The sequence below is a fragment of the Cyanistes caeruleus genome, chromosome 11 (genome assembly GCF_971803275.1).
Source record: "Cyanistes caeruleus chromosome 11, bCyaCae1.hap1.1, whole genome shotgun sequence".
NCBI classification, from domain to species: Eukaryota; Metazoa; Chordata; class Aves; order Passeriformes; family Paridae; genus Cyanistes; species Cyanistes caeruleus.
In genome coordinates, this window is record NC_141711.1 from 22,521,890 (window position 1) to 22,641,285 (window position 119,396).

The following is a 119,396-nucleotide window of genomic DNA, read 5'->3' on the forward strand; positions in this document are numbered from 1 at the left end:
AGTAATAACTTTTTATGAGTCCCTGATAAATGTATTTTTTCTTAAAGTATGCTGGCTTTGGCTTGGCATTCAGTTTTGATGGATGCCTAGGCTTCATCTTGGTATTTATTTAGCAGCAGGAGACTGTTACACCATGAAAACATTATAATGCTTTGACATTATCTTTTAATTAACCTTTCTTTTGTTCTGGTCCTTTGTGGGCTCACCTCAATGTTCCTCCAGCACATCTACCTTTCCTCCTTTGTTCCTGACTACTTGGGACTTAATTAGCATCTGAGTGTTTGGTTAACCAGCTATAAACGTAGCTCCTTAAGTTTTAAGCCCTCCACAGGGCTTAATTTCTACCATGTTCTTATTTAATTTTCATTTATATTAACTATTACTTAAATTAAAAATCAACTTCCAGACTGGTTTCCATGTTTCTTGGATGTCATTGTCAGGAAAATTAATCCACGAACACCAGAGGTTTATGTCTAAAAAGGAGACAGAGGAGTCCTTTTTCTTTATTCGAATAAAGGGAGAGGCCATGGGGCATTCCCCTGGGGTCTCTCAAATTTTTGGAGGGCGCAGCCTCCTTTTTATCCTAATTCCCGGCCGCTTGTCCCTTCTCCCTTTCCCCATAGGCTGAGGTACTTGAGAGGTACAGGCTTCCCGGAACGCCTGACACCTGGGGTACCTTCCCCCCCCACCCCCAATGCATAATCCCTTCTTAACTTTTATGGAATTCATAGTGTTCTTTCAGTGCCTCTTTGATCTACTGGAATCCATCTCATTGTTTTTGTTGTCTCTCACTGATAGCTACATCTTATCACAGCCCACAGCTTGTTTGTAAAGACAAGCTCATCATTCCTCTCAATCCCTTCTCTTTTAATTTTTGTTAATAATTGTCTTTACAAACCTTAGTTATCATTGACCTAATTTCTTGTTCTTGGGTCTTTTTTGGCTTTGCAATTATTTGCAGTGGCATTACTTTCTGCCCTTCTGTAGCTATCTCTGGATCAGTAGGCACGGCTACTACCTGCATTCTTTTGATCACATGTTGAATGAGTTGTATTAAGCAAGGGATCATGCATGGTAAAAAGATTAGAGTTGCTACAACACATGAGAGGAAAAAAAGCATTTGTTTGACCCATAGGCCACCAGGTAACCATGAAAACATGTCTCATTCTCATCTTTTCCATGTTTGGACCGGTACATGGGCTAACTTTCTTATTCCTTTTGTTATTTGTTTTACTATTTTTCTATTGTCATCTATTTGCAAACAGCAGTTTGAGTCATTTAATTTTCTACACACTCCTCTTTCTTCTGCTAATAAATAGTCTAATACCATCCGATGTTGAAATATTGCATTTCTCATTTGAGTAGACTGGTCAGCAAGAAGGTCAAAAGCTGTAGCTGTCTGGTTGATTATTGTTATAAATGCAAAGGCAATTTCGGGTTATATAAAAGAGAAAATTTATTATCAAACAATAATAAATTCAAACAACGAGAAAAAAACACAATAAAATAAGCAGCGCAGCGCTGGGTGGACAGGGTCTATACGCAAGGTATAGATGCTCCCAAATCCACGCCTGAGAGTCCCTTGGCCTGGGTTTTTATAGGCAGTTTGTGTCCTGAGGCCAAATTCCAAGCAGGCACCCTTTGCTAAGAGGTTCTTGATTGTTCGAAGAATAGATTTCCTGGCACTGGAGAATAGGGTCAATAGACGTTGGGCAGAGGCTCCTCATATGTAAAGAGGTCCAGGATGTCTTTTTGATATCATTTTGGTCCGGGCCATTAGGGTGGATGGATGTCGATCTCGGCTGTGTCCTCTTCCTTTGTCTAGTTTTTCCATTTCTCCAACACAGGTGGGCAGGGCGGAGATGCTCAGGCTCGGTGATATCTCGTCCGGGCCCGTTCCTTTGTTTGTTCGATGGCCCGTGTCCTGTCTATTCTTTCGGGGCTGATGTGCCTGCTTGCGATTGTTATCTGGGTACTTGGCTGCAATCTGTTGCCTCTCGGAGGAGAATCACGACCAGATCCGGAGAAGGACTTATTCCCATTATATGTTATATTTTTATGACATCGCAATCACATATATATATTTTAATTATACCTTTACGAATTTTTACTCATAGATTAATTTATTACAGTCCCCCGCCTAATAATTTATCACATTAAAAATTCGTATTTTATTAAACTGTTACTTTAGGAGGAATATCTTACATTTCTCCTAATCTATTTCGTTTTCTTCCCAATCTGTTAGCGAATCCCTATTATTTTCTTGAGACAACATATGTTCATTTTCAAACTTTTCCAAGGCCTTAAGTGCATTTTTATTTTCCCTCTCCTCTTCTAACTTCATTTGTTTAGAAAGAGGGGCTGTTTTCCCTTGTGCTTTTTCCGGGTCTATTGGGAGGGCGGCAATTTGCATTCCTTGTACTACAGAATGTATCAATCTGATCAGACAAGGAATTAAACAAGGTAGAAAAACGATTCCAGCAACCGAACACCCTATAAAGAACACTAGTTTCTTCCACCAAGCCCCCTGTCCAAATATTTGCTCCCACCAGGAGGCTTGTAAAATGGAATTCCATTTCTAGACCGGCACATGTGCCACCTTTTTTATTTCAGCCGCTAGTCCCTTTATAGTTTCTCCATAGTCATCTATTTCCATGCAACACTCGGATTCATTGTATCTTCCACACACTCCTCCCTCCTCGGCTAGCAAATAGTCGAGCGCTAATCTATTTTGATATACAAAGGCTCTCATCTGCGAATGTTGTTTTGCTAGGAGTCCTAGGGCTTCTGAAGTGTGGTTTGAGACTACTTCTACTACAGCCTGCAACCTAATAAGCCGATTGAGGAGATAAATGGGAGTTCGGTAACCCCAACTGCCGTCATTTGCCCATGTGGCGGGCCCATAATATTGAATGATCCTCTCGGCAGGCCATTCCTCCTCTTTCCACTTATGATTGCCTCCTGCCATCGATAGTTCTCGCTTTAATTCCCTCTTTTGTCGTGCTAATGTTTCAAAGAGGGGAGCACCTAAAGACTTACTTTCGTCTTTAGGTAACGTGAAGAAAAAGGGCCGAATTATCCCAAGTGTGCAGGATCCTTTCCATTTCCTTGGTAATTCACTGTATGACTTTTTCCCGCATATCCAGTAAATTCCGTCCGGTGCCTCCCAACCTTGGTTTGTTTTCGTCGGATCCTCCCAATATTCCCTCAGGCCTTTAAATGCATGGAAGGGATTGGCCCCAGGGTTTTTATTCCAACAGAGTCCAATTATGTCTACCCATTCGCAGTTATTCTCCCGAGAGTGGCTCCAATAACCCTCGGGTGGTTCTGGTTGCCAGACCTTTGTTTTGCTATCTGAATTTACCGTGAGAGTATTCACACACGGGGTGTACCCTACCAAATCGGTAAATTCTCTCCCTTCCCGACTAATGCAGAAAGTTCCAATTATTCTTTTATCAATTACCCATCCCTCGGGTCTCCGAGTAGTTCTGGATAATTTTAGTCCTGTCCATTTTAGCAATTGTTCTGGGGTTAATTCCTCTCCCTTCCATGGCCATCTTTCGGCCGATTTTAAACCACCACATATCCAACAGTTAGATAGACCTAATTCAGTGGCAATTTCTTGCATTAGATCTATAAATAGGTTCTGGTTGGGGCTGGGCAACCCCCAGTTATCATATTGTTTTTCCAATTGTTCATACTGCTCACTGAGAGAGCTTAGCCTCTCTTGTTCTAATCTCTTTTTCTTATTTTCCATTTCTCGTCTTTTTAGCTCCAGTGTTAGCTGTTTTATTTTACTTTCAGGGTCTAACCCTTCCTCATCTTTAGAAAAACAGAATACCTGGTCGAACTGTAAACATACTCGATCATCATTGCTTTTTAACAAATCTAATATTATAGGTTCGTTATTAAAAGAAGTTTTCATTTCGTGTTTTAAATTTTTCCCTTCCCAATACATTTTTCCCCCAATAGTACACGGTTTTAAGTTTGCTTTATTGTAGCAAAGAGGGTTGACTTGAAAATAAGCTATAAAAGTTGCTTGCCTCTTCCCCCCAGTCCAGACAGTTTTGTTACACTGTCCGCAGACCGAAATTGGAGGGACTCCCCTTATTTCTCTTTTGTTTCGGAGTTGGGTCATTTGAATCTGTTGTTCTCTCGAGGTCCGAAATTGCTTTTCCATAATACTTGCTCCTGGGTTGGAGCACCAAACCTTTCCCTTTAATTTACACAGATTCAATTGGGAATCATTCGACCAGCATACCCCTGCGTGCAGTTCCAGAGGACAGTCGATCAATCGCTCGGTTTCTGTGGCAGTCCGGCACTGCTCACACTTCCCTGGGGGACTCTCCCCCGGAGGCACCTCGGGACTCGTTCCCTCGGCCAAGCACATGGCTAGGTTCAGGATCATCAGGATTCTCCACCATTGCATCCCTCTGCCATGCCCTTCGCCCGTATAGGAACATACGGCGGGTATAACCATCTTCTCGGCAGCAGGGACTGTCTTCAGGGGCCCTTGAAGTCCTGATGGCGTACCTTCTCTTAAAGGTAGCCCACCGAGATGCTTTGATCGGGTCAATCCTACACGGTACTTTTACTGTTCGGCGGCACTCGATCACTAGAGGTCATGCTTTGCAGTCGAGTTTCCCTCTCAGCCCTTTTTGGAAAAATTGAAACCACTCAGGAGAGTCTAGTTCCAACAAGCCCGCCCGGGTAGCAAGTATCAGGAAACGATTGGTCTGATCTCATTCCTTTTCTAGGCACTGCTTACACAAACCCCTAGGTTGGTTCCCTCCTAAGCAATGAGCCACCCAAATTTGCTTACAATAAGCACACTCAAAGTGTACAAATGGAAAACAGTAACAATCGGAATTTATACAACTTATCTGTCCTTCGCTTGTCATTTGTGGTGACGCCAAAACTTGATTTTCAATTCTCCCGGAGGGGTAGTGACCTTCCACTCAGAAGAATTGTAATCCGTGACCTTTTTTTGCCCAAGAAGAGTGTGTCCAGCCCTTCTCGGCAGTTCGAATTGCGGTATCTGTAGTCAGAAGGACGAGAAATGGACCTTCCCAATGAGGACTGAGGGGGAGCTCCTTCCACACCTTGATCAGTACTTTATCTCCCGGTCGAATCTGATGGATTGGAAATCCCAATGTTGTGCTTTGGGGAATCAATCCTCTTCTTCTTAACTCCTGTAAGTTTTTATTGATAGAAATAAGATACGGTTGGATTCGCACATCCTCTACTTGAGGATGGGCTACCGGCATTCCATGCTTATATGGCATTCCATATAGCATTTCAAAGGGGGACAATCCTGTTCCAGAATGTGGCATGGTTCTGATATTCAACAATGCCAGGGGAAGACATTTGATCCAGGACATCTTTGTTTCAATCATCAGTTTAGATAACTGTGATTTCAATGTCTGATTCATTCTTTCCACTTGCCCCGAACTCTGAGGATGCCAGGGGGTGTGATATTGCCATCTTATTCCTAATGCTTCTGATAATTGTTTAATGATTTTTGAAGTAAAATGCGTGCCTTGATCTGAATCAATATGGTCCACTATCCCATATCTGGGAATTATTTCTTCTAGTAAAATTTTTGACACCGTTTGGGCGATAGCCTTTGCTCTGGGAAAAGCCTCTACCCAATGTGTTAACTTATCTACAATTACCAGCACATATTTATTCCTACCAATTTTTGGTAGTTCTGTGAAATCTACTTGGATTCTTTCAAACGGCCGGTATGAGAGCGGCCTGCTTCCCCAAGTTGATTGTTTAAAATTTGCCCGATTCACCTTCTGGCATATCACACACCCCTGTACCTCTTGCTTGGCAAGTTCGAAGATTCCTTTGCATCCAAAAAACTTTAAGAATAGTTCTGCCAATGCCCTGGTTCCCCAATGTGTTTGTTCGTGCAACCTTCTGAGTATTCCCTTAGCTATTCCCTTTGGGACTAACTCTCTCCCGTCCGGTAACCACCATTTACCTTTTTCGAGGTAGCCTCCTACCCTTTTGAATTCTTCCAGCTCCTTTTCCGAGGGGAGCATGGAAACCTCTGGTGATTCCTTTGGGACTATCTCAGGAATACTTACTGTTAACAAAGCCGCTCGTTTTGCTTCTTTGTCTGCCCAATTGTTCCCCCTTGTGTGGAATTGCCACCCAGTTTGGTGTCCTTTCACGTGAACAACCGATATCTCTTGTGGCTCTCTGACTGCTTCCAAAATTTGCCTGATTATTTCTCCGTGTATTAACCCCTTCCCTTTTGTGTTAATCAAACCCCTTTCTTCCCATATTTTTCCAAAAGTATGAACCACTCCAAATGCATACCTTGAATCCGTGTAAATGGTCCCCCTTTTCCTTTCAAACCCTGAAGAGCTCTTAGGAGAGCATACAGCTCACAAGCCTGTGCAGACCAGCTTGCCTGCAGTGGGCCCGATTCTATAGTTTGCCCTGTCGTGCCGTTTATGATGGCGTATCCTGATTTTCGCTTTCCTTCAACTACCCTTGAGGAGCCGTCAATGAACCATTTCTCCCCTCCTTTCAGTTCCTGATCCTGCAAGTCCGGTCTTACCTTGGTTTGCAGTTCTACTGTCTCAATACAATTATGAATTAGCTTTCCTGTTGGTTCCCCAAACAAAAACTGCGCGGGATTCTGTGCAGTAGTTGTTTTTAGTTCCAGACCCGGTGAACTGATTAACATTGCTTCATATTTCAGAAGCCTTGAATCGGTTAACCATTTCTCCGCTTTCTGTTGTAAGATATTTCTTACATCGTGTGGGGTGTAAACTACCAAGGGGGCTCCAAAAGTTATCTTTTTTGCTTCCCCAACCAACAGAGCTACTGCCACTATTGCTTGCAGGCAAGTAGGCCAGCCCCGACTAACTGGATCTAGGATTTTTGACAAAAATCCTATGGGCTTTTTCTTTTCTGCCCATTCCTGGGTCAAAATTCCTTGTGCTGTTTGTCCACTCACGTCCACAAACAACTGGAACTCTTTATTAGTGTCTGGCAAAGTTAATACTGGGGTAGTTATGAGAGCATTCTTTAATTCTTGAAATTTAACTTCATCCTGCACTGTCCATTTCAATCTATCAGTGTTTAACCTTTCATACAGAAATTTTACCTTTTCACTAAATCCTTCAATCCATTGTCTGCAATATCCCAGGAGCCCAGGATAATTGTCTTATCTGTCTTTTTGTTTTTGGGGCAGGGAGTGCAAGAATCCCTGCCACTCTCTCAGGGTCTAATTTCTTTTTCCCTTGAGATATCCAATGACCAAGATATTTTACTTCGGGCTCTGTGAATTGCAATTTGGATTTTGATACTTTTCACCCCTTCTGTCCCAAGAAATTCAGTAAAGAAATCGTGCTTTTCTTCACCTTTTCTTCCATCGTTCCAGCAATTAACAAGTCATCTACATATTGTAACAATTTTGTCCCCCTCCTCTGGAATGAATTGGGTGAGTAGTTGTTCCAGAGCCTGTCCGAACAGATTTGGGGATTCTACAAACCCCTGCGGGAGGACCGTCCACCTCAGCTGTTGCTTTCGGTTTGTGTCCGGGTCCTCCCACTGAAAGGCGAAGAAATTTCTACTCCTTTCCTCCAGAGGACAGGTCCAGAAGGCGTCTTTTAAATCAATTACACTATACCATACATCCTCAGGTGAGAGTCTGTTTAGCAAAGTATAAGGATTCGCCACTACCGGGAATCTGGTTCGGGTCCTAGCATTTACTGCTCTAAGATCCTGGACCAATCGGAAGCTCCCATCCGCTTTCTTTACTGACAGGATGGGGGTGTTATGTTGGGACATACAGGGTTCGAGAGTACCTCCTCTGAGAAGGTCATCAATTACTACTTTCAGACCCCTTTTCCCTTCTATCGGGATTGGGTATTATTTGACCCTTATCGGTTCTTCGGGATTCTCTATTTCAATTTTAATGGGGGTAATATTCAGCTTTCCCACCTCCCCTTTAGAGTGCCACACTTTGGGGTTGATTTCCCTTTCATCTTTTGGGGTTAACTTGAATATCTTTATTACCAATTCGGAATTTCTTACAGCAATATTTATACCCAGTGCAATAATCATATCTCTCCCTAATAAATTATAATCAGCTTCTTCTACTAGTAGCAAGTTTCCCAAACATACCTTATTGTGTGATTCAATTTCTACATCTTTTATTACAGAGACTTTGAAGGGATCTCCCTTAGCACCAATTACGACAACTTTTTCTTTGCTTGCCACACATCCCTTTGGTAACTTTTGCAAGGTGCTTCTTTCAGCACCCGTATCAACCAGGAAGTTTATTTCCTGGCGGTGGGGACCCACTTTCAACTTTATCAAGGGCTCCTTTGCTGTTTCTGTCCCCATGTGAAAAAAGCCCAAGACATCCCTAATCCTCTTGAAATACCTTTTCATCTTTTAATTTCTGTCTGCAGTCCCTCTGGATATGCCCTACCTTTTTGCAGTAGTAGCATTCCGGAAGATCCTTCCGGGGAGTGGGACCACCTTGATAAAACCTCTTTTGCCTTTTCGGTACAGTTTTAAACTTACCGCTTATCTGATCTTTCTTTTGTACTTCCTTTACTGCAGCCACCAATAGTAGCCTGGTGTTTCTGCTTTTCATCCTCTCTCCTCATGTAAATCTTTTGAGCTTCTCTTAACAGCTCTTGGAGACTTTTCTCCTGCCACCCATCTATCTTTTCCAATTTCCGCCTGATATCTTCCCATGACTTTGCCACAAATTGGATTTTAAGCAGGACTTCCCCCACCGGAGAGCTAGGGTCAGTTCCAGAGTAAATCTGCAAACTCAACCGCAATCTCTCTAACCATTCGGTAGGTGTCTCCTCCTTTCCCTGGCATTCCCTAAATGCTTTACTAATATTCTGCCCGCGGGGGACTGCCTCTCTTATTCCTTGCACGATTAGATTTCTTAGATCAATCATGCTCCTCCTACCTTCCTCCGTCTGGGCATTCCAACTCGGGCTCATACTGGGCCACTTCTGGTCACCTGGTGTCCCCTGTGGGTTATGCCGTTCCCAGTCTCTGATACCTGCCTGTTTAATCATTTCTCTTTCTTCTTGGCTAAACAGTGATCTCAGGATGGCCATGAGATTTTCGTAGGTATATATGCTACTTCCCAAGAATTCATCCAACCTCTCAGCCACCCCAAACGGATCATCTAACAATCGCCCCATTTCCTTTTTAAACGCCCGCACATCCCCTGAATTGAGGGGAACATTTACAAATCCGATAACTCCTGGGGCTGTTGGTACCTCTCTGAGAGGGAACATATGGTGTCCATTCCCAATCTCTCCCCTCTCTTCACCTCCCGTTTTTACTTTGAACCTGGTTCTACTCGCAGGAGGGGAACTGTGGTTCGTGGAGGCTCGGTCTCTTGTCTGCGGGTATTCCGCTGCTACGTGATTACCCGGAGGGACTCTCTCATTTAGAGATGAGCGCCCCGACTGGGACAGCCAGTCTGGTAACTGTGGGTAACGTGTCCCCCAACCTTGTGCCTGCAGTGACTCCAAGGAGATTGCAGCAGCTTGATTTTTCCCAGGCAGGGGCAAAGGGAGTGTTGCCGGTATCACTGCCGGTACAGACTCCCTTGCTCGAGATGTGAGTACCTCAGCTGGTTGTTCTGCGGAGCCTGCGGGTGCCGATGGCACCACTTGGTCCGCTGCAGGGGGCCCTGCCGGTCCGTGGTACGGAGGGGGCAAATGATCAAGGGGTTCCCAGTTTTCGGCCCTTGATCCCTGCTTTTGTTTAACCGGGAATAGCCCTACTCTGGCGGTTAGCCAGAGCCTGGCATATTCCTTCTCCTCGGGATCCGAGGGAACTTTGCTCTCTATATGAGAGAGCAACTCATTACAAGTCCACCTCTCAAATGTGCCCAACACGGGCCAAATGAGGTGGTTTCTTAGTTCTTGTCCTCCCCAGATCTCAGAACAATACTGGATCATTTTTGCCTTTGATCTCTTTTTCCTTTCAGGGCAATTTTCCCAGTATTTCAACATCCACCCCAAGGGACTTTCTGGTGGGATGTCCAACGATCCCTTCACTTGTTCGGAGGGACCCTTTTCGCTCTCTTTCTTCTGTATTTTACTTTTCTTTTATCCCATTATTAAAAAAATTTCCTTACCTTTCCTGCGTTGTGTTCCTTCTTTTCCTTTTGCCAGAAAAATCAAAGTTTCTTGCCAATACTCACCACTCAGTTAGCTATACTGGGGACTCTTGTATTCCGCACTCGATTTTTCTGTTGGACCTCTACCTAGGCCCGTTGACTGAAAGGGTTTACTTATTCCCGAGCTCGACAGGATGTCCTCTTCCCCTTTCAGCCTCCTGTGATCAGTCCCCCAGGACCTCCTTTGTCCCAGGTTTTTACAATCGTGTAAAGAGAGACCTTTCTCACCCCGAATCGCTTCCTTCTCGGCCGGCCAATTCCCTCGCGGGAGGATGGAACCGCGACCTTGAAGTCCGCACTCGCTTCGTGATCAGATCATGTCTCACACAATCGCCCAATCACCAGCTCAACCTCACAATACTTACAGCTATTTTCTTGCGAGGGCGTCTTCGTGCACAGATGACTTTTTACGAGCTACCAAGCCGCGGCTTTCTCGAAGGCTCCGCACCTTCCCGAGCTCTCTGGATCCTTTCTCCTTTTTTATTGTGGTTTTACCTTAGCCTAAATTTGGTTCGGATATAGGAATGTGCTGCGGAGGTTCTCGGCTCACTAGGCCGCTAAAATCAGCGGGGGTACCCATCCTGGGTAGCGAGATTCTCCTGCAATTTCTCCTATCCGAGTCACGGCACCAATCTGTTATAAATGCAAAGGCAATTTCGGGTTATATAAAAGAGAAAATTTATTATCAAACAATAATAAATTCGAACAGCGAGAAAAACCACAATAAAATAAGCAGCGCAGCGCTGTGTGGACAGGGTCTATACACAAGGTATAGATGCTCCCAAGTCCACGCCTGAGAGTCCCTTGGCCTGGATTTTTATAGGAAGTTTGTGTCCTGAGGCCAAATTCCAAGCAGGCACCCTTTGCTAAGAGGTTCTTGATTGTTCGAAGAATAGATTTCCTGGCACTGGAGAATAGGGTCAATAGACGCTGGGCAGAGGCTCCTCATATGTAAAGAGGTCCAGGATGTCTTTTTGATATCATTTTGGTCCGGGCCATTAGGGTGGAGTGACGGGACCCATCCTGGAGCCAATGGATGTCGATCTCGGCTGTGTCCTCTTCCTTTGTCTAGTTTTTCCATTTCTCCAACACAGGTGGGCAGGGCGGAGATGCTCAGGCTCGGTGATATCTCGTCCGGGCCCGTTCCTTTGTTTGTTCGATGGCCCGTGTCCTGTCTATTCTTTCGGGGCTGATGTGCCTGCTTGCTATTGTTATCTGGGTACTTGGCTGCAATCTGTTGCCTCTCGGAGGAGAATCACGACCAGATCCGGAGAAGGACTTATTCCCATTATATGTTATATTTTTTATGACATCGCAATCACATATATATTTTAATTATACCTTTACGAATTTTTACTCGTAGATTAATTTATTACAATTTTTTTTTTCAACTCGACCTGATCTTGTTTTTAAAAAAATATACTTTAATAATTGACCCTGTAGTTACGGAAACACCTGGGAACACTTCTGGCTACTCATAACAGACATACTATTACCAAAAAATCTCTTCACCCGGGGCATCTCAGTAAAATCTACTTGGTATCTCTGGAAGGGACGTACAGCCCAAGGCCTCTCGCCCCTCGCCAGTTTCTTTGTAACTTTGTTATTTGTCTTAGCACAAATCAAACAACTATCAACAGCTCGTTTTGCCAGAACAAAAAGACCCACAGCAGCATACATTTTGAGGAAGGCTTCTGCTATCCCTCGGGAGCCTCAATGACTCTCTTCGTGGAGCTGTTTTAGCAGTTGGGAGGCTAAAACTTTCGGTATCCACTGCTTACCATCTCTTGTAAACCAATTACCCCCTCTTTTCTCTGCCCCACTCTTCTTAACTATGTCAAGTTCTGGTGGAAAAGACAGCTTCTCTGGCAAGGGGGCAGTTACTGGGAGCAAGGGAAGTAACTTAGAGATTTCTGGCAACAATGCAGCTTTCCGAGCTTCTTTATCAGCCAGTCTATTTCTTACTGCCTCTTCCGAGCACCCTGCCTGGTGTCTCTTGAGGTGTATTATTGCTACCTTTTTTGGTAAATTCACCACCTCCAATAGGCGGGAGATTAAGTTCTCATGAGCCAACGTTTTTCCTCTGCAGGTTAATAAACCTCTCTCTTCCCACAGTTTCTCAAATGCGTGTATCACACTATATGCATATTTAGAATCAGTAAAAATATTTACTGTCTTGTCTCGGTATAACTCACAGGCTCTCACAAGCGCATACAGCTCGGCCATCTGAGCTGACCAGGTGGCTGGTAACCTCCCCTTTTCCTTTAATTGCTTTTCACTCACGACAGAGTATCCTGTAAATCGTCTTCTTTCTATCACTTTTGAAGACCCATCAATAAACACGTTTTTCCCTTCAGGCCATGGGATGTCTCTCAGATCATTCCTTGCCCTGGTTTGTAGATCTATTACTTGAATACAATCATGTAATTTTCCTTGGCTCTCTTCTTCAGGGCCATTCAAACAGGAGGCTGGGTTAAAACTTTCTTAGTTTTTAAATTCTAAATTTTCTTGTTCTAATAGACAAGATTCATATCTTAGCAACTGAGAGCTGGTCATCCACTTAGAGGCTCTCTCAGTTAACAACGCTTTAATCTGGTGTGAAACTTTAACAATCAGATAACCCCCCTTGTCAGCTTTCGGGCCTCAGCCACCATCAGAGCTGTGGCTGCGCAGTTCTGCAGACAATGGGGTCAGATTCTGGCTACTGGGTCTAACATTTTAGAAAAATAGGCAACAGGTCTCTGTGTTCTCCCATGCTCCTGAACTAAAATTTCTTTTGCGTGACTTTGTATAAAAATGATTTAGTTCAGCAGCAAGTAATGCCACTGCTTCAAGCCAATTACATTACATTTCTTTATTTATTTCTTTTTTTTCTTTTTAGTAATTAACCACTCCTTATCTTAATTTTTGCATTAAGTCCATCTTAGGCATAGGGAGATGACTAACAAATTAACTTCCATTAAGGAAACTCTAATATTTATAACATTTTATAACTTTTAACATTTAAAACTTTTATTAAGGAAAGAAACAAAATACTTTCTTTTAAAGTTTTCTCATAATTTCCACAGAGGAAGTGCATGACAAATACTCAGGCTTTCTATAGGACACTATTTTTACAAGGTTGCAGTTACAGAATTTGCTTTAGGGCTACAACAAACCACAGACTGGTGGGGGTGTTCCCCACAAGGTATGACTTGCAGCATTGGCTTCATAACTGAAACTTGCCAATTCTGGCTTTTGACAACAAAACATACAAAAAGCAGAGGGGTGTGGTCCCCTCCAAACTGGAGCTATTCTGCACAAAACTTCATGTAGACAAATTAATTAAATCTCCAAATTAATTTACTACAATTTTTACAATTCTTTCAAAGAAAGATGGTTAAACTTCTGAGCCCACAGAAGAAACTACAATTCTCACAACTCCTTTGAACGATTAAAAAATTCTTTAGACAATTTTCCCCCTCGGGGATAAAAATTAAGGTGAATCGAGAGGTCTTTGTTTTTACTAAGACACACACCTCTCCTCGATCCAGACCTACTTTAAAAGTTGACAACGGCTCTAGGTTGGTGGATATAATGAGAGCCTTTGACACTCTTAACAATCCATTTCTCTTATCTTCTGGACTTTCTGGCAGTCCAGCTGTTCTTGGCTTTTTTTTTTTTTTTTTTTTTTGTAGACATTGCCGTTTTCAGTGTTGTACGCCCTGAAGACAGCACACTGATCCTTTCTCAACCACTGTTTGGCTTGGGTCTCCCTTGCTGGGGAGAAAAAGCCTCTGCCACTTCCTTGTGGCCGATCCCGTCCCCTCTGTCCCGGGGGACCCCTTGGACCTTGCGGTTTTTCTATCTCTGGCCTGAAAAAGGCTATCACCTTCGCCTTTCCTCCTTGTGCTCACTCTATTTACCACACACCGAATACCAGAGCCAGTCCCTGTTCTGCCACATTGTCCAAACAGCTCCTCCCCGCTCCAGTGCTCCCGGCGGGCATGGCTGACAGCACCACAGGCGAACAGGGCATCCCGCAGCCTCAAAGGGCCGGCAGCTGCTGCTGCCCCTGCCCAGGGTCGGTGGGGTCAGGCACTGCCCAGTGCTGAGTCCCAGCAGCCTCACAGGCCCCCAGCCTGTGCTCCTGGTCCTGTACCTCCACTCCTGGTCCCTGCTTCAACCATATCTCTCCACACTCTCCATTAACCAATTCTGTTCCAGCACACTAACACAATCCATCCATCTCCTGCTGCCAAAGACTCTTTCTTGACTTCCTTTATTGCCCCCCCTCGCCACCTCGGGCATGGATTCTCGAGATCCCTTCTAGTTCCAGGCATTGATATGATATGCTGCTCCCTACCCCCTACACCACTGTTGTTCTCAGGTGGAGCTGTACGGACAGCATTTCCCTGATCCCTTTGCCCTGGAAGGTGAGGATACAGGGACCTGCAGCTGGCCTTAGATCAGCTGGTACCACCAGAGGACAAGACGGGGGAAGGTGCGGAAAAACATTTTAATCTTCACTGTTTTCTTTTTCCCCACCCCCACTTTCCTCTTCTCCTTTTTTTTTTTTTTTTTTTTTTTCTGAACACATAGATTTCTTTTGTTGTTTGTTTAAACTATATCAATCCACATTCCCTTTTAATCCATTTTTTTCCCAATTCTCCTCTAGATACCTTCACAGAACTCAACACAAATGAATTCTGTTTTCTAAGGTGGCCATACAAGTCCATTTGGCATCTTATACTCTGGCCATACATAATAACAATATTTTACCATCATCTCCATAGTTACCTCTGTGTGAATGCATAATCTGTCCCAAGATCTCAGCATTCTCCCCAAGGGACTCTCCGGGGCTATTATGGGATCGTCATCCCTTTTGCCGAGACCCCTTCCCGGCTGTACCCTTGCAACCCTCCATGGGTGCTCTGTTTAGCCTGTGCTACCCTCCCTGGGTGCCCTCCCAGGCTTGCCTGTGCTACCCTCCCTGGGTGCCCTCCCAGGCTTGCTCCCCGAAGATCCCATTTTACTCACCGGTGAGGTTTTCAGTGGTCCTTCCCTGTGGACTCTTCACGGACCCCCCTGGTCCGCCTCTCGTCTGTCTCCTGGACAGTCTCGGGAACCCAATCGATCGCCCGGTGCCGGCCGCCACCGAGGGGAGCTGATCACCAAAACTGGGTGAGGCGCTTTCAGCTCCGCTCGCTGCCCGCCGCCCCGCACGGTGGAAATATCCCGGACGAGCCCCCCAAAATTATCAGGAAAATTAATCCACGAACACCAGAGGTTTATGTCCAAAAAGGAGACAGAGGAGTCCTTTTACTTTATTCGAATAAAGGGAGAGGCCACGGGGCATTCCCCTGGAGTCTCTCAAATTTTTGGAGGGCACAACCTCCTTTTTATCCTAATTCCCGGCCGCTTGTCCCTTCTCCCTTTCCCCATAGGCTGAGGTACTTGAGAGGTACAGGCTTCCCGGAACACCTGACACCTGGGGTACCTTCCCCCCCCCACCCCCAATGCATAATCCCTTCTTAACTTTTATGGAATTCATAGTGTTCTTTCAGTGCCTCTTTGATCTTCTACTGGAATCCATCCCATTGTTTCTGTCGTCTCTCACTGATAGCTACATCTTATCAACTGACCCACAGCTTGTTTGTAAAGACAAGCTCATCATTCCTCTCATCATAAATTGTTTTGGAACACTCCCAGGGATGGGGACTCCACCACTACCCTGAGAAGCCCAGTGCTTGATGATTTTTTCTCTGTGTCCCCTGCACAGTCTGCACAGTCTGAGGCCCTCTCCTCCTCCTCCTCCCCTGTGCCCTGGGAGCAGAGCCTGATCCCCCCGTGGCTGTCCCCTCCTGTCAGGGAGTTGTGCAGAGCCAAAAGATCCCCTCGGAGCCTCCTTTTCTCCAGGCTGAGCCCCTTCCCAGCTCTCTCAGCTGCTCCTGGGACTCCAAACCCTTCCCCAGCTCCATTCCCTTCTGTGAAAAATGAGGTTCACATATTTTTCTTATAGAATTTAAAAGTTTAATATAAAGACAATTGGGAGATAAAAATAAAGTATACAGATACGGCCGGGTGTCTCTGCATTCAGCCAAGAGAGCACACCTTACTGAGAGGAATGATGAGCTTGTCTTTACAAACAAGCTGTGGGTCAGTTGATAAGATGTAGCTATCAGTGAGAGACGACAGAAACAATGGGATGGATTCCAGTAGAAGATCAAAGAGGCACTGAAAGAACACTATGAATTCCATAAAAGTTAAGAAGGGATTATGCATTGGGGGTGGGGGGGGAAGGTACCCCAGGTGTCAGGCGTTCCGGGAAGCCTGTACCTCTCAAGTACCTCAGCCTATGGGGAAAGGGAGAAGGGACAAGCGGCCGGGAATTAGGATAAAAAGGAGGCTGCGCCCTCCAAAAATTTGAGAGACCCCAGGGGAATGCCCCATAGCCTCTCCCTTTATTCGAATAAAGAAAAAGGACTCCTCTGTCTCCTTTTTGGACATAAACCTCTGGTGTTCGTGGATTAATTTTCCTGACAATTTTTGGGGGCTCGGTCCGGGATATTTCCACCGTGCGGGGCGGTGGGCAGCAAGCGGAGCTGAAGGCGCGCCTCACCCAGTTTCGGTGATCAGCTCCCCTTGGTGGCGGCCAGCACCGGGCGATCGATTGGGTTCCCGAGACTGTCCAGGAGACAGACGAGAGGCGGACCAGGGGGGTCCGTGAAGAGTCCACAGGGAAGGACCACTTAAAACCTCACCAGTGAGTAAAATGGGATCTTCGGGGAGCAAGCCTGGGAGGGCACCCAGGGAGGGTAGCACAGGCAAGCCTGGGAGGGCACCCAGGGAGGGTAGCACAGGCTAAACAGAGCACCCATGGAGGGTTGCAAGGGTACAGCCGGGAAGGGGTCACGGCAAAAGGGATGACGATCCCATAATAGCCCTGGAGAGTCCCTTGGGGAGAATGCTGAGATCTTGGGACAGATTATGCATTCACACAGAGGTAACTATGGAGATGATGGTAAAATATTGTTATTATGTATGGCCAGAGTATAAGATGCCAAATGGACTTGTATGGCCACCTTAGAAAACAGAATTCATTTGTGTTGAGCTCTGTGAAGGTATCTAGAGGAGAATTGGGAAAAAAAAAAATAGATTAAAAGGGAATGTGAATTGATATAGTTTAAACAAACAACAAAAGAAATCTATGTGTTCAGAAAAAAAAAAAAAAAAAGGAGAAGAGGAAAAACGGGGGTGGGGAAAAAGAAAACAGTGAAGATTAAAATGTTTTTCCGCACCTTCCCCCGTCTTGTCCTCCGGTGGTACCAGCTGACCTAAGGCCAGCTGCAGGTCCCTGTATCCTCACCTTCCAGGGAAAAGGGATCAGGGAAGTGCTGTCCCTACAGCTCCACCTGAGAACAACAGTGGTGTAGGGGGAAGGGAGCAGCATATCATATCAATGCCTGGAACTAGAAGGGATCTCGAGAATCCACGCCCGAGGTGGAGGGGGGCAATAAAGGAAGTCAAGAAAGAGTCTTTGGCAGCAGGAGATGGATGGATTGTGTTAGTGTGCTGGAACAGAATTGGTTAATGGAGAGTGTGGAGAGATATGATTGACCAGGAGTGGAGGTACAGGACCAGGAGCACAGGCTGGGGGCCTGTGAGGCTGCTGGGACTCAGCACTGGGCAGTGCCTGACCCCACTGGCCCTGGACAGGGGCAGCAGCAGCTTGCTGGCCCTTTGAGGCTGCGGGATGCCCTGTTCGCCTGTGGTGCTGCCGGCCGTGCCCGCCGGGAGCACTGGAGCGGGGAGGAGCTGTTTGGACAATGTGGCAGGACAGGGACTGGCTCTGGTATTCAGTGTGTGGTAAATAGAGTGAGCACAAGGAGGAAAAGTGAAGGTGATGGCCTTTTTCAGGCCAGAGATAGAAAAACCGCAAGGTCCAAGGGGTCCCCCGGGACAGAGGGGACGGGATCGGCCACAAGGAAGTGGCAGAGGCTTTTTCTCCCCAGCAAGGGAGACCCAAGCCAAACAGTGGTTGAGAAAGGATCAGTGTGCTGTCTTCAGGGCGTACAACACTGAAAACGGCAATGTCTGCAAAAAAAAGCCAAGAACAGCTGGACTGCCGAGAAAGTCCAGAAGATAAGAGAAATGGATTGTTAAGAGTGTCAAAGGCTCTCATTATATCCACCAACCTAGAGACGTTATCAACTTTTAAAGTGGGTCTGGATCGAGGAGAGGTGTGTGTCTTAGTAAAAACAAAGACCTCTCGATTCACCTTAATTTTTATCCCCGAGGGGGAAAATTGTCTAAAGAATTTTTTTAATCGTTCAAAGGAGTTGTGAGAATTGTAGTTTCTTCTGTGGGCTCAGAAGTTTAACCATCTTTCTTTGAAAGAATTGTAAAAATTGTAGTAAATTAATTTGGAGATTTAATTAATTTGTCTACATGAAGTTTTGTGCAGAATAGCTCCAGTTTGGAGGGGACCACACCCCTCTGCTTTTTGTATGTTTTGTTGTCAAAAGCCAGAATTGGCAAGTTTCAGTTATGAAGCCAATGCTGCAAGTCATACCTTGTGGGGAACACCCCCACCAGTCTGTGGTTTGTTGTAGCCCTAAAGCAAATTCTGTAACTGCAACCTTGTAAAAATAGTGTCCTATAGAAAGCCTGAGTATTTGTCATGCACTTCCTCTGTGGAAATTATGAGAAAACTTTAAAGGAAAGTATTTTGTTTCTTTCCTTAATAAAAGTTTTAAATGTTAAAAGTTATAAAATGTTATAAATATTAGAGTTTCCTTAATGGAAGTTAATTTGTTAGTCATCTCCCTATGCCTAAGATGGACTTAATGCAAAAATTAAGATAAGGAGTGGTTAATTACTAAAAAGAAAAAAAAAAAAAAATAAAGAAATATAATGTAATTGGCTTGAAGCAGTGGCATTACTTGCTGCAGAACTAAATCATGTTTATACAAAGTCACGCAAAAGAAATTTTAATTCAGGAGCATGGGAGAACACAGAGACTTGTTGCCTATTCTTCTAAAATGTTAGACCCAGTAGCCAGAATCTGGCCCCATTGTCTGCAGAACTGCGCAGCCACAGCTCTGATGGTGGCTGAGGCCCGAAAGCTGACAAGGGGGGTTATCTGATTGTTAAAGTTTCACACCAGATTAAAGCGTTGTTAACTGAGAGAGCCTCTAAGTGGATGACCAGCTCTCAGTTGCTAAGATATGAATCTTGTCTATTAGAACAAGAAAAATTAGAATTTAAAAATCTTAAAAACGAGATTCACTTAATAAATTATAAAAAGGATTTAATATAAACAAAAGACAATTAGGAGACAAAAGAAATAAAGCAAAGGGTTAAAACGGCCGGGTGCCCTGGTGGGTTACCAGGAACACACCTGGTATCTCAGGAGTGTCCTTTTTATCCCATCTTTGCTGTGAGAGGTTAATGCATATTCAAGCATGTCCCCTCCCTGGTTCCACCTTCTTGGATCATGTTATTTTCTGCTGGTCAGCATTATTTTGGAGTTTGGTTTCCTTTTTGCTGCAGATGGTCACTTGTTGATAACAGCCTGGGCCCCTCATCCTTCCCCTGAGGGCAGCTGGTCTTCATATCTTCCGCTGATAACAGTTTGGGCTCTATTGTTCTCCTGATAACAGCTTGGGCCCCACTGTCCTTGCCCTCTGGAGTTTCCTTGCCTTGTACCTAGGAAATTCTTTTAAACTTAAGACTTGTTAGCATAGCTAAAAAGTATTTAATATATAATATTCATCTGCGAAAGCCAATATCACAATACAAATTTATAACAAACCCCTCCTCTTCTTTTTTTATAAATCATTTGGCTTGAGCAATAATTCTTGTATTCTAGCTTCTAGCACTCGTTCATTTTTCTCACAAATCAGTTTAGCTTTTTCCAATAGATCTTTCACATTATTTTGTTTTCCTAATACCATGATTTTTTGTGCCATTCTAGATGTAGCCAATTTTGAGTCTGTAGGCATTACTACTATTTGCATGCCTTGCACTACTTTGGTGATTAGCCAAATTAAACAGGGGATTAAACAAGGAAGAAATATTAAACCAGCTGTAGCACTGCTACAAGGAGAAGAAACTTAGCTTCTTCTACTACTCTATCCCCAATATATTATCCCACCAGTTAGTGGTCATTACTGGTTTTCATTTTTGGACTGGCACATGGGCCATTTTTCTGATTTCTTTGGCGATATCTAGAACGGCATTTTTATTGTCATTGAAAACAACAATCTTATGTATTAATTTTCTCACAGAACACCCCTTCTTTTAGCCAATAAATAGTCTAAAGCCAGCTTATTTTGATATATTGCCACTGGCTTTCATCACTGACTGGCTATTAATTCTATAGCTCCAGCTGTTTCACTGGTTATGATTTCTACAACAACTTGGAGTTTCATAATGCAAAAATTGGGGTTCGATATCTCCAACTTCCATCTTGTGCCCAAGAATGTTTCTAATATGTGTTCAGGGGCTATTTCTCATCTCCCCATTTTTGAGGTACTCAAACTATTCCCTTTTATTTCTTTTTAGGACCTCAAAAACCAACACCCCCAACTAATTTCTGTCTTGTCCTGACAAAAAGAAAAAATCCTAGCTGAATCATTCTCAGAGTACAATTCCCCTTCCATTGCGAAGGGAGCTTTGGGTATGCCCTTTTCTCACATATCCCAAAATAAGACTTCTGGTGCTTTCTAATAGTCATTTTTCTGTTGATTTATATTTCCTCAAAATTTGGCTATTTCCAGAGTAAGGATTTTTCTCTGTACTATTACACTGGAAGAATCTGGTTCTATTACTATGTACACAATTTTTTCTTTTACTTTCCTTGGGGTCTAATACCGAGTTGGTTTCTCTGGAACTTACTATGTACAAGTTTTATTACCAGCTTTATACTTTTTACTAGGAGTATTTCTCACTTCATGAAGAAGTTTTCTCCATTTAATTGCTGTTTGAGCTTTGCTTACATGTCCTGACGTGAGGTTAATACAGGTCTAGGTTACTGTGTTGGCTTTATCTTTTCACTTACCATTTGCTCTCTTACCAAATCTTGCTTATTTCTCCTGGCAACAACTGTGAAGAAAATCCATCTTTTTCTCCTTTTTGGGCAGTTGTTTTCTAATCTGTTACTACTTGTTCCTAGATTTTCTGTAGTCTAATATTTTCCCTTTATGCATACAGGTACTTAATTTGGATGGGTTATAGCAGTGATTATCGATACTGGTGTGGGTAATAAGAAAGAAACCCCGGTGTCATTCCATGTAAAGCTTTTGATAGCATTTGTAACATGGCTTTACTGGTGTCCCAAAAGGGAAAAGGATAAGTGACAGAAGAAGGAATAATAGGGGTCCAGTATGGCTTACACCCCCACCAATCCTGCCTATGAGGTTGCAGCTCACAGCAGGTGTTTTATATTCTTCTCGGTGGCGAGTTGTAGTGGTCAGTCTGGTCTTGCCCCCTATTTCCTTGTCACTTCCTCTTTTGTAATTTCCAAGCAAATTTCTTTTGACACCTTTTAACAGCAGTTTCCCACCGTTCCTCAGGTACTTCCCACTCAACACGCACTAGTAATTTCCCATCTGTAAAAAAAGTTATCATTTAAGTTATTCTTAATAGATTTGACACCTCACACTTCCTGCAATGAGAGGCTTAACTTTGGACTACAATACCTATTACTCTCTAATTTAAACACTTATATTTAATCCAGATAGCATGCCCCGTATTGGGATGATTTAGACAATATATATGATGTGGCACTGATGGAAGTTGTGGTTCTCCCCCTTCCTTTATACAAATCACAGGCAAAAGTAAAAATATACGAGGATTTCCCAACCAAAACAGCCCCAGTCCTCCTGTTTGGAGTGGGAGTTTTCCTCCCCAAGGTGGATATCAAAGTGTCCCAGAACTTATCCAGGCAGGACTTGAAACTACTGATACAGGCTTGGTCTTACTTCTCAGTTAGGTGTGATTCTTAGCTCATTCCTTGGATCAGTTCATTACCGCCAGTCTCTGCTCAAGAGTACATTTGGTATCACTCAGTTTGGGTATTACAGTCCAGTCCTCAGCTCTTTTGATCTTACTGGTGTGAATCCAACTTCACTCTTTGGTCCAGATTGCAGCTTCTCTGCCTTAATTATCAGTAGTACCTGAAAACAATTTCTTAATAACACAGGGAGAATGAAAACGTCACATCAAAATTTTCCATCAGCGAAATTTATCAGTTAACATAGGAGCCAATCTCTTTCTGCGTGTTCAAATTAGTTAAACAAGAAAGGCTAGGTTAGTTTTGACTTCAAATAAATTACATTCATTACCTTTTTTACCTTTTGGTTACTATTTATTTGTTTAGCTTCACAAACTTCTTTTATCGGTTTCTTAGAACAAACCCCTTCCTTTTAACAAGAGTAAAAGAAAGAAAAGAAAAAAATAAGAGAGAAAAAAAAGATCCTATTTCAAGAAATTTAAACTCCTTGATGAGGTTTTCAGAACCTAACGAGCAAGATTACTTTTGCTTTGGTCTCATCCACCGGTCTGTTTCTCGGCTTTTGTTCCGTTCCTTTCCCATTGACAGCAGTTTTTCAGGCTATCTCTCTCCCCCACTGCTGCCGCAGCTCTGGGCTGAGCAGGCTGTTTCAGCCGCTCGCTCTGCAGGGACACATAGGCTGTCACTTGCGTGCTGACCCTGGGGCAAAGCTCGTGTCCCCTCTTTCCCTGCTGTGCCGTCCCTTCACACACAGGACTGGCATGTTCGAACACACTCAGCTCCCGCCACTGCCGAGGGGCAGAGCCCGCAGTCCACAGTGCTCTGGTCTGGGGCTCCTCTGCTGGGCCAGCTCACTCCCCAGCAGCAAACCTCACCCAGCACCCGCTGCCGGGCCGGCGAGCACAGCCAGCAACCCCGCACCCCTGGAGACCCCGGCACAGACAGGGCGGGTCCCGCTCCAGCAGCGCCACTCACGAACCGCGCTCTGCACCCTTCACATCGGGTGGGAGAGGACCGGGAACCGCCACACCAGGCCCTGCTGTTCGCCACTCACAGGGACCGGGTCCTGCTACAGCCGCTTTACATAAAAGCAATAAAACAACACCTAAACCTAGCAACTCTTAAACCAGCGCTTCAGATGCTCCTAACATCTCCTATTTCGGGCACAATTCTCATCTCTAATCGCGCTTGAAAGTTTTTCTCCCCACAAGCCAGTGCTCACTCTTCGGAGCCAACAAGACACTTCTCGCTCTCTTTCTAAAAATCTTTACAACTTTAATGAAAAGAGACGCAAACCTCTCTCTTTCTCTTTGCCACTATTATCTCGCCACTCTTTACACCACATCCCTCCAGAATCTCCACTACACAAATTACTTTGCTTCAGAATCAACAACAAATTCCAACACCTCCTTTTGGGGACGCTCCCCAAAGCCATCAAAGGCGCTAGACACAGAGACCAGTCAGCTAGCTAGCTCCTTTTACCAACTAAAACAAACTTGCAATTTCTATTTCTTCTGCCTTGAACAGATCTTCAGTCAAGCTAGAAATGAAGACACAGACATCATTCTTCTCTAAGTTTTCTTCTACAGGTACAAAGCAGTCTATCCTCACACAGCTGCTTAATGTGAATAATCTCTAGTGTAACTTTTCTCATGACAAGATAGGTCAGGTCTTTTATTCTTACAGGCATTTAGATACATTGACAAGTTTCTGACAATACCTTTATGTTTCAACAGTACTTGCAGCTTATATACTATGAACAATCTATAGCAAGAACCAGTCTTACAATTATTTTTCGAACTCTTCTTTCACAAAATAAGACTCATCTCCAAAATAACACATGTACTTATTAAAATAGACCAAGTTTAGAGTCTCCACAATTCTTTTCTCAATTCAAAACACCAACTATCTTAATTCTAATCTTTTAACTGGGTCCACTTCTGCTTCTGTAATAAGCACAGCTGCAAAACAACACAAGCACTCCTAGAGACGTGTGCACTTGGCAAATTCAAAAGAACAAGAAATCATGGCAGTTCTGAGCCTGATCTTCAGCTAAACACACCATCACAATAACTCCGTTTTAGAAATCATCAGAGAGATGATCAGCATTTCATATTGTGAAAGGAGACAAAATAATTTTCAGCAGCAGTAAAAAGATTTACAACAATCCACAGGATTTTGCTTTTAGGCTGACACCAGGTTCTGTTGTTAAGAACCATGGGCTGTGCCCATCAGCACAGAACACAAACAACATTAGGGTTAACAGCTCTAACACTTATTGACAACCTGATAAGTTTTCACCTCAAGAAGTGACTACTATGCAAATTACTGTAACTTGCCTTTAAAATTATAATCAACCACAAAATTCTACGATATTCACTAAAGTAAAGAAATTGGAAGGCATACTAAGAAATGGGTTTGTTTCTCTACAAAATAAATATTGCAGTCACTCAAGAAAAAACAAACAGAGCTCACTTCTTTTTCCACTTTCTCCCAGGATGCATACTCTTCCTGAAATCTCAAATTTTAAGCATCGACACAACTTATTGCTGCAGAAGCCCACAGCACCATCATACACGGAATTCTCTCAGAACCCGGTAAAACAAAGGCTTGCAACTTGCAGCTCCCTTGGTTTGGAGCAGATACCATACGCCAGTACTGCTCCATATCTCACTCATACATCTGGCTAAGAAAAAGCTCTCTGAGACAGTTTGACACCAGTCCTTACTCCCGGAATCACAGAACTTAATGTGCGGGGTCTCATAAGACCCCGGCATAGAAAACCTGGGTCCCAGAGGGACTCACCCAGCTCTCTCACCATTGGGCATGTTCCCGGCCTGTTTCACAGCTTCAGGAGGTTCCAGGAGTCACTGAGAGCTCCTCCGATCCCCCTGTGCCTGGAGCAGGGAACCCGAACCAGCATCTGTGGTTCAATCCAGCCTGCCCATAGCCGCCTAAACACAGCTCTGCGGCTTGAGACCTCCAAAATAAGTTTAAACAATCCAGGGGCACCAAGACTTAGAAGGCCCCTGCCCTCACTTTACTCAAAAGGGATGGGCTGAACTCATCCCCTCAGGGCACCCTCCGTGCCCTGATCTTATCAGGGTTCGGCCCGACTCACCGCCGGCCGGAGCTCCGGGAGTTCCCTTGCACTCCTGAGACTGGCCCGCCCCTCCATCTCAATAGCTCGGCAGGGAGTAGCTCTGGGAGCACCATCTCCCAGGAAAACCTTTCACCGCCGCTACAGTGGGGCAAAGAAAACTTCTAAAAAAAACCCCAAAAACCCAAAAAACAAACAACTTCAAACACTGAATCACATACCAGCTCACCAAAGCGACCCCTCCCCCGCAAGCAGCTTGCCCAGGGGGGAGGAAAGGCACGGAGGGACTATCACCACTAAAGATAACCTTGGCTTTGCTCTGAGAGCAGAGCTGCTATCCCGCTGAGAACAGATTTGATACAACATCCCCGCGGCTCCTGGGCTACAAGCCCCAGTTCTGGTTTGCCACCCCGGGGCTCCAAGACAGGAGCTCGCAGGGAGGAAACGAATCCCTCCATGTGTCCCCACCATGATCCAGTCCCTGTGGAAGCATTGACCCGTGTTCACTCTTACTCCAGCACAGCACAGAAAACCTTTCCTCTTTAACAACACAATTCCAAAAAAAAACAAAAAACAAAAAAAAACCCCACAAACTTCAATGCAACAATCACACCTATTTACGCATTCTCACATCTGTTCATTCAACTCCAGCCAGTCACAGCAAGACAATAAGGTGCTTTTTACTTCCCTTGTTAATATACGCCCATGGGCACTGTAATATGTCAAATATCCCAAGTTTCTTGGATTATTCCTCAATTTGGCAGTTTTAAGTCCAAATTTCTTGGATTTAATCCTCAACTTGACAAAGTTTTAGAGAATCCACATTTTACTCTGTTTTCCCAGTGGATTGTGCCAGGAAAACCTTGGGTTCCCTTTCCCGAGGGGCTCACCCCTCCCCTGAGACCCAGTCCCAGTAACCCCGGGGGTATCTTGCAACCCCCGCTTCCCGCTCCCCCAAAGATTACTTACAATCCGTCTTCTTCTTTGGGTCTTCGTGCACAAGAATTATGGAGCAAAAATACCGCGGTTTTATGGAGCCTTTTTTCCCCTTTCCTTTGCTTTATTCCTCTCCTTCTTGTCCTCGGGTTTTTGACCTGCAGCCGCTTGGTCCACGCTAGGAGAAACAGAATGGGATCTGCTGAACTCAGCAGGGGCGCGCCTGTTTCCCCGTTCTGGATCTCCGGTGGTCCTAGAGGTGAGGTGCTTATCCCGGACGAGCCCCCAAAAATTCTTAAAAACGAGATTCACTTAATAAATTATAAAAAGGATTTAATATAAACAAAAGACAATTAGGAGACAAAAGAAATAAAGCAAAGGGTTAAAACGGCCAGGTGCCCTGGTGGGTTACCAGGAACACACCTGGTATCTCAGGAGTGTCCTTTTTATCCCATCTTTGCTGTGAGAGGTTAATGCATATTCAAGCATGTCCCCTCCCTGGTTCCACCTTCTTGGATCATGTTATTTTCTGCTGGTCAGCATTATTTTGGAGTTTGGTTTCCTTTTTGCTGCAGATGGTCACTTGTTGATAACAGCCTGGGCCCCTCATCCTTCCCCTGAGGGCAGCTGGTCTTCATATCTTCCGCTGATAACAGTTTGGGCTCTATTGTTCTCCTGATAACAGCTTGGGCCCCACTGTCCTTGCCCTCTGGAGTTTCCTTGCCTTGTACCTAGGAAATTCTTTTAAACTTAAGACTTGTTAGCATAGCTAAAAAGTATTTAATATATAATATTCATCTGCGAAAGCCAATATCACAATACAAATTTATAACAAAAACAAGGAAAGTTTTAACCCAGCCTCCTGTTTGAATGGCCCTGAAGAAGAGAGCCAAGGAAAATTCCATGATTGTATTCAAGTAATAGATCTACAAACTAGGGCAAGGAATGATCTGAGAGACATCCCATGGCCTGAGGGGGAAAACGTGTTCATTGATGAGTGTCATGGGGTAGCTTTACCTTTAAGACAGCTTGGAGGGAGAGGAAGTTGAAGCTGCTGGTGGCTGATGGGAGTTTTTCCCTCCTGACCAATTATCGGTCATTTTCAAGAATTGACAGCAGATCTGACCATTAAAAAGTGAATTCAACTTGTAAACACCCCCTTAAGAAGTACAGACAGAATTCTCTTGCTCTCTTTGGTTTCCGGCTTCGGACAAGGTAGCAAGGCTCTGTCTCGGCCTCCTTCCCCCCCCTCTCCAGGCCGACAAGGCCGCGGGGTGGAGGGGGGGGGGGAGGGAGAAGAGAAGCAGCGCTGGCCAGCCGAGCTTGGTTTTCAGTTTTTGCTGCTAGACTGAAACTTAACACCATGAACTCTTGCAGTTTTCCTAAAGCTTTTAATTCTTTTACTACCTGGATAAACATACAGATTACTCCTTTTCTCAGAAAGACAGAGAGAGAGACAATCAACATAGAGGAGACATCATAGAACCACCAAAAACAGTGAAGAAAAGAGTTAAGTTTAAATAAGAAAGAGAGAATAAAGAGATGCTTTACAGCTGAAATATCTTTCTGTTAAAGCTATGGAGATGGACAATAATAGTATAAAAAGACTCCTTTAATTCATGATAAGAGTATTAGGAGGAATGAGATATTCAAAGTGTAACTTTTGAGCAGAAGAGAGAGAGAGAGAGAGTACTTGTGATACTGTGAGTTGCTGGAATTGAGTTGAGTGAAGATTTTGAAGCTTTGGGAGCAAAGAGAAAACTGTTTTCCAGGAAGGCTCACAGAGACAAATGAAGAAGACTTCTGCCTTTGAATAACTTATCCTTAAAAATAAGATTCCTAAACTCTGTGACCCATACACACCTTAGAGATGTAAAATGAGAAGAAAAGATCTAATGACAGATTTCCGGGCAGCTGGCATTAGAGAAATAGAAAACTATGATGAAAAATAGTTTTCTCGTGAGAAACTCCGTAAACTAACAGGAAGAGACTTCTGTTTCTCTACAAAGACTGATGAAAGACTGTAGCAAGAATTAAGACTGTTTTTAACCACCAAAGTCCTAAAGTTATTTGTCTCTATGTTGTCATGTGTACAGAGAAATAGTTAAGATGTAGAAGATAAGAGGGTTTTCTGAAGGTTTATTCTAGTATTCTCATTCTTGTAGTTTGTTAATAAACTGTCTTTATTCCTTTTAAGTCTTAAGCCTGTTTTGCTCTTGTTTTAATCCATATCTCACAACAAAAAAATAAGTAAGTTTTTAGTTACTGGTTTAAAACCACGACAATGAGTCTTCAAAGGTGATAGAAGGAAGACGATTTACAGGATACTCTGTCGTGAGTGGAAAGCAATTAAAGAAAGAGAGGAAGTTACCAGCCACCTGGTCAGCTCAGACGGCCGAGCTGTATGCCCCTGTGAGAGCCTGCAAGTTATACCGAGACAAGACAGTAAATATTTTTACTGATTCTAAATATGCATATGGTGTGATACACGCATTTGGGAAACTGTGGGAAGAGAGAGGTTTATTAACCTGCAGAGGAAAAACGTTGGCTCATGAGAATTTAATCTCCCGCCTATTGGAGGTGGTGAATTTACCAAAAAAAAAAAGAGGTAGCAATAATACACATCAAGGGACACCAGGCAGGGTGCTCGGAAGAGGCAGTAAGAAATAGACTGGCTGATGAAGAAGCTCGGAAAGCTGCATTGTTGCCAGAAATCTCTAAGTTACTTCCCTTGCTCCCAGTAACTGCCCCCTTGCCAGAGAAGCTGTCTTTTCCACCAGAACTTGACATAGTTAAAAAAGAGTGGGGCAGAGGAAAGAGGGGGTAATTGGTTTACAAGAGATGATAAGCAGTAGATATCAAAAGCTTTAGCCTCACAACTGCTAAAACAGCTCCACGAAGGGAGTCATTGGGGCTCCCGAGGGATAGCAGAAGCCTTCCTCAAAATGTATGCTGCTGTGGGTCTTTTTGTTCTGGCAAAACGAGCTGTTGATAGTTGTTTGATTTGTGCTGAGACAAATAACAAAGTTACAAAGAAACTGGCGAGGGGCGAGGGGCGAGAGGCCTTGGGCTGTACGTCCCTTCCAGAGGTGCCAAGTGGATTTTACTGAGATGCCCCGAGTGGGGAGATTTAAATACCTTTTGGTAATAGTATGTCAATTAACAGGGTAGCCAGAAGCCTTCCCAGCTGTTTCAGCAACTACAGGGTCAGTTATTAAAGTATTTTTAGAACAAATAATCCCAAGATATAGGATGGTGGAAGCGATAGACTCAGATAGAAGAACTCATTTTACTGGAAAAGTTCTTAAAAGAGTAATGACTGCTTTAGGGATACAATGGAACCTCCACACTCCCTGGCATCCCCAAAGCTCAGGCCAAGTTGAAAGGATGAATAGAGAAATAAAAAAACATCTTCTGAAGCTAGTGATAGAAACGAAAATGCCATGGCTGCGGCTCTTACCACTGGCTTTAGCAAGAATCAGGGCCAGACCCAGGGAAGATATTCAACTGTCTCCTTTTGAACTGATGTTTGGAATTCCTTATCCTTGTAATTCTCAGCCTGGGGCGGGGGTAGAGATAAGTGATGTATATCTAAAACAGTATGTGGCTCGGATACTGTCTCTTGTGAAATCTCTTCGACAGGAAGCTCAGCTGACACAGACCCTGCCTTTGGACTTTGCTGTGCATAATATCCAACCAGGAGACTGGGTCCTAGTTAAAGAGTGGAAAGAAGCACCCCTGGTGGCTAAGTGGCGTGGACCTTTCCAGGTGTTGCTGACCACAGAAACAGCCGTCAAGACAGCTGAACACGGGTGGACACATCACACTCGAGTCAAGGTCGCTAAAGCTCCAGAGGTTTGGACATCTCAGCTGGAGGAGAAGGATGGGGAGCCGCGACTGACACTCCGCAGGAGTGGACTGGAGCAGTAGCTGGTGCATCGACATCGGGGGAAGCCCTGAGTGCCTCCCCACAGACTGCCTGCTGAAATAGTCTGGGCATCCCTACTCTCAAATCTCCAGACACTGGGAGCCAATCCATGCTGTCATTGCTTTCTTTATGATAAGCTGTTTTTGTGCTTTTCACTTGCTACAGGTGGTGTAGAAGACAACGTGAAATTGAAAATTAGAAATTAGGTTATAACACTATTAGAATGTTTCTCTTAATAATTTTACCTTTATATTTTCAGTTAAGTTGAGGTCTAAAGTGAGAAAATAATTTTTTTACTTTAAGAGAACAAGTAGCAAAGACCTTTAACCTTAGAAACTGTTGGGTCTGCGGAGGGCCAGGGGGATCTGAAAGCTGGCCATGGGTGGCCAGCCCAGTCGAGCCTAAATGGTGGGTTAGCACCCTGAGTGAAGTCCATAATGGAACTGGATTTTGGGACAAAGAAGGAAGTCCATGGCAGCTTCATTCTTCTGAAAGAGGCATTTATTGCTTAAACAGAACAGGAAGCACATATGTGAGAAAGAGCGTTTGTGACTGGACTTTATCTTTGGGTTTAGATTGTTGGACCCCCAACTGCCCTCCTTATGACTGTTCCAGATATAGAGGCAGATGGAATCAAACGCATGTTAAGCTCACTAATGGTAGCTGGGTAAGGTGTTCCTTCCATAATTACCAAAAAGATTTTGAAGGCTGTAAAGCAGTAGGGAAGGATAAGTTTTTTGACCCTTTATTTTTAAGCTGCCCCCGGGATAATTCCACAAGTAAGACACATGTTGTCCGAGACTATCAGTGGAAATGGCAACACCGAAATGGAACTAGAACCCTTTTTAACAAGTTCTGGTCCAGATCTAATAAAACAGATCTGGGATGTGATTGCAAGTGGAAACCTCATGTAGGAGCTTAGAAATGTAAATATTGGGATTCTTATGGTGAGGCAACTATTGTGGGTGGACCACTAGGCCCTGGAAGCAAGCTGTATTTTGACCCACCAGTTGATGATGAAAATTGGAAAGGTCCCTTCGCTAATGGGACCTGGGCTCTAAAGGGGCATTACTGAATTTGTGGCCAAAATGCTTACTGCAAGCTACCTCCAAACTAGCCAGAGATATGTTATGTGAGATATATTAGACCATTGTTCTTTCTGCTACCACAAGTTCAAGGAAATCAGTTAGGAATCAAAGTATATGATGATCTAATTAGAGAGAAGTGGTCCATTGATACATCCCTGGTTGGAAGGAGCACCCAAAAGTGGAGAAAAGATGAATGGCCACCTGAACGGATCATACAACACTATGGCCCAGCTACCTGGAACCCAAATGAATTAATATCAGGTGCCAGAGAACCCATTTATAATCTAAATCGGATAATTAAGTTGCAAGCTGTCTTTGAAATAATAATCAACCAGACAGCTACAGCTCTTGACCTTCTTGCTGACCAGTCTACTCAGATGAGAAATGCAATATTTCAACATCGGATGGTATTAGACTATTTATTAGCAGAAGAAGGGGGGGTGTGTAGAAAATTGAATGACTCAAACTGCTGTTTGCAAATAGATGACAATAGAAAAATGGTAAAACAAATAACAAAAGGAATAAGAAAGTTAGCCCATGTACCGGTCCAAACATGGAAAGGATGGGAATGGGACATGTTTTCATGGTTACCTGGTGGCCTATGGGTCAAACAAATGTTTTTTTTCCTCTCATGTGTTGTAGCAACTCTAATCTTTTTACCATGCATGATCCCTTGCTTAATACAACTCATTCAACATGTGATCAAAAGAATGCAGGTAGTAGCCGTGCCTACTGATCCAGAGATAGCTACAGAAGGGCAGAAAGTAATGCCACTGCAAATAATTGCAAAGCCAAAAAAGACCCAAGAACAAGAAATTAGGTCAATGATAACTAAGGTTTGTAAAGACAATTATTAACAAAAATTAAAAGAGGAGGGATTGAGAGGAATGATGAGCTTATCTTTACAAACAAGCTGTGGGTCAGTTGATAAGATGTAGCTATCAGTGAGAGACGACAGAAACAGTGGGATGGATTCCAGTAGAAGATCAAAGAGGCACTGAAAGAACACTATGAATTCCATAAAAGTTAAGAAGGGATTATGCATTGGGGGTGGGGGGGGAAGGTACCCCAGGTGTCAGGCGTTCCGGGAAGCCTGTACCTCTCAAGTACCTCAGCCTATGGGGAAAGGGAGAAGGGACAAGCGGCCGGGAATTAGGATAAAAAGGAGGCTGCGCCCTCCAAAAATTTGAGAGACCCCAGGGGAATGCCCCATAGCCTCTCCCTTTATTCGAATAAAGAAAAAGGACTCCTCTGTCTCCTTTTTGGACATAAACCTCTGGTGTTCGTGGATTAATTTTCCTGACATTACTAACAAAGGATTGTCCCTTAAAAACAGAACCCTACTACATATTCATAAATTCTCATACATATTCAGACATTCTTCTTAGGATCTTTGGTGTTCTTCTGTTTAGTTTTCTCTTGCCCCCTTCCCAATAGATCAATCCTCTTGGCACCATCGAGATTTACATTCCCTGATAACAGAAATGCAATAAATTCCTCCCCCAGAACTCTGGTCAGGTGGTCTTCATCTGGATAAGATAGTTTACGAATGCAAGGGGGGGTCTCTAGCTATCTTTTTAGTCTTTGGGTTATACAAACAAAAGCAGTTTTTATTTTAATACTGTTATAAATGCAACGGCAGATTAGAGATAAAAAAGATAAATTTATTATAAATTAACAAAACAGCAAAACAGCGAGGAAAAACCACAATAAATGGACAGCGCAGCGCTGGGTGGACAGGGTCTATACGCAAGGTATAGGTGTTCCCAAATCCACGTCTGAGGGTTCTTTGGCCTGGGTTTTTATAGGGATTTTATGTCCCCAGGCTAGAATTCCAACCAGTTTCCATTCACCAAGTGTCCCTGATTGTCGGGTGAATGGATTTCCTGGCCTAGAAAATTGAGTCAGTAAGTGTCCGGGCAGAGTCTCCTCAAATGCAAAGTGAGTCTGTATGTATTTTAACATATTTCATCACAGCAGAGTCGAGGGATCCGGGCTAGTGCCGATGGATATCTCGGAGGAGTAGTCTCTTCTTTGTCCTTCTTGATTGAGTTACTTTAGCATAGGTTTGGCGGGTGTGGTGTTCAATTCTGGCAACGACCATTTTCCTGAGGCTCGTCCCTTTTGTCTTGCTTGATGGTCTCCGGGCCGAAATCGGCCGGGCGTTGCCTTTGTCCGGAGGTAGATTTTCAGGCTAGTTCTTTTGTTTCTATGATGGTCTTTGTCCTGTCCTTTCCTCCGAGTTGATGTGCCTGCTGAGGTTTGTTATCTGGGGGGGTTCTTTTGCAATCCGTGACTTTGGAAAAGGAATTCTACCTCGACCTGGAGGAGAATTCCTTATTCCATATTTTCATTAGTTATAATTACACATACTTTATTTAAACCTTTTCTTCCGAATTTTTATTCATCCAATTCTTTATTACAAATACTATGCCATAGCTTAATATATATGTATTATACCACTATTTCTAAGTTTCATCAATAACAGAAATAAAGGAAACTATATTAATACAACAAAATTTTCTAATCTTATACATATAACATTCATTCCAATATTTGCAAAAAGCCAATAATATAATATGTATCTATAACACCTTCTCTGGACACACTCCAGCCTCTCCAAGTCTTTCTTGTCCTGAGGACCCACTGAAAGAAGTTGTTAAGTTCTGTGATGGTGAAATCACTTAAATATGATGAATGGTGAAACAGGATAAGGGATTTCCCTTAGAAATTAGAAACAGTGAAATTAAGGGGTAAAGTCAGTGGTAGTGTTATAAATGAAATTAGAATTTTGACAACTAGGTCCCTTGAGTTAAATTTGAGTTAAACAGTTTAATTAAAAATTAATACAATTTAGTAAATTGAATAGTAATTTGGTATAAAAGAATACAGTTTAGTAAAAGAATACAATTTAATAAAAAATTACAATTTATATATATAATTTGCCGGTAATTACGTATGATTAAAGCATAAGCAAAACCAATTGGGTTACAGGGAGGGCTTCTCACCCCACCTCACGTACAAAACTGACCAGGGTACGGAGGGGGTTCCCCACCCTGCCTCATGTACAAAACAAAGCACTTCAAACTAAACTTATATACTGTATGTTTATACATATTCATTAAAGTTTCCCGTAATTTTCCTCCTATTTCACATTCCTCCTATTTCAGATTTTTCTAACTTTATGTCACTTTTCTTCATGGTGCATGTTTCACTTGTTGTTAGGGGGTCTTCAGACTTCTTTTGGTGGTCTTTTGGTGAAGGCTTCTCCTCTTCCTCGTTGTCCTTTGGATAACCTTTCAGGTTTGTGCATGCGTACTAAGCGTTGTTATGTAAGTCTACTCATTAGTCTGATATTTACTGGTTTTTAGGCCCAATGCCTAAAGTCGTTCTAATTTTGTCCATCTCAAGGCCTTTTTCGTCTTGGTACATCATTTATCTTCCAAACTACATCCTGTACCTCAATTATAACATATAACATCTGTAAAGGGGTGCATCTGCCTTGTAACACTGATTCTTTTGCTTGCTTCTAATAATAACTTTAATAACAGTTAAAATTTAGTTAGCATGGATCAATTCCCTTTATTACAGTAGCAAATTCATGCCACAATGAAAGTTGAGACTGTGGATCACTGATACAACCTCTGGATTACCTCCTACAGATGAAGCAGTGTGATGCTGAATTAAGAGTTGATACAAACTCACAGTGTTACTTCTTTGAAAATTCCCACTTAGTGTCTGGAGCTGGAATCCCGCAGGAGCTGGGATAACCCCAACGGACCTGATCAGGCCTGACATGTGCAGCTCTCCTCTTCCACTGGATGGAGGAGGCTGAGCTACTTCCAAAGTCTCTCTCCTCTCTTGTCAAGACACACTGTCCTCTGTAGAGGAAACAAAAAGCAATGTGTGAATCAGCTCCTTTTGGTTTGGCTGTGAGATGCTAAATACCGTTTAGCAATTCATCATTAAAGGGCAAGGCACCTTCAAGACTGACATAAAAGCCAAGTCACTAATAGATTACCTTCAAACCTCTTTGAGCTGAGGCTTTTGAAACAGGTAACATCAAGAAATCTGTTGATAAAAGCAGGAATAAAACACTTGTGAAGAAACATATAGAAAAGGGATTTTTTTTTTTTTTTAATTTACACTGGTATTTGATCTTCCTGTAAAAAAATTGAATAGTAATTCTTTACATGAATTTCTACAGTAATATAATTGGTGTTTTTCATACAAGAAATAATATTTTGAGAGCCCATGCTACTTTAATCTTTTTGATCCTGGGGCCTTTGATCTGCCATAGGGTGACATGACTGAGATCAGGCATTTTCTTTGGTGTTGTGTTGAAAATGTGAAATTACTGATTCCTGTAATCCAGCAGAGCAGAAAAAGAAAAAGGCCTGTGCTTTTTATAGCTCAGAAACTGATACAGCTTTCTTCCCTTGCTCAGAGCCACTGGAAATGTAAAGCCTGAACATTCCTTAAAGATAAGATTATTTTCTTTACAGTGTTATCTTCACCCTAATTAGCCTAAGGCCATCTCCCTCTCTGAATTACACCTAACTGAAATCCTTACTTCTTAAGGATTTGGCAGGATCCACAAACCACTGTTCTGTGCCTTCAGTGACCTGCAATTTTCAGGATGAGAAATGTGGACTACTGCAACAGAATTCAGATGATACAAACCCCAGCAAGGGTTTCTCAAAAATAGTCTTTAAATATGTCCATTTCAGATTCACTGGAGGGACTCAGCTCAGTATCTGGAGCTGATGGCCTGTGGAGGAAGCCATGAGACTTGATTTACTCTCATGCTCTTAAACATCGGCAAGTCAGTATCAGACTGGAGAAAATTGTGTTTAACAAAATGAGGTGCTTTCTGAAGCAAAAAAAACATTTTCAAACAAGTGATTCATTTGCAGGTCCCTTCAGAGGTGCAGTCTGCTACTCTACAGCTGAACATGAGCACAGAGGGGAAACACAAGTTAATTAATAACACATTCTCTGCTGCATCAGATTAATCTCCAAATTAATTTGTTACCATCCTCCCAGAGTATACTTACAAATGCAGGTATCAAATATAATTTTTGCAATTTCATTGCCAATTACAGACACAACCTGAAGTCTGATTTTATTTTCTACCAAAATAAACGTGATTGTGCAGAGCACATACAGTTCTCAGTCCTAAGAACAACTGGATACACAGAAACTGTTTTCACCTAATAATCAGCATGGTCAGCTGAGAACATTTAGTTGGTATTTGACCTGTTCTGATTTTTAAGTGCTTTGATAATGAGTGATATTTAGTCTGTTTATAATCTGCAAGTGGTGAAGTGCAATGCACATTTCTGCCCCACCTTTTCCAAGTATATTCAAAAGAAACACATTCACTCAGCTGACAGGAAAAGTATAATAAACACTGGAAAATGGTTAAAAGTACACTATTATACTACTTAGACTACCAGGAAAAGGTTATATCACAGATTTCTGGACATTTTCTGTTTCTGATGGCCTCCTGTACCTTTCTCATTTACCATTGCTGCATAGGTATTAGACTTGTTTAAAGTGTGGCTGGGGAGCTGTAATCCCCAGCATCAAGAAAAGGTAGTGTCAGAGAAGAGCCTTCAGCTCTGAGTAGCTACAGCAGGACTCTGGGGTGTTCTGCTGCATGGCCAGAGGATCTGTCAGAACCCACCCACAACGTGGTTGTGACACATATTGCTGCATCACACTCCCACATGTGATTTGTGTTTATTTTCCTGAGAACAAGTGTCACTGTTGGACATGAAATGAGTCACACAGACACAGCTCGAGGTGAGGTGAAAGAAAGAGAATAGTTTATTATTTCTTTCAGTATTTATAGGTTTCCGACCATGACTAGGGATTGGATAGTCAGGTTAACACCTTCCCAATCACACTGGCCGTGAGAGACGTCTATCAAAAGGCATATCTTTAATGGAATGCATAAACACTTAGGTTTATAGTTACTTTCCTGGGAAAGTGGCTAGAACTTGTAGAAAAACAATATCACAGGCCTGACTCTCAGGGCGACAAACAAGATAACATTTCATAGTTTTATTGCAATAAAAATTCCTACTGATGAAGAACCATGAGATAGACAGAAATATGCATATATAAAAATAGTAGAGGTAGGAGCAAGAAATACTTGCTTTTTAGAAAGATTGATAGCCAGGGATTCTTCATAAATTTCAGATAAAGCTGATCCCTTCTCTTTTGCTCACCATCTTCCATATGACTAATAAATGCAATCAAAACAAAAGAAAAACATGTTTTTCAAGCATCTCAGGAAAACTCCTCTTAATGTGTAAGGAGCAGCTCATTTGTTGTTTTTATTCCACAGGCAGGTATTTTGACAAAGAGGTTCTGATCACACAGCAATACTAAACCTCTTCCATTTCTCAGGCTAGTAGGCTGCTGATCAGCTGAAGGATGCCAATGACCATCAATTAGCATCAGTTTATACTATCTTGATTCAGGGTGTGAAGTGATTTAAAGCAGCAGCAGAGAGCAGAGTCATTTCTTACTTCTCTCACTACCCAAAAAATCACCAAAATAACAGGTAAAAGCAATTCATCTCCGTGCCTACTCACCTGCTGAGTGTTCCAGGATTCCATTTCTGCTTCCCCACTCAGCCTTTCATTCTAATCAGTAAAATTCAGGAGCGTATTTGTTGCTCTCACCAGTTTAATTATTACTTTTTTCTTACGAAGAGATTAATGTCAAAGTGAGTTAAGTTCTGCTGTGGCAGCCTGGTCTTTTTTACTGCTCCAGTTAGAATTATTCGCCTCTATGAAATCCACACTGTAATGCCCCAGCCTACTCCATGGGTTTAAGGGAAGGGTTTCCTGATGGGTTGGGGAAATAGGAGCAGCTCCATAGGACTTAATTTCTACCTGGCTTTAAACCACAACAATTATACATTCAGGGAAAGGGTAATTCTTAAAAAAATTTAAATAAATAAAAGTAAAAAGAGAGGGGGTGACGGAAATAGAAAAAGTATACACTGAAAATGATGAAAAGCAAATTCAGATGCTTTGCATTTCAAAAGACAGAAATTGCCTTTTTTGTATGACAGTTTCTGTCTTGCAGTATTCCTGGTTAGTTTTTATAGTGACAGAGAGGCAAAACCAGATGGCCAATTAAATGCCTTGCAGTCACCAACTGAAGGAGTTCATGGGCGTTTAATGTCTGTGGGTAAAAGCCATTAATTTCTCTGGGACATGAGAGCACTGTAGCAATCTGCATAAGCACTCCCAGACAACACCTGTACCTGTCAGTGCAGATGGAAATCAGTTTCTGCAGATCTGTTCTGCAGTTCAGTGAGCAAGTGAGTTCAACTGCTTTACTTGCTGTCTGAGCCACCATTTGACCACGAGTTTCTTCATCGAGTCACGACCAAGTTTCAGTTCCTTCAGTGTCAGTGTCTTGTGCCACTGGCTAATTTTGAGGTGCATCTTGACTTGTCATTGTTCCTGATGAGCACATGCAGGATTGTGATTTCTTGTGCTCTTCCTGATGTCCCTTCAAGTGACTGGACAAGTGCTTCACTGTGATACCACAGCTGATTTAATTCATGTCATCCAAATGGTATGCACTGATAAAGACAGCCGAACAGAACAGCACTTCAGTCTGAAAAGGACAGTAGAACAGAACAGCACAGATTTGGAGAAACAGGTAAAGGTGTAACTGAGGCAAACAGAAGTCATGCAAAACAAAAGCAGGACACCAGCTCAGCTCTGCAAGGCTGACCAAGCAAAAGTATATGCAAAACAATTATCCTCTGCTTATTCAAAAGTGAGAGTCGAGGAACATCCTGTTGAACAGAGACCCCAAAGAACCACATGAGAACTTCCAATAAGGGGTATGACTATGTAAAATACAGTAATCTGTATTTTACATAATCACTGGCAGAGCCAGTGATTATGTAATCCATGTGTGTGATAAAAACCCCTTACCCAAGGCTCAGGGCACTCAATTAGAGGACGAGTCCTCCGAGTGACCAGCACTGCAATAAAGAGTGTCTGCTTTCTAACACTCAAACTCTGTTGGAAAGGTTCTGTCTGGTTGCTTTCGGTATCACCACAAGGAGAGACCTCTATCTTGAGGATTCACCACTGAAGTTCAAGAGTCACGCTTTGTATTCTGAAGATATGAGGTGTATTAGTAGAAGATTAAATACATATTGAAAGTTCTAATTGTCCAATGCGTTCACTGGCTTTATTTGCAACACAGTTGATTGTTTGAAGCCATGTGGAGTCAGTCTGCCAGTTTGGAGCAGGCCACAGGTCAGTAACTGTCCCCGCTCTAAATCCCTGTCACATGGAAATTGTTTGGGTGGTGTTTAAGGCAGACCTTTGATTTCTGTGCAGCAGTAACAGCAATCCTGCTGACACAACCCAACAACCTCGCAGGTCCTTCACATGGCCAAAGGCTGTGAGCATGGAGCTGCTGGAGCAGGACAAATGCCCCCAAGGCAGCGGGGAAAAATGAGGTGAACTTTAAGGTCCTTCCAGTCCAGTCCTTTTGTGATTCTCTGATATTAAATCAGAATTCAAAACAAATTTACCATCTGTACCAGCTTTCTGGAAATTAAAGCTCTGCTGATATTGGAAAACCATTCAGACTATTCACCGAGTCTTCACAGAAGTATAGCGAACGTCATTTATTTCTATCTTTAGCGCACTTTTATAGGGTCCGACAGAGTTTGTGAGGCTTAACAAGCTACTATTGGTTAACACATATTGTTTACATTCTTTTCCATGTACACAGTGCCATTGTTTTTCTTTATTCTTGCTGTTCCAGGAGAGTTTCAAGGACACTGCCTTTAATATTGTTGCCTGGATTAAAAGCTGGGTTGTGCAGACATGCTTTTACTAAAATCTCATGCTTTTACTCTGTTAAAATGCTTCCCTACAATTCCCCCTTTTTTCTTTTTGCACAACCCAGGCTTTAGAAGCGATTCATTTTATACCTCTACAAAGACAAGATAACATACAGCTTACAATAACTATTTCTATTAATACTATAACAAGAATTAATTTCTCTTCTAGTATATAAGATTTAACTACTTAGAAATGCTTTAACTAGTTAACCAACTTCTAATGGGGTCATTAACTTTTTTTCAGGGCGTGTAATCTGTTTTGCAGCTGTTTTAGTTGTTCATGGATAGAGACTGAGTGGTTAGAAAGATTCATACAACACATCCTTTCAAATAACTAAAGAAATAACTAAGGAAATAACTAAAGGAATAACTAAAGAAAATTGGTAGAGGCACAACATCATGATGTGACATAAAACTTCTGTTGGCAAACTGTCTGTGTAATTTTCAGACACAACTGTGTCCTGACAGCTCCACTTCTGATCTTCTTTGGAGTACCAAGGTTGTATGGTGATTTCTCAGTTTACTGGGTCTCATGTTTTTAGAGGCAGACAATCTGGTCAGATGAACCTTTTTGAACCTGTCAACAAAACACAGACACTTCTCCCCTTGAAGTTAATGAATCATTTTGGCTTAGCTGTGGTACACCCAATTGTAAATTTAGATTTTACGATCTTCCTAAACTTTTGATGTAAATATTTCATCCAAATAAATTGTGGTCTAAATTTTTAATACACATATTACACTAATCAAATGCTTTTAGGGCATCAATTCCCCCCATTTTTAAAAATTAGATATACTTCCGTCATGCACATCAATATCAACACAAAACCATACATACAATGAATGAAAAACCTATAGCAGTTAGAAATCAAGCAGATAATAAACATTATTAATAACATATGTGATATAAAATTACTATTAACTATTAAAACACTGCACTAGCATTCCATAGTCTGCAAACAGACAACAAAATTCAGTGAAGGATTGGATAACCACCTCCAGAAATGATTCTCCAAGCCCACTTCAAAATTGTTCCAGCTGTCATATTAATAGGGTCAAATTGCCAAGTCAAAAAGTGACTCAAATATTGGTCACTTATATTGACATATATATTATATTGACATATTATAATATTGACATATTATAGTGACACAAATATTTGGTACAGAAAACATCTGGATCTGCTGGCAAACATTCTGTCCAGGTAAAGTCAAGGCTTGGCCAGGACCTAGGCTTAACTGAAAAGATGCCTCTTAACTCATTTTTAAAACAAGGTTCTCAATAGTAGCAGCTATGAGATACTTACAGCACAGCAAACTGTTAAAATGCCTTTGTACAAAGCAAATGATCAGAAGCCTCAGGTACCAGACCAATTCAACCATTGAGCAGTTGGTTTAATCTGAAGTTTCTCTTGTGACAGCTGACTTTTAGCAATGATACATTTTCTTGGAATTCTGGCCGCATGAAAAATAATAGAACTACACTGGATTAGGCAAAAACAAGCCTTTTTAAACAAGGAAAGGAGTAAAAAACCAAAAAAAACCTCTGTATATGAACAGCTGTATAGCTTGTTTACCAAGATGCATCAGTAGTTAGAAAACAAAACCATTTCAAATGACATGTGCCTAAAAGGTAATTACACAAAAATATGTTAAAATATATGAGAAACCGGCTATAAATACAACAATGACATTCTACAAATAATGCTCATCATAAAAATCCATAAATTCACATTATACAATGAATATGTCAGCAGTGTTTGAAAAAATCAAGATAATATTTTTAGAACAATCATGTCTTAATGACTGAAAATTAAATAAGGTAGAAAACTTCTAAATTTCTTAGTAAATAACAATCACCATTCTTTTGTGTTACCTATAGAAAACAAACTGCAGAGATCACAACAAACAATAGAACTTCCAATGAAATCAAGGGTGTCACAGACTGCATTCTCCTCTATCCACAAGCAGGTGTTCACCAGTGTTCTATCACAGCTGTTTTAGTCGCAGTCATCTTCATCTCTCTAGGAAAATAACTATACTTTGCAGTTTCGATAGGTGTCTTTTAACAAAACGTGAGACAATTTAAATTAAACAATATTTAAACCTGGTAGAAGTTGATTACGATAAAAAGAAATAACAAAACTTAACCTTAAAAGAATACCAAAGTTATAAAACTTAACTTAAAAACACTTAGACTTAAACATAGTGAAACCAACAGTCCCTCAGTCCCGGTTTTCCCCAGCTTAGGCTCACTTCCATGTCCACCCGCATTCGAACTCACCAACCTGGTTCCGATCCGCTTCCACGTCTCCCCACTGCGTGAATCTGCTCCGGCCCCGATCCACTTTCACATCTTCCCGCTGCACGGACCTGCCAAGCTCCCTCTGCCCGCAAAGGGTCCCTGTTCAGGAGCCAGGTATTGGAAAACCGCTCAGACTATTCACTGAGTCTTCACTCAGTGAAGTGAGTTTCCTCATGTTTTCCCAAGGAGAGCGAACGTCATTTATTTCTATTTTTAGCACACTTTTATAGGGTCTGACAGGGTCTGCGGGGCTGAACAAGCTACTATTGGTTAATACATATTGTTTACATTCTTTTCCATGTACACAATGCCATTGCTTTTCTTTATTCTCGCTGTTCCAGGAGCATTCCAAGGAAACTGCCTTTAATACTGTTGCCTGGATTAAAAGCTGGGTTGTGCAGACATGCTTTTACTAAAATCTCATGCTTTTACTCTGTTAAAATGTTTCTCGACATGCTGAAGCAGCATCGTTCAATCTGCAGAAGTGTTATTTCATCTTCATTCCGTTTGCAGTGGAGACTTTCTTCCTTTGCATGCTGACAATCTCAAGCATGTTTTCTGTTCCAGAAAAACAGATACTGCCATTGCTGAAATGTCTCTCTCTAATCATTAAAGTCAGCCCCAGGGCTGGCATGAGTCTCTGGGGCAGAGCTATGGAAGGACAATCTCTGCCCATCTCATGCTTTTTAGTCAAGTGGCCCAGATTTCTCTCCTGGTTCCTGTACCTGATCACAGTTACCAGGAGGATGCCCACCTGTAGCAGCAGACACGGAGTGCTGAGGAAAATGGGATCAGTTAGAACTGCATGTTTCCTCATGTTTTCCCTGTGAGTTGATGGAGGGGCCAGTGATTACAGCTCACTGATCCCAGGTGAATTAATTACTTTGAAGATTAAAAATAAAGCCATGAAAATACTTGTGTTGGGTGTTTGTAGAGCGTGTACCAAATGACAAGGAATCAAAATTTACTTTAGAAAAGTTGGGGGTTGACTGTTCTGTGGGATGCATCCTTGTAGCATAAGCAGCCAAACCCTTTTCTTCATAAGAGACCCCATCTCTTGATTAATGAATTTTAAACTTAATTTAATTCTCTTTGCTGTGGGCAGGTGTTTGGTTTGCATGCTGGCATTAGCTAAGCACACTGGTTTTCTTCTTTCCAGATACTATTTTATGTCGTGGGCATCAGTGAAAAAAACGGACCAGGACACAAGCTCCCATTTTACACCTTTATTAGAATCCAGCCTTGGGGTGGGGGCCCGTGGGATTGTTGCACCACTGCTGCTCCCACACTGGCAGCTCCAAGGCAGCAGCACAACCCAGCTTTACAGCACACACTGCAGAGCTGTGTGCTTATGGGAGTAGCCAGGAGGCCTGGCTTTCCAGCTCGTTGTCCAGGGGGGTCATTCTTTTCCAGTCCTCTGTGGTCATGGCGACACCTTTTAAGCAGGCTCAGGTGATGCAGGCAGACAGTCTTCCTTCGTAGCTTGCTAGGATATGTCTCTTTGGCCTTTTATTTCCTTGTTGGCTCATTGTTTTGGTGTCTGGCATGCCTTAGTTTGCATATGCCTCGGAGCACACGGCCCCTGGGATCAGCAGCAGTGATTCCCTACAAGGAAGAGAGGTAGGAGTGTAGGGAGCAGGGTTGTTCCATAGTAACAAGGAAGTTACAGGGAAAGGGGGTAGAGGTACATCCTATAGGAGAACTCTTAAAACACTTCAATAACGGTAAGTAATTAACATTACTAATAACTATCGGGGTAAACAAGGGTATAATTAACCGTACACAACTGAACCTACGGTATTTTAACTGGGCTGGATTTCTTGAGAAAGTTTTTATTCACAACATCACTAGCATCACAAATTGCTTTCTCCTTTGGCAATGCTGTGCCAGGGGTTAACATTCCACTGATTTGTCACCAAGAGGGACACCCTGGATATCAGGAGAAGGCTCAGCAAGGTAAAGTGTGCGTGTGTGCGTGCGTGTGTGTACCTGTCTCTGTGTGTGTGTGTGTGTGTGTGTGTGTGTGTGTGTGTGTGTGTACGTGCGCGTGTGTGTACCTGTCTGTGTGTGTGCCTGTCTGTGTATGTGCCTGTGTGTGTGTGTGTGCGTGCACTGTGTGTGTGTGTTGCTGCCTACACTGCCTCAAAATCCAGGATCAGTTGTCAGCACCTCTGTGCCGATGTCTGGGCTTTCCATGAATCAAACTTTAACCCCTTTCTCCTGTCCAAGGCTGATTTTCAGCTTCCTGCAAACTACAACTTTGCAGTGTGTTATAAATTTGTATTGTGATATTGGCTTTTGCAGATGAATATTATATATTAAATACTTTTTAGCTATGTATGTACTTTTTTGCTAACAAATTTTAAGCTTAAAAGAATTTCCTAGGCACAGGGCAAGGAAACCCCAGAGGGCGAGGACACTGGGGCCCAAGCTGTTATCAGGAGAACAATAGAACCCAAACTGCTATCAGCAGAAGATATGAAGACCAGCTGCCCTCAGGGGAAGGATGAGGGGCCTGGACTCTTATCAACAAGTGACCATCTGCAGCAAAAAGGAAACCAAAACTCCAAAATAATGCTGACCAGCTAGAATAATGATGACCAGCAAAAATTATGCTGACCAGCAGAAAATAACATGATCCAAGAAGGTGGAACCAGGGAGGGGACATGTTTGACTATGCATTAACCTCTCACAGCAAGGATGGGATAAAAAGGGTATTCCTGAGATACCAGGTGTGTTCTTGGCAAGGCGCCAGGGCACCCGGCTGTTTTAACCCTTTGCTTTATTTCTTTTGTCTCCTAATTGTCTTTTGTTTATATTAAATTCTTTTTATAATTTATTAAGTGAATCTCGTTTTTAAGAAGTGGATGTTTATGGCAGAGTAAAGGGTAGGACAGGCCTGAAAGCTGTTCCTCATTGGGGCCCATTCAGTTCATGGGGCCAGGGGAACTTTGGGGATATAAATTTTTCTGAGCATGTTTCTGCCAATGTAAAGGTCATTTTTAAATTTTTTTTTCTTAATTGACTGAGAAGAGATTTGGAGTTTTGCATTTAATGCTGAATTTTCCCCCTGTTCACTTACTGCTTATTCCTGTTTGCCCTCTTGAGAGGGAGAAGGGCTGCCGGGAATGTTTCTGTTCCAAGGTCCAGGTCTTACATGAGTTGAAATGTGAGTTTTTCAGGTACCCAAGCAGTGCCAGCTCAGGCCCAAGCCCCGGTCCCTTCCCATCCAGCAGCAGATTTGGTGTGTGCCAGCAACAGCAGGTTCATCACCTTGTGCCGGTAGAGGGACGAGAGGTTTTTTTTTAAAAAAATAAAAGAAGCAAACCCAAGAAGTGAGTAGTGAAATCACTGAGCCGATGCCCTGGGCTGTCCTCACAGCCCGGGGCTTGCTGTCCCTGAGCCCCCGGCCCTGAGGGCTCCGTGGCAAATCCCACATTCCTGGAAGTGCCCGTGTCGGAACTGCGGGATCGGCTCAGGGCAGAGGCTTCCTCTTCGAAGCTGCAATCCTTGGGCATAGAACTCCCTCAGGAACTGGAAGCGAACCCTGCCACAGCCGCGGCTGCTGCACAGGGTGGGGGCTCGGCGAGCTCGGGGCTGGCGCAGAGCATCTACCTCTCACTTCATGGAACAAGCAGCGCTGCAGTTTCTAACAAAGTCCGGGCTTTATTTCTGATGTGCTTCGGCACGAGTGTGTGTTCTGTCACAGAACATTTGAATGTTGCAAATCGCCAGTGGTCAAGGCAGCATCATCAGAGCCGCTGAGGGGAGGCAGGCCTGGATAGCAGCTCGGCCAGGGCCGAACACTGAGGGCTGTACAGAGCCTTCCCCCACCTCCTTCTTATTCCTCATTAAAATGTTCTAGTACAGGACTGGTAAACCCAAAAATGGCTTACCGTGTACTTTCGATTTTTTTTAATCTATCAGACTTGGAGTGTGATAAAACGGGAGTGAGGAGTCGTTTAAAAAGCTCGGCTGTGATCAGCAGTTAGTGTCCATGAGGGTTAAGGATAAAGAGGAAACTTTAAATGAAAAAGCTTGAAATTCTGGGAAAGTTGTGTTATTTGTGTCGAGGGAGGAGATTGATCCCTGAGGGGGCAGGATATGCCGCCTCTCAAAAAGGCCCTGCCAGGCGAAAAAAATCCAAGAAACTGAGTACTATTTAGAATTGGAAAGCAGATACTGCCATTGCTAAAATGTCTCTCTAATCACTTATGTCAGCCCCAGGTCTGCTGTGAGTCTCTGAGGCAGAACTATGAAAGGACAATCTCTGCCCATCTCATGCTTTTTTGTCAAACCACTGAGATTTCTCTCCTGGTTCTGTACCTGATCACAATTACCAGGAGGATGCTCACCTGTGGCAGCAGACAGTGCTGAGGAAAATGGGATCAGTTAGAACTGCACATTCCCTTATGTTTTCCCTGTGAGCTGATGCAAGGGGGATGTAAGGGGGAAAGTGGTGTCTTCCCTGAGCACCAAGAACAGTTCTGTTGCCAGAGGCTGCAGGCAGAGCAGGGAGTGCATAATAATGGCTTTTTTCCTCCACTGTTGAAAGGGGGTGGCTTGAACGGCCTTTCCTTCCTCACTGAGTTCTAAAATCAGCACAGACTCTATTGTCCACTAGTGCATTTAGTAGTATTAACTCGTATAACTATGTTACTCGTATAACTAGTTACTCGTATAACTATGACTACTACAGCTTTTCTGGCTTGCAGGAATGTGTTCACTAGTGGGGTGTCTTGGATGGGTGGATGTGACAGAAAAAAGATGTTAATTATTCTTAACAGATCACAGACTGTGATTTGAATTACATGCAGTAGATAATGTTTCAGGGCACACTCTTGAATAATGAGGAGAAAACAAACTGTGTTTTCTAGCAGCCTATCTTCTGGCAAGCTGTTATTGGTTTATTTGAATATTTGCAGGACCGAACAGTGGCATTCAGTGAATAAGAAAACAACTTATTGTTCTGGGATTTTTTTTTTTTCTGAATGGATTTAAAAGAGGTAAAAACCAGTATTTCCCTCTTCACAGTTCCAAATTTACCTAAATTGGAAGCCACCTTCACATAATCCCATCTGAACACTTGCAGTATGCTTCATTTGTTTAAATTACCAAGCCTTCTTCACAGTTTCAAGTGTGTTTCAGCTGAAGGCCAGAGGCACAACATCAGTCATCACAGATTACTTTTATTCCACTGTAAATGCTCTGTTCGTTTGGTGTAATGCCAGTGTCCTCCACAGAGTTCCACGAAACCTCCCTGCATGCTTTGGATTTGAGATGAACTAGCAGATACCTGAAGTTACAGATCATCAAACTCCCTGACAAATACCAGAAATGCAGGATTGTGAGTTACCCTGGCTGGGTTTGAAAACAGCTGGAGGTAACATTCACAGAGATTGATGCTGTCTCCTGGCAGTGCAATATGCTTTGCGTTTCACTGTCCTTGCTCTTTGCCTCTTCCTGGTGTGCTTGGGCAGAGCTGACTGCTGCCAGTGATGCAGGCCCGGCTAGGGACTGTTTCGCCCTAGCAGCATACACATTAATTTGACCTCTCCAGTGGCAGGATCCAGGACAGTATTTCCAAAATGCCAACACTTTATTGTTTAAAATGCAAGCTGAAGCAGGCTGAGGTGAACTCCAGGCCATGCATCTACTTCAGATACACTCATCTTACAAATCTGGATGAATTTACAGCAGAAGATGCAACTTAACTACAAACATTTGGAGGGCATGTGGTGTCCAAGGATTAGGACATGCATAAATGTGCTGAGGAGCAGAACACCTGTAATTGGAAAGATGCATTTTTAAAAGAATTTAGAAAGTTAAGAAATTTTTTAGATCCTTACAGCCGTTCTTTGCACTGAAGGAGTATGTGATGATCTACCAAATTTGTTTTTTAATTAAAATATGTCCTTTATAAGAAGATCTAGGATTTAAAAAAAGAGCATAGTTAAGTGTCTGAGATACTCCTTCAATTTGAAATCTGAAGCAAATACGGTTTCTTGCAAATATTGTCCTTGCACACAGTCCTGCAGTATAACTCATCTATTTTGTTCACTGCATGAAGAAAATCAGGCATGAGCTGAAAGGAAAAACCTTTTATGGAGTTTTCAGTGTAATTTTTTAGTGGAATAGAGTTACAGTCCCTAAAGTCAAGCAGGTGCAACCAGATCTGAAAGAGAACTCCAGAAAGGTCAAACAGAATTTGTTCTGAGATCACAAAAAACTATTACATCTTACTGAAAAGCTCTAGAATGGATAGTGTAGGGCAGGTTTTATTTCCTTGCTTGTTTCCTTGTTTGTTTGGTTTTTAATTTGGTGTTTAAATTTTAAAAACAGGGCTATTCATTATTTATATACAAAAATCTCATTTATGTCTTCTGCTTTTTACCAAGAGCTTTCCAATTTAGAAAGGGTCACTTGATTGTAATTAAACCAAATGTTAGTGAATAATTCAGTACCATTTTTCTTCGCCCCATCCTAGTCATTAGTTAGAGCCAAAAGGCTGCAACTTTCAAATAATAACAAATCTTTAGTCAATGATTAGTAATAATTAAAGACTCAAAGCTGTTATAGCAGCTAGTTAGGAACAAAGAAGATTCTATTTGTGAAGTGAGAACTAATACAGAAAAAATTAATTTCTCATCAGCTTAAATATTTCTAAAAATATACGCTTTCATACAGTGTGCTCCTGGGAATATCTTTGTAATTTCATTTGATAAACACGGAGCTAAAATTGGTATCCTTGTAATTAATTTATACTATTACATAAAAATATGGGGAGAATAATTCACAGAGAGAAATTGCATTGTGCAGAGTTGCTTTAAAGCTTTTTTCCTCTTTCTATGGATTATATCAGATACATAGATACATAAATCACATAAATACTCTTACAGTCTGAGGTGCTTAAAAGATCTACAAATTTTAAGTAGAACTCAGTGATTGTAAAATTAGCCAATATTGGGCTATATGGAGAATTTTCAGGGTTTTTTTCCTGTGTTTCACACAACTCTTCACAAACCTCTAACATGAGAAAAAAAAATAACATTCTAAACTAAAAGTAAACAAAAATAAACAAAAAACTTTATGAATTGCATGAAAATCTGTTGTCAAACACTGCTCTGTAGCTCTGGGTCTGGGTTACAACCAGAACTGTAAATAACTGTTTGGCACTTCCATTTTGGAGGAAAAGTTAAAATTGCAGTTTTCTACTGGAGCAGAGTTTGTCTGACAAAAATCTTTAGTCCTGTAGGATTCCTGTGCTTTCAGTGTAACTGAGCCTGGCTCAGTTACATCTCATGGGAGATGCTCATGAACTTCTAAGGGGATTCTCCTGTCTCTTCATCACCTCCTTGGTAGTGCTGTGCAAAGAACTGAGCTGAGAGGGTGAGAACTTACTCAGAAGGACCCACAACCAATGGCAAAGGCAAATGGGGGAGAAAGAATACAAATACGTTCCCAGGATGCCAAAAGGAAACATTTCTAAACAATATAAAACCTGAAGTGGCCAAGCTGTTGACTGGTGAGGAGAAATAAAATGGCAGATTGATGTCAATGTGCTCAGGGAGATCACATGGGAATAAAAGCAGACTGATGACACCTTCTGAAGAGATGCTCTTCTCCGGTTGAGAACAGTCACCCAGATCTCATGGTATGCACTGATCTCCAGAGTGGAAAGCAAAGGGAGGCAAACAGCCTTCACAGGTTCCAAACAAGGCAGCACAAGTTCTGAAAATGGGCTTCCAGTCCTGACTCAGCAACAAAATACACTTGACAATGGATTTAGGAATTGTCTGAGGCATGGCCCTCTCCTGTGATAGATCTCAGGTGAGTGAGAATGACCCTGACTCATTGTAAAGTTCAAAGGAAAACAGGAACTAATGTTTTCCCACTGTATTTTAGCTATTCTCTACACTATTTCTTTTTGTATTCCACCATCTTATTTAGCTTTTGAGTGCTGCTGGGCACTGAGAAGAGTCTATAATTGTACTGGGTGTTCTTTTTCCCTTAGCAGTTAGTGAGAAGTTAGAACAGGGGCCTGGGTACAAGCAGTTCAGATATGCCAGTCTCCCGTGTCCTCCCTTGCATTTGTCAATGTCTGAGTTTCACCAACCATTATGCTGCCAATTTGTCTACTTGTGTTCCTATGAAGTTCATCACAGCCTTCTCTTAGGGAGATAAATAATTTTGTCATCTGCAAGTGCTGCTGACCTCATTTTTCTGTTCTACACCTCATTTCTGCCTTTCTGGAAAATGAATGAGTGTACTAAATGCTAACTACAGTCCAGATCCTTGGGACATACTAATATTAACCTCCTACTGAATTGAAAACTGACAGCCTAATGAATTAAAACTTTGCATGAGAATAAAAGTGTTGTTGTGAACAAAAAGGGAAAATCAGGATGACTTGTGATTTACTCCTAAGCTAAAGAAAATAACAAAGCAAAACCCCTCCCCAAATTTGCACTTTGCAAGTGCAAGTACCTGAAGTTTTCACTGAATTTAATTATGGATCTTGGGGAAAAAACAGGCTATGTGAGGAAAAACCAAATCTAATTTAAAAAATTAGGAAAACCACCTCTTTATTCCTGTTTTTTTGCTGTCTGTGGAATCATCGAACTATAAAACAACACCTTAAGCATTTTCCCTCCATGAAACTGCTAAAAGTGTCTTGGCTAGAATATCCTTGCAATATAAAAGCTTATTTAGGTATTTGATCCAGAGGGGACAAGGTAAACATTTATAGCTAATCCAGCCTGATGAAAAATATGGACCAAATTGATGACTACTATAGCTATAATCATGCTGGCAGGACATGCTGCTTTGTCAAAGTCATTTAGATTTTTCTAGATATCAGAAAAATGCCCAGATTTATCTGACACTTTGGTATAGTATCTGTAGTGGACATTTCTGAAAGCAAAAAGTATATTTGGAAGAAACATCACCAAGCCACATAAAAAAGGGCAGTTTCTTAGTGTTATTTCACTGTTATAAAAACTAATATATTAAAACTTAGATGTGTTATAAACTCCAGCAGAAAGTCTAGAGTTATTCCTGGAACTACAATACTTCAGCATCTAAAAAGTGTGTAATTTATACAGCAGCTTGAAAAACTCTAATTAGTGTCTTCCAAGTGCAAATCATCTTGTTTGAACTTTGTCCCAAAGCAGAGGTAGAAGAATACAAAAAAATGTTAATGAATATTCCCATGCTCTTGAAGTAAACCTCCTTCATGCATGAACATTTTGGGAGACCAAATTTTCTTAGCACAAACCTTTACAGAAAGTGTGCAGATGTAATAATGCATTTAATTAAAAATTTAATTAAAAATTATTAAATTAAACCTGTGTTACTAAACTAATAGGTATTTCTATGGGAAGCCATAAAGTTCTTTGGGAAATCTGCCATGTTTTACTAACATTTTCAATAAGATGAATCAAAGCAGATTCCTTTACTCAGGCTAGAAGAGTTTACAAAATGTCTGACCTTTAAAATCACCATCCTGTGCCTCACTATCTGTAGTGAATTTGTCTCAGTGACATTGTATTTAACCTTTTTATTTCTTACAAATCTGCAGTTGCAAATTATTAGATTCATAAATGAATCTAATTTTTCAATGTTGAATATTCTATTTCCCAAAGTAACTTGACTGGTAGGTGGCTTACCTGGAAAAGTGACCCTGAAAAGATTTTAGGAGACAAAATAGAAATCAGGGCACCTGAGTGAAATGTGCACATGATCTGTTATATTCTATGGCGTATTGCAGGAGCTCCTGCTTTTCCACTGACATTCTACTGCAGGAAGTGATGCCTCCTTTGGAGGACTCACTGTGCACATAACAGAATTTAGGTTTCTTCAAGGTTGGGAGAAGGAGTTGAATTTTTAGTAATTATGTATATATTAGAATGAAAAAAAATATTTTAAATGAAGAAATAACAATTTTACAGTTGAAATGCACAATTTATAGTGTCTCTGTGGATGGATAAGTCTGAGATCCTTGTTGTTTAGGTACAGAACCTTCTAGATCACTGCAAGTGCTGACATAAATGAGATCAGAAGACTTCTACATTAAGAGAATAGGAAAAATAGAAAAGATGATGGTATTTTTTTACTTTGTCCCATGTTGGTGTTTAATGCATAAAATATAGCAAACCAATTCAAGCGAGTGTTAATGTTTAAAACAGACTCAGAATTATTGTACTTGACTGCCTACGTAAAACTTGTGAGGTGTACATAGCATAATTTACAATCAAGTAACCTTGAAAACAGCAAATTCACTTTTGTTAGTACTGTTAACTAAGTCATTAAACATATTCACATTCCTGCTCATAAATTGTATTCATTATTTTCAAGATTTAAGACTTCTGTGTTCTGCTAAATTTCCCAGATGTATTTAAAGCAGAAAGAAAGGTTGGGATTTTTGTTTGTTACTTGTCTCATGTTGTGAATTCTCCTCACTCCTACATTCATTGAGTTGTTGGGTGAATAGCTCATTAATGTGATTTCTATCTGTGTACAAAGGCACAGGGCAGAAGCACTGTTATGTAACAGCTTGAAAAGACACCTATAAATAACCTCCTTTAATAACCATAAATTTACATTAGAAAGGTAGATAAACTCTGAAGTGAAAACCGTTTATTTTTATCTGATGCTGCTGTTTCATAACCTCAATGTTATGAGACTCATCCTGCATAAATTAGTATGGTCTTGGGGTTTTACACCATCTGGGAAAGTCTTGCATATCGAATGGATTTATCCAATAGGAACAGGGATCTAAAGAGCTATATTTCTCTGTGTGGACTCAATTGTAGCTGGTACACATTGGAAAACTGGCAGCATCCCTGGCAGATGAGGCTGCGCAAAAAACGGCAGGCTTGGCTCTGTTCTAAATTAAATTAAAATTAGACAACTAGGTCTATTAAATTAACAGTAGTTTAATTAAAAATGAATACAATTTAGTGAATTGAATAGCAATTTGGTATAAAGGAATACAATTTAGTAAAAGAATACAATTTAGTAAAAAAAATACAATTTATGTATTTTATGTAACTTGCCAATATTAAGTATGATTAAAACATAAGCAAACATACCAACCGGGGTACAGGGAGGGCTTTTCACCCTGCCTCATATACAAAACAAAACAAAACAATTCAAACTAAACCTATATACCATATGCTTTTACATATTCATTACTGTTTCCTGTAAGTTTCTTCCCACTTTCAATTCTTAAATTCTGCGTCACTATACTTCATGGCGCATGCTTCACTTGTTGCTAGAGGGTCTTCAGTCTTCCTTTCGTAGTCTTTTGCACAAAGGCTTACACTCAACCTCGTTGTCCTCTGAATAGCCTAACAGGTTGTGTGTGTGTACTAAGTGTTGTCTTATGTAAGTAAGCATTGTGTTCCACTAATTAATCTTACATTTCGTAATTTCAGGCCCTATGTTAAAGTCATTCCAACTTTGTCCATCTCAAGGTCAATTTTGTCTTGAGACATTACTTATCTTAAAACTACATCATGTATTTTTAACATGTAACATCTGTAAAGGAGTTCATCTGTCTTGTAACACCAGTTCCCTTTATTGCTTTACAATAATAACTTTCCAAATAATTACAGTTTAGTTAGCACAAATAATCTCCATTTATCACAGCTCTTATTTTACCCATTTTCTAAACACAAGTTCTCTTGTCTCAGTAACCTGAAGGAACTCAACCTCCATCAATTTTAAATATTCCTTCCTTGACACCAAGCCTGCCTTAATTTTGGACATTTTCTGAATTCATGACTTCCTTTGGCCTAACACTTTGGAAGGAAAATCCTGGCAGGATAACCAGAATGCTCAGTTTTATAGTTGCTGTCAGTCCTTCATTACCCCTGTAGAATGCAGTTGTAAGGCTGAGAGGATGTTCTCATGAAACCTTCCGTAGGTGTATGAAGATACAAAAGTCTAATACAGTAAATTGAATGTGATTACTGGTGGACAAAGTGATAAATAACTGAAAAAGGACAGTTTCTGTACTCTGTAGGACTCCAATACCCATTGTGAGGTAATGCAGTGTAATGCCTCCTCTTACAGCTCAGTTTCTGTAGGCAAAAGAGGCAGCTGAGCAGAGATGCGAAGCTGAGGCAGAAGCTTTCCGCAGGATTGATGCCAGGCCTCATGGGGCTTGGGGCAACCTGGAATAGTGGGAGGTGTCCTTGGCCATGTTCGGGGGTGGGATGGGATGGGATGGGCTTGAAGGACCCTCCCAACCCATCCCAAACCATTCCGGGATTCTCTGAGTCTTTTACTGGCACTAAGGGACACCAGCTGAAGTGCTGTTCCTCTACTGTTGGTTTTTAGGTACCTTTTAATATATTGGATACTTTACGTACTTCTTTGACTGAAGCTTCTTTTGTGGAGGTACTTTGCAAAGCTCTGCAGCTATGGGGGTGGAACCAGGAAGCAAATTAAGCAGAAAAAAGCCCATCAATAAAAGCCATTGAGCTGGTCAGTAGGGAAATACATGTACTTTGAGCTCAGTGATGGGTAAGACAGACGAGGGGAGCAGCACCCTGACAGGGCGGAAGGAAGCTGACCATCTTTCACAGTGATTTTTGAAGGATACTGTTCTGCTCTGCAGCATAAACACAGACAGCGTCAGTCAAAAAACGAGGTCCATCACTGTTATTCTGCTCTAAAGTTAAGATTCTCAGACCACCTTCTTTGTCAAGTCTATTGACCTGCCCTTTTCATCTCCTCCTGAGCATGGTATAGGCAACTCCCCATTCTCTTCCCAACCAGAGCTGCACCCCTCCAGGAACAGGCATTTCATTAAATGTATTACTAGTACTTGTCAGTCATTCTTCAGCCTTTAAATCAAATATTATTTTATTTGAATGGTTTGAGAGCGTGATAATGAAGAATGTTTCATCAGTCTGCTGGGTGAGCCCTGATTCTTTCAGCTTAATGGAACTGCTCTTACAGGTAAATTGTACATTATGAGCAGCATTCAGCTGCTGAAGCTTCACAGAGCTGGCCCGACACTGTTAACACACAAGTACAGATACCTGCAGGGGTTAGGATTGGAGCTGGTTTGAGTCAGCCTCACCCAGTACACTTTAAAATAACCGTCCACACCTCATTGCCTTAGCATTTTGCTGAAGTTTCACCTTCTAAGTTACATTTATTCAGAGTTGTTTTGTTGTTTGGTTTTGGGTTCTCTTGGGAGAGGAGAACTTGTTTTGTTTTGAAGATGAATGTTGAAAATATTTTAAATTACTCAGACATTTAAAAATATGAAATGCCTGAAAATTAAGACAGGTGTTTCTTGTCCAGATGGTCCTTCATCACTGTGCTATTTTCAAATGCTTCCTTTTCTTGAACAAGGATTTAAAAGTATTTCACCACCAATAGATTACCTCATAATATATTAATACACCTTTTTTCTAGCTTTATGAAAAGTATATTTCCCTATTTAAAATTGATAGATTTTAAAGATTTGATCTGAGTATGTAGGCACCTTGCTGTTTCTTATGAAAATAACTTAAGTCTAAGAAAGAAGTATTTGTTACTGGAAAATATATTTGGTTCTTTGGCCTTCACTTCCTTGGTTCAGACCAAGTGAGTTTGTAAAATCTTTCAGTAATTCTCCTCCTGTTATTTTCATATTCCAGTAGAAGCATTATCAGCACCTGGTGTTTTGTTATTTATTGCATATATTTTGATTGCCTCTAAAATCTCTTGAAATTCTTCCACAAAAGCTCAGCTTCTTAGGGAACAACCATTTATTGTTTGCCTATCTCCTTCCTTAAGCAGCTCATTAAAGCACTCCCTCTATCATCTATAATCGCATTCTATTTGAGGCCAAGACATTTCCATTTGTGTTATCAGACTTACTTGGGTGTACGTAGACATGTCTGTAAAATTCCCTCAGATTCCTGGTGTGTGTGTGTCCTGCTCCAATTCTCCAGCATACAGGTAACCTGGAGGGGAGGTGTTTGCACTGTCTGTCCTGTGAGAAGGGATGTGCTGATGCCTAGGGATCTCAAAGCAGTGTGGAAAGGGAAAGCGGAGCAGGACAGCAACGCTGCTAAGTCAGCCCCCAGATGTTTTACTGAATCCTACCCCTGATGTCAGGGACTCCTCACTGCACTGGCTGCCTCACAGCTCACCCTCCTCTAAAAAAAAAAGTGCTAACACAGTGATGCAATGCATGACTTCCAATTCAAGTGAGCACAAAATTCACTTTGTCATTTTTACCATATAATGGAAACTGCAGATTTGCTCATCAGTGTCTCCTGCCTTACTCTGCTCTTAAAATTACTCAGTTCTGAAAAGAATTCTTAAAATTACTCTATGTTCTGGAAGAAGTTGGATGTTTATTTGCCGTATTTCATTGTATGTTTCATCAATAAGCTTTAAGGTCCTAACTGCACCTTGCTGGTTCTTATGAAAATAACTTAAGTCTAAGAAAGAAGTATTTGTTACTGGAAAATTATTGTTCTCATATTGAATACTTATCACCACCACTACTGATGAGAGAAAGGAACTAAGTTCTGAGATTGCACACCCTGCTTTCAAAGCTAGGAAGTACTGGGATACAGACATTTTCTCACCTCATTCACAACACAGGATGCAAGATACTCACTATCTACCTCTTATTTACTTAGTTGTAATTGTACTAACTATGAATACATTGTACTGTTTAGTCATGGGTGATTTTATCATATTCCTCCCTAATATCCCAGTCTTTACTGAACTTACCTTCCTAACATACCTGCGAAGAAAGGTTTCAATTTCATTGAGAGAAAAAGTAAAGAAAATAAACTGCCCTCAGTATTTTAGTGAGCAATTCAAGGTGCAAGGGCTTGATTTGCCAGCATCATCTCTCTACGCCCAGCTTCTACTGATTTAATTGCAGCTTCAAAGTTCAGCTCTTCTCTAAGTCAGACCACACAATTTCATGATGTGCAATCAGAAAATAAGTAATACACACGCACAAGCTGAAGAGAGAAGTGAACTGTCCAGCAGCACACATTCCTCTGGAACAGAAAGTGGAACAGCACTGCTGAGGTACTGACAAATAAAACACTAGCTGAATAAATAGTGTAAAAAGCGGTCCTATGTAAAGAAAACATCCTGTATATGTTTATTTGCTTAGAATAAATGAGAACTGGATAAATTCTGTAGTACCACCTAAATTAGATCTGGGTAAACTCTTAGGTGGTGTCCCTGGACAGTAGTTGATCTCTGAGCAGGATTTAACAATCTTTACTCCAAGATGCTTGTGCCCTTCCTGGAATCCATTCTCCTGATGCATACATGTAGCATCCCTCTGTCATAGGTAAAGACAGGCAGATCCTCCACACATGGAGCATGTCTCATACAAGGAAAAGCTGGGACAACTGGGGTTCTTCAGCCTGGAGAAGCTTTGGAGTGGCCTAACTGTAGCCTTTCAGTAACTTAAGGAGCTGACAAAAAAGATGGGGAGAGGCTATTTACAAGGGCCTGTGTGACAGGAAAAGGGAGCATGGTTTCAAGCTGAGAGAGGTGTGAGATTAGAAGTTAAGAAGAAATTCTTCCCTGTGAGGGTGATGAGGCCCTGGCACAGAGTCCAGAGAAGCCGTGGCTGCCCCTGGATCCCTGGAAGTGTCAAAGGTCATGTTGGACGGGGCTTGGAGCCACCTGGGACAGTGAAGATGTCCCTGCCCATAGCAGGGGTGGCACTGGATGATTTATAGTCCCTTTCAACCCAAACCATTCTGAGATGCTATGATAATGAATGAACTGTAGCTTAGCTTAGCTGTTAGCACCAGTGTGCCTGGGGAACATTAAGGGGGCCAGGAAAGTCAATGGCACCTGCCTTGTTCCAGCAGTGGTGTGGTAGCAGAACCAGGGCAGCAACTGTCTCCGTGTGCTCTGCTCGGGTGAAGCCACCCTTCCGAGGCCTGTGTTCAGTTTTGGTATCCGCACGGCAAGACAGACATTGAGGTGCTGCAGCCTGTCCGGGGAAGGGTCTGGAACACGACTCCTATGAGATGCTTGGGGTTACAGGCCGGAGAAAAGGAGGTTTTGCAAACAACCAGCACTACACTGTTGGCGCCGTTGGAGTTCCCTCGAGGGAGGGCGGTGCAGCCCCGAGGAGCGGAGGGCGCGGAGGGGCCCTGCCCTCGAGCCGCCCTTGGCCCCGGTCCTGCTCGGCCCCCGAGCCGCCCTGCTCCCGAACCGCCCTGCCCTGAACCGCCCTGCCCCCGGTCCTGCTCGGCCCCCGAGCCGCCCTGCCCCCGGTCCTGCTCGGCTCCCGAGCCGCCCTGCCCCCTGGGCTGCTCGGCCCCGGCGCGCGCCTACCGTCTCACTCTCGCCTTCCGCACGGTTACGGCTGGGCGCAGCATGGCTGTCCCCGCAGCCGCGGCGCTGCCTCTCCTAGTCCTCTTTCACCTGACCGCCTCCTCCAAGCTCAACACCCCCAAGGTGCTGCTCCCTTTCACCCGCGGTACCCGCGTCAACTTCACGCTAGAGGCCAGCGAAGGTTGCTACCGATGGTGAGTGCAGGTGGCGCCGCCCTTTGTCTGCTTCTTTCCCCTCGCCGGCACCTGCGGCGGCTCCTCGGCCCGCGGCCGGGCCTAACGGCTCCCGAGGCAGCCGAGCCCTCTCTCGCCGCTTTCACCTCGCTGCGGGTGGGTCTGGGCGGCCCAGCAGTGCGGGAGCCGACATGAAGATAATCCCTAAAGGGAAAGATTGTTTATTTTGTGTAGTGGGGGTTAAACCCGCTGGAGAGGGGCAGTGTCTGTCTGCAGGCCGGGCCCTGAGCAGAAGGTCCCTGCTTGTAAAGGAAGCTTCCTGCTGTGACTCCGTGCCCGCCATGCGCCTCACATCCCGTGTGCCCCCACCCACACGCCCCACACATATCCACCTGCTTCTTGTATTCCACACCCCCCCACCTGCTTCTCTGTGTACGCCACACTTACACACTCCACCTGCTTCTCCACCTACCGTGCCCGCTCTGCCTCCACACGCCCCCATGTGCCCCCCTGCTGCCCCGCACAGCCATGGTGTCACCTCACGCACACATCGCCACAGTTCCGTGTGTGCGGGGACAGCGCCCAGAACTCGTGCTGCTGCTGAGGAAATGCCCTCTCTCTCCCTCTAGCCAGTAATGAGGGTCCTGACAACTTTGAGCTCAGGTATGGACATAAAGGAGTCATAGCTAAGTCGGGACCCTCTCACTGCTGCTGTAAGTGTAGGTAACAGCACCCTTAATGCTTCACCTAGGGACAGTGAAGTCGAGTTTTAAAAGTGAAAGCTTTCCCGGTTTTCTCAGTGTTGAGCACGTGGGATGTACTCCAGGAACTTCTGGCTGTGAGCCCCCTTCCTGCCTCGCACGGGGGTGGGGAGGACTAGGTAGTGCTGAGCACAGGGGCTGAAGGTAAATCCCACAGCATCTGCAAATTTAGAAAGTTCACAGTAGTTTTCATGTTAAACAAATATTGCCAACTCCTTGTCATTTCTGTCATGCACCAGAATGGTAACTTAATCAGTCACGGGCAGGAGGTACCCACCTGAAAAAGAAGCGGCAGTTGAGGTATGTTTAGGGTGATACTTCTGTATGTGCCAGATGGATGCATGTAGCAGTTTTCAGTTGGTTTTCGTCTGGCAGTTACTGAAATAAGTCTTAAAAGGCTGTATTTTCATTCTGTTACTTTCTTTGCTTGGTTGTTGTACATTTTTCATTTCTGGGCTGGGTACAAACCTTTGGTCTGTGACAGTTTATTTGAGGGTGCTTACATAGAAGAGCAGTAATTAATTTTATGCAGAAGTCAACTAAGAGACAGTTTCCAGATGAGCTGCATGTGGTCATATGATTTAATTTTTAATGGACCGCTTTAGTGAAAATCTCACAACTGTGGGGTTTTTTTCTCTTTCCTTTCTTTAATTTTTTATGGCTACGGAGCCTTTAAAAGAATTTGGTTTGTGAGGTAAAGTACATTGTGTAAAGCTAAACCCCAAAACTCATTAAAGCACTAGTAAAATCTGGAAGTGTGGACTCTTTCCTGTTTGCCAGGGAGCTGTTAGGTGATGCTGGGCTGGCTCCAGCCATTCCTGCACATGCCAGGTGCTATCCAACTGTCAGAAGCTTGGAGATCTTTGCTAATCTCACTGAAGTCTACAAATTAAAAGATGTAAGATTGTTCTCAAGAGAAATGCCAGACTTGATCCATGTTCTTATTAGAGAATGGAGGTGATTTTTGTGCATTTCAGAGCATGTTCTGTTGGTGCTGTTCGCCAGTATGCAATGACTCATATCCCTCATGCAGACAGGCCTCAGCATCCTTTTCCATCCTTTCCCTCTGCCCTTCAGAGATGAATTTTGGTTGAGAATTAAAGAAACTACGCCTGATTCACCTTCAGTGTGCTGTCATTTTCTGTGGCAGGATTGTAAATGGGCATTTATTCACTTCTGCTTTGCTAGGCCTGGCAGGATGTGGGTTGTAAAACTCAACGTGTGCTCAGCAAACCCTCTGGAGGAAGCAGGAGCTGTGGGTGTGTGACTGAGCAGAGGCAGCAATTGCATCTGGGGCTCTCTCCCTCTGCATCCTTGTCCCCACAGCCTGGCACTGGGTGGGGGGGTTAGAAAGAAATGTATCTGGAGGAGCAGCACCGCAGCCACTTGCTGACAGTTTTCCTGTGCTTCTTGTCTGAAGGAGCTGTTACTGGAGAGGGGCTGTTGAGCTGAACAAGTTAGGAAGTAACAAATGCAATGGCTTGAGAAGGAGTGATTCTTCCTCACATTTGAGAAATGATGGGTGTGTTTGTGTTCATGAAAGCAGGGCTTTGAATGGAAATGGTCAGATTCAGGCCCTCTGTGTCTGGTGAGGGGACTGGGGATTTGTAATAGGGGAGATTGTGGGGCTAGAGGTGGCCTTTGTGAGCTGTACAGCAGCATCTGTGATAGCAAATGGCACCTTTTGAAGGCCTACATTACTCATCTCAAACATCCAGAATTCAGATGAGTGTCCCATTTCCTGAAAGATCAGTCCACAGCATGTTGTGACCTTATTTTTTCCCAGTTTCCCTTTCAGCCTCAAGTTTACCTCTGAAAGTAGGATATTTTCAGATTGTAGTGGTGTCTGAGAAGTCCACTGATTCAGAGGGAAAAGGTCAAGTTCTATCATTATCCCAGATCCCACCAGCAGATTGGGAGCAAGTGGTAAAGCTGGTAAAGCATGGCTCTGAAGTATTATCTGATTTTCAAGATGCTCATGCCTTCTGGAGTTTGGGTTGCCTTTATGTTAAAATTATTTTTTGGGAAAAGCTTTGTTGTCAAAGCACACACTGTTTCCATCTGTAAATATTGTATGTGGTACTATCTTCAGGCATAAAACACAGCCCGTGCAGATGTATTTAGCATTTATATTGCGTCTGTATTTGTCTTTTTATTACCTTAATCTAGAAATTACACCTGAAAGAATGAAAACATTCAGAAGCAGATTTTTCTCCTTGAAACCTGCTATACTAATATTTTCAGGGGGAGGAGGGGAACACACGCATAAAATCCACTTCCCCCCAAGGTACACACCATGACTGGATATTTGTAGCAGAAATTATCTGCAGTGTACAAATATGTTTACATATTTCATTATTTTATAGAGTGTAGAATTGAGATATATGTGAGAGCTGGTGGAAATGAAGAGTTTACTGTCACTTTAATGGAAAGTTTGTGTGCGCTACTGATGCCCTCACTGAGGAGGTTGTATCGAGGTAGTTGCCATGGGAGAGGAGCTGGTGACAGAGTTGACGTGGTGTTGGAGCTGTGGGATGCCCAGGTACTTCCAGAGAGCCCAAACTCATTTCACCGTGCACCCAAACAGCACTTACAGTAGTTGGCTGGCAAACCCCATTTTCTATCTCCTTACCTTGTCATGTTTTTGCTGTAAATTTATCTTACTTCTCCGCGGGATATATGTGGTGGCTTGTATTGCTTTTAAAAATTCGTGTCAGTAGTGTTGGTAATCTAGGAGTTATGCCATTTCCTGGATCACCTGTTTTACCACAGGTCTAAAAAAAGCCTGTCTGACTCTCGCTGAAAAATGTTTTGTGTGAGATACTGTTAACTTCCATATTATGAAGTGACATCTTAAATAATGTTAGTTATTCCCCTCTGTGCTTCTCACCTGCTCTGCATTTTGCTATTGTAAGGCACTGCAGTCAAGAGCAGGATGTTTTCCCTCTCCCTCACTCTCCTGGCTTTTCCCACCGGGCTGCAAGTTCTTGGAAGTGCCAGCACAAGCTCAGAGTTGGTTTGAGGTGTCCTTGTTGGTAAAGTGAGAGGGGCTGTGCAGCTGTGGGTCAGGTGTGTGTGTGTTACCTGAGAGTGTTGGCTCAGAACCAGAGCAAGGGGTTTGAGTCTGTAGCAGAGGTGTTCTGACAGAGCCCAGGAGGCATAAGAAATAATGCTTATCTTAGCTGATGTGATCAGTGCAAGCTCACTGTTGAAATAAGCTTTTCCTCAGTCTGAGCACCACCTGCCTGCTAAGGCAGACAGAAAGATTAGGGACTTGTTGATTTTTGGTACTTTTCATTGCTCAACACCCATGGAATAAATGTTTTAAGACTTCTGCTTACTTTTTAGTCCCAAGAGTGACTATATAATATCCCTGGTGTATTGGTCAGTCCAATCTTCCCAAGCTCTTGGAAACTTTTAGTGCCCAGTTTCCCTCTGACTACGTATCTGCCCAAATGTCCGATAAAATTCTAAAAGATCGGATCAACTGACAGTCGTGGTGCAGCTCCACAGAGGTGGACTTTTGCTGACTCAGTCAGCTGAGTTTAGTTTGAAGAGCTGGCAGAACAGTATAAAACACTGGAGCAGTAAGAATCAAAAGAGTGGAGTTTCTGCCAGGGGGAGAAACAGAAATAGGTGCCTGGTCTTTGAACCAACTGATAAATAAATGAAGCGTAATTTAGTAAGGTATTGACATGTCGTGTTACAAAACAGGTGATAAAGAACAGAGGCCTGGGTTTGGATAGATATGTGGATAAAATTTTGGCAGATAGCTCTGTGTCTGGGGCCATGGAGGGGGATGGAAATAATAAATGAAAAAAATTGACAAGAGGACTGCCAGCCTCTTTGCCAGTGCCATTCATTTCTCAGCAAGTAGGATTTTACTCTGAGGGAAATGTGAATTGAGGTCTTTTGTGAGGTTTTTTTTCCCCTTCCCTCCTCACTCTTCTTTCAAGTGCTTCCTCCCTGCCTTGCTGTTTCTTACAGGCACTGGCATGGTATCCAGAGCTAATGCCAGAAATGCTTCTCAGGATCTAATTTTGCCCTCTGACAAGCCCAGCTCTCAACGTCACACACTGACACGCTGCTGAAGAGCTGCTGTAGTTGGCAGAGGATATAAACTGCAGTTTGTCACTTAAAGCTGAAGTTTCTTTTTCTTGCCCATCTAGGACCCAATAGTGATCCCAGAGTAGTGCCTCTGTAATCCCCAGCCTTGTTGATTAATGCCTTTGCCTCTCTCTGCTTAGCCCTGCATCCAGGTAGCTGTAAACAGAATGTGCTTTTGATATTGGTGAATGATAGAGGGGCCATCAAATATTTAGTGTCTTCTGCTGGAAAAAACACTACTCATGCATATTATTTTTAAATATAAATCCATAGGAAACCAAGCCTCAGAAAGGCCCATTTAAGTAAAATTAGTATTAAAAAAAAGACATTCAGCTGATACTCTACCTCTTAAACTACTGCTAGAAGCCTAATAGTGTCTAATCTCAGTTTCTGAGTGCAGTGACTGGCTTTTAACTGTAAAAGCTTGAAAATTCCTGTAGAATTGTGGAGTGTATATAAGTTTAGAGTGGAAATTTAATTTTTATTGATCTTTGTTCCTCCCTTTTTCTAGTCTGAAAAGTATCCTGTAATTAGATTCAGTTTTACAACACTGCTATAAGTACAAACCACGGTGGTTTTGTGTTACAATTCATAGCCAGATATTAAAAGAACAAATACAAACCACAGTGAAACCCCTGTTGTGTTGTAAACACAATCAGTTCCAGACTGCAAGAATGCAAAACCCTTAAATTAATAAAAAAAATCTAATGGCAGAGAATATTAAACAGTGTAAAGAGCTAAATAGAAGTCAATTTTCTACATATAATACTTACTTAAAAATACCATACAGACTAAGTCAAATGCACGTGCTCAGCTTCAAAAGCCAACCTGCCAAGTACAGGAAAAGCATTACTTGTTCTGAATGCTAATGTTGTTTAAAGAAACTTGCTGAATGTTGGAAAACTGTTTCATAGTTGCCTGAGAACAACAGGAAAATAATTACTCACATTTAATTTCTAAAAAATATTTTTATTTTTGTGTGTGTTAGCACACAAAAGATATGTGCACACAAGATATGTGTGCTACTGATGCAGAAAATTATATTATTTTAGGAGCAGTGTAAACCCTACTATGAAAAATATGCACATATTTGTGTACTTTGTTTAGGTATATAGAATAGGTACCGGCAAACAATTTTCAGGTTTAAGCTTCTAATTGGTGTTTAAATTGCCCATTGCATACTGCTATGGGCTGTTTTTTCCTTGATCAGATAAAATACTTTGAAATTCTGTGTCAGCAGTTGGTACTGTTGTTTCAAAATCCTGTAAAACTATTCCTTATGTAAGCTCCCTCCCTACTGCTTGGAGCTTAAGGTTTGAAACAGGATTTGCAGTTTTATTGCAGTGGCTACAAGCAGAGGTCTGTGCTCATCTGGGCTGCAGCTGTTAACTCTCAGATAATTGAATGTGGTGTGATGATTTTTTCAATAGGTACAATTTTAGTTAAGGAGAAATTTACTTTCTCACTGCTGTGGATTTGTTTGTTGTGCCAGTAAGAGAAGGAGGTAAAACCCGTGTCTAGGGATGCAGGCATATACAACATTGCTATTTGTTTGGAACTCCTATCCCGCTCCTTGCTGTGTTAGGGAATTTTCCCCACACATCCCAGGTAGCCTGTTTGTACATCTTCCAAAAGAAAAAATGTCCAAACCCATCCAGCTTCCTCATCTTTACCAGGAGGGATCCAGTTCCCAGTTTAGATTGCATTTTGTGTAGCGCTTTCATCAGAGCTGCTCTCATCATCCGGAGAAGCAATTCTTCAGCAGCTTTGTCACCCATCAGTGCTTGCTTTCATTGTTTTAATCCTTCAAAGGGCCCTTGTGAGCAGATCCCAGGCACACAGTGGGGGCTGTTTTGGGGCTGGGTGCCAGCACTGTCTCTCTCTTCCTGCCCGGCTCTGACCTGTGATTGTGGCCAGGGAGGAACAGCCCGGGCACAGGGCTGGTGGTCCAAAGTGATTAGCATGGGCTTTGGCTGCTGGAACATTTCACTGGCTCTGCAGTTAGCCCTCAGATGTGTATTGCTGCTGTCTTAGATTTACTTTCAAGAGGCTTGGGTTTTAATAACACTTCAAGTTTTGTTGTTATTTTATCTTGACGTTTTTGGCACACTGGAAAGGAGAGCTGGGCTCCAGTCTGTAATGCCCTGGCCTGCTCCATGGGTTGAGGGGAAGGTTGTTTCATTCCGTGGTGGAGGGAATGCTGAGCTTGCCTGCCCTGCCTCTGGCCTGGGCTTTTCCCGTCCTTAGCCCACGTTTGCCTAGTCTGGGGTCCTGAAGGAGCTGCTGCCATCCAGCTCTTCCCAAAGTCAGCTGCTGACCATGCAGCATGTCCCAGGTGAATTGCTTTTGTGGCTTTGAAGGCAGAGCTGTGTGCTGACAGCACCCCACCCCACAGGTCATCCACGCGGCCAGAGGTGGCGAGCATCGAGCCACTGGGGCAGGACGGCTTCCACTGCTCACAGAGAGCGCTGGTCCAGGCGCGCTCCTCGCAGCCCACGCGTCTCACCGCCATCATCTCTGCCGAGGATACACGTGAGTCTGAGCAAAGCACTGCTTCTCCTGGGCATCCTGCTGTCCTCCGGCAGCAAAGCAGAGATTTACAGGTGCACACACAAATTTCAGTTCCCATGCACAGTCATTTTAGACTTTCCATGGGCGTGGGTTTTAACTTCTGTTTGCCTCAGATAAGTGTTAATTATTTTAATGATACACTCAGGAAAAATGTAATTCTTAACACCCACCCCCCAAAATCCACAAATAGACGGGGTGACTGAAATATAAAAAGGTATTTAATAAAAATGACTAATACAATTCGGATACTTCACATTTGAAAAAGCTGGTAGTTGCTTTAGTGTTTGCCGTGCAATATTCCTGGTTGGTTTTTATAGTGACAGAGAGGCAAAACCAGATGGCCAATTAAATGCCTTGCAGTCACCAACTGAAGGAGTTCATGGGCGTTTAATGTCTGTGGGTAAAAGCCATTAATTTCTCTGGGACATGAGAGCACTGTAGCAATCTGCATAAGCACTCCCAGACAACACCTGTACCTGTCAATGCAGATGGAAATCAGTTTCTGCAGATCTGTTCTGCAGTTCAGTGAGCAAGTGAGTTCAACTGCTTTACTTGCTGTCTGAGCCACCATTTGACCACGAGTTTCTTCATCGAGTCACGACCAAGTTTCAGTTCCTTCAGTGTCAGTGTCTTGTGCCACTGGCTAATTTTGAGGTGCATCTTGACTTGTCATTGTTCCTGATGAGCACATGCAGGATTATGATTTCTTGTGCTCTTCCTGATGTCTCTTCAAGTGACTGGACAAGTGCTTCGCTGTGATGCCATCGTTGATTTAATTCACGACATTCAAGTAGTGTCCACAACGAGAGAGCTCTACCTTGAAGATGCACCACTGGAGCTCAAAATTCATGCTTTGGATTCAGAAGGTAAGAGATCTTGTAAATGATTAAATATATATTGAAAGTTTTAACTGTCTGATACATGCACTGGCTTTATTTGTCACACAGTTGATTGTTTGAAGCCAATAGGAGAATTTTAAGGAGATTCTCCTGGATAATTCCTTGTGAACATTGTGAAGTTGTCTGTTCTTTCTTTTTTTTTCCTTTTGAGCTGAGGTAGTCTAAAGAATTTTGCAAAAGGGCATTTTTGTGATTAGTCAGATATCCAGCAAGAAGTTCAGAGGTGATGTTTGAGACCAGCCACCAACTGCTCAATCTGTTAATTAGTACATAAATGCTCACTTTTGGGAGGCACTATTTAGGCTCATAAGAGTCAGTGCATTTGGACTGAATGCATTATTATTTAATAGGAGCAGAAAACTTCTGCTTTTTTGTAGTCTGTAGCGTCAGAAAAAGAGCCATGATCTGATAAGAATTCCATGCTTTTGATAATCAAGTTTTGTGCATGCATAACACACCAAGACAGGGGCTTTTAGGACAACTACTGAAAAGGAAATAATGTGTCAAGCAGCTATAAAACATTCAATTAATTGTTTGGGGCTCTTACTGAGCCCATCCCACTTGTGTTTCTAAACCATGATTGCCACCTGTGTTTGTAAACCAGGAAAGTGGAGTATGGTGATATGTTAATAATGAAAAATAAATTTGTTTTTATTCTCTGTGTAGTATTGGATTCATGGTTTGGTGTTTGTGCAAACTCAAGGGTGCTTCATGGTTGTTCTTGTAGGGATAAAACAGAGAAATTCCCCGGGGAAATAAGTCATGGTTTATCTTCCAGGAAGACTATGCTTGTTCTCTATTTTTGTTTTAATCTGGTTGTTTGATTTGTAGGAAACACTTTCAGCACTTTGGCAGGGTTGGTGTTTGACTGGACAGTGGTGAAGGACCCAGAGGCCGATGGCTTCTCAGACTCTGACGATGCTCTGCGGTAAAGTAATTTCCTTTGGTCTTTAAAGTCTGTTCAGTCTGTTGTGTAAAATACTTTCCCACATCTAGGCAGTTTACTGAACTGATACGTAAAACTATGATGTTAAGGGCCAGTTGTTTCAGGTTGGGTTTTTTTAAGCGTCTACCTACTTGACAGCCTGGGCACTTTGATCCCTGTTTATTTTAACTGATAGTGTTAGTGAGCAGCTCTGGTGCAATAATCAGAAATAAACAGATGCGGTTGTTGATCTTGCTGAAACATCTCATGCAAAAGGAAGATTTTATCAGTAAGATTGTTATCTCAGGATTTCAGCAGAGTTTTATTTTTTAGCTTTTGAGGGAAAAAAGTCCCCTTCCATTTCAGAAAGGAGCTCTGAACCTGAAGAGTCTCAGGTGTCAGTGGGCACTTAATTTGGGTGTCAAAATAGGATGATTTCTTGCAGGGAAACCAGTTCTCCTACTGAGCAGGAAGGTTAACAGCCAGCTTCCATCCTCAAACTGCTACTCCCAATACACTGCAAGTGGTGTGGGGGGAGCAAACAAGACTTTGCTACTGGGCAAGCACAGAATGATTCTGCAGCCTTAGAGAAGCAGCATTAGCTGGGGAAGGCCTATTAAGCCCATCATACACCTGAAGCTGCAGGCATGAGTGAGAGCCAGAATGAATGGCTTAGTGGGACTGGATATCCCAAATCTAGTACATGTGGAGCTTTTTCTTTCAGTATAAGTATTTGCTGATGTGATTTTAACCAAACTAATACTGATATATGCTCTACTGTTGGCTTAACTATGATAGCATAGAAGTGTTCTACAGGTGGTACAGCTTTGCAAATAAATCATAAATTGTCATGAATATGTTAATATCCATAACTGTTCTCCATACTGCTCTACTGGTTTTACTGTGAAAGTGCTCATGAAGCCAGTAGATGATGTGCAGAAGGTGACACCCTGTGCTCCTCTTCCCAAAATTTCCTGTCATTTGCTCATTCATGGGAAATGCCTTCCCTCCCTTTTGCCACTTTTCACTGGAGTTTCTAACAGTTACTACTAGTCTTCTGCTTGTAGACGATTTTCATAGTCATTTATTAAGTACATCCTGGCTTCCTGAGAGAGGTCGGAGTTACGTTCTGGGTTTGTTGATCTGTTGCTTTTATAAACGTAAGCTTTGGGTCTTGCACATGAGTTCTACAATATAGAGAGTTTTTGCAGTCTCACCTACTGAACAAACTGGAGGGGTCATAGTAGACAGCATGTGCAGTCTTCTGATAGCTCACGAGCAAGCTTCAGACAAGCTTATCTGTCAAAGAAATTAGCTGCAGATACCTCAAAGAATGAGTAAAATTTGGATATCTGGTCCAGGCAAGTGTCTTAAATTGGCTTAAAAAATGGAACTGGCTGGGGATACATGTTGGTGGTGTTTCTCTGTGGGTTTACAAAGATTCGCTAACAATTTTCTATTCAATTTTGATTCACCTTTCAGTATACTCAAATTCTTAGAATCCACTTACATCCCACCTTCCTATATATTGGAAATGGAAAAAGTTGCCAAGCAAGGAGATACCATTCTGGTGTCTGGAATGAGAACAGGGAGTTCTAAATTAAAGGCAAGACTTCAGGAAAGCATCTATAAGGTAAGAATTGTGAATGTCAGGGGGGAAGATGGATTTCTAAATGTCTGAATGAGCATCTGTCTCAAGTTTTTCTGTATGCTCCAAAATTATTTTCATACAGACATGAATTTTTCTTCATTCTTGCACTGTGCACAGGGCAGATCTCTGTACTATTCACTGTCCTTTGCATTGCCATGTTGTGACAAAATTCAAGATGAAAATAAAGAGTGAATTGCAGCAAGTAATGTTTTTCACTGCTAGATTCTAAGTTCCTGCTGCTTGGTCTGTTTCAAACAAATGAGCTGCTCTTAATGGGGTTACTTTTCTTTCCCCCTCTGTCAACAGGATGTACACCCTGCGGAAGTCAGGTTGCTTATTTTGGAAAACATCCTTTTAAATCCAGTATATGACATTTATCTTCTGGTAGGAACATCAATTCAGTACAGAGTTCAGAAACTGAGTCAAGGGAAGATCACAGGTTTGTTCTGGTCTCATTTATTTTTATATTTTAATGCTTTGTGTGAATTTTTAACTTCTGAGAAATTTTTAATTGTGTTTAAACTACTTTGTTAATATTTAATACTGTTTTCCTAAGGCACACAGTGATACAGCTGTTTAGTTCTTTCAGTCAAAAAAATTGTGACTGTTAAGAATATACTTTTGCAGATTTTTCAAGGATGTAAAGACGAGGACTTAAAAACTTAAAATAGGAGCTAACGTTGTCATTTTAGATGTTGACAGTCAATGAGGAACTGACTTTCTTACTTAAATCAAATTTAGATTAGTAACTTTTCTAACAGAAAATGTTTAATTGGCAAATGGATTTGCTCCACAAAGTGAAGCCTTTATAAATGTGGGTTAGCTGACTTTATGCCTGTTTCAAAATGCAGTGTGTTGCGCTTTCTCTCCTCCCTTCTTTTTTCCTTTTTTCCCTCATGTCTTTTCATTTTCTTTGGAAGCTGGAAATCAGTTGAATGTTAGGTCTAAATAGTGAGATGGTTTTAGTTGTGAATTGGAGTTTCAAAGACATTAAATTTTCCAAGAAGCTCATTTTTTGTGTATGTGTTGATGTGATGACAGTAGTGCTATTTTTATAAGACAATAAAAATACTGATTTAATACATGCACTAGGCATCAATAAAAAATAATCAGCTATAATTAGCAGCAGCCAAATACTGCCACACCTGCTTTTATTGTTTCATATGTTTTGTTTCACCTCCAGAAATAGCGATGCCATCAGACCAGTATGAGTTGCAGCTCCAGAATAACATTCTCCATCCCAAGGGAGTTCCCTCCTGGCCAGTTGCCAAGCTGGACCAGGCAACATCCATTGTGACTGCACTGCAGCAGGGCCAAACCAGTCTCATCCTGGTGGACAAGAGTATCCTCCTTGGGAATGCTTCTCCAGCCACCACTCTGTGGAAGGAGACAAGCCTTCCACCCTTAGCAATACAGAAAGATCAAGTTATCCTCATTTCTACCAAGAATCTGGAAATCAGGAGCAGTGGTGGAGCTGTGGAAAGCAGCACTGCTGTGAATTCAGTCTCAGCAGAGCTGTCTGATGTCTTGGAATGTTTTAACAAATTAGGTGGCAAAAGACCACTTAAATCATGTCTGTTCCCCTCAGTCAGTGTAGAAATGTGATGGGGCTTTATTTAATTTTTATATTTTAATCATTATATTTTCTAGTGAGATCTCTTCCAAAGTGCTCACTGTCTTGCAGTGAAATGGGGATAATGTTTATTTGCAGTGTACAATGAGGTTTAAAATAGCCAAAGAGGAGGAGTCCCAGGAAAATGCTGCCCTTGACTTGACTAGTACTGAACCTGTGTGTTCCTTGACTGAGCCCTCAGGTGTCCGCCTGCAGGGGGTGTCCAGACTGCCCAACAGCACGGTCCATGTGGTACCTCCTGCATATTTGGGTTGGTATTGCTGCGGTCTTCCTGATTGCTTAATGCAATTTCTGGCCTTGTTTCTGTGGTTTTCATGCTGTACCTCCATGCTTCCATTTAGTGTTAGTTTTCACAGAAAATTAATTTTGTTCATAAAGGTAGTTCAACGTGAAGTAGGTTTTATGTATTTTCTTTTATCTCTGTAGTCAGCAGTTTAAAATAATGACTGTTCATCTGCAGCATATGGGCACCAGAAGCAAAATGCTTTTCTCAGTTAGATAAAGAGGCTGTTGGTTTGCACTGTTCAATATTTCCTGTTTTGCAGGATTTACAGTTCATCCAGGTGACAGATGGGTCTTGGAAACAGGCAGACGTTATGAAATTACAATTGAGGTGTATGATAAATCAAGAAATAAGGTGTATTTATCTGATGTAAGTTGAAATGTTTAGATAATTTTCAGTGACTGTCTCCTACATCCTGGCTTGCTTTGGCATTATTTGTGTGATTTCTTATTTACATTGAGACAGGACAGTACAAAGCATGTTGTTTCTTGCCTTTTCAGTTTTTCCATTTCTTTTGTTGTTGTTACTTTTTAAAAATAAAGCACTCTGGGTGATTCCTGTGAAATTATTGGGAGTTAAGTGCTGTAGAAAAAAAATGGAAGTTGGACAATGTCTTTCAGGTTGGATGGGGCTTGGAGCAACCTTAAATCATCCAGTCCCAGCCCTGCCATGGGCAGGGACACCCTCCACTGTCCCAGGCTGCTCCAAGCCCTGTCCAGCCTGGCCTTTGCCACTGCCAGGGATCCAGGGGCAGCCACAGCTCCTCTGGGCATCCTGTGCCAGGGCCTCATCACCCTCACAGGGAAGAGCCTCTTCCTAAATTCTATATACTAGTTACGAAATATACATAGCTCTTAAAAAACTACAAAAGAAACTAAACTTAAATCATTCAGTTGCAACAAGAAAAATTGTATTAAGTTACTGCTTTTCAGAATATTGGAGCTATGGGAATGTTACTTTATTTGCCCATAATTGCTTTTTGGGATACAGATCTGAGTTTTGAGCTAGAGCTCAGTAGTGTGCTGTTGAGGCAGTATGTTCATGTTCTTCTGTGTTGAAGAAGGAAATAATTAGAAAAATACTGTAAAATATGAATTATTTAGTGGTATGAATATGGGTACTTCCATGTTAAATTACATGTTGCTGATAATGTGAAAATTAATGTTGTGTCTAAATGTAAAATCTTCCTGAAAGACTGAAACTTCTGTAGGGAAAGTTCTAATCAGTTTCAACAATGTGTCTTTGAACCATGTTATTAAACAGTGGTTTGCTCACTGACTTGTGAGTCAAAACTTGTATGTTTAGTGCTTTCTGTCCTCTATTGATGTCAGTTACCTGTGGCAATTTCTATTTAATGTTTTTGTTTTAGAACATCAGAATTACTACAGAGCTGTCCAAAGAATGCTTGGAGGTGCTGCAGTCCTCTCTGAATGGATCCTATCATTATGTGATGGCAGTAAAGGCGGGTCAGACCATGATTGATGCTGCGCTGACATCAGTAGTTGATCAGGTGTGTCTTTGTGAAAACTCCTCTGCTTCACTGGTAGGCCTAAAAATAATTGAGCTGTGCAGTAGTGACTTCCTAGCAAAAAAGAAACCTAAGAATTACATGGGTCTGAGCTGTCTTTGTTTGAACAGATTAAGCACCAAATTCTAAAATCCTTTCTTCATGAAAACTGTCAATTGAGTCAATAGAGGATTTGCTTAAATAAAGACTGGGATTTTGCTCCCGAGCATGTGGCAAACTCCTGTTAAAGTAGTGGTGCACAGCACTGATTTCTTTTCTTGTGGCAAATCCTTGTGCTGGGCAAGGGGCCTCTCACAGGTTGAGGGAATTTTACACTTTATTGTGGTAGGATCATTACTCTCATACCCTGGCCTTGTTCTGCAGTCAGTTACGTTGGGGAAGTTTGCTATCAATTGGTAAGTAACCTTAAACTCTGGAATGACAGCCTGCTGAATGTATCAGCCTGCACATTTCTCCAAATTAATATTCATTAACTTTCTGCTGGTTGGGCAGGCTGCTGAATGTGTGGCTAACTAGGGCAGGTGATGTGGAAGTGAGTTGCTTTTGCTTGAAAATTCAACCCTTCAACCCATTTGATGTGAAATCACCTTAGTGATTCCTTGAGCAGAATTTAGTAGCTCCTTGAATATGATAAGCCATGGCCATTTTCTGTGTCAGAGATCATCTCTTCAATGAAAAGACATCCCGAGAGCTTTTTTTTTCCTCAGAACTGCAGTAACATTGTGTTGTGCCAGAGGTTTGTGGCACTGCAGTGACAGCAGAGCTGTGAAGGCCAGCGTTTGGGGGGGCTGAGCAATGGGTCTTTCTGGCTGAATTTTGTATACTGTGGGATGAGCAAAGAGTAAATATAGGTGTTGAGCCTCCAGATTGGCTCTCCAAATGAGGTCTCAAAACAGGAGCAGTGAAAGAGTGTATTTCTTCCTGCTGTTTCCCTTTTAAATTAACGTGGGCACTTGGATCTTCATAGCAGTAGCACTCATTTAATACAGTGGCACACCTTGCTGCTAGAAACTGTTTGCTCACAGGGAACTGTGTTCATAAGTGGTCCTAAATAGTTTTCCTTCCTCTCTGAGGTGTTTTCAAGGACTTTTCTGTACAGAAGTATTAAACATTAATTCTGGGCATCTCTGTGGTGCCATTTATAACACTGCTTTTGCACTTCGCAGGATGGAGGTGTTCATACCTTACCAGTCCCAGTGCGAAACCAGCAGGATGTGGAGATCTATGTTCCAATATTTCTTTTACCCAGCATTCTGATGTTTCCTTGGCAGCCAAAAGCAGGAGTCTACCAGTGCACCATCCAGGTATGCCAAAGAACTACCCAGCTTGCTCAGGCAGGCACTCTGGGGCTTGACACCACAAAGATAGGGTTGACTTCAGGCATAGTGGCATCCAAAATGTAATTTGGAAGAACTTTATGAGGCATTAGTTACAGGAATTAATATACAATTTAAAAAAACACCAAGAAACCAATAAACATAAAAACCCCACTGACTTCTACTTCTTGTGATCCCTTCCTTTCTCCCTTACGCATGCACCACACACCTATGCCTGGAGTGGTTTGGAATTCCAGGAAGCATCCTATATCCAAAGCTCCACAGCAATCATTAGAGGCTGCCCTTTGCTGGCAAGGATAGGAAATATGAATGGGAGTGTGAAGTGACTGCAAAAAGGGCATGACAAGATTAAGTAGCAGCACTCTTCCAGCCTTGGACATCAGTATTCTTCACTGGCCACACACCTCATGCTCCTAATCCAAAGTTCCAGGGAGGCAAAGGCCACAGCTCGTTTACAGAAGAGATGATTTCAGTGTTTTTTAGGTGTGTCATTTCTCCCAAGCTGTCAGTTATTCCTTATGCTTCGTGAAACAAATAGTTTGTGTTCCAGTATCCAGTATGTCTAGCCTAAGTAGGGAAAAGAAAGTTGTGCTTTCTCAGCCCAGACTCTCATCCCAGGCCAGTGATACTCAGACTCTGTGCTAAGTGTTGGATGCGCAGTTCCTACCTCTCCCTTTTAGCAAGAAAATAGTGCTCAGTTTTGGATCTGTCTTAAGTAAACCATATCCAAATAGGCAGCACAGTTGGTGCCAAGCTCTTCTCCTAGGTAACAAGGGACAGGATGAGAGGAAACAGCCTCACGTTTAGATTGGATTTTAGACAAAAATTTCTTCACACCTAGAGTTGTTGAGCACTGGCACAGGCTGCCCAGGGCAGTGGTAGAGTCACCATCCCTGGAAGTGCTCAAAAAACATGGGGGTGTGTCACCTGAGGATGTGGTTCAGTGGTGGACTTGTTGATCTCAGAGGTCTTTTCTGGCCTTAACTGGTTCAGTGATTCTATGGAGAGAATCAATCTCTTAGGGATTAAACATTCTGCATTCTCCAGTTTAATTCTAAAGGCGACTCCATTGAATTAAGCCCTGCATCTCTACTTGTCTGTTCCGTGGGATTAATTTAGTTTACTTCATGCTATTCCTGACGACACCAGCAGAGTGTGGTAAAAATTCTTTCTACAAATCTGCATTTTCAGTACCTCATCATAATTCTGCTGTAGTTTTCCCAGTAAGGGAAAGGAAATGTGATTTTGTTTCCTACCTCTCTCACAGTTCTATTCTTACTTCATCTTATCTTGCATATATAATGAAGTATCTCACTAGAGAACGTTCCTTGCATTACAAGTACTGCAGTAATTGTGTCGGTATTCTTACTTTACTCTGATTTTTTTCAGTAAAAACATAGAAACTTTTTTCTCCCAAGATTTCAATTTTGCTTAAACTGAGACCTTTCTTCTGGTCTCTCCATCCCACAATACCAGTGGTTGTCAGTAGCACACACACAGCTCAACTGTTTTCTTCCTCCGTCAGAGCCTCCAACTCCGTAGCTTCAGTCAGGCTGTTTCAAATGAGTGAATAAAGTTCTTCTGAAAATAAATTGAAAGGGATTTTTGGATCTAACCAAATTCTATTTACAGCTGAAGTAACTCCCACCAGATGGTATCAGAATTCCTGGCAGGAATTCTGGGTGAATTTTGTCAGCTGCCTGGTTTGTTGGGGGTTGCTTTGTTCATATTTGTGCTAATGAGATGGTTTCTGTTGCCTTCCTTCAGTCCACGCACAGGAGGTGCAGTGCCAGCTGTGTGAGGCTGAGCATGGGAAGGTTCCTGGGGAGGGCATCACAGGTAGCAGTGTGGAGCTCCCTGCCAGCCTGTGGCTAATGATCAGCCTGCAGGGAAGCTGCTTTACCCTTCCTCTCCTCAAAGCAGATTGACTGCCAGAGAGAAAAAAATGTAGTGAGGTGTCTGGGGTTTATGGCAAGGACATGAGACTTCATACAGTTATTAAGAATTGGGTATTTCTGTTTTATATTTTCTGGTCATATCCCTGTTTCAACTAAAATACCTTTACAGATATGCTGAACTCTTGCATTCTTTTAGCCTTTCTCACCACATCCTGTGCATCATCTGTAACACGCCACTACCTATTTATTCATTTGTCTGTGTCCTTCTGTAATCAGGTTGTGCATGTGCTCAGAGGAAGGAAGAAGGGAAATGACCCTCCTCTTCATTTTTTCTTTTTATTCTCTTTTCCTGGTAAAAATTACTAGCTAAGCTCCTGCATAATTTAGATTGGTTTGTTTTCCACACTGTCCCTCTAGACAAGATTTATCACCCTGTTCATTTTTAATTATGAAATAGGTTAAAGGAAATGCTGAGGAAGTTAAAGAAATTACAACAATATACATAAAAAAAATGCTCCAGTGTTCACCTGTGTTTTACTCTGATGGAACTTTTGACATTTACTTTGGAGTGTGAGAGAAGCTGAAATTAAAATGAATGAAGGGTGGTAGCAGTCTTCTCATCTCTGTCTTATTTCATCTTGCTTATTAAGTTCTGAGGTATTATTTTATTTGTATGTTCCATCCTCAGTGCATTCCTGGTTTTCATGCAAGATATCCAAAGCTGTGAAATGTGAGAACCATGTACTTGATTAAATGTTTGAAAGATTTTTCCCTCTGTATTCCAGGCTCATGGTGGAAGTGGCAACTTCAGCTGGTCCTCTTCTAACCAGGCAGTAGCCACAGTGACAGCAAAAGGAGTAATGACCACTGGGAGTGATGCTGGAGTCAGCATTATTCAGGCATTTGATGTTCGGAATCCGTTGCATTATGGAGAAGTGAAGGTAAGAAATTTATTTTTCAGTTATTGTTCTTGAGCATGGCTTTTGTAAACAGCAGAGGAGCTGAGAATGCCATAGGCATTCTGCTTCCTGCCCTGTGGCAGGTTAAGTGATTAGTTTCAGTTTGTGTTTCAGGGAATCAAATACTGTCCAGTGCATTAACTTCACTCCCGTTTTTGCCTCTTCCTGTTCTCCTTGGCAAGTCCTTTTCCTTGTGGGAAGTTTTAATTGCAAGAAGGAAATGGTAATTGACTCCTGACCTGGCTGTCTAAGCAGACAAGTCAAACTAAAAATTCATTCTGTAGATCGATAGGTGAGTGTTCTCCCTTGGTATCAAAGGGTGACAGTTGTTACCAGGATGTGCAAAGAAATTTCTGTCTGGAGAAGTAACTGAAGTGCACCCAGTGCTGCAGATTGACTCCAGATACCTAAGCTGGCCAAGAACAAACAGTATTTTAGGAAAACTAGGAGAAAATGGCAACGAAAATCATAGCTCTAAAGAGGGATATTTGTGGTGTCTGCAGACCATCCCCTGTTCTTAGGTGATGGTGATCAGGGTGCGTGGTGTAGAGTGAGGAGAATGCAGGAGCAGTATATCTGGTGGCCCCAAAGGGAAGGATGTGACATGAATTAAAATCTGTTCAAAATTTAGCTTACACACTCGCTCTGAAATAATTCTCTGAACAACCCAGGATGCTACTTTTTAGCAATGCAACAGTTACCAGCCAGAGACACAGGAATGAAGATGTTTTTCAGCTAAAACTTCTTATCCTCAAACATAAGTCAAAGCCTGAAGACAGAAAGAAACCTTTTGTCCATGTGAGCTTTCAGAGCAGTGTATTGCACAATCTGAATAGGTTGTTTTTGATTGCCTTTGTTCCTGTGTTCTTTGTGGAACAGCTCTTCAGAGTTCTGTTTACTCATCTCAGTGAACACATTTTTAGTAGTAGTAGTTTTAGGAGTAGTTAATCAACACAGATTATACAGCTTTAACTCTGTACCATATGGTTTGGTCTCCTGAAGCAGTTGCAGAAGATTAAATAGTTAAGATAATGCAAATAAAAGCTTTGATCACAGTGATTGTATGAAATCTGTGGTCAGTCTGAGGTGGATTCTTTAATGGATGCTGAGCCTCTCCCAGGTGGTGATGGTACCTCCTGGAAACAGCACACAGCTTAGTCCACACTTCAAAGTTGATAAAGCAGAAGAGAGAATTACAGGAGCAGCAGTGAAAGGAAGGCTCATCAAGCTGCTGTGGGCTTGGGCTAGCGTGGGAGCAGAGCACTGGCATACACGTGTCCTTGTTCCTTCCCTCTGGCAGGTGTACATGAGCGAGCCCAGCACCATGAAGTTCACTCCCTGCCGGGTGGAAGCACACGTGGGGCAGGTGCTGGAGCTGCCCCTGAGGATCAGTGGCCAGACCAGTGTGAACAGGGGCAAGCTGGTCCCACTGAGAGACTGCTCACACATGGAGCTTGTGGTGGAGCTGGAGAACCCTGGCGTGTTCAGCCCACTTGAAGGTGCTTTTAACTCTCTTCCTGGTTTGAAGCTAAATTGGTGACAGGTCTCACCAAGTTACACCTCTCCTTAAATCACTGATTTATGGCTCTGTACTGTATCCCCACAGAAGTGCCAAACTCCAGAGTGGAGGGAATCCAAGTAGTTCTATTTTGAGGATATATTTGTTTTTTTTAATTCAGAATGGTTTTGGAGAGACCTTAAAAGCTCATCCAGTCCCACCCTCTGCCATGGGCAGGGACACCTCCCACTATCCCAGGCTGCTCCAAGCCCTGTCCTACCTGGTCTTGGACACTTCCAGGGATCTGGGGCAGCCACAGCTGCTCTGGGCACCCTGTGCCAGAGCCCTGGCAAGAATTCTTCCCCCGTATCCCATCTAAATCCTCCCTCTTTCAGTTTGAAGGCTCCACCCTTGTCATGTCCCTACGTGTCCTTGTAAGAAGTTCTCTCCATCTTTCTGATAGGCTCTTTTCAAACAGCCGTGTTGAATTTGATGAGCATGCCTGGGCATTTCTCTCCAAATAATCTTTCCAGATATATCTTGTATATTTTAATTTATCTGACAGGAAGACTTAAGCCAACTGCTGATTTTTGCACTGGAGTGAGAGTGAAGGCTGAATTTCAGGGGTACACCAGGGTGGTGGTTGTGTACACCCATGGGCACGTGCGCCTCAGTGCCAGCATCGCCATCGCCGCTTATCTCCCATTGAGAGTGAGTCTGCTTCCTCTGCTCCTGGAGCAATCCATCATTGAAACACCTTTGCATGACAGGCAGCAGGTTATGTAAGGAATAATTTTGAAAAACTGAGGTGGGTGGGTTTACATTCCACCACTGGAATAAGAAAATAAAGAGTAAGAAAGATAAAAATATGTTAATAAGAAAGAAGCTGAGTCCAGGGTCAATAGATGGAAATACAGAAGAGGCTGCTTTGTTACCTCATCTGCAGAGGCCTATCACTGACTGCAGGCTGAAGTCTGAGTATTTGAACATAGCTTTCCCCCAATATGGAAAAAATGTTAGTGCAAATGTACAAATTTGTGGTTATGATGCTGTAATATGATGTTGTGAAACACAAACTGGAAATAGTTTTTGTATATACTAAATGTCAGGTTAATTGCTGTGGTGGTGAACAGCACAGGCTGTCCCAGGAATGTACATCAGTGCAGAAGTTTTTAGAGAGGTTTGAAGTAAAACTTGTGTAGCAGAACAATTACATACACAGAACCGTTCTGGAGAGAGCACTGTCAAGTGAAATTACAATTTGATATTATTTCATTTAGTTTGAATATATCTTTAAAAGTGTAGTAGAATACTAGTCTCTGTGCTCAGAAGAGTAGATTAAGGGTCTCCCTTTTGCTGTAATTCCTCATGAGGGAGATGTGATTAGAATGCAGCTAAAACTTTTCTTTGGGTCCATAGCTTCCTCTGAATCCAATCCAGCTGGACAGAATCCTTGCGGATTTTGGTGCAGCTGGTTTTCACTAAGTATGCTGACAAACCACTGCATGGGAGAAATCACAGCCTTATCCAAGTAACCAATACAGCTGTTACATTCAGAAGGAAGTTTATTTTGCAGAGCACAACCAAACTGTGTAAATAGATGATTAATTTTTAATTAATTAATTGATTACAGGCTATTGATCCACCCTCTGTTGCTTTAGTGACTTTGGGTTCCTCTAAGGATATGTTGTTTGAAGGAGGACCAAGGCCATGGGTCCAAGAACCTTCCAAGTTCTTCAGGAACGTCGCTGCTGAGGATGCAGAAAGTATTGCCCTGTCTTTACTTGAACCTCTCGCACCCCGAAACAACAACCAGCACTGGGTTAGGGTGCTGTGCAGGAGCCTGGGAGAGCAGGTAAGTGGCAGAAGGGCTCAGTGTTGCCCTCCATCAGGCATTGAGAACTGGCTCCAGACAGGTTTATGCTGCCATATGCCTGTTATGTAGCAAGATGTTTTTAGAATGAGCCAATAAAGGACTTGGGTAAGTACATTGTTTATGCATTGTGATGCGGGTTTTAGAGTGAGCATTTCACAACATTGTGTTAAAAAGTGGCTGATGGTGGGTTTATTGCAGTATAATGCAATATACTGCAATGAGTTGTGGAAGCCTTATGTTGTGGGATGCATTGAACATCCTGATGGGTGCAGGTTCAGTTTGCATAAACAGGATCAGAGCAGAAGGGTACTGAGCAGGCTGACTCCTCTGTCTGACTTGCGCCTCTTAACCGTGTTACCTTCCAGTATAATTGTGTTTATTCTAACAAATGCCAGCCACAAGAATTGACCGCTCTACTCTCTGTGCAGCCTTGGTGAGCGTGGCCGTGGCTCATTCTCCCCCTGGTTTGTTCTCTCCAACATACAGAAGTGGTTTCTCCTGCTTTATTCACCTTCCGCAGCCCATGGAACTTTTAGGTTGGATACAGTGTTTTCCTCCTGCAATTCTGCAGGGCCTAAGCATTTTGGTTGGGCCATCAAGTTCCACGTATTTCCTCAGTGGAAGCTTTGAAAAGTGGAGCTGTTCCTGTAAGTGCAGATTCAAAAGGAACAAGCCTTGGTGTTGATATGGAGGTCTGTGCAAGGCTGGCTGTCCCCAGCACATCACACCTGAGTGGCTCTGCCTATACGAGTGCACAAGGGGATGAGCCAGGTGATCAGAGCTGCCTCTCTGGTTCTCAAACTCTGAGAAAACCAGCATTCTCTGGTTTTATATCCCCTGAATTTTGCTGAAGGCTGAAAAATTAATGTAAAATAAAAAATGAGATGTTTTTAAACACACTGAACTCACTGTAAATGTTGCCTTTGGGCTGTTCTATGCTCACTCCAGAAGAACACCTGCTGTTTCCTTGTTCAGTCACAAGAGATTCGTTGTTTCAATCAAGTTTGATAGTAATGAACATGAACACCTAAGAAGAGTTCCCAGAACAGTACTTTTATAGTGATAAAGAACTGTTCTTGAAATATGCTCCCCTTTTTACATCTTCCTGTGTGTTAATAGTGCAGTAAAATCCCCAAGAACTGTACTTTTGATTTTCATTCTGATGTCACAGTGTAGCTCAGACCTGTGGAAATGCAGCATGCTTGAACTCAACTCTTTCCTTGTTTGCTGTTTTCAGGTTATTACTTTAACAGTTGGGAACAGCCCTACAGTCACCAACCCTTTCCCAGTGGTTGAATCTGCTGTGGTGAAGTTCGTCTGTGCTGTCCCTTCCCAGCTGACTTTGATACCTGTTTATGGCAGCTCTCAGCTTGATCTCTCCTGCCCTTTGCTCCAGCAGAAAAAGCAAGTGGTAAGCTGGGGAAGTGACAGGAGAAGAAGGTGTACTTACAGCTGAAAAATCAGTGTTTGGAGCTCCATGTGTGAAATAAAGCATCCGAGCTGCTGCCAGAGGCGCAGTAACTGGAGCTCTGGCCACACTGGTGCCCTTGGGAGCTCCTGCATAGAGCAGGCTGAGGGTGGTCCTGCAGTAAATGGACAACAGATATGTGTAGATTATCAGGCATAAAGAACTTGGCTATTCTGTTTTTATTCCTAATGAGTGTTGTCACATGTTGGCTGCTGAGTAAACAACATTTTGTCATGTTAATATTCCCAGGCAAATGTAAGTCATCCTCCTTCCCTAAAGCCACAGTTGATGAATCATTTTAATGAGCTTCTATATAATAACAAGAGGAGAAGGAGATTTTTGTGTATTATTAGCCACCTCAGAGCTCACCTGCTTTTCAGGCTCTATTATGTGTCAGCCTGCCTTGGTGCACTGCTGTTGATAATGATCTTCATCAGAACAACACCAGAATTTTGAGCTTTAACAGACAGCAGTGTTTGTCATAATCTGTTTGAATTCTAAAAACAATTTAGTTGAGCTGTGTTTCAATTTTATTGTTGTTGGTTTGGGTTTTTTTGTTGTTGTTGTTTGTTTGTTTGTTTGTTTTAAGGTAATTCACTGGCTAAAAAAACCCCAAACCCCTGCTCCAAGAAAATCCCCTTAGAGTTTAGAGATTCACAGAATGCTTTGAGTTGGAAGGGACCCACAGGGATTATGTAGTCCGACTCTAAATGGCCCATACAGGGCTTGAACCCACCTGGTGTAACCAAAACCATTCTCTGACCAGCTGAGATAACCTCAAGGCTGTTGGAGCACATCTTAATGACTGCACTGATGCCTCATTTTAACAAACATTCCTTATGTGTTGATGTAACCAACCTCATGGAACTCAGCATATGTTTTCTTTAATGATTAAAATATCTTGTTGTATCTGTTCAAAATACGCCTTCTTTTTCAGGTTCCTGTTTCCAATTACCACAATCCAATACTGGATTTGGCTGCCTATGACCAGAAAGGCAGGAAATTTGACAACTTCAGCTCTCTTAGTATTGTATGGGAATCCACAAATAAGGCCCTTGCTCATATTGAGCTGGAGCTGCCAATGGAACTGACTCTGAAGGAAGAGGGGAATGGTCAGAAGAAAATGCACGGTATGTTGGTTTAAATGAGCATTTCATTGTTTGAAGGTCAGGATTAAATCTGTTCGGTAATGTCTGAGTTTGATTAAAGAAAGTACTGAAATCTGCAGTCAAACTTCAGTTTAACATCAGTGTGCATTTTTTAGTGTGTGCTATTAAAGAGAGGAGAAAAAAAGCCCAATGTCTAGAACCTGTCTTGAGAGAGAAAGTTCTTGTCTGATGAGAACGATCCTAGAGGAACTAAGTGTATTTTTTCATCTTTGTTGTATTCTAGGCTTACAAACTGTGGTAGTTGACCGTGAGTTTGGAACTGCTATGATCTCCGCCGCTGCCGCTGCATTCCAGCAGCCCCACCTGAAGGCAGCCAGAGCCAAAATACCGGTAACAGCACACAGGGGAGCTTTGCCATTTTCCTGTGGTTAATGCCCAGTGTTCCTGGGATGGATTTTTTCCCTCCACACACAGCACTGTACAAATAAGGCAGGTACATGGTGGAATCTGGTTCATACAGCAGCGGTTTTGTGCTGATTCATGCCTTTTCCTGCTTTCCTCTGCACTAGGTGGTGCTATCCATATCAAATCTATCCAAGTCCTTGGGAGTTTTTTTAACCATCTGGGCAAGGGCATTACAGAGAAGTGTTTCAGTTTGTTTTGTTTCAGTTTAGGGTTTTTTAATGAATTGGTGAAACTCTGCTGCTTGTCCTGCACTAAAGCAGCCATGTGCTTCATGCAGCTGTCACTGGGAAAAGCAAATGGATTATTGCCCCTGCAAAGCGGGGTGGGAGAGTTGTGCATGAGCAAAGCAAAAGCTGACTGATTCCTCATATGGTCCATATGTTAGACTAGTGCGCTCTCTTTTTTTTCCTAAGAGACTTCTCCATTGTACAATGCCAGCTATAAGCCCAGGCTCTCATTTTATAAGTCATTAGCCACTTCCTGAAATGCTTAGTTTGTAGATACTCAACTTAGGGAAGAAAAACAGCAAAAGGTAGTGATGATGAACAAAGAAGACAGGTGTAAACAGATGGCAGAGATCTGTTTATGTCTCTTTTAAACTGAATATAAGGGCAGGTTTCAGCCTGTGGAATAACCTGATGTGGAATAACTGACTCTTAAAATATTCTGCTTCCTAACTGGAATTTCTGTTTAATCTTGTTAAGCAAGACTTAAGTGGGTTTGGACTGTATGCAGTACCTTGAAAACAGAGCTGAAGCAAAGCCTAAAATATGCAGTGAGAGGTTACAGGATTTAACTCAAAGCAGGTATCAGATGGGCACCAGTAGTGTGAAATACCCTGTGGGCCAGGTTCCTCTCAGCATGGCCTGGGTGGCATCTGCTTAGTAAACTCTTTGAGAGGTGGTCTGTTTTGCCACTTGGTTCCTGACTTTTCTGTGAGGTTTCTACTCTTCTCCTGTAGGGAAGAATGGTGTAGATGCATTTCCCCTGAAGAATTTGACTACAGCTTAGTGAGAATTACTGCAGAGACACAGTACTTTGCTATGAAGTTACTTGAAATATTTGGTTGTGTTTGTTTTTCTTTTAAAAAAATGAGTTGTAATATGAACATTTGCTGTTCTGCAATCATTTTGTGATTTGTTAGACCAATATTCAATATTCTTTCTTACTTTTAGAATTAATTAGAAAAGTGAATGCTCTGAACTTTGCCTTGAATTCAGAGAACACTGGAGTTCTCTTAAGTTCTGTTCTCTGTGTTTAAATTTGGGGGGACTCTATAGTAGCTGTAGATGGCAGTTCTGCTGCACTTTGTAGGCTCATGTATTGTTTTTTTTAAAAAGAGGTGACTTGGCTGCTTTTTTCAAGTATGTGAGCAGCAGGCTGCTTTATTCTGCTTTCAAACCTGCCCATTCTCCTTCTTTGCAGCCAAAAACACAAAGGAAAATCTAACAGATGCGACACTGAGATGTCTTGATTGTTGTTCCATGTTTAAGTGGAACACCCTATTAAGTCATTAGGGAAAGATGACATCCTTTCTACATCAAGGAAATAATTCCACTAATGAGGTGAAATGGGTGCAGAGTAGTGACTTCCTCTAGAAACATTTTTCCTTTTCTGAGCTAATACTGTTATGGGTGGGTGATTAAGCCTGCATCTGATCAGTGTTCATGTACTTACATTTAAGGAAGAATTTCTCCTGGTGACCTGCTAAGAAGAATCTCGAAAAGATGAGTTAGAGATAGAAAACTTGATTTGTTTGCCTTATCGTTCGGTATGAACTTGGGCCATGGCTCTGAGTTGTCAGACATCATTCACTGATCCTGCAGTGCCTGGCCCTTGTCCTCTGTCTTAGCCAGGGATGCAGAGCAGATTAACCCTGAGCATGCCCTTCCCTGTGCAGGAGGATTGACTGAGCCGTCTGGATCTTGTAGGCATATCATACCCTCATGCCTGTGTTCTGAACTTTGGTTACCTGCTTTAAACATCCTCCCCGCACACACGGGACACTGTCAGTGTTCTGCCTCTTTGCTGTAACTAACACTGTTCTTTGCAGCATGAAGCTGTGCTCCCAGGGCCTGCCACCATTGAACTGATGCTTGTGGAAGATGCGAAAGTGAGCCCTACTGAGGTCTCCGTCTACAACCACCCTGATGCTCAGGTGAGAAGTTACTTTGCTGCTTTCCAATTGCAGGCAGGAAAATGTCACACATTACAGAAGATGTGTGAAGAAACAGCTTTACTAGAAAGATAGTCTTAATTATGGATGCTTTCCTGGTTTTGCAGACAGAACTTCACATCCAACAAGGTTCTGGATATTTTTTCATTAATACCAGTGTGCCAAATATTGTAAGATTGACACATGAGGAGACTCAAAGCATTGCTTTGGTGAGTGCACTGTTTCATGATTTTACACCTTTTTGGCAACCAGGTTATCGTTCTGCAGCTTCAACACTCCTGGGAATTTTCCAGCAGGTGTAGATAGAGAGACAGTAGCTGTGTTTTGGATGTGTTTGCCTGTCACAGTCATGCGTCAGGCAGGGGATCTTTGCACTGGCACTTTCAGTTATAGTCTCTGGTACAGGAAATTGTTTCATTACAGCTGTGGTGCACTTGTGTTCTCTGTATAAGATAAAAGCCAGTTCCAAGTACTTCACTCATTACAACTTCGCAGTAAAATGTTGCTGATTTTACAAACTCACCACAAAGAATAATGTGACAGAATTATTCAGAAGCTATATGTAAGATTAATTGGTTTCCAAAGTAATACTGGAGTATTTTCTGTGGGCCAGTACTTCTGAAAGCTTTAAATTCTTATATCCTATAGTGCTGTTTCAGGGTGCTTTTAATCACAGTATTGCATCCTGATTTTCTGAATGAATATCTATTAAAGAGTTTATCCTGATCTCCATATGAAGTTTCTAATGCACTTTTCCACTAGAAGATGCTACTAAAGTGCAGGTGTGCTTGACTTCTTCAGGTCCAGAATGCAAAACGTATTCTACAGTGAACAACAATAAAACTGTGTTTGCATTGCTGCTTTCATTAGGCAAGAACTGGAAATGAAACAAGTTGCTCTAAAGAGTAGTTTTTATAAATGTATAATTTACAGATTTGCCTTTTAAGAAGTAATGCTGCTAAAGTTGTGAAGTGATTATAACTAAGGTGGAAATTAGAATCTCAGAAGAATTTGTGAAACATTTTGATTGTCTCTAACTTGTGAGGTGGGAATATTTTTTCCAACTAGGCACAGAGGTGAGAAAAAAAGAAGAGATGAATAGTTTTTTGTACACAGTACACTGTTCAAACTCTTAATAGTTTTTTAGTCAGGTCTCCCTGATGGGCTTAACTCATGTACATGAGATAAGTTCATTGCTCTCATCTGGAATTCAAGAGTGGAGCAGCGACAGCAAGATAGGCTTTGTGAAGTGTAGGAAGAGATTTAACTGCCTGCTAGATTAAAGGAGAGAAAACTCCACTTTGAACACATTATTTAAAAAATGCGACCCCCCACACATTTGGCATGTTTGTTAGCCTTGCATGCTGTGTTTGGGTTAAATCCCAGTGCCACCCCTGGGTTTTTCCATGGAAGTGGCAGAATGGCCTGGGAAATCAGTAGTCTCTCTCAGGCTGCTGCCATGGCAGGTACCAGTGCAGCCAAGTTGACAGAGGATGAGTTGACAGTAAACTCTTCTGAGAAACTAAATTTCAAGTTATCTGGAGCAGTGATTCCCAGACTTTTCAGTGGGACTGCCAAGGAGAAATTCTGTACCTCTTCTTCTGGTTTTGTCACAGCATCTTTTCTGGGCATGGTGGGTGGTAGTAGGGGAAGAGTGAAGAGTGGTCACCAGTACAATATCCTTGGATACTGGGAGCTACTGGACACCTAATGGGAGAAGAGAACAGCAGAGCTGGTTGAGACAGGAAGAGTTTCAAACGTTGCAATAGCTTTGCTTGCCCTTTTCCCTGTTTCCTTTCTCTGGTCTGCCAGCCTAGCTGAGCTCCATTTCAGCTCCCTCCCCATGCCACATCCCCTGCCCTGCTGCCCAGCCCCTATATTAGCCACCCTTTCTGGGATCTGCTGCTGTTCTGGAAGCTGACCTTTGTTCAAACTTCACATCCCTTTCTATTTTGAGGCAGAAGTGGTGTCCTCAAAGAACAGAATGTCAGCTCTCCCCACTGCTCTGCTGCTAACTCTGTGATGCTGCCAGACAATGCCGAGTTCACTGAACTCCTTTGCACTGGGGGGCCTGGCCATCTCCCCCTGTTCAGAGTTCAGAGCACAGAACAGGACACCAAACTTCACTGCTGTCCCCGGTCAAAGGGAGGAGAACAGCTGGGATTTTCCTGAGGTCTGTGGCAAAGTCAGGGAGTTGCAGGATAACTGCAGAGCTGATGGGACCAAGGTATGGGTGCATGGCCTTCGGAGAGGGGACTTTGGGATGGGTACCTAGTTCTGAGGGCTCTCGTGTTTGTGACCAGAGGTCTCTTTCTTCATTATTTTATTCTCTTTACCCATTAAGAAGTATAACATTATCTTTCTTTAAAATTAAGTAGTACTTAAGTAGGACTAGTACTTGTATTAAAGAAACACCTGATCTGTCAGCCGTCCTCTTATTTGCCACGATCTACCAGGTTTTGGCTGCTCAGATGAAAAGCAGTAACAGTAGAGTACAAATCTTACAGGAAGCAATACCAATGCTTTATAGGCATAATCTTTGTCCTCTACTTTTTTTCCCCTTATCACTTTGGTTTTCACTCTACTAAGAAAAGTTTTGTTGCTCTAAATGGTTTGTGTGTTTTTTTTTCCTGATGGCAGATGAATAGCAGCATGCCAGACTATTCGAGATGAAGAGCTGTAAATTCACTTGGTGCCTGGGGGCTGTTTGCACTAGCTCAGTAGCATGATACTTTTTACATACATTTTACAGGTTGATTTTTATTTTGGTGGAAGAATTCTCTGTGTATAAGCTTGGAGATTTCTGCATCCAGCTGCTTCTGCCCTGAAAGTGATACCAATTTTATCCTGTGAACAACAGACAAAATAAGTGCTATAATGCAGTTTTCTTTTGGCATTGCAGGTGCAGCCTCTGCTCCCAGGATCAGTGACTGTAATGATTCATGACCTGTGTCTAGCTTTCCCTGCCCCAGCTGAAGCTAAAATTCATGTATCTGATATCCAGGAACTGTATGTGCGAGTTGTTGACAAGGTCAGTGCCTTGGAAGCAGCATTAGAAGCTGGTCCAGCTTGCCCTGACTCCCTGTGCAGGTCCTGAACATAGAGAAGAGACATGGACAAGATGCTACAACAGAGAAAAAGCTACAACCTCCCTGTGTCTCTGTTTTGCCCTCCCAAATTTATCCCTTTAGGTTATAAGTGTCTCAGAGTATCAGGTTTCTGTTCATGTTCTGTGTTGCAGCAGTCTCAACTTTTGCATTTACACAGCAATGTTAATCCATAATTTATATGGACATGCTCATTTACATTTCCTCCTGTTTAAAGTGCATGTGAGGAATTCTTTTAGGTTTTGCCCCAAGGTCATTTTCCATATGTCAGGTTTTAAAACTGAGCAGAAAGAAGTCCAGCTCATGCCACTTGCCAGCTTGAGTGTGCCTTAGACAAAAGAGGTGTTGATATTTCTGGGTGTTTTAATTATGCCCTTGCCAGCTGAAGGACCTGAGTTGATTCATTTCATCTGACACTAACTCTGGCTGGCAGGGATTAGTCTTTAAAATCAGTGTTAACCTAACCTTGGGGCTCTCTCTTTCCACTACCCTACCACAAGTGTAATAAAAAATAAAATGAAAATGTTTATGCTAATAAGTAAGAGTGATTTGAATGCAGAATGACTGGATGTGTCTGTTTCAGGTGGAGATTGGAAAAACAGTTAAGGCTTATGTCAGAGTTCTGGATGACTCAAAGAAACCTTTTCTGGCAAAATACTTCCCTGTCATGCATCTCAGTCTAAGATCAGCGTCTCAGCTTGTCTCCCTTGTGTAAGTTAATGGATTTTTGAAATTAATCTGCAAATAAGAATTAGTAAAAGTGAATAAAGGTATTAGGTTGGAGGCATGGTAATATACAATGGCTGAGATTTTATTTATTTAATTTTTGTGAAGTCTTAATTAACAGTTAATTTAACAGTCTTTACCTATTAAAAGGTAAACAGTTATTTATTATTTGTGAGGGAAATTGACTGAACTAACAGCCTGATTGTTGCTGGCTGATGAATGAGACTACATTCTCCGAGTATGATGACTGATGAAGCTTTGTGCCTGTTGGTAGCAGTGACTTGGCAAATAGTGTCAGGTGAAGAGTGCTGTGTGAAGACATACCTGATGTTATCAAACTCATTGTGTCTGTCACTTGTTTCATTTTCATTTCAGGTATTTAATGTTAGGCTAAAGCACAGGTTGCAGAGAGCCATCATGTGTGAAAATGTGATAATTCTCTTAAAACTTTGCTTCACACAGAGTCACTTAGCCTTGTGCTATAACTACTAAATGGGCACTAAATGAGTCCTTTGCTTTGTTATTTGTTATTTACTCAGAGAATGTCTCTCTTGAATGGATTTCTTTGCAGCCCCCTGAGGGAGGCTCTGGATGACCACACTGCTGCTTTCCTGGTGCGTGGGATGACTGTTGGGCAGACGAGTCTGATGGCAACTGTGGCTGACAGAAGAGGACAGAGAATCAACTCTGCTCCACAGCAGATTGAAGTAAATAATTTTAGATAAGATATATGCATAAATAAAGCCTGTGCTACAATGGAACAGGAATATATAGATTATGGTTACAGTATAGTAATCAATTTGCCAGAAAATGCATTCTGAATTCTGAAATAGGAAGCTGACCTAATGCCAGTCAGATTTCAGTGCTGTTTAACTGCATATGATAAGTTAAATTTCTGCATGCTCGATTTACTGTGATTAAACATCTAAAGAATCAGTTTTACACTTGTACTGTTTTGTAGCATAATTTATCTGATTGAAGGACCTTAACACAGGTATTCATATTTCTGTGTTTAGGTCTTTTCCCCATTTAGACTACTGCCAAGGAAAGTGACCCTAATTATTGGGGCGATGATTCAGGTGAGGCATCTTCTTACATATTTTTTATTTTGTAATTGCTGTTGCAAAAGGAATATTCATAACTAGATTTTCAGGAGTAGATGCTCAACTTGACATTTATCTGTGTTATAAATGCAATGGCAAAATAGGGTTAATATAAACAGCGATTTATTATAAAACAATTTCAATCACAAACAGGAGAAAAAAACCACAATAAAATAAATCAGCACAGCGCTGGGTGGACAGGGGTCTATACCCAGAGGTACAGATTTACCCAAATCCACACGGAGGGTAGAATGTCCAGGGTTTTTATAGGGATTTTGTGTCCTGGGGCTAAACTCCGAGCAGTCACTGTTCCACAAAGAGCCTAGATGGTTGGTTGAATGGATTTCCTGGAACCATCGAACTGAATCAATAGACGACTGGGCAGTCTTTTTGCATGTGAAAAGTTCTGATTGCCTCCTGATTGTATCTTTGGTTGGGCTCTCCAGGAGAAGTGACCAAGTCGGCTGGGCTCCTCTCATTGTTTAGTTAGATTGCTTTTTCGGTTGTGGCTTATAGGGTGTGGTATCCTGATTCAGTGTGGAGCCGTTGGGGCATCTCGGCTGGGCTCTCCTCATTGTCTAGCCTGATGGCCCTTGTTCTGCTCTTCCTCTCAGGCTGATAAGCGTAGCCTAGGGTCACCTGAATAGGTAGTTACTGCTGGGTCTGGGGAGGAATCTTTAGGCCACACTATATGTGGTTTACATTGTTATAAATACAGTTATATACTTATTCCTTCTTTCACGAATTTTTTCCAAAGTTACATTTATCACATCTGTATTCACACTGAATGGACTAACAGGATTGTTAGAGAGGTCATGCGGCAAGCGATGGTGGTCAGGGTGCCGCAACCTTCCCAGGAAGTGTCTCCTTTGGGACAGCTCTTGAGTGCCCAGGCACGCCTGCCTTGCCCCTGGGATTCAGCAATAGCCCTTAGAAGAGCTGTTGGAATTGCAGCTGCTCCTTGGGCGACTCAGAAGGAAGAGCTGGAGTCCCTGTACTGAGCTCCACAGGCAGCTTTTATTCTGCTGCTTCTCCGGAGGGGTCTGGGGAGCAGGGGTTTGTATAGGGAAGGCAAGGGGCTGGGTAGAGCAACAAGGCAAATGGTCTGAGGGCTCAGAGGCGGAGCAAGGGGGAAGGGCCAGTGGGATACAACTGATATACATATGAGGGAAAGGCATGCTGGGGGCAATAAAGCAAGTAACCATAACAACAGGATTCTCAACTGAGGCCTTCCCCTGAAAGGGAGCCGGGTAAGTGAAAGGTTATGTATGGGCTCTCCCTCCAGCTGTCTCAGCAGCCCCCACAGTGAGGGACTTTGGGCAAGGGTCTGGAGTGACAGGGCACAAGGCGTAGCTTCAAACCCAGCACAGGGCAAGGTCAGAGGAGATGTGGGGAAGGGACTGTTCCCTGAGAGTGTGGGGAGGCCCTGGCACAGATTTGTGGCTGCCCTTGGATTCCTGGAAGTGTCCAAGGCCAGGCTGGACAGTGCTTGGAGCAACGTAGGGTAGTGGAAGGTGGTCCCTGCCTAGGGAACAATATGAGTTTTGAGGTCCCTTCCAGCCCAACCCATGTTTCTGTGATGAATACTCCTCTGAACAAGAACAGCATTATTCCTGAGCCAACTTCTGTTTTGCTGTATTGCTGGATCAAAGGATTTGTATTTGCTTTTGTCAACGGAGTGTCATCTTTTTTGGTGTTAAATCCCAGCACAGCATGAGTAAATCTGTTGGCTCCATGAAATTTGGGATAGTAGGCATGTTGTATACACTGAAACACAGAGCAGAGCTCTACACCAGGGTGCTGAGGAGAAAGGGAGGTAAAGTTTTCTGAAACTTCCAGGAGTGGAGGTAACATCAGCCTGTGATACTCTGTGAGGGACAGGGTCCACTTCTTTACTCAGCTTATGAATTTCCCATGCTGACATCCTGCAAAGACCAGTGTGCAGTCCTTGAGCTGCCCCTGGGAAGGTGCAGGTAGCACTGAAGTCATTGTGTTGCTGAGCAGGGAGGGTGTTCCCTGTAACGGTGACCAGAAGAACAATCTGAAGGGTTCATTAACTGTTCTGTGTGCTGTTCTGACAGATCACTGCTGAAGGAGGCCCCCAGCCTCTCTCCAACATCATTTTCTCTATTGACAACGGGCACATTGCATCAGTGAACAGCTCTGGGCTGGTCACAGGAGTGGCCATTGGCAGCGGGGTGGTGACAGGAGTGCTGCAGGCTGTTGATGCAGAGACAGAGAATTTTGTGGCAGTGTCCCAGGTAATGCTTGTGGTGCTGTTGGGGGCTGTCAGGGGCTCTCTGACTCATGGCTTTGGCTCTGGAAGGGGGCACAGAGTCTTTCTGCATGAGCAGTTTTACCTTGTGCACTTCTCTGGTTTCCCAAAGATGAAAACTCAAGAGTTCCTTATTCCCTGGCCTGCAAACTTACTTACACAGGTATTGGCACAGGTGGTACTTTGAAAAGGTAGATGAATCTTGCTGTGCCTTAAACCACACTCACCCAGATAATCAGAGCAGCTTTATGACTAGTCTGGTTTCTTCAGGATCGGTTAGTACACCTAGAAAAGCCCATCTAAAGAAGTTTTTCCAGCAAAGCAGAAGGTTGTCCTTGTCTGCATTCCCTCTTAGGTCAGGAGGATCCAGAAGGCAGCGGTTGTTCAAAACAACCCCACATTGTTTCTCTCCTAAGCTGCAGCAGTCTGCAGAGAGCACAATCATCCCTTGTTGTGGTCTGAACCCATCTGTGGAGGTGCATGTTGCCGCTGAAGATGAATACATCACACGGATACAGGTCGAGGTGTGGTGAAAGGAAGAGAAAGTTTATTTTTCCTCCCAGGATTTATAGGTTTCTGACCACGGCCAGGGATTGGATGGTCAGGATAACACTTTCCCACTGCACTGGCCATGAGAGATGTCCATCACAAGATGTGTAACAGAAAGAATGTACACATATCTATGTTTACAGTTACTGTCCTGGGAAAGTCTTTAGAAAACCATGTCAGCAAGCTCAGAAGCTGAGTTTTCAGGGCGACAGGTGCAAGTAGTGAATCCCTGATATTCCATCAGAATCTGTGTCCTTAGATTTTTCTGCAGCTCAGTGTGAGGGAGGTGAGCAGGCCGACAAGGGAGCAAGCACAAGTTCCTTAATGAGACTCAGAGCAACAGAACTTGGGCCAGATCTTATGACTTCTTCCTTTGAGCTCAGGGCAGCACAGCTGCTGTGAACCACAAAGCTCTGCTGCTTGAAAGGTGTCAGCTCATCTAAGAGGACACAAAGTAATATTTTAAAAAAACAAAATATCAAAAAATATGTTTTTTAATGCCTGGGCAGCAGCCTGCCCTAAGGGTGTGACAGGAGGCAAAGTGAACTTGAAAGTTAAATCTGTAGCCCAGTGAGGTCCAGGTCTGACCTTTCTGACCCCAGTATATAGCAGGAATAAAATCTATCAGGAATATCTGGGTATATGAAGAGGAGATATCGGAGTCACACATCATCCTTTTATTCTCATTTGTCCTGTTTGGTGCTCTACAATCGTCATTTCATTCTACCTCGTCTCCATATCTTCCTTCACCTCCTGGGTTTCTTCATCCCTCTTCTGCTGAGGCCTCCTGTAATCTTGTCCACTGCTGTCTATCACCTCTCAGCTCCATCACTCATGTGATCAGTAATTTTGAGCAGATTTATTTTTTCAACTTAAGGTGCATTTTTAAATGCCTATTAATCAAAGCTTAATCCTTTTTAGTTTTTTACAGTTGTGCTGAATTTGTGTATCTGTATTTTCTCTGACAAGTCATGCAAATCACACAGCAACAATGATTAGATAATGGCAAAATAGTGGCTAGAGAGCCTGAAAGTGAAATCTGCTTTCTGTTTGACAAGTGCTTACAGTATCTTCTCTTCCTCCTTCCCAGGACCAGGTGGAAGTTGAGGTGGTGCAGCTGACAGCTGTGAGAATTCGGGCACCCATTACACGAATGAAAGCTGGTACTCAGGTGAATTGTTTGGGATTGGCTTCTGTCACTTTCACATTTTGGAACTTCAGGTTGTGCCCATTCCTGTCACGTCATCTGATGACAGCACAGCAGCTCTGGGAGGAACTATTTTCTTCATGAGAGACCCCATCTCTTGATCAGTGAATTTTAATTCTCTTTGCTGTGTGCAGGTGTTTGGATTGCATATTGGCATTAGCTAAGCAGGCTGGTTTTTCTCTTTCCAGATGCCAGTTTATGTCACGGGCATCACCAGCACTCAGACTCCTTTCTCCTTTGGCAATGCTGTGCCAGGGTTAACATTCCACTGGTCTGTCACCAAGAGGGACACCCTGGATGTCAGGACAAGGCTCAGTGAGGTAATGCACGCACGCGTGTGTGTGTGTGTGCCTGTCTGTGTGTGTGTGTCTTTGTGTGTGTGTGTGTGTGTGTCTTTGTGTGTGTGTGTGTGTGTGTGTGCCTGTCTTTGTGTGTGTGTCTTTGTGTGTGTGTGTGTGTCTTTGTGTGTGTCTTTGTGTGTGTGTGTGCCTGTCTGTGTGTACCTCTCTTTGTGTGTGTGTGTGCGCGTGTGCCTGTCTTTGTTTGCGTGTGTGTGTGCCTGTCTTTGTGTGTGTGCCTGTCTGTGTGTGTGTGTCTTTGTGTGTGTGTGTGCGCGTGTGCCTGTCTTTGTTTGCGTGTGTGTGTGTGTGCCTGTCTTTGTGTGTGTGCCTGTCTGTGTGTGTGTGTCTTTGTGTGGGTGTGCGCGTGTGCCTGTCTTGGTTTGCGTGTGTGTGTGCACGCCTGTCTTTGTGTGTGTGTGTACCTCTCTTTGGTGCACTGTGTGTGTGTGTGTGTGTGTGTGTGTCTGTGTTCATGTGTCTCTGTGTGTGTGCACTGTGTGTGTGTGTGTCTGTGTGTGCACTGTGTGTGTGTGTGTGTGTCTGTGTGTGTGTCTGTGTGTGTGTGTCTGTGTGTGTGTGTGCACTGTGTGTGTGTGTGTGTGTGTGTGCACTGTGTGTGTGTGTGTGTGCGCGTGTGTGCATGTGTGCCCAGCTTGGGAAAAGGAATGGCCACAGCAGGGCAATGCAGGGAATATTGCTGCCTCCACTGCCTCAAAATCCAGGATCAGTTGTCAGCACCTCTGTGCCAATGTCTGGGCTTTCCATGAATCAAACTTTAACCCCTTTCTCCTGTCCAAGGCTGATTTTCAGCTTCCTGCAAACTACAACTTTGCAGTGGATGTTTATGGCAGAGTAAAGGGAAGGACAGGCCTGAAAGTTGTGGTGAAGGTCCTTGATGCTGCAGCTAACCAGTTCTACAACATGGCAAGAGAATTGTCTGATGAAATCCAAATTCAGGTGGGATGATTTTCTTCACATGTTTAAGTATCTGTCAGAACTGGATTGAAGTCTATATTTGAAGTCAGGAATTTGAAATGCAGGAGTAGCTCGAGCTTTGTTTTATCTTTGAGGCCTTACTCTTGTTTATATAGTGTTTGGGCTCATTCAGTTCATGGGCTCATGGGGGCAGGGGGAGTTTAAAGTAACTCAGGTGAATATGGGGTTCCCAACACCTTTCCCTTGAGAAATCTTCTGTTTTCATGCTGCTTCCTAGTTTAGCCATAGCCCTGGAAATAAATGCTCTTCAGAATATCTTGCAGATGATACTGACTCTTCCATTCTCAAATATTTACATTCAGTTGTCTTGTTTTACCATATATATTATACAAGAGAAGAAAGAAAGTTACACTTCTGTCTGGTTTTGTTTGTTTGTTGTGAAGATTAAGTAAATGAAGTAAATTACTGTCTGCACACAACAGTAGGCCAAGCTACCTCTTACTTTCCAGGTGTTTGAAAAACTTCATCTAATCACCCCAGAGGCAGAAAGAGGGCAGATCTTAATGTCACCAAATTCCTTTATGAAACTTCAGACCAACAGGTCAGTGTTCAGTTTCCGTACTGTGGCTTGTCTCACCCCTTTATCCAAACTGTTGTAGGGCAGTTGTGTTTAAGGGAGTTGTTTCAGTCTCTCAGTATCACCATACAACCATTTACTACTCAGCTTATCTGGGGGTTCATAGTGTCTTATCTGTTTTCTCAGGCTTTGTCCAATCTTGTATTAGATTGTAGCTGGAAAATTCATTCAATATTGGGAACTTTGAGATCCCATTTTTTAAAAGCTGTTAAGCCAGTTAAAGCAGTATCCTGCTGCCTGCTTCCTGTAGAGGTTTTGATGGGTGATTGAGGCTTTGTGGAATATAATTCTGTGTATTCCTCACACAGAGGTTATGACTGAATTTTCAGATTAAAATGTCATTTCCCAATGAGAAATTCTTTTTACATAATCTGTTTTCAAAGACTGACATTTTAGACTCATATCAGGCTTCGTCATTTTCCCAGCATAATAATGGGCAGATAGACAGTAGGACACACACTGAGGGCAAAGCTTTAGAGGCATTTACATTTTAGGAGGAGGGAACCCTTAGTTTCATAGAAGCACAGAATGGTTTATGTTGGAAGAAACACTAAATATGGTTTCAGACATTTAAGACGTTCCCTACTTCTTGTTTTTCTTCAGGGACCAAGTGGCCTCCCTGAGTTACCGTGTCTTGGATGGACCAGACAAAGTCCCTGTTGTGGAAATCGATGAGAGAGGATTCCTTGTCTCTGGGTCTGTGACCGGATCATCAATGATTGAAGTGATTTCACAAGAGTTGTTTGGCATTAACCAGACCACCGTAGCTGTTGTTAAGGTACTATCAGCTTTCTTCCTTTGCAGTTTCCTCAAGTACATCTTCACTACTGCAACAGGGATTGTTGGCTGCACTTTTTGAACTTCACTTCTGAAAAGCAAGCAGTGTAGGAATTAATAGTTCTGAGCTTTGAACCTTTGACACCAGGGCATGTATGCCCACCATCTCTGTTCAAAAAATCCTTGAGCCAGGAACTTCCTCCACCTAGCAACATGAGCCTTGAGATACCCAATGCTTCCCTTCCTCCTGTCCCTTTTTACTGTCAGCGTCTTCCCTCTGTCCTGGCTAAGGGAGAAAGATGTACAATTGAGTGCTTTAAGTTATCTCCCCTGTAATCACTGTGAAGTGTCTTGATGGATTTCTTATTTGAATTTTGGTATTACCCATGATGTTCAGCTTTGCCCATAGAACAGGGTGTGGATCTGCCCTCCTGGGTGGGGAGAGGCTCAGTGTCACTAAAGCCACCCCTGCAATGAGGTGGTGGCAGTGAATTCTCTGGCTCTGTTACACATAACCTTGTTTCCTCCCTTTGGCAAGTGAAAGATGTCTGATGAGTTTGGGGGTGGCTCAGATGCCATTTAGTCAGCACCCTGTGGGACTGAAGTCAGATCCCCCTGCGTGAGTTTGTCCTGTACTCAGTGTCAGGAAAATTAATCCACGAACACCAGAGGTTTATGTCCAAAAAGGAGACAGAGGAGTCCTTTTTCTTTATTCGAATAAAGGGAGAGGCCATGGGGCATTCCCCTGGGGTCTCTCAAATTTTTGGAGGGCGCAGCCTCCTTTTTATCCTAATTCCCGGCCGCTTGTCCCTTCTCCCTTTCCCCATAGGCTGAGGTACTTGAGAGGTACAGGCTTCCCGGAACGCTTGATACCTGGGGTACCTTCCCCCCCCACCCTCAATGCATAATCCCTTCTTAACTTTTTGGAATTCATAGTGTTCTTTCAGTGCCTCTTTGATCTTCTACTGGAATCCATCTCATTGTTTCTGTCGTCTCTCACTGATAGCTACATCTTATCAACTGACCCACAGCTTGTTTGTAAAGACAAACTCATCATTCCTCTCAATCCCTCCTCTTTTAATTTTTGTTAATAATTGTCTTTACAAACCTTAGTTATCACTGATCTAATTTTTTGTTCTTGGGTCTTTTTTGGCTTTGCAATTATTTGCAGTGGCATTACTTTCTGCCCTTTTGTAGTTATCTCTGGATCAGTAGGCACGGCTACTACCTGCATTCTTTTGATCACATGTTGAATAAGTTGTATTAAGCAAGGGATCATGCATGGTAAAAAGATTAGAGTTGCTACAACACACGAGAGGAAAAAAAGCATTTGTTTGACCCATAGGCCACCAGGTAACCATGAAAACATGTCCCATTCCCATCTTTTCCATGTTTGGACCTGTACATGGGCTAACTTTCTTATTCCTTTTGTTATTTGTTTTACCACTTTTCCATTGTCATCTATTTGCAAACAGCAGTTTGAGTCATTCAATTTTCTACACACCCCCCCTTCTTCTGCTAATAAATAGTCTAATACCATTCGATGTTGAAATATTGCATTTCTCATCTGAGTAGACTGGTCAGCAAGAAGGTCAAGAGCTGTAGCTGTCTGGTTGATTATTATTTCAAAGACAGCTTGCAACCTAATTATCCGATTTAGATTATAAATGGGTTCTCTGGCACCTGATATTAATTCATTTGGGTTCCAGGTAGCTGGGCCATAGTGTTGTATGATCCGTTCAGGTGGCCATTCATCTTTTCTCCACTTTTGGGTGCTCCTTCCAACCAGGGATGTATCAATGGACCGCTTCTCTCTAATTAGATCATCATATACTTTGATTCCTAACTGATTTCCTTGAACTTGTGGTAGCAGAAAGAACAATGGTCTAATATACCCCACATAACATATCCCTGACCAGTTTGGAGGTAGCCTGCGGTAAGCATTTTGGCCACAAATTCAGTAGTGCCCCTTTAGAGCCCAGGTCCCATTAGCGAAGGGACCTTTCCAATTTTCATCATCAACTGGTGGGTCAAAATACAGCTTGCTTCTAGGGCCTAGGGGTCTACCCACAATAGTTGCCTTGCCATAAGAATCACAATATTTACATTTCCAAGCTCCTACATGAGGTTTCCACTTGCAATCACATCCCAGATCTGTTTTATTAGATCTGGACCAGAACCTGTTAAAAAGGGTTCTAGTTCCATTCCGGTGTTGCCATTTCCACTGATAGTCTCGGACAACATGTGTCTGACTTGTGGAATTATCCCGGGGGCAGCTTAAAAATAAAGGGTCAAAAAACTTATCTTTCCCCACTGCTTTACAGCTTTCAAAATCTTTTTGGTAATTATGGAAGGAACACCTTACCCAGCTACCATTAGTGAGCTTAACATGTGTTTGATTCCATCTGCCTCTATATCTGGAACAGTCATAAGGAGGGCAGTTGGGGGCTCAACAATTTAAACCTAAAGATAAAGTCCAGTCACAAACGCTCTTTCTCACATATGTGCTTCCTGTTCTGTTTAAGCAATAAATGCCTCTTTCAGAAGAATGAAGCTGCCATGGACTTCCTTCTTTGTCCCAAAATCCAGTTCCATTATGGACTTCACTCAGGGTGCTAACCTACCATCTAGGCTCGACTGGGCTGGCCACCCATGGCCAGCTTTCAGATCCCCCTGGCCCTCCGTAGACCCAACAGTTTCTAAGGTTAAAGGTCTTTGCTACTTGTTCTCCTAAAGTAAAAAAATTGTTTTCCCACTTTAGACCCCAACTTAACTGAAAATATAAAGGTAAAATTATTAAGAGAAACATTCTAATAGTGTTATAACCTAATTTCTAATTTTCAATTTCACGTTGTCTTCTACACTACCTGTGGCAAGTGAAAAGCACAAAAACAGCTTAGCACAAAGAAAGCAATGACAGCATGGATTGGCTCCCAGTGTCTGGAGATTTGAGAGTAGGGATGCAGACTATTTCAGCAGGCAGTCTGTGGGGAGGCACTCGGGGCTTCCCCCAATGTCGACGCACCAGCTACTGCTCCAGTCCACTCCTGCGGAGTGTCAGTCGCGGCTTCCCATCCTTCTCCTCCAGCTGAGATGTCCAAACTTCTGGGGCTTTAGCGACCTTGACTCGAGTGTGATGTGTCCACCTGTGTTCAGCTGTCTTGACGGCTGTTTCTGTGGTCAGCAACACCTGGAAAGGTCCACGCCACTTAGCCACCAGGGGTGCTTCTTTCCACTCTTTAACTAGGACCCAGTCTCCTGGTTGGATATTATGCACAGCAAAGTCCAAAGGCAGGGTCTGTGTCAGCTGAGCTTCCTGTCGAAGAGATTTCACAAGAGACAGTATCCGAGCCACATACTGTTTTAGATATACATCACTTATCTCTACCCCCGCCCCAGGCTGAGAATTACAAGGATAAGGAATTCCAAACATCAGTTCAAAAGGAGACAGTTGAATATCTTCCCTGGGTCTGGCCCTGATTCTTGCTAAAGCCAGTGGTAAGAGCCGCAGCCATGGCATTTTCGTTTCTATCACTAGCTTCAGAAGATGTTTTTTTATTTCTCTATTCATCCTTTCAACTTGGCCTGAGCTTTGGGGATGCCAGGGAGTGTGGAGGTTCCATTGTATCCCTAAAGCAGTCATTACTCTTTTAAGAACTTTTCCAGTAAAATGAGTTCCTCTATCTGAGTCTATCGCTTCCACCATCCCATATCTTGGGATTATTTGTTCTAAAAATACTTTAATAACTGACCCTGTAGTTGCTGAAACAGCTGGGAAGGCTTCTGGCCACCCTGTTAATTGACATACTATTACCAAAAGGTATTTAAATCTCCCCACTCGGGGCATCTCAGTAAAATCCACTTAGCACCTCTGGAAGGGACGTACAGCCCAAGGCCTCCCGCCCCTCGCCAGTTTCTTTGTAACTTTGTTATTTGTCTCAGCACAAATCAAACAACCATCAACAGCTCGTTTTGCCAGAACAAAAAGACCCACAGCAGCATACATTTTGAGGAAGGCTTCTGCTATCCCTCGGGAGCCCCAATGATTCCCTTCGTGGAGCTGTTTTAGCAGTTGGGAGGCTAAAACTTTCGGTATCCACTGCTTACCATCTCTTGTAAACCAATTACCCCCTCTTTTCTCTGCCCCACTCTTCTTAACTATGTCAAGTTCTGGTGGAAAAGACAGCTTCTCTGGCAAGGGGGCAGTTACTGGGAGCAAGGGAAGTAACTTAGAGATTTCTGGCAACAATGCAGCTTTCCGAGCTTCTTCATCAGCCAGTCTATTTCTTACTGCCTCTTCCGAGCACCCTGCCTGGTGTCCCTTGATGTGTATTATTGCTACCTCCACTTAGAGGCTCTCTCAGTTAACAACGCTTTAATCTGGTGTGAAACTTTAACAATCAGATAACCCCCCCTTGTCAGCTTTCGGGCCTCAGCCACCATCAGAGCTGTGGCTGCGCAGTTCTGCAGACAATGGGGCCAGATTCTGGCTACTGGGTCTAACATTTTAGAAAAATAGGCAACAAGTCTCTGTGTTCTCCCATGCTCCTGAATTAAAATTTCTTTTGCGTGACTTTGTATAAACATGATTTAGTTCAGCAGCAAGTAATGCCACTGCTTCAAGCCACTTACATTACATTTCTTTATTTATTCCTTTTTTTCTTTTTAGTAATTAACCACTCCTTATCTTAATTTTTGCATTAAGTCCATCTTAGGCTTAGGGAGATGACTAACAAATTAACTTCCATTAAGGAAACTCTAATATTTATAACATTTTATAACTTTTAACATTTAAAACTTTTATTAAGGAAAGAAACAAAATACTTTCTTTTAAAGTTTTCTCATAATTTCCACAGAGGAAGTGCATGACAAATACTCAGGCTTTCTATAGGACACTATTTTTACAAGGTTGCAGTTACAGAATTTGCTTTAGGGCTACAACAAACCACAGACTGGTGGGGGTGTTCCCCACAAGGTATGACTTGCAGCATTGGCTTCATAACTGAAACTTGCCAATTCTGGCTTTTGACAACAAAACATACAAAGAGCAGAGGGGTGTGGTCCCCTCCAAACTGGAGCCATTCTGCACAAAACTTCATGTAGACAAATTAATTAAATCTCCAAATTAATTTACTACAATTTTTACAATTCTTTCAAAGAAAGATGGTTAAACTTCTGAGCCCACAGAAGAAACTACAATTCTCACAACTCTTTTGAAGGATTAAAAAAATTCTTTAGACAATTTTCCCCCTCGGGGATAAAAATTAAGGTGAATCGAGAGGTCTTTGTTTTTACTAAGACACACACCTCTCCTCGATCCAGACCCACTTTAAAAGTTGACAACGGCTCTAGGTTGGTGGATATAATGAGAGCCTTTGACACTCTTAACAATCCATTTCTCTTATCTTCTGGACTTTCTCGGCAGTCCAGCTGTTCTTGGCTTTTTTTTGCAGACATTGCCGTTCTCAGTGTCCTATGCCCTGAAGACAGCACACTGATCCTTTCCCAGCCACTGTTTGGCTTGGGTCTCCCTTGCTGGGGAGAAAAAGCCTCTGCCACTTCCTTGTGGCCGATCCCGTCCCCTCTGTCCCGGGGGACCCCTTGGACCTTGCGGTTTTTCTATCTCTGGCCTGAAAAAGGCTATCACCTTCGCCTTTCCTCCTTGTGCTCACTCTACCACACACCGAATACCAGAGCCAGTCCCTGTCCTGCCACATTGTCCAAACAGCTCCTCCCTGCTCCAGTGCTCCCGGCGGGCACGGCCGGCAGCACCACAGGCGAACAGGGCATCCCGCAGCCTCAAAGGGCCAGCAAGCTGCTGCTGCCCCTGTCCAGGGCCAGTGGGGTCAGGCACTGCCCAGTGCTGAGTCCCAGCAGCCTCACAGGCCCCCAGCCTGTGCTCCTGGTCCTGTACCTCCACTCCTGGTCCCTGCTTCAACCATATCTCTCCACACTCTCCATTAACCAATTCTGTTCCAGCACACTAACACAATCCATCCATCTCCTGCTGCCAAAGACTCTTTCTTGACTTCCTTTATTGCCCCCCCCCACCTCGGGCGTGGATTCTTGAGATCCCTTCTAGTTCCAGGCATTGATATGATATGCTGCTCCCTTCCCCCTACACCACTGTTGTTCTCAGGTGGAGCTGTAGGGACAGCATTTCCCTGATCCCTTTGCCCTGGAAGGTGAGGATACAGGGACCTGCAGCTGGCCTTAGGTCAGCTGGTACCACCGGAGGACAAGACGGGGGAAGGTGCGGAAAAACATTTTAATCTTCACTGTTTTCTTTTTCCCCACCCCCGTTTTTCCTCTTCTCCTTTTTTTTTTTTTTTTTTTCTGAACACATAGATTTCTTTTGTTGTTTGTTTAAACTATATCAATTCACATTCCCTTTTAATCTATTTTTTTTTTTTCCCAATTCTCCTCTAGATACCTTCACAGAACTCAACACAAATGAATTCTGTTTTCTAAGGTGGCCATACAAGTCCATTTGGCATCTTATACTCTGGCCATACATAATAACAATATTTTACCATCATCTCCATAGTTACCTCTGTGTGAATGCATAATCTGTCCCAAGATCTCAGCATTCTCCCCAAGGGACTCTCCGGGGCTATTATGGGATCGTCATCCCTTTTGCCGAGACCCCTTCCCGGCTGTACCCTTGCAACCCTCCATGGGTGCTCTGTTTAGCCTGTGCTACCCTCCCTGGGTGCCCTCCCAGGCTTGCCTGTGCTACCCTCCCTGGGTGCCCTCCCAGGCTTGCTCCCCGAAGATCCCATTTTACTCACCGGTGAGGTTTTCAGTGGTCCTTCCCTGTGGACTCTTCACGGACCCCCCTGGTCTGCCACTCGTCTGTCTCCTGGACAGTCTCGGGAACCCAATCGATCGCCCGGTGCTGGCCGCCACCGAGGGGAGCTGGCCACCAAAACTGGGTGAGGCGCCTTCAGCTGCACTCGCTGCCCGCTGCCCCGGATGGTGGAAATATCCCGGACAAGCCCCCAAAAATTGTCAGGAAAATTAATCCACGAACACCAGAGGTTTATGTCCAAAAAGGAGACAGAGGAGTCCTTTTTCTTTATTCGAATAAAGGGAGAGGCCATGGGGCATTCCCCTGGGGTCTCTCAAATTTTTGGAGGGCGCAGCCTCCTTTTTATCCTAATTCCCGGCCGCTTGTCCCTTCTCCCTTTCCCCATAGGCTGAGGTACTTGAGAGGTACAGGCTTCCCGGAACGCTTGATACCTGGGGTACCTTCCCCCCCCACCCTCAATGCATAATCCCTTCTTAACTTTTTGGAATTCATAGTGTTCTTTCAGTGCCTCTTTGATCTTCTACTGGAATCCATCTCATTGTTTCTGTTGTCTCTCACTGATAGCTACATCTTATCAAGTGACCCACAGCTTGTTTGTAAAGACAAGCTCATCATTCCTCTCATCAGGATGGTGATACAAAGCTCTCTGTAGTGGGACCCATCTCAGTTCAGCACCTCGTCCAGCTCATTTGTTTTCCTGTACTTATTTCAACTGTAGTGCCTTTATGGAAATCATATTTTTAAGCTCATGAGGTAACATGGTTCATTTTATGGCTGAGAGAGCTTCAGAGGTTTTGCTGAAGGTCATGTCAGAAAACTTGTGACAGAGCTGGAGATGAGCTTGAATCTGTTGTGTCATTCTAAGGCAAAGCTCTCTCCTTCACTCTGTCCTTCTTTCATAAGGTCTTCTGTTGTCTGTTTACAAATGTACACAATTAAGAACCAAACTGCTGCAGCAGCATCACTTAATACTTAGACCTTGAACTTGGCTCAGAGAAGGGCTCTTATATAAGACAGGGAGGGAGAAGAAGGTGTGACAGTGAGCTTAGCATCAGACCGAGTTCAGCACTTGCCTGGACCTGATGCAACTCAGTATTAATTTTCTTTTTTTTCTTGAATTAAAAAAAATATTTCAAAACCTGAGCTACTTTAAAAGGTTGCTTTCATCAATATTAAATTTAGAAGTTATCCCTTGTGGGACAGTTACTGAGATTTTAAAGTAAAGCAAGCTTGATAATCTGTCAGGGAAATGGGGTTTTTGTTGGCTTGTAACCATGGCTTGTTGGGCAGAGATCTGTATGCATGGAGATTTTAACTGATGAGACCAGCCTGTGGAGCAGACAGTGGGATATACTGATATTATAGCCTTTTTTTTTTTTTTTTTTTTTTTATTTTTTTGATTCACCTAAGATGTATTTTGCTTGAGGCTAAATTTGTCCTTTACTTTTTAAGTTATGACATGTATATTTTCAGATTGCAGTTTTACATTTTAGCTGAGCCTCTTAGGTCAGGAAAATAAAGGGATTTTTCTACAAGATAAGCTTGAGGCCTTCTTTTAAAATAGTTTTCTCAATATATTGGAGGGGTTTTGCTTCCTCTGTCTGTCCATTACTTGTTTTCCAGCAGCTGTAACGAAAAGAGCAGATATAGTTAGGTTTGTTGGGTAATTTTGCTCATTAACCTAGGTAAGACAATCAAGAATAGTAATATGCTATCTAAAACCCAAAAGAACAGGTTGTCAAGTCTTTGTCTTAAGAAAACCTTTCTTCACTGGAGTGTTACTGCAGAAATGTGGGGGTGTGCACCTATGGATAATGGAGCAGACTGTCCTAAGGAGTTTGGAGCAGTTCCCAACTTCTTGACTGAGGAGAGGCACTGAGGGAACAAAGCTCAGCTTGCTGACCCCTCAGGGTTTGTCAGCTTCCATCTCTGCCTGGAACAGCTTGGCTTTCTCACTGGGTGCAGGGGAGCTGGGCAACAGTGACCATTCCATCCCCTTACTCACACATATATTGTGAATTACTCTTTTAATACCTGGGCAATGAGTTGCACCTTTCATTTCAGGAATTATTAGGAGAGAGGTCTGGGGGCCACTTGATCTCTTGCATATCCAGGGAATCTTAACAGTTTGAATTGATAGGATAGCAATGTGTTCTCTGAAGTCCGTGTGATTCTTGCTGGTTCAGTTCCCAGTGGTACTAGAAGAAAAGGGCTAAGAAATATCAGCCGTGAAGGTGTAAAGCAGACACAGCCAGGCTTTCCTCAGCCATGACAAGGCAAGGGGAACACAGAGGTGACCTGCACATGGTCCTGGCCAGCTGGCCCTGGATAGCCCAGCTTGAGTGAGGGGCTGGACTAGACCGTGCCAGAGGCCCCTTTCAACCTGTGGAATGGAGATACTGATAATAATAGCTGATAATAACATGTTAGTCCTGGCATATGGCTAATGCAAATGGCTCTTATGAGAAAGGCTTTCTCTTATGAGAAAGGCAGCTCTGGATATTTTCATAATAAGAACCCTTTTAGATTATTTTTATATGGACATCACAAAAAGCAATTTAACTTCCCTTCTCACTGCTGATGTTTTTCCAGGTCTGCCCCATCTCCTACCTCAGGATCTCCATGAGACCTGTTCTGCTCACCCAGAACAAAGAGGCACGGCTGGCCCTGCCCCTGGGTGTGACACTGACATTTGCAGTCCATTTCCACGATAACTCTGGAGATACTTTCCATTCACACAATGCTGTGCTCAACTTTGCCATCAACAGGTGGGTGTCTGTCACAGGTGGTAATTACAGAGAGCAAAAAAAGGCCAGACACACTTAGAACAAAGACTGTTCCAGAGATACCAAGTGAAGATACAGCTTGGGCTGGGATTAGCAAACCAAGGGTTTTGTCTCTGCCCTTCAGAGGCAGTAGCAAGAAGAGTTCCAGTTAGCAAGCAATACTCCCTAGCCATGGAAAGCTGCCTAGATAAGCATGATCCCAGTAGGGCCTGCAGGAGCTGTACTCTGCTCTAAGTGACTCTGAATCATCCCCCTGCACACAGCAGTGGCCCAGAGAAACAACTGATCCATCAGCATCTGCCTCTCCCAGTGCTGTGTTCCACTGCCTCACTGAGGACTTATGTAAGGTGGGGAATGTTCTGGATTAGGGGCTGTCTCCTCAGATAGGCTTGTGCAATCTTCCCACAGCAGGGACAAGCCTCAAAAAAGGCCTTTTGGTCAATGCCTCACAGAGTAAGTGTTGTGAAGCAGCCTCCTGTGGTCTTGAGTAAAATAACACTAATGCTGTTACTGCTGGCTTGTTTTCTGCAGAGCACCTTGCTGAACTTGGGTAAATACCAGAACTGGTAATCCAATGGCATTGTTACGTCTGGGAAGTTGCATGTTCATGATCAAATTTCTTGGCTTCGTAACTCCTTTGACAAAAGGGAAAAGAGACAGATGATGTCATTCTAAAGCTCTACAGTTCTCACAATTAAGAAGTAGTTTTCAAGCATAATTACGATCTTGGTATTTCCTCAGCATAGTGGTGAACTGAGAACTGAAATTTGCCTCAGTGGCACCTAAATAATTTTTATAATTTCCTTACTTTGCTGGACCATCAGATGATTGTTGCTGAAAACAAGTAGTCAGCTGTCTGAAGAGTATCTTGGAAAGATAATGACATTACCAAGCCTGCCTTGTTGCAGCAACACTTCTGTTTGTGTGCAGAGACGACTTTGTGCAGATCGCCAAGGGAGCCACCAACAGCACCTTTGTGGTCAGGACTGTGAACGTGGGGCTGACCCTGCTCAGGGTGTGGGATGCAGAGCACAGTGGCACTGCAGACTACATCCCGCTGCCTGTCCAACATGTCATCTTCCCAGAGCTCCCAGCTGTGGTGGTGGGGGATGTCCTGTGCCTGAGGACATCGCTGACATCCCAGGAAGGTGAGTGGCCTCCAACTGTGTGGGTTAGCAGCTGTTCCACAGGACACCAGTGTGGCTCTGGCTCACTCAGCAAAACTAAATACATCATTGATCATGTCTGTTCAGAATCAAATGTCACTGTTCTTGTTAATGATAAAAATAGGTTTGATCAACTCCTCTAATTTTAAAGGCACCATGCAATATATCTCTTGTATTGAATTCCTGAGTGTCACACTTCAGACATTTCTGTTCCATAAGCTGGAAAGGCTTGTTTCTGTGGGACTCATGCAGAGTCAGGACTGCCTTCAGTCACTGTGTTTGATGGTTGGTATTAATGGGTTTGTGTCAGAATAACTGCTGGGCAGTGGCACTCACAGACACCAGAGTGCCCAGGAAATGCTGCAGTTGGCAGCAGGGTGTTGAGCAGTGCCCCCTGGTGTTTTCCCGGCTTGCCAGGTGTGTGGAGCTCCTCCTCAAGTGCTCTTCTCGTGGACTCCAAGACTGGTGTGGCCCTGGCAAGGGACTCTGGGGTGGTCACTGTCTACTATGAGATCTCTGGGTTACTGAAAACCTACAGAGAGGTAAAGCACTGTTCCATTCCTACTTGAGGTTTGTATGTTTGAAATGGACCCTCACCATACTGTATTCTATAGGATTTTTTTTGTCGTTATAAATATTTAGAAATGTTCTTTTGGAAATGCAAGTGTTTGGGAAGTATTTGGATGTGTCCAAAAACATAATGTTTTTTTTAAACATCTGTGCTGAGGCGGAAAATGTAGCATAACAATTTTGGTTTTTCAATTCTACTGTTCTTGTATTGTATATTTTGATTCCTTTGTTGGCTAAGTTGTTTCCAGGTGCTGACCAGTTTTTGAGTATGGCTGCTGTTATGAATGAAGCTTCACTGCAGGATGAGATGTCAGCAAGAACTTGCTCATGTCTTGTGCCATGCATCACTGATCAGAAGTACTCCATTAAATTATTGTTTATCTGCAATGCAATTGTACTGTTGACATAATTCACTGCATCAGCCAGCATAAGCACTAGACATTCTTTTTAAATTAAATTTAGACATAGAGGTTTATGCGTATTAACTTCTGAGGATTGGGTAGGAGGACAAAATGTTTTTGCTAGCTTAAATTGCTTGGAAAGACAGTTTCCAGTAATAGACAAATGTGTGATTTCAAAGAAAAGCATCACCTTGTGGAGTCTTTCACAACCAATCCAGTCTGGTTTTGCCTTAATTTTTATTTGTTGAAAGAGTTTTTTGGTAACAGTGCACTTCATCCCTTTTTCAGATCTTGATTAATGCACCTCAGAGGACCACAGCAATGCATGTCAGTGGCATGCAGACAAGTTTGCAGGGAGTGGCAGCCTCCAAAGTCATAGTTTCAATTGGGGAAACAAACAAAAATTTGAAAGGTATGATTAAAAATATTTATGCTGATAGTTTATTGTGTGTTTATGGATTCATGATGCTTTGGTTTGTATTATGGGGTTTTTGTTTGTTGTTTAAGGGTAACAAGATACCTAGGAGCCTCAAATGCCTTTCTAGAGTCCCAGGAGCTCTAGGAGCCATGGGACAGATTTTGGAAGGTGTTTGGGGCCACTGTTAATATTTCACAACTAATAAAATCAGTAGATTTCAATAGAAGTACCATTTTTGATCATATAAACAACAACTAATAGGAAGTCATCTAATTGCTTATATGTTTAATTGCAATTGTCTTCTTGGAGTTGTGTTTTCTTAGTTAGTTACCATCCTTAAATATTTTACAGAACTTACCACCAGTTAGAATTAATACAAAGATTAAGCATCATATTGTTTCCTCTACTTAATAAGCTGTATTTTGTGTGATTATAGATCCTTTTAGCTTCTAGCTTAACAATTAGCGCTTGTTCTAGTAGTATTTTATTTTGCTATATGTAAATTATTAACCTACCAAAAAATCATCTTGCCAGATATACTGAAATCTAACTCAAGGCTCCCAGGATTATATAAGTTATTCAGGAGACATTGGAGTAGAAAGTTCTCTCAGGCTTATTCTTTCCTGTAAATAAATTATTGCTGTCAAGAAAACCCCACAACATATAAAATTTTTGCTGCTGTCTCTTTGGGATTAGACCTGAGCAAGGACAGCTGTCTGATTTCCAACTGTTTTAAAATCTTCATAACCTTGCAAAACTATTTCAGAAGATGATAGAATAACCCAATACTACAAGCCCATGATTTTATTTTTAATTAATTTAAATAAATTAGTTAATTTTTTTTTTTTAACTAATTAGAGGTGGATTTTTTTCTTTCCCCCTAGGGGAGTGTTCACCAGCTCAGACTGAAGCCATTGCTGAGTTACAACCCCAGTCCATTATCAGTTGCCATCTCGATTTCAGTAGTGATGCCTTTGACTTCCCAGCACAGGATATTTTTGTGGCAGAACCTGGATTTGATGCAGTTTCAGGTAAGATGTAACAAGATGTCATGTTGCAGACAAGCACAAGCTCTTTGGTCCAGCAGATTCCACAGAATCCCACCATCATGGGCTGGGTTGGAGGGACCTTTAAAGCCCATCCAGTGCCACCTCTGCCATGGGCAGGGACACCTTCCACTGTCCCAGGCTGCTCCAAGCCCTGTCCAGCCTGGCCTTGGGCTCTTCCAGGGATCCAGGGGCAGCCATAGCTTCTCTGAGCACCCTGTGCCAGGGCCTGCCCACCCTCACAGGGCAGAATTTCTTCTTAACATACAATATAAACTTACTCTCTTTCCTTCTGAATCCTCTGGGCTTTGCTGTGTAGGACCTCAGGCCTCAGTGAGTTGTTCACGTGGACACTTCTTGTTTCAGTGGGTTTTCTGCCTGTGGCAAAATCTTGTGTTGGCTTTCAGAGAAAGCCAGACACCACTGACAGCCCACTTCATGTTTTTCAGAGTTTTTGTATTAAGTCAAAAAGCAAAGGAGCACTCAGGTGACAAGTATACCAAAAGTGGAATGTACCCCAGAACATCATGAACTGGGTCTTAAAACGGGGGAAAGATTCCTGGCACTCTGGAGGTGGAAATAAAATTGTCAAGTCTACAGAATGTGTTAATGTTTTGAAAGTATAACATGATTTAAAACAGGACCAAACCACCGTGGACTGTACATAAAGAACATTAATTATCTGTTAGAGTCATCCATGCGTCCATTGTGCAAACCCCTATTCTACCCTGCATATGCCTCTGTTACTTAGCTGGGTGAAGAAAATAACGGGAAAACATGCACCTGGCAAGTTTTCCTTGTTACTGATGCTTTTTTATCTTCCATTCTTTGGGAAGTTTTTACTACCTTTACTGTTAATAACAGATTAATTGGTCCCATATGAGACTAGAAACACAGTGAATATATCTTTTAAAGGAGCTTTTATAAATAAACTACATCTTCACAGACTTGAGGATGGTGGTGGCAACTGGCTAAAATTTTAACTCTAGTTGAAAATAATATGAGATAGGATATTCAGTCTTGTTTTCAGTAAAGCCTTTCAGTATTAGCATGAATGTTATTTTCAAAGTGGAACTGAATCTCAGTGGCCTATTAAAATGTGAGTGGAAGTTACCAGCATAGTGTTTTTTTCATGATGTTCAGTTTGGGAGAAGGAATAATTCTGTAGTTGTAGTGTTAGGATTGTGATGTTCGACTCAACAGACACACTGTCCCAGTCCATCTGTGCATCCCTTATCATGCTTCTTGCTGAGCTTTACCACCTTTTTTAGCTTTTCTCTGAAGATGTCCCAGCAATCTCGTTGTGCATGGAGAAGAAGGTGAGTAGTTAACAGCCCAAACTCTCTTGTTCCTGCAGGACACTACACGTGCTCCATCAGGATGCACAGCCTCTCTGACAAGCAGCTGAAGCACCTGAGCAGGAGCAAAGCCACGCTGAGGGTGACAGCTGCAGTGCAGGGCAGTGCCATGGCTGGGGAGCAGCTGGGCACAGAGGTGCCCTTCAACCACTGGTTCTATGCTGATCAGGCTGAAATGCTGCTCAGCAACCAGGACATGAGCTCCATCCTGAAAATCTTTGGAGTCAGTGAAATTCTGGATAGCCTGGAGGTAAGAGTGTTCCCAGGAAGTACCTCAGCACAGCTGGAAGCATGTTGAACTGTCACATGCAGCTTTCTAGTGCAAGGCACTCCCTGCCGTCCTTACTACATCAAGATTTGTTCCTGAGATGATTTGGAAATGCTTGTCTTAGAACATGTTCTTTATCAGTTTTCACTTTTCACAGGATCCTGGAATGATTTGGGTTGGCAGGGACCCTAAAGCTCATCCTGTTTCAATGCATTGCCATGGGACACCACTCACTCACTGGCTTGCTCAGGGGCCCATCCAGCCTGGCCCTGGGGTTCTGGGGTACAGATGTGTCAGGCTCACCTGGGCCTGCAGCCTGGCATGTGTGAACCAGCTTGTGGGTCAGGAAGCAGAAAATTGCCTGACCTCTGTGGCAGAGGGAGTTACATGACTGAATGCCCATAGCTCCCACAGCCCAGTAAGGGTCCATGGATTTTGGCTATGTGGGGTTAGCCCAGACCTGTGGAAAGGCCAGGTGAGGGTGGGCACCCTTGGCAATAGGCAGAAGGAAATGCTGCAGGTGTCAGTGTAAAGGTACACCTGACTCCTCTAGAGGGGTGAATTGCTCTGTGTTTCTGTAGAATCACCCATTGCTGGCACCTGGCCTGGAAGGTGGAGATGTGCTGGGCTGTCCCAGGCAGTCTGGTTCAGGTTGGATGTTTCCTGTGCAGGTGAAATGCGAGTCCCCAGCAGTGAAGGTACTGGAGAAGGAGAAGTACCACGGGCTGCCCAGCTATGTGGTGTACACTGTGAGCCTGGCTGATCCCAGAGTTCCCAGCCAGGGCTCCCTGTCCACCACTCTGACTGTCTCCAGTCCCATGACAGACCAGTCCATCACCATCCCAGTGACAGTGATCTACCTGACTGACAGAACCACTGCACCCATGAGATGTAAGTTTAGCACTCTAAATACCAGAAAAAACCTTTAGCTTCTCTGATGTTTATGAAGTTAACTCTTTAAGCAGACTGGAGAAGATACTCTTTTTAACTCAATATTTCCTCCTCTTAATCAATTCTACAGATGAAGCTGGTCTCTTCCAGCAGTTTGTTGAGTCTTACCAGGTGATGATCTTCACTCTTTTGGCACTGTTAGCAGGGACAGCTGCTATGATTATAGGTAAGAGAAGGAAAGATTGCACGAGTATTTTTTTTCCATAGCTTCTTACAATGTGTTAGCTGTAATATAAAAAGGAATGATTGCCATCTGAAATGATTTTGGTTTGTTTCTCAACTGTCTTGCAGCCTACCATGCATTTTTCTCACCGAATGAACAGCACAATCAGCCAGTATTCCACCCAAGGGCAAATCTTCAGCACACGGCTAACAGTAAGCAACTGCCACCCAGTTATGAGTGAATTAATTGATTATTCTGGCCATTGCACTGGAATTGAATGTCTATAATCAAGAGTGGCAATGAAAAATAATTCACATTCTTACCAGGTGTGTTTAAGTTACAGTGAACTGCAGGCCTGGTTGTAAACACAAGTGCCTGGTGCTTCAGATAGAATAAGGCAAATTTAAGTGAACATCACTTGCTGAGGGGAAATGTGTTGTGTCCCCCTCAGACTTAAAAAGTCCTGAACAGGAAGACCCACAAACTTTTGATATTTGCAGGATACCTTTTCAAGAGGCGCTTGAAGCTCTGGGGGTGAATTCAAGCTAAAGGGATGATTTCACTTTGAATGGATCATCAGATTCATTGAACACTGCCAGTGTTCAGCAGACGATTGAGAGCAGATGCTTGTTTGTTCCTTCTCCCACCATTCCCGAGCCTGATTGTTGTGCTCTCCTTGCCATTTCAGATTCCACTGCGTCACCTGAACATTCCTTGAGCTCCCAGGCCTCCAGCAGGCAGCCGAGCCCCTCAGCCATGCTCTGGAGCACAGGTTACGCCTCTCGGTAGAGACAGCACAACTCCTCCTCGTGCCAGCAAATAAAAATAAATACACAACTCAGTGCCTTAGCAAGCTCAGCACCTTTAGCAGTCGGGAGGCAATTCAAGTTTTCTCTGGAATACAACTAGGTCCTTAATTAATTTATTTTTTCTAATATTTAGGGTTCTTTGATTTTCATTTTTTATGTCAGTGATTCAATTCTCAAAAGCTTGTTTTATCTGTTGTTTTTTGCTGCCTGCACAAAAGTCAGTGTTTATGCTAATCTGGCTTTCTTGCACTCTTCAAGCAACTAGAAGTTGTATCTAAGTTAGAGTGATAACAATTTTTTATTTACCTTTTGTAAAAATTAGATTTCTTTTTAGTGAGCTTTTTTAAGAAAAGGGAAATTAAAGAAACAAATGAAATATGAGCCAAAAATTTGAAGGATTTTATATTTCAAAGAACTTGTTTTTATTTTGTGTTCCAACAACTCAGGAATGTATTGCACTGATAAGTGTTCTTATGTTTAGCCTTACACTGGGATTCATCAGCACAATATGCTGGTTTAGCATGAGGAATGCTGGAACAACTGTGAATAATTTGGGATTATTTTACAACAACAATTAAAGAAACAGGTTAAAAAAGGAAGCCAGAACTTAGTGTGGCTTCCTTGGGGTACACCTGCAGTATTCCTTGGTACTGTAAGCACTTTTCTGAACTGGGAATGTGAAAGCATGTGCCTTCTAAGTGGATCTTTCCAGTCAAAATCCTTTATTTTGAGGATATAATCACATCCCAGTCACTTTTATTTGTAAGCGTGGTTTTGCAGCTATCAGATAAGGGTTTTGTTTACATACAACAAGCATCCCAGTTTTAACTGTGAGTAATATTTTGGCTGTCTGAACTTTCCTAAGGACCATAAGGAAAGTGAAATAATGAAATACTTCATGAAAAATACTTGTGTGCAGAACTATGCAGGCAGATAGATGAATGGAATGCAGACCCAGTGCATGGCGTAGAGGTATGGTTTCACACAGTGTTAACAACAAAAGGATTGTTACATGTAATTGTGTTGAGTCTTGTTTAACTTGTTGGCTACTTTTGGAGAAATTGTGCCTTAAGTGCTAGTACTACTTCAAAAGGTCAGTTTGGATGTAGATAATAATTTGAATCTGTATTAAAACATTTTCATACTCCTTTATTTTGAATTTTCTTGTGGTTTGGCTGTTCAGAATCTAGTACTGAACTATATTATTTTAATCTGAATTATTTAATAAAGCTTTCAAAGATTCTTTTACTTTGCTGTTGATGAATTTTCTATGGTTTGGCAATTTAGAATTTAGCACTGGGCTGCTGTTTGAACTTCACTTCCTATAGCCCCTCAGTGTTTGCAAGCATGATTTTCTAATCTTAATTTTCACTTTTGTTAACAATGTAATGTTTTTTAAATACTTTGGCAATTGTTCAACAGGTATTTGTTGTCAGGGATTTCTCCCAGCATCTTCAGTTCCTGCTGAAATCAGTGATGACTGTAGAAGCAGCTCTTAATTTTCTAGGTTTGTTCAAACTTCCCATTTTGTTCATTTGGGTTTTAAAGGAAAGATGGATTCTTTTTTCCACTTCCATTCAGCAAGAAACCAAAGGGCTATGAATATCTCAGTGCTACTATGATAAACTCTTCAGAAATGATTGAAGGAAAGATTTTGCTCTCCTGTTGCTTCTTTCTCACTCAGAAGTGTGGCAGTGAGTGTTCTGCAAAACAAACTGCTTCAAGTGGTGGGAGTGCTTTGGCAAATGCTCGCTGTTATTTCATTTCTTTAGGCAAGTAGTTTTGCAGTCTCCTGGCAAGAAAAAAAAAAAAAGTATGAAGTAGGGAACTGGTATGACTCAGGAGCCAACTTCCTGCAAGCAATAACCAGGCTTTTGCCTTGAGGAGCTCATCTGGGCTTAGGGGTTATTCCTGGGTCCAGGGGAACTTTGGGGATATAAATTTTTCTGAGCATGTTTCTGCCAATGTAAAGGTCATTTTTAAATTTTTTTTTCTTAATTGACTGAGAAGAGATTTGGAGTTTTGCATTTAATGCTGAATTTTCCCCCTGTTCACTTACTGCTTATTCCTGTTTGCCCTCTTGAGAGGGAGAAGGGCTGCCGGGAATGTTTCTGTTCCAAGGTCCAGGTCTTACATGAGTTGAAATGTGAGTTTTTCAGGTACCCAAGCAGTGCCAGCTCAGGCCCAAGCCCCGGTCCCTTCCCATCCAGCAGCAGATTTGGTGTGTGCCAGCAACAGCAGGTTCATCACCTTGTGCCGGTACAGGGACGAGAGGTTTTTGTTTTAAAAAATAAAAGAAGCAAACCCAAGAAGTGAGTAGTGAAATCACTGAGCCAATGCCCTGGGCTGTCCTCACAGCCATTATTAGCAAAGCTAGGTTAATAATACAACATTCTAAACACAGCCTAATATTTATTTGTCCATCTACCCCCCTTTAAAAAGCAAGTCAGGTGATGAATAAAACACTGCACACACCTTTTTAGCAAAGAGTTCTTTTTGATGAGCAGCCAGGATTATGGTGTGGTGCTTCAGGGGAAGGTTTTCCTGGCAGCATGTTAGCTGCCTGTGAAGGATCAAAGTTTTACAGGTGTTAATCCAGCAGCCTCTTGGCTAACCCTTGCATTTGCTCAAGGATAAAGGCATCCTTATCCTCCCATTTGGTTGTTGATTTTGGCATTCATGAGGATATGTCAGTCATTAATGAACATTCTCAGACAATTTCTTAGTACTGGGGAATTTCCCCATCCCAGTTTCCCCAGTTAGAGACACAGCTGTGCTGCCTTGCCTGCACCTGTGTTAGGCTGTGTCTTGTGTCCCAGGCAATCCTCCCCAGTGTAGGAGCTCTCCTTGGAGGAGCCCTGGAAATAGATAGTGTTTGGTTAACAGGCAAGGTACATGCTCTTCAGTGAATTCCTCTTTTTATGAATGTTGGTTTTTGGTTTTTTTCTGGTAATGCAACTAGAGGTACTGTTCTTATGATTCTGTGTTAGGCTGTGTAGTATTGGTGATTTGATTAAAACCATTACTTTTCAGCTGTTTCTTCCTTGTATCAGTTTCGAGTTTAGGGTTACAGCTGGCCTTAAACTCCAGGTGTCTTCACACCACAGCCCCTGTGCTCTCATAGGAAATGCATCAATTTCTAAGCTGGAAAGAAAGGCATTTAGCAAGTGATGACTATCTGACATAAAGTCTTTGGGTGATATTAAATACTCCAATTTTTATTTGTTTTATTGGAAAAACTGAAAAACCTCTGCTTTATTTTCAGTTTGAATAAAGCTGGGTTCACTTTTCATCTGTCAACTTCAGTGAGACAACTTCTCTGTGTAAATTAGGCATGCAGTTTCCTAGGACCTTCTCTTGAAGCTTGCAAAACTAAAACAAGAATGGGAAACTAATTGTTCTCCTTGATTCATATTTATCACCATTGCATTGAGCTGTAGATGTACCAACAGTAAGCTGCTTTCCATATCTTCCCTCATACCACTTGTCCTTTCCAGAGGACAGCTCTCCAGAGCTGTTTTTATCCCAGGTGCTGTTTACATCTGCAAGTGGCCTGCTCCAGAGCTTTGTGTATTAATAAACTCTTTCCTTCAACTCTACCATCTTCACCCCTCAGCACAGCCTCGTGTTGCTTTGCTCTGTGTGCTGCCTCCCTCTCAGTGCTTTGCCATAATCACCAAGCAGATTGGGAACTATAGTTGCTGTTTTCCACAGAGCAGATGTTGTGTACATGTTTATAATTCACCCAGTCATTCATTTTTCTCTTCTCACTTCTTACTTGCCATGTTGTGCTTTAAAGTGCTGTTCCAATTCTGCTCAGTTCAAAGCTTTACCTCAGGCATTACTTTTGCATTTAGAATAAATAAATCTACTTTGAGCTGCTGTGCTTATGGATATGCCAGGGTCTCATTTGCAACCTTTTGTTCATTTTTAAATTTTATTTCCATGCAAGCCAGTGCCCACCTAAGACATCCTTTCACGCTTTAGGTGGGAAAGCACCACAAAACCTCACTGGAGAGTCAGACCAGAAATCCCTGCAGTGGAGAACTTGAGGCTGCCTGTGCCAAGGGCAGCCCTAGTAAATAATTGTAGGCCAACATGTGCTAGTATCTTACAGTGCTAATGTTTAAATCAAACAAAAGCAGTATTGTCTAGATAAAATCTGGTGGTTGAAATTCAGTTTACTGATCAACAAGCTTGGAAGTTCTGAAACTAGTTTTAAATAATTGTTTTGTTTCACATGTATTCATTTGTGAGAGAGACAAGAGGTAGGAGATGTTTTTTTGTCTTTTGTGGCATATGGTTCACTTAGAAAATAAAGTTCTGAGAACCTCTTAAGTAGTAGGAATAACAAAATAGTGAAAATTGTCATGTTTTATCCAAAAGGAAGGGGAAAAAGTAATTTTCCAAAGTAATAGCTTGCAACTTGACAGCATGAGTCACTTGTGTTATTATGAGTGAATCATAAATAGAAGAGTCACCAATAGAGTTATTTTTCAAAACGTATAAAGATAACAAAGACATTCCATCTCTGAAAATGTTGCTAAGAAGGTACCAGGCCATCAAACAGGCTAAGTTTATTTTAAATCCTCACTCACTAAAAGTGCTTTCTTACTGTCTCTTTTGTAAAAATAAAGGAAAAGGCTGCTTTCAATTATCTTTTTCTATAAAAGTCAATTAGCCTGTCTTTAGTGGAAGCTGGGTCAAACCTCTCCTTAGAAGAATATGAAGAATCCTGGAGTTTCAGTATTATGTCTGAACTCTCCTGCCACATGCAGTTTGGTCAAGTCACCAAACAGCCAATAAAGCTGGTTTGGCCTCAGTACTTTATCATGGCTCCTATGTATGTTTATCTTTTCAGACTTTCTTTCCTCATGCCTCCCTCGTTATCTTTGGATCTGAAGCT

General features: G+C 42.6%; 1 protein-coding gene and 3 long non-coding RNA genes across 6 annotated transcripts; 1 reads left to right on the forward strand and 3 right to left on the reverse strand.

Annotated features, from left to right (window-relative positions):
• Positions 1–19,461: 19,461 nt before the first annotated feature.
• Positions 19,462–26,606, reverse strand: LOC147651136 (uncharacterized). Its single transcript, XR_015275113.1, has 2 exons — positions 26,254–26,606; positions 19,462–22,360 (listed from the first exon to the last, which is right to left on the reverse strand). It is a non-coding gene; the product is annotated as an uncharacterized LOC147651136 (long non-coding RNA).
• Positions 26,607–53,355: 26,749 nt separating this feature from the next.
• Positions 53,356–59,526, reverse strand: LOC147651137 (uncharacterized). Its single transcript, XR_015275115.1, has 4 exons — positions 59,414–59,526; positions 58,769–59,145; positions 58,284–58,451; positions 53,356–57,891 (listed from the first exon to the last, which is right to left on the reverse strand). It is a non-coding gene; the product is annotated as an uncharacterized LOC147651137 (long non-coding RNA).
• On the forward strand, positions 58,295–115,738 carry NUP210 (nucleoporin 210). 3 transcript variants are annotated; one of them, XM_086846614.1, is made up of 40 exons: positions 58,295–58,962; positions 66,205–66,341; positions 67,115–67,246; positions 68,111–68,207; positions 69,687–69,837; positions 70,162–70,294; positions 71,039–71,197; positions 71,670–71,738; positions 72,034–72,140; positions 73,141–73,281; positions 74,466–74,603; positions 77,320–77,475; positions 78,794–78,992; positions 79,557–79,702; positions 80,625–80,846; positions 82,105–82,278; positions 83,273–83,465; positions 83,728–83,834; positions 85,963–86,067; positions 86,193–86,294; positions 88,988–89,116; positions 89,776–89,903; positions 90,490–90,625; positions 90,935–90,997; positions 93,103–93,282; positions 94,936–95,016; positions 95,241–95,372; positions 96,192–96,350; positions 96,839–96,930; positions 97,570–97,744; positions 107,147–107,322; positions 108,271–108,488; positions 108,924–109,048; positions 109,766–109,889; positions 110,780–110,926; positions 112,299–112,549; positions 113,239–113,458; positions 113,589–113,684; positions 113,810–113,893; positions 114,370–115,738. In XM_086846614.1, exons 1-40 carry the CDS (start codon positions 58,454–58,456, stop codon positions 114,468–114,470), a joined length of 5,994 nt encoding a protein of 1,997 aa, XP_086702740.1. In that variant the 5' UTR covers positions 58,295–58,453; the 3' UTR covers positions 114,471–115,738. The 3 variants fall into 3 exon arrangements, 2 of the variants coding, with proteins under 2 accessions (XP_086702740.1, XP_086702741.1); XM_086846615.1 differs by lacking the exon at positions 58,295–58,962 and adding an exon at positions 59,071–59,604; XR_015275114.1 differs by lacking the exon at positions 108,924–109,048.
• Positions 115,650–117,348, reverse strand: LOC147651138 (uncharacterized). Its single transcript, XR_015275116.1, has 2 exons — positions 116,966–117,348; positions 115,650–116,282 (listed from the first exon to the last, which is right to left on the reverse strand). It is a non-coding gene; the product is annotated as an uncharacterized LOC147651138 (long non-coding RNA).
• Positions 117,349–119,396: the final 2,048 nt, after the last annotated feature.

Coding starts and splice junctions, on each gene's coding strand:
- NUP210 (XM_086846614.1), top strand. CDS start 58,454: ATGAGATGCTTGGGGTTACAGGCCGGAGAAAAGGAGGTTTTGCAAACA. Junction 79,703..80,624: donor CCGCTTATCTCCCATTGAGA/GTGAGTCTGCTT, acceptor AATTGATTACAG/GCTATTGATCCACCCTCTGT. Junction 86,295..88,987: donor AGACTCAAAGCATTGCTTTG/GTGAGTGCACTG, acceptor TTGGCATTGCAG/GTGCAGCCTCTGCTCCCAGG.